Genomic DNA, 140,196 nt, shown 5'->3' with positions numbered 1-140,196 from the left:
AATTTGCCAGGAAAAGGATGCCTGAGCTTAATGCCACCACATGCAGTGACGAAAAGGCAAAGAGGAACTGAAAGAACACAGTTACCCAACTACATAGTTAAGTTGAATCTCAAGGTTTTTCTCTGAATCCTGTCAGAGGCCACTGATTGATTGATCGACTAGCCACTTCATTAGGTACACCTCCTTATTTCTACGCTCTATTTTATTAGCTCTATTTATGATATACATGCTTTTTGTAGTTCTACAATTACAGACTGCAGTCCACCTGTTTCTCTGCATACTTGGTTAACCCCCTTTTTCTCTGTTCTTCAATAGTCAGGACCCCCACCACAGAGCAGGCATTATTTGGGTGGTGGATAATTCTTAGCACTATAGTGACACTGACATGGTGATGGTGTGCTAGTGTATTGTGCTTTTACGAATGGATCAGACACAGTAATGCTGCCCTTCAGCACTTTGTCTTTTTGGGTGTGTCCTCACAGTAAGCATATCACAGTATACACAGTTCTTAAGATGTTTTCATAAATAAATATTATATATATATATATACTGTTCATATTTTCACATATGGGGCAGCACATTTGGTCATTTGAGACAATATAATTTAGGAAACCTTTCAGTCACAGACTTTACTACATTTCATTTATATTTGATAAAATAACACAGCCTAACATTGTTTTAGATGCAGTATTTCAGTAGTGACTGTGTTTATCTTAGATATAAGCCATAAATGAGATTAGGCTGAATTTTGGTAAACAAAATAAAAGTTTGCTGTCCCAGGCCTCTGATGATGCACTGCCTTCATTTCTTCTCTGTATTCCTCTATTGCTCCTGTCTTTCTTTCCTCGCTCTACTTGTTATACTCCTTGCATTTTTTCTTGCTGCTTCACACTATAATGCTTTCACTACATTTAGTTGTCCAAAAATAAAAAGTAAAAAAATAAAACAAAAACAAAAGTAAAGCAACTTTTCTCTTTTTATGAGTCTGAGCACCAGTCATTTGAGACCAGGTTTGTCTCTTACAGTAAATTACTGTCAACCATATCATCTATATCTGGATTATACATTAATCATTCTTAATGTGGTCATATTAGGTTGTTTTTCACTGTAAAAGCAGATATTTAACATGGTTCCATATTATCTCTCATGTAATAGAATTTGGGACAGCTTAAAAATTAGAAATACTGTATTTAAAAAACTATAAATAATAAAATATTTATTTTGTTATACACACACATACATGTATATATATATATATATATATATATATATATATATATATATATATATATATATATATATTGCATATTTTGCAATTGGAAAACCTCAGATGATTATCTACACAGGAAGCAAACTCACTACCTTTGAGTTACTACTTCCATAAATACACACAGAACAGCTTGTTATAACAACAATATAGTCTAACTGAGAGAATCCATAGAGAAGTTATTATTTTAAGAGCAAGACTGTGAATAAAAACACCTAAACTGCACTGCATGTTTGCCATGATTGATTCAAACCTGCAGAATCTATGATGTCTTTATCAGCAACTAACAGGAAACTAAGGTGCTAACTTCAGCCTTGTGGCTGTCATTTTGGGAAACACTTGCTCATCTAACGACGGTTCCTCTGATGGAATTACCGAAATAGTTATAGCTAGACAGACAGCTAAGCTTTTGGGAAATGTAGTACAGTTTAGATGAATCTTGAGGTTTTTAGAATTCACAATCAGGGCTGCGTCTTGCCTTTTGGGGGGCCCATCTTACTAGCTGATGCAGCTTACTGTAAAATTAGTGGCTAACTAATAACAGTGACTATCACAAGCTGTCTAAATTATGTAGATTTATAACTGACTTTTTATAACTGGCTTTTTATTGTTAGAAATGCTTTACTTTCTAGGTAGTATGATTTCTTTTTATTACTTTAGGCTTTTATGTGCATGGGTCCAAGGATTAATCGCAGCCTGAGTGTGTAAACCTGGATTAATCAATCACAGCCTGAGTATCTAAACCTGGATTAATCACAGCCTGAGTATCTAAACCAGGATTAGTCACAGCCTGAGAAACAGAGAAAGTTGTTAGGTTTTGTGAAACTAAGATGAAAGTCTGAAAAGATTAAATTTAGAAAGCCTGTCTAAGTTGAACCTGCTTTGTTAGACTGACCCCAAAAACACTACTTCTTGGTGTCCAGCCACAAGCAAAAACAAATGGCAAAAACCACCCAAAAACATACCTTTATCTTTACACAATGTAACGGTACACTCAGAAGTTGTTACAGGGCCCCCTAATGAGCAGTTGCTTATGTTACTTATTAGGTAGAGCCTAATATACATGTCCTCCTGCAGTGCATATTTCTAAGTAGCTCCCCACTTAAAACAGTAGGACATTTTGATAGCCTTAACCCTTTTATCAAAAAGTGCTATCAGCATTAAAAGAATAAATAGGATATTTTGATAGCCTAAATTACCTTATCAGGTGGATGTAATAATATTAAGCTTAGTTTGTACGATGGACTTGAGGTAAGGCTGAATTAACACTAACATAAGTCACTACACTACACTGATGATACGCGCGTGCATGGTAGGACCACTCAATGGGTAGGACAAAATGTTAGAACATACTGTTCACAATCCACTGTCTGATGCCACCACTATGACCGGAAACCTTTCGCAAGAGTTCCACGAAAGAAGCCATTCCTCAGAACAAACCACAAACTGCAGAACTCATATGCATAATGTTGTTGGTGCTACAAATGGAATTTTTTCTGTGGTCAGATGAGACAAAAATTGAAATCTCTAGTTGTACACATCACCTTGATGTTTGGTGAAAAAAGGACTACATACAATGTATGAAAAGCACATGATACATATTTTGATAGTGTCAAATACAGCAGGGCATCATTGATGCTGTTTTCCAGGTGAGAAAAAAATAAATGCATGTATGACCATGGCAGCTGCTGGGGCAGTAAATGTCTTGACCACACTAGGAGCAAGTAGGGGCACATTTCATTATATTGAAAAGTGTAAAAATATTTTCTGTTTGTAGTAAAGTGTGTTACCATGATCACTTTGTGGTGATATGTGTGTGTCTTTGCTAAGCTAAGACAGTAATGACAGAAATGAGCAGCAGAGTGCTTTCAGTCTGAAGTTTAAGTTTGAGACCGCCTCTATAAACTATATATTAAAAATGTACAAGAAAAATTATATTTATGATCAAGGGGTTTGGAGAGAGCAGTACATTTACTTTTGAAAAAGAAAAAATATTTTATATGTAACATTTAATGTGAAATGTGTGTGTTGTGCTTGATTAGTAGTACAAATAAAAATGTAAAAACTAGACATAATTTGGTGTATTAATTTTATATTCTAAAAACTGTGTGCAGGTTTATGCATCATATTCCAGAACATGTTAAACTCCTGCACAGATGTGGTTTAGCTTTGCAGTAAATGTACACTGTTCTGAAGTGAGGCGTTTATCCCTCATTTGTCTCTTTTTTTACTTTGTTAAGTAAGTACCTTACTATTCATTGAGATAACAATGCCTGTTTTTTTTCCTTCTTCTTTGTTCCAAGAATTTCCACCCTTTACAGGAGAAGGAAATTGTTCCATATTTCGGTGGCAGTTCAAATTACCTCCATCACTAATGTGCTGTTGTTGCGCAACCAGATTGCCACACTAAACCACCACATCTTACCGGGGGGCTATTTTTTGACTTCTCTTTGTATGCACGCCATGTTTCTTACCGTTACTCGCACAGTTTCCTTTCAAATTATCAGAAAAATATGTTGTTGGGGTTAAACATAAAATCATTTTTCCATAGCATAACATAACATAACATAACATAACATAACATAACATATAAAGGCCTAAAAGCACTTAAAAGATACAGATAGAGGTCAAAGCCTACAGATAACAGGATCAAAAACTGTGATGAAGGTGAGAAATACAGGGGTCCTGAGGGGTCTGGGACCATCTAATTAACCTGTTGGACCCTAAGAATGTCTCAAAAACCAAATTCTGGCAGGTCCCTGAAAATAAACATATCTTGAAGTTCTGCTTTCCTCTAGGGAAAAACAAATGCTCAAATACAAATTTAGAGAAAGGTCAAGTTGTTTAGCTGCTACACCCACCGACCGGTGAGCTTCTTTCTTTGGTATTCTTAACTAAATAAAGATGCAGCACTGGTCTGCCCCAGGATGGTGCTATGGCAGATTGGTTCATCCAGTCGGTCCTTCATAGCTTAGCAACTGTAACTATGCCCAAGATGCCTCTGAAAAACTTTACAATATTCTGTAGTATATTTGTAAATCTGAAAACTTGCCCAATTTCCTGAGAGTTTGGTGAAACGAGTGAATTGTTACTCATTTCTCAAACTGAAGACAAAAGAGGAGATGTGTAAGATCTCAATTAATGTGTGGAAGAGCGCATTACCAAACCAGAAATGAGCATTTTCAGAAGAAGACTTGCTGAACTGCTGCTTTGACAAGTAAGTTACCAGCCTGCCAACATGGGAGCCCCCAAATACCAGGGGATATTTCGCACACTGGGTGTAATACATGTAGGAATAAAAGAGCAGAGCTGTCTCTGTACTGCAAGAACATTCAGGAGGAAGCTGCACATTCACAATGCTATGATTCATTAACTATGTTTTTTTTTTTACTTGCTTTTTTTTTTTTCTTTAGCTTTACTTGTAAAGTAAAATAATTAAATATTTTTTTTTATATTAGATGTAAAATCTCGAATTGCTTTAAACAGAAATTCTAAAGTAAAAGTAAAACATTGCAAAGATAAAACACGCTTGTCAGAGGTGTCTGGGCATACTTACAATTGCTAAGCTACAACTGGGCAAATGGTACTTAGGAGAGGAGTTTAGTGAAATTTGAAGGCCATAATCAGTTTTCTCCCTCCTAAGAGTAATGAGTGATGACACATACTGCAGAAAACCACTGGATTTCACTGGATAAAAAAACACACAAATATATCCAAAACGGTACCTTTACAGGGTGGGAGTAAAAATGGTCTTTACTTTTCATGTAAATGACTACAAAATAGGTCTTATTCCAAGTGAGTTTGGATCATTTCTATTGATAAATTCATCATAATATTTTCCAGACAATGTGATAAAAGTAATGAATCAGTAATGACACAAAGTGCAGTAATGAATCTAACGTCACTGTCTCCCACTGACAGAACAACAAGCTCATCAGACACACAACACAACCTTATACAAGATGCAGCTCATCTCAGCATGTGTGTTTTAGACCTCATTTACAGGAAGTCCAGAAAAATATGTGGCTTGTTCGGAAAGGGGTGGAGAATAGCAGCAGCTTCCTTCCAGGGGTAATAAAAGCCCTTAGTGATGGTATAGCAGCTTATAACCAAGAAGAGCAAGAAAATCAGCATTGAAACTTCAAGTGAGTATTCTACCTTTTTCCATGTGCAGGAGTAGACCTATAGCGTGTGTTTAAGGTCCTAAGATTTATTTTAGCAAAATTCATAAGATTTTTTATTTATTTATTTATTTATTTATTTTTACTGTACAAATGAGCTGAAATACAGCAGAGAAGTGTGTGTTTTCTCTCCTCCTCAGAGTAAGCGCTGAATGAAGTCTGTCACTCTAATGGAGCTGCTGTGAGGGCACAGATGTTTTCCAGATGTTTATGTCTAGAGCTGAGCCGCTGAGTCTTTTAGTCTATAAAGTGCTGAAACTAAACTCTGCAGGGAAGATAATCTCCAGGAGCAGGATTAGCAGTCAGAATGTATTTAACAGATTCACACAGGCCAAAGGTTTACAATTTGAAGATGTCTGAGATTTTGAGAGATGGTATTTGAAGTGTTTTAATTTTAAATCAAGAAAAAGTACTGGCTCTTTCAAGACATTACCTTTGTGTAAAGTATTGCAGGCTTTTATCCTGTAGTTTCTTGAAAACACACAGACACATTTTCTAAGCCGCTTATCCTTCTGGGTCACGGGGGGAGCTGGAGCCTCTCAGATGGAAGGCAGGGAACATCCTGGACAGATCGCCAGTCCATCACAGGGCAGACAGACAGACATACACATTCACACACAAGGCCAGGGCCAATTTAGCATCTCCAGTTCGTCTCACTGCATGTCTTTGGACTCTGGGAGGTAACCGGATCACTCAGAGGAAACACAGGCAGACATGGGGAGAACATGCAAACTGCGCTCAGAAAGCAATCTGGTCACCCGGCCAGGGAACTGAACCCAGGCCCCTCTTGCTTTGAAGTGACAGTAGTACTACTACTACTACTACTACTACTACTACTACTACTACTACTACTAATAATAATAATAATAATAATAACAATAATAATATTTTAAATAATTAATTTCTGCAAATGATGACATATCTGAATTTAATTTAATCTTAACCATCCAACCATGCGGTGTTTACCACATTCGCACACAGTTTATTACTGAATTGACTAGACTACACTAAACCTAAAAGACTCTTAACTAACTCTAGACTAAGACTAACTCTACTCTCATTTTTTATTTATTTATTTTTGATAAATCTGTATTCATCAAAATACATAAATGAATAAATACGACCACTTCTACCTAACATCTATAAAATGTTCACTGGATACCACCTTGAATTTCTGTTTTGCACCCATAGGACAATGTGGGGCTTCTGGATCCTCCTCTGTGTTGCCTTTTTTACAGGTAATTTTATTTTCCCATTTATCAGGCCCACACATTCACAACAACCTTGAACCTGCATCTACACAGAATACACAAGACCAAAAACAGTCTTCCAGCTGCTGGTGAAGTCTTGCTGGCCACTTTCATTTTGTATAACACTGAAATGAACAGAAATAATGCTTATTTTGTTCAGTACATCATTTACAAATCTAAATTGAAAACTGCTAATAAAAGCCACATCTGCTTTATTTTGGACATCAGCTTCTAATGGAGTAAGATTCATGATGTCTGCCATAAACTTTCATATGCTGGGCTAGAATTCTTTACTTCTCCTCTCTCCTTTTAGAGTCCTGTTCTGGTGATGTTTTGCAGCATGGGGATCAGTTGAGTATCAAGTTGCCAGCTCAGGTGAAGATACTGGAGTTCACACCACTGGATCAATCCTTCAGTTACACCATCTGGTCAAGCAGCATCAAGCCCCATAGGGGAAAAGTGGTGGAAGAGAAGGGCAATAACAGGTGCTTCATAATCGACTTCGTCAGTTTTGATGATGAGGGAACCTACACTCTGTCGAACTCTTACAAAGTGTTTTCTGTCATCAAAGTAACGGTTATTTGTAAGTGACTTTATCCAGTGTGTTCCCCTTACACCTCTTATTCTTCGCATCCATGTTTTCTTTATAAGTCTTCCTCTATAATTGTCCAAATGATCTTTGATCCAGAGTCTAATACTACCCTTCAATTTCTTTCAAAGTCTCAATAAAGATACAGACACATATGGCTGGTGAGACTCTCAGCATTTCACTGGACGGTCTAATGAAGAATGATGCCAGTCTGAGTTTCTCCAACCTGCAAGATAAGAACATCATGCTGGTGAAGCAAGGCTCAGTGCAAAATCTCACTGACTACTATGAAAGAATCAGTTTCCAAAGCAGCAGTTTCCAGGTCCTCAATGTCAGTGAGTCAGATGAGGGCAAATACATTCTCTTTGACGGTAAAAGTCGTCAGGTCAAGGTCACCACTTTAACCCTCACTAGTGAGTTCCAGTCATCAAAGTCATTCTACTTTTTCACAGTTGAGTCATTGTAGTCAAAATGTGAACATTAACATATCAGTATTTTTTGTAATCTGATAGAGGTACAGTCAAGTAAATCGATTCCCTAAATCTGAATGTTTCCTTCTCTTTGTGTAGAGCCTCTCAGTGGGAGGGATATAGGCACTGGTGTGGCTGTTCTGCTGCTGCTGGGGATAGCAGCCAGTGTTTGCTATTATTATAAGGAGAAAAAGTGCAGCCAGTCCACTTCCACGACTACAGATGAGGAGAGCTTACTTCCCCAGACCAGACAGCTGTCCACTTCTGACTGCCCTGCGGCTCCAGGAGGCCCCAGCCTAGTAAGACTCCAGCACTGAAATGAGCAAAATCGTGCATGTACTGCCAACATGGCATTGCAAAATGTACAAATTAGAACGTAGTATGATTTTTTGTTGAAATGTGCTTAAAAATGCACTTTTTCTTTGTGCTATGGAAAAAATGGACCCACAGCAGACAATAATATACTAGAACATATGTGTGTGTGTGTGTGTGTTGCAAGGTGGGTATTCTATGCTCTGTCACAATGTGTGTATTGCTTGAGAAATTCTGTTTGTAGTTAAAAGCTGACATTCAAAATAATGAATCTTAAACTGATACTTTGGTGAAATTGCAATTATCCAAATTTGTCTTATCTGAAATGCGGTCAATCAGTCCAGACATGTTTGGTGTCTGAAGTTTGCTCTTTACTTTTAGCTCTGAAGCTACAAGGTCAACATACTGGCTAAATGACCAATTACTAAAATAAAGAAGCAAACCTTGGACACCAAACACATCTTAGCTGATTAAATACATTTGGTGTAAGAGAAAAATTATGTAAATTAGATTTTTCAGTGAATTACTGCTGTGTGTGTATGTGTGTGTGCGCATGTTTGTGTATATGGTCATATATATGAGAGAGGTCTTCATGTTGGCTCTGGTCTGAGAGTGTTTGTGCTGTTGTTTTGTAGGTGTACACTCCTGGTTATCCTGCTCCAGGTGTGGTTATTTGTCCTCCACCTGTTGCTGCAATTCCTGTCCAGTACGCTGGGCAACCTGTCATACCACTGCATAACCCTGTGAGTCTACACACACACACACACACATGCACATGCACACACATGCAAAGGAACCCAGGTTAGAACACTCTTTATAACTTCAGCGTAAATGGATGGAGCTAAATTGCCATAGGCTCCATAGGTAGATATGTAAATGTAATAGATTGCATGACATCACAAAAACAGATTAGTTTTTTATATATTGCTTGAGGAGTGAATGTTTTGTATCTGACCGGGGAGTCTATGTTTTATCAATGTTAATGTACATCAAACTCTCTTGCCTAAAAACAAAAGAACTAGAAAAACCCACTTTCCAATGACATTAGCCTTCAATCTGTCACAGCAGCATTTCTGCATTTGTTTATGGATCAGTATTTATTAGTAAGTCATGTTATATTTTTTTTAAATAATACAAAAATACTTTTAATCCTACCACTACTACAATGGCAAAAATATCATCTCATACACTGATACAATGGTTCATATTCAACATTTCACATCCTGCGCTGCATTAAATCCAATTGATTAGACATACTTGCAGTTCTAGAAGTACTGACGATATGCTCAAACGAGCATATTGTGACATAATTTATCAGAATGACAATAAATATTGTCATATTACTTAATAAAGAACAGCCATTCAGTAGCTACGAGGAAATATGTAACCTGATGTATGTAGCTGTTGGAGAGAGAAACTAAAGTGTGGGCCCTCATATGAGCCCTCAGGGTTTAGGAGGAATAATCATAGCACAGCGCTTCACTAATAAGTGCAACAAAGCAATGCAGTATCACAGTTCAGCAGAATATAGCATGTAAAAACAAAACAAGACGTCAAGCCCAAACCAATAAAGCAGCTGAAAAATGTCAGTCAAGATCAAAACAGCAAATCAATGTGTCCATTAGCAATAGATGAAACACTTAATCATATACGTAATGGAAGATCTATCAACAGGTACATGTGTTTGGTGTTTTTTAGATGTACACCCCTGGCTATCCTGCTCCTGTGGTTTGTCCTCATCCCTACCCCAGTGGATAACTTGCCCCCTAATCCTGTGAGTCACTGTCTCACTCACTCACTCACTCACTCACTCACACACACACACACACACACACACACACACACGCACACAATCATGAAGCCATTAAATCAGCTCTGTGTGGAGGCTGAAATTACTGAAAAGTGTCCTGAAAGGCTGATACTTCAGGAATTCTTTAGTGTTCAATCAGTGCAAGAGTGAACACTACACAGTGGCTGGTTACAAGAGAATACTTGAGCCTGTGTGTGTGATGTTAATATATAAAGACATATGAAGTGGCTGATTTTTAAATTATAATTTCACGCGTTACAGGGCAGCACATGCACACAATATTTTTTCCTCCTGACTCAGTAATGCTACTTCTTTCAATTTTACCAAAATAAATTGCACATAGTGCAGCTTCAAATAAAAAGAGAAAATTCACAAGAAAAATTTGGAAAAGAAAATTGTATAGACATATGTTTGAAAATGCAAATATTAAGAATTAAATCAAACTTAATTTTTCCAAAAATGTTCGTTGTCTCACTACTCATTTAACTAGCATTTGCCAATCTTTGCTTTCATTTTTTTATGTGCAGAGTTTGCAAAATACATTCTTTCTTTGCTTCTGAGTTTTAACACATGTTTGGGCAGAAGGGTCTTAGAGGAAAGCTCTGACCTTTAGGCAGTGTTTACAATATATTTTGATATCCACCAAAAACACTGGTCTGTTTGGGTGTGTTTGTAGGTAGAAATAGATTTGAGCAGGAAACTCATTCGAACATAAGCAAAAACTACTGGCTGGTTCATAAAAGCAAGCAAAATAAAAGACGTGTGAGTTTTAATTAAACCAGTTGCTGTCCTACTACACCAAACCTGAAGTATACTGACCTTCTACAAATACCTTCTGTAAAATAGAGAACGTGGAGAGACTCTTTCAGTTATTACACTTCTAAACTATGGAACTCAATTCCACCTTTTATTAGACAAGCTCTGTGCTCACTTTCAAGAAACACTGACAATAATAGTAACCTGTAGGTGGCCGCAATCTATAGCATTCCACTCGTTACTGATATGCCTTGTTAGCCATTTAGCAAACACTAAACGCTTAGTTAATGCTATTAGGTGCAAATCATATATAGTTTGAAAAATCCACAGGACTCAAAAAAAAAGTATTTACTTAAAAGGTGTTTCTATATTAATTAGATGTACACAACCAAGGCATTGAGCATAAAGACATGCATCTGCAAAATCATACAAATGACACACTTTAATATCAGTTTTGTTTTGTTTTTTTTGTTTTTTTTGTAAAGCAGATGCCAAGAATTGTTTCGGAACCAACCAAGTTCTTGTAAAATAAGACAACAGATGGGATTTCTGTTCTGATGCTGGTTTACTGCTGCTGCTTTCTTTGAATTCCGTGACTTATCTGTCTCATCTACTGTTTCTCTTTTTGTCCTTCATTGCATTCTTGCTAGTTGTGGAAGCAGCCAGTCACAGCTGACCTGTAGAAATGTGCAGATGTATCTCTCAATGGATCATCCACCCCTGTTCTGGCTGCACATCCAGTAGGATTTTAATTTGATAACAATCTGGCATTTGATACAGGTGCCTAAATAGAAGTTGTCTCATTTAAAAAATATATAATTAATTATATTATTAAATAAAAATAAATAAAAATAATTCATTCAAATTAAAAATGTGGAAAAACAGTCTGTTTTTAAAAACATGTAGTGAGTAGAAAGAACAGATTTTTCTTTAGAAATGTAGTGCATAAAAGTATTAAGTGACAGAAATACCCAAGTACAGATAAATACTTAAGTACAGTAACAAACTACTTATACTTTGTTACTGGGTCAATGCCAACTTTTAAGACCCTCCCATCTGTAAAAATATGTCAAAACTCAAAAGCAACAGAGATTCCAGGAGCAAAAGAGCATATTTGGGAAATCTGCAAATAGAAACAAACAAAAATAAAAAAAGAAAGCAAACACTGACAAATTGCTGGTTCAAATGAACAGTCTCCTCATCTTTTTAAAAATGAAGGTTGATTAAATCTCATTATATGTATTTGCAATATGTTTTTTTTTCCATTTTGGTTCTTAATATTTTGCTTGTGGATTTTATCATTTTAGTTACTTACTTTTCTTTTACACAGTACACAGATTTGTTCTTACTTATTTATTTACTATTCTTTAATAAGTCATAGTTTCAACACTGACATGTATATAAAGCAGGGAGAGGCAGTTATTACCTACTTTGATTGTAGCAGGTGGCTTTACAGCTTTTAACTTATTCCTTTATATCTTATGGTGTACAAAATGAAGTTTCTGGTGAACTGCAAACCCTTATATTGGAATATAAGAAACTAAAACAGGAATAAATTCAGTACTGTGTAAAAGTCAAAGATCATCCATCATTTATTTAATTTCCAGGCAAAAGGATAATTAATTATTCATTTATTCATTATTTATTTTTCAGTGTCAGGAAAAAGTAGACCACCTATATTCAACAGAAACCTGCACTTCTAAATATAATTTGACATTTCTCAGTATTTAGTTTGTCCCTGCTTTTATTACAGCTTCCATTCTTTTTCCGAGACTTGCTTTCAGTTTTTTAAAGAAATTTATAGGGATGTTTTTTCCCCCCTTACAGAGTTCAGTCTTAGAAACTGGATGCATTTTCTACTTCTCACAATCCAAACAATCCTAATTACAAATTTAAAATCATCAGTCCATAAAACCTTACTCCACATCTCAGGTGTCCAGTCATGGTGTTCTAGTGTTAGCTAAAGCAAAGGTGTAGCTTGATTCACTCCTATCATCCAAAAAAATGCTTACTGGGTGCATCATTGTAAAGAATGGACAGATTAAATACTGATAGATTTTATACACTTAGTGTGGGAGGCAATAAAAAAATGAATAACTTGTACTTAATGCTTATTTGCTGGTAATGCTTTACAGCAGATCAGGATTCTCCAGATACATTTTGTACTTCAAATAACACAAGTGGACAAGCTGAAGTATTACTATTTGAATTCTTGACAAGACCGTCTTTATACAGTGTTTTTATTGCTATTAAATCTGTGTACTGTGTTAAAGCTCTATAACTTTTTACAATGTACACTTTATACACTGTGGTTGTAAAGATATATTAGAATAAAAGAAAATCGGGTTGTAAATGATTGTCTCCCTCTGTTTTAACCCTCCTCTGCTCTTTTCTCATCTCTTTTTCTCTGTTTATCTGTCTGACGCTGTCACTTATTTTAATTCGTATCCCCTAGGTGTGACCACTTCCAGCCCCTATATCGGCACTGATGTCCTTAACCTCTCTACCTCCGCCATCCTGTTCCACACAGAACACAGGAAAACGCTCGGCCTACAGTTTCCTGTTGTTCAGCTTCTGTTTGTACCTCAGCCTCCTTTTATACCTCAAAGAGTCTTCAATAAACAGAGTGTATGTCCATCTTTTACATGGAGTGTATTGTCTTTAAAGTGTTTGATGTTCAGGTTCATCTTATAAAAGGAAAGACAGATTCTCACTCTTGTCTTGTAAAGGGATGGTGCTGTCTAGGAACATGTGGGTGATAATTTTGGCCTTTTATTAGTGGAAATAAACATATCAATAATGTATGCACACGGAATGGTGAGCTCATGATTAATAAGCTGCTTTCTATTATAACTCAAACTGTGTCAAACTCAGTGACTGAACCACTTACCTGACTCATGAACTGGCTCATCATGAAATACCACTTAAGATCCTGCAGGCCAAGTTAAAATATATTGTAGTGTCATAAAGAGGAAGAGTCAGGAGAGTTCATAATTTCTGCTAGGACTTAATGAAATTGAAGGCAGGTCACTCCTAGCCATGCGCTTTCTCCATGTGGTACCCACTAGCCCACGCTAACTAAATCCACACCCCGACACAATAAAGCATGTAAAACACATAAAACACATTATCTCAAACCCAACAAGCAACATCACTAACAACAAATGTCACCTAAAGAGGGAGCGCACGCCTCCCTTGAGCCTCTTCGCAAGGTCCTCTGCATTGCCTTGCCTACAGAGCCTCTAAAGCCCCCTCTGCATTGTCAAGCCACAATATTCACTTACAGGCAGTTAAAATCATAACATATGCTTACTTCTATGCCTCATGAATGCACATAATGTTTAAACATAGTAGTCATATATATATATATATTTTCACTAACCTGTAAAAATGGGCAATCGCTTTTTCATTTTTTATTTAACTTTAGGATTTACACATCGTGAGAGGTGCATCTGTCCAGCAATGTTGATTGGCATATCTTGTAAACAAAATCTGTGACACCTTATTTGGAGTGGTCCTTTGTCAATGATTACTCTTAACAGATTATCAGCAACACATCAACAACGTATCAGTGAATTAGCAGTAGTGAAACATCTGAATACATTGAAGTAGATATACCCTAACCCTAACCCTGGCCATATTCCTAATCTTAACCCTAACCTTAACCCAAAACCTAAACCTAACCCTCATGTTTTTGACATGTTACTGAGAGTCCGTTGAGTGTTTGTTTCACCTAAAAGGACCATTCAAAATAAAGTGTCACCAGAAAATAATCTAAAAACAAAGAAAAGAAGAGCAAAAACACTGTTTTTAACAGAAAATGAAAAAAAAATGCTGTTCTTAAAGTCCTCTGCACATTTCCTATCTCTGCACATCCACTATCTCTCCTGCTAACAGAGAAACATTTGATCTATAGTTTTTATTTATTGTAAAAGCTAAATAATCATTCAGTAAAACTGTTCTTTCTGAAAACCAAACAAGAAACAATATTTTAAACATAAAAGATCACACTAAAGGAGCATACCAGCTAGGTAATTTTGTGTCCTGATAAACATTGTTAGAGGTCTACAGTCCACCCTGACAAAACGTTAGAAAATTTAAGTCTAATCGTAACTTAAACAACTTGACTGCCTTAAAATTTCAATTTTATTGTTCTTGTGTAATGAGTAACACATAATAATTATACTGCTACTTGAGTTACTTTTAATGTTCAATTAACTTGAAATAAACAGAAAACAATAATTTTGCTTACTCTCATAAGTTAAAATAAGTATTGTAGTGCAGTAGATATGCCTTTTTTCCTACCATTGCATTCTCTCTCTCATGGGCATGCACTGCTACTCATTTAAAAAAAAAATCTAATAAGGGGGCTCATTAATTGTTCCATAAGATCCTAGTCATGCATTACATTTACAGCGTTTAGCAGATGCCATTGTCCAGAGCGTCTTTCAAGCTTTGTTGTAAGAGATAGAATCCAAACTACTCTTGAGCCAAGATGCTGCCAGATATACAAACGCAGTGCTAAAACCTAAAAAGAAAGATACAGAATTGAATATAGTTGTTATTACTAAATATAGTGCATTGCAATAAGTACTTAGATTAGAATTCATTTAAGTGCTTCACAAAAAGATGGATCTTCAGTTTGCAATTAAGGACCATAAAGGACTCTGCTGTTCAGACCGCCAGTGGAAGTTTATTCACCACCTAAATGCCAGGACAGAAAAAAGTCTTGATGCTCATCTTCAACGCGGCTTGAAGGATGGTCGGTCAAGCCAATCTGTACATGAAGCTCGAAGGGTTTTGACCATTTCCATCAGGTAGGGAGGGGCTGGTCCATTTTTAGCTTTGTAAGCGAGCATCAGGGTTTTAAATCTTATGTGGACAGCTACAGGAAGTCAGTGAAGGAAACAAAGCAGTGGAGTGACATGAGTGAACTGAAAATTGAGGACAAACCCTACTGTTGCATTCTGGATCAGTTGCAAGGGTATGATGGTTCGCATAGGACGCCAGGACTGAGGACACAGTGTCCATGATTTCCAAAAAGAAATTCAAATGTTGATTTGTCGGACCACAGGACACTTTTCCACTTCGCCTCTGTCCATTTCAAATGAGCTTGGGCCCAGTGAAGGTGGCAGCGTTCCTGGATCCTGTTTATATATATATAAAGATTTCTTCTTTGCGTTTTAGAGTTTTAATTAGCATTTGTGGATGCAGCGACAAACTGTGTTCACAGACAGTGGTTTTCAGAAATGTTTCTGAGCCCATGCAGTGATTTCCACTGCAGAATCATGTCTGTTTTTAATGCAGTGCCGCCTGAGGGCCCAAAGATCACAGCCAAAAAATACTTGTTTTTGGCCTTGTCCCTTGCATACAGAGAGTTCTTCAGATTTTCAGAATCTTTTAATGTTATATGTATGATGAAAAACAAAAGTTCTTTGCTATTTTACGTTGACAAACGTTATTTTTGAATTGTTGCACTATTTGATCATGCAGTCTTTCACAGAGTGGTGAACCCCTCCTCATCTTTACTTCTGAAAAACTCCTCTCTGGGATGTTTTATACCCAATCATGTTATTGACTTGTTGCCAATTAACCACCAGATGTTTTTTAAGCATTACACAACTTTACCAGCCTTTTGTTGGCCCCATCCCAACTTTTTTTAAGAATGTGTTGTTGGCATCAAATTCAAAATGGGCATATATTTTTCAAAAAACAATAAAATTTCTCAGTTTCAACATTTGATATGTTGTCTTTGAAACATTTTCAGTGAAAAATAGCGTTTGCAAATCATTGCATTTTGTTTTTATTTACATTTTGCACAGTGTCCCAACTTTTTTGGAAATGAAAATATTATAGACATTCAGGAATGTTTGGGAGGAAAGAAAAGAGTGATGCTGGTCCCCATGAAAAGATGTCACATTGGGCCCCACCGCCCCACCACCACAGGCCATGCCAACCCTGAAAATATATATGCAATATTCAGCATACAGAGGAATTCACTTTTTGATGGAGGGATGATACCCTATGAAATGTTCGAAAGGCCATCTTTTACGATTTAAATGTAATTTTAATTGTAAAATTCTAGAATGGGAAATGGTCTTAAAATTAACGAACAACATAAAATAGAACTTATATATACATTGACCAATGGGTTTGGGGAGACATGGCTGGTTCATTGGTAAGGGCATGGGAGGGGTATGGGGAATGGGAAACAGGGCTGATACATTGGTAGGGGTATGGGCATGAGGAGAAAGGACTGATTCATTGGTAGGGGTATAGGGAGACAAGGCTGGTTCATTGGTAGGTGTACGGGGATGGGGAGTAGGGCCAATTCATTGGTAGGAACATGGGGAGACAGAGCTGATTCATTGGTAGGGGTATGGGAAGATAGGGCTGATTCATTGGTAGGGGGTATGGGAAGACAGGGCTGATTCATTGGTAGGGGTATGGGGATGGGGAGTAGGACTGGTCCACTGGGAGGGGTATGGGGATGGGGGGTAGGACTGATTCATTGGTAGGGGTATGGGGATGGGAAAACAGGGCTGATATATTGGTAGGGGTATGGGTATGGGAAAACAGGGCTAATTCATTGGTAGGGGTAAGGGGAGACAAGGCTGGTTCATTGGTAGGTGTACGGGGATGGGGAGTAGGGCCAATTCATTGGTAGGAACATGGGGAGACAGAGCTGATTCATTGGTAGGGGGTATGGGAAGACAGGGCTGATTCATTGGTAGGGGTATGGGAAGACAGGGCTGATTCATTGGTAGGGGGTATGGGAAGACAGGGCTGATTCACTGGTAGGGGTATGGGAAGACAGGGCTGATTGATTGGTAGGGGTATGGGGATGGGGTCTTTAGGCTGAGCCTAAGGCTTGCATCTGTTGGGTCTGGCATCCTATGAGGCAAGAGAACAGGGTGGTGGGGAGAAAGAGGGTTGAGGAGAGAAAAGAAAATGTTGAAGAGCTTGTGTGGATCAGATGCTGATGCTTCCACTGTTTCCCTCTGCAGAAAGGTGATTTTACAGCAGTTACTTCAAGTGAGAAAAGAGAGATTGGTGGAGCAAAAACCAAAGTCAAGCTGGGATTTCCTCCACCTTCTCTCAGCCATTCTCTCCATCCCCATACCCCTCCTAATGAACTGGTCCTACAGGACCCCTGTCAGCAGGGGGCAGGTGGGGAAGATCTTGCTGGCCAGGAGAAGCGAGGACAGAGAAGGATAATTGCAGATGAGATGAAAGAAAATAAAGTATCTGTAGCTGTATCCAGGAAGAGAGAAGAAAATTAGTCAGAGAAGGGTAGTTAGGATAGTAGAAGCAAGGGACAAGGAAGAGATGGGGTGTAGGCAAGGTGCAAAATACAGGAGACCCAGAAGGTCTCAAAATCAAAATTCTGGGGATCCCTGAATGCCACAATCAGCATGCTTCTGTCTTTGCTTTTCTTAACTAACTAAAGCTGTAACACTGGTCTGCCTCAGGGTGGCGTTGTAGGTACCTGGTTCACCAAGTTTGTCCTTCATAGTCTAGCAACTGTGACTATACCAGGATGCCTCTGAAAAACTTTATAATATGCATATTTGTAATTTGTAATATACATATAATAATAATACATCTGACAATTTACCCATTTTCCCAAGAGATTGGTGGAAAGAGTGAATTCTTACTCATTTCTCAAACAGAAGACAATTGGATGGATGGGTGGATGGATGGATGACTTTATTAGTTAAGGTTGTGTATTACAGCAGCACAAAGTACAGTAAAGAGCAAAACAAGAGCAAAGTATAGCCATACATTATCTTACAGATGCATAAATAGAAATAAAATAGATAGAAAGTGATGATCTGAGCAGTGAAGGGGGGTTACTGTCATATCCAGCGCTGAGGTAGGTCTGCTGAAGATCAGGTCCAGAATGTTGCTTACTCTGTACGTTAATGGAGACCAGTTGAAAGTGAGGTCATAGGATTAAAGGTGGTAGCAAGCATGTAGGGTTCCATCGATGGGGAAGAGACTCATCTATAATGTTGCCTAGAGGATAAAGCGGGTGAAAAATGACAATGATATGAAGTTTAGTGGGGAAAAATACAGTAACAGTATGGTACTCAAGAGAGGAACTTGAATGATGAGAGACTGAGAGTGGAATGAAACGCCACTGTCTAGACTGAAGCAAAGTTGTGAGGTCTGTCTCAGAGAATGAGAGAAGTTAAAGGCAGAGGATGGTGATCCAGGTCACTTCACCGTACCTTTATTACTGACAGTGCAGTGGAAATGGAGAGGGCACATTTCTTCTGGGAAATAAACCCCAAACCGATTTGTTTAATTTGTTCCCAGCAAGCGGCTCTAGCCAAAGAGCTCACCGTTTAAAGACACTTTAAAACTAATCATGGTAAAAAGTCTGGCCAGTATACTTGGCAGCTATGGACAGACAAGGTAAACAGGCTTATTGCAACTCTAAAAAAGTATGTTTTAATGCATTGTCATGAGATGCATGATGCTGCTGCTGTGAAGCTAGTTTGATCATGGCTCAAGAAATTGCATCAGTTTTTCCTAATACATTACTAACAAATAGATATAAATGTATAATATTAACACTGTATGGCAATGACATTTTTATCAGCCTGACAGAAAAGGCGGGAAAGTAAAAGTCCACAGTGTTTTTCCTTCCAGCGTCATGATGTAATTATTTTCGTTCATGCATGCGCCCATGAGCAGAGAGAAGAGCACACCTCACTTTAACCCGGTCAGACTTACATCTGTTCTATGTAAATAATATATTTTAAACCACAACCTCTTATATTTAGTCAGTTGAGCACAATTCAAATAATTCAACTTAACAATGTCCCAATTTCTTTTTTTCCTTTTTTTTTTGTTTGTTTTGTTTTTTCCTTTGTTTTTTTTTGTTTTTTTTCTGAGTGATATTCCTTATAAGGAAAGTAGGTTATGTAGGCAATGGAAGCCTTCCTACTTTTGGGACTCATCAGTTCACATTCCTCATGGAGGGCTGGTCTAATGGGTAACATGTGTTCATACATTCCATCCTTGGAGGAAGGCGTGACGGTGTCAGCGGTCATTTTACACAATTTTACACACAATACAAAACCAAGAACGCAGCCACTACATAGACTTTCAGTCCCTTTCTCAAGCACACGATTTTCAGCTTGTCACTCTCTCTCTCTGCTCATTTTAAAAGTGCTGCCAAAACCACACCAATGTTCATTTTTTTGTTTTGCTCTGGAGCTGCGAGACTCACCTATTGGATACATGGCCAGATACTGAACTAAAAAAGCAAAGCTTGAACACCAAACAGGTCTCAGCTTAGAGAGAGAGAGAGAGAGAGAGAGAGAGAGAGAGAGATTGTAGTGGAAGTAGTAATAATTACAATAACAATAATAAGACAGATTTCTATCACCTAAACACACACTCTCCATTTAAGACTGGTATGTAACTGAGCTCTGTTCATTTAAAAAACCATCCAGATTAAAACACCCTTTATAACGTCAGCATGAATGGGCGGAGCTAAACTGTTGTGAGCTTAACAGACAAATGTAAACGGGTTGAAACAGCCTGTTTTTACAGTTTTCTATAAAGAGACTGTTTCTTTTACATCCTTCTGTGATTTGTGTCACACAGTCACTGAGATTTAACACTGTAATGCACACAGACAGATATAATGGTTGATTAAACATTATTTTTAAGCTCAAAAACTTATTAGGCTGCTTCGGGACTCAGAACTGGCCTAAAGCTCTGCACAGTTTTTTCACACTTTTTATCTCAACACGCCTGCAAAGCTGGCAGCTGTTGTCGGCTCACTGTAGTGAAAATATGGTTTTCATTTAAACAGTGCAGTGACTGCGGATTTTGGAAATACAAATACAAATACTAAAACAAGCTCACGTGGGTCTTTGTTCAAATTATTATAAAGATATTTATTATTAGCATCTGTGATCCTGAAATCAGGGATTTCCACACACTATTATTTCTGACACACAGAAACATTATTTCTGTCTTGACACTGCGCTAGTGAATAAAATAAATGTAAATGTATAGATAATTCTATTTACTGTTATATAGATTATGCATTCTTATTATTATGTATTCTTGTTTCATCAATGACCTTGATTGATTCCACCATCTTTTCTTTTTAGATACAGTGATGTAAATCAGTGTATATGTTTTGTGTTAAAATGCTTTTTGTTACGAAATGAAAATTGCTATTAAATTACTTATTAATAGGAGTTGTTTATGCAGATGTCCAGGTCGTTCCATGAGTTCAGAAATTTTTTAATGTAGCTGTGCATACGTAAACACAGAAAAAGTCCAGTGCATGCTTTGTGTCTTGTTATGTTCGTGATAATTATGTTCTTTTTTCTAAACTTTCACACTTCATATGCCTAAAGTGAAATGTCCAGTACACTGGACACAGAATATTATGTTTCCCAGTAAACAATAAAATCATTTTCATGTTATTTAGTGTGTAGCAGAGAACATCTTTCTTAATATGATATTATTTATGTTTCAAAGTGTTCAGCTTTGTGACAGAGGAGGTCCCAAAATCAAAATAAAAAATCTCCAAAGTGACATATATACAAAAGGATAAACGCACAGTCTAAACATGCCTTTCTGCAGCTAAACCACAAAGCTTTCCCGAAGTTACGTTGCAGTCTTTGTCTTTGAAGTAGTCAGTGTGCAAGAGTAGCCTGTGGCTCTTTTTTCAGGGTTGAATTATTCGCATGTGATGGTGTTGCACTGCACACAGAATTAAGATTAAATAATGCTAATAAATACTAAAGCCCTTCTTAGTTTCATGGTGTTTAAGAAGTTTAAAAAGAAGTATAAAATAAGAGGATTGTGGAAAACAGAGATTTACTTTATAATATTTAATTCTCAGCTTATTCAAGAAACTTGAGCCATAAACATCTACAAATGACCGATAATGAATAAATAAATAAATAAATACTTAATAATACTTTGAACATAATATATGTTTACATTGCACTTTACTGATCTACAAAGGTTTGTAGAACATGCAAAAAGATTATCAACATAGATGTCAAAAATACATGAGTAGCGATAAAATATCTGTCTTAGTTGTGTTTGCAAAGTATGTTGTTTCTCCATGTTAAAGACTTTGATAAGCATGACATAATGAGACCCAGTGCACTCATAAGGGGCCCTATTGACATAGAGGAGCTCAGTGAAAGTGGGTTAGAATTGGTCCAAAGGTCTCCACATGTTATGACAATTGATCAGGGACCTTCATCAAAGATGTTCACCAAGTTTTGTTCAGATTGACCTTTTGACCTTGGTATAATAAGCTATAGTATTTATGAATGAATAATGAATAATGAATAATTCAAAATACCAGAGAAGGAATCCAATTTATGACATAACATGTAATTACAAAGTTATTTAGATCGGTGAACTGAATTAAAGGACACCTGTTATTTATCTGTAGACTTTGTAGTATCATCGTAATAACACTTTTAAAGATTTTAGGTGTTTTTGAGTGCTAAAACACCCCCTATTGGCCAATCTGGATCAAATTTTGCAAGCCACATCAGAGTGTCAATTTATAGAAATTTTTAAATTTTGAGATGATCAGACCAAAGACTGATGAACTATAGCAATTTAAGCTAGCAATGCCATGGCCACAATGATGAAGTGATGGAGGGAGACCACAATGAGCAAAATATTGAAAATATGCTGGACAATGATTGACCTAGAGAGGCTACGGAGTATTTCTAGAACAGTTTTGAGAAGTTAGCTTCAAATTCCACTGACTAGTTCGAAAAGCTATTTTCAAACAATTAACGATCGAAAAAACTATGCAGCTTTTTAATATACTTATAATCACAAAAATGTTTGGAACACTGCACTGCATGAGGTCATCTAATCTGTACAAGATATACTTGATTTTCATTAATAGCGTCCCCCAGTGGCCATATATTTTGAGACTTCACAGGTTGTTAGAAGGTGGTGAGATAGAGACAGATGTCAAGTATCATGATGATTGGTTTCATGTCTCTAGGACTTACGGTTTGGTCTGAGCGATTCGTTTTATCAGAGAAAAGGAATAACAAGAAAAACTTTAACAAAAACAATAGGGTTTTAAGCACTATGCTTAGACCCTACTGCTTGGACCCTAATAAAGCCTTAAAGCACAGAGTCTCAATCCTGGACCAGGCCTGAAACTTGCATCATTAGAGTTTTGAGTCCGACCCTGCACTCAATATAACTCTGTCTGAAACTGACCGAGACCGCTCTTTTGTCACCAACGTGCCAAATAAAACCTGCCCGGATATAGACAGTTGCATCACCGCATAGAGACAAACAGAAGTTATTACATGATGGATAAATAAATAAATGATAAAAAACATAAAATAATAAAAATAATAAGCTGTCCAAATGAGATTCTATTCTGCTTTAACAAAGTAACATATGAACAGTGTTTCTGAACAACATTTCAAATGGTTTAAGGGGATAATTTTTCCACAAGGCGCTCATCTCAGACTGTGCTGCTGATAGTCTAAAGAGAGAGCACTGCCTTCACTGTTCTTCACTAAACCTAAAACTCTATTTCTTCACATAGAATGTGTCGGATGTAGCATCAAACCACTTTTGGCTGAACAAAGTTAATATAAATGTCCCTTTTGTTTTTTCCATCCCTTTTTATCTTGTGGTGCTAAATTCTGTCTGTGTGACTCCAGCGAGGCAGATTAAACACTGGTTTAAAGTGATGATGAGGAATACAGTAAGGAGAGAAAAGAAAGCTGGGAAATTCAGGGTCAAATCTGTGGAAGGCGAGCTGTGAGAGAAAAACATAAAATTTGCACCTCACCCAGCACATAATCTGCTGGGTCCAGGGCAAGAGATACACCAGAATTAGGACATCTAAAAACCTGAAAATAAACAAAAATAAAAATAAAGAAATAATCAGACTGTACAAAGCTGTGCTTTTTCCGAGATTCTTTCCCTTTCTTATTCTGTTTTTCTCCCAGTGTATTTGTTGCTAGTTCCTATAAAATGTATTCCTGCCATCATATATGTTGCAGCTGTAAATCTTTGTTTTTGTTATTTAATACCACCTCCTGTGAATAGATTTACTTGAAACTGATACACAAAATGCCTTGAACAAAATGAACATATTCATAAACTTAAACAATATTTGAAAATGAAAATAGCATAAAAAATACATTGTGAGAACTTTTGTCAAGGTCACGTGACGTTTATAGAACGTCCTACTGCTCCCTGGTAGCTGAGATATTCCCAAAATAATTCATGTGTAATGTGGATCTGAATCTGTGAATGGTACGTTTTTACATTAGATTTCGAATCTATTTGATGAAGAAACAAAACAATACTGAGTCTGAAGGAATTAAGCATAATAATTAACAGGGTAACTGATTTTGTTCTTTTTCATTTCTGGGCCAAATCTAATCTAAACATATTTACAGAATGGTTCTGGTCAAATTAACTCTGAAATCTCACCTGCATTCCTGGAGTTTATTCCCCCGAATCTGCCTGGGGTCAGCTGATCTAATTTTTTTGACAAAATAAAAGTTATGCAAGCCTTATTTTAGACAATTTTAAAAAATATGATTATGTCACTGTGGAGAGAGCAGTACATTTATTTTTGAAAAATCAAAAATATTTTATTTATAATCTTTAATATGTAATATGTGTGTTGTACTTTGATTGTTAGCACAATTAAAAATGTAAAAACTAGACAGGATTTGATGTATAAATTATACATTCTTTAAAACTTGACATTGATGATGACATTAATTTTGCAAGATGCTATAAAAATACTGTGGGTAGGTTTATGCATCATCTTCCAGGACATGTTAAACTCATGTACAGTAAGTGAGGCATTTATCCCTTATTTGTCTGCTTTTTTTGGTTTTATATTTTCCATCTGGTACCATACTATTCAGTGAGATAAGAATGTCTGAAATGGACCAGTTAGTGGGGCTTTAGGGGGACATGTCCAAATTACAAATCAGATCAAACCTCATAAGCTGTAGACCTCGTATGTTGTAAGCCAATCATATCAGACCTGGGGGAGGGTCTCTGGTTCTGTTCTGTCTGCGACGTGATGTCAGTCATCAACTGCTGAATTTGACACTCAAAAAAAATCACTGAAATAATGATCAAGCCAAATATATAATATGGAGTCTGAATCAGTAAGCAGTTACAGAGTGGAAGTGTCTACCTACATTATAGATTTGTGCAAAGTGTGCTCAACTGGCTATCTAGTGTTTAGCTGGTTGCTTGTTAACTAGCTACCTAAGTTTAAGGCTACGTTCACATTATCAGGTTGAAGTGGCACAAATCCGATTTTCTGCCCCTATGTGACTCAGATCTGATGTTTTCAGGGCTGTGTAGACATGCAAATCTGATTTTTTCAAATCCGACCTAAGTCACTTTCATATGTGGTCCTAGATCTAATACGTATTCGATTCGTGGCCATGCGACCTTAATTCATGTGCTTTTTTCCCCTCTGCGCGTGTGCCATCAATCAGCGTTACCATGGCAGCAGCGCCAAACAGAAGTTAAAGCCTGAGAACGAGAGCCAGCTCATCTCACCTTTTTCTCCTTCGTCTCGCTCTAATAACGAAGCTGAGAGCTGATCAGAGTTAATTATCTTCACAGGCTCGTTCTGCACATTAGTTTGTTTGCTGATGATGCACGTGACGCACGTGATTCATGAGGAGGTGCGCATGCGGGTCATTTCAGGACGCCGGTTCATTCACATTAATGACGGATTTGAGTCACTTACCTAAACGAGTGTGAACATTGTGAGAGAGATCGGATTTGAGCAAAAAATCGGATTTGAGCAACGAGGCTTGAAACGTGACCGTAGCCTAAGTTCACGTGAGGTAAAGAAAAGAGGACAGACCATAACGCACGAACGTTATCTTGAGCCAGCTGATCAATTTTAATATTGCATATTTTCATATCACCGAAGAAGAAGGGCCTGGGTTCGATTCCCGGCCGGGCGACCAGGATCCTTTCTGTGTGGAGTTTACATGTTTTCCCCGTGTCTGCGTGGATTTCCTCCCACAGTCTGCAGACATGCAGTCAGGCCAACTGGACATGGTAAATTGCCCCTAGGTGTGAGAGTGAATGTGTCTGTCAGCCCTGTGGTGGACTGGCGACCTGTCCAGGGTGTATCCTGCCTTCCACCCGATGACAGCTGGGATAGGCTCCCGCGACCCAGAAGGAGAAGCGGCTTAGAAGATGTGTGTGTGTGTGTGTGTGTTTGTATGAACACAGGCAAGCAGAGTGTGTGTAATTGGACGGATATAACATTTCAGTCAAAGTTGATTTGTGTTTAATACAAACTGCAGATGTGCTGTGCGCCAACCTGATCAGCCATTTTATCAGTGTTCCGCTTATTGCTATCCTAAAGGTTTTTATAGTGAACAGACATTTTGGGTCCATTAAAAATCCCCCAGACCCCCTTAGTAATACCCCTCCATAAACATCTAGTGAATCTCGTTTCTTATCCTTTGTTTCAAGATTTTCCATCTTCACAGGGAAAGGAAGTCTCTCAATATTTTGGTAGAAGCATTTTTGGACCTCAGATTACTTCACTCAATAGCCAGCCCTTCACCACTCCTCTTTGTATGCGCGCTGTTTTTTCCTCTTCCTAAGAAAAAGTCTACGTCAGCTCAGGACGTGTAGAACTGTACACACTGCAGAACTGTTCGCACCTTTGTGCTCTTGTGCGTGCGAATAGACTCTGTTCTTACCTAACAAACACCAAATAAGAAAACATTGGTGAATGTCAGAAACTTCGTGAAAACTGCGTGAGTTTTAAGAAATTCCTTCTTAAGATTGCTCAGTAAATGAGGTTCAGTGTGATCTGTCGGCTGCCTAAAAGCACTAAAACAATAAAGATAGAGGTTAAATCCTAAAACCAACAGGCCAAAAAGAGACGTGATACAGGTAGAAATAAAAGAGCAGTTCCTGTACTGCAGGACATTCTGGAGAATGCAGCTCGTCCCAGCATGGGCCGTTTTTCCCGTCTCTTTGGAGCTCATTTCTGGGAAGCCGTGCAAAATATGTGGCTTGTTGGAAAAGGGGTGGAGAACAGCGGCAGCTTCGTTCTGGGGGTAATGAAGACCTAGTGGCGGTGATAGCACCTCATATTCGAGCAGCGCAAGACACTCAGCTGTGAAACTCCAAGTGAGTATTCTTGTTTTTTTCCTGACTTGTTTGAGTAGACCAGCTTGTGTTTCTGTTACTAAGAGTTCTTTCATTCGATAACATTTTATATTTCTGTAAAATGTCACAGTGAGCTGAACTATGGCACAGTGCATGGGTTCTCTCCAGACAGAAAATATGCATTATTTCCAGATAAGGCTCGACTAGAGCTGCGGGGCTTTAGAATCACAAAACTAAAGCCTGCAGACACCAATAGATAAACCGCGGATTTGCCGTTCTTTATTGTTTGTAACCCTTTACGAGTCTGCAACAGTTGAAAATGTTGGAGCTCAGTTTTTCAGCTGTTCGTTTGATTAGGTATTTCTTTTTCTGAGTGCGTTTTTTAATAGAAACTGTAGCTGATATAGTTTCAACATGAACAGCTCCAAGATCAAATCGCATGTTTGTCTTAATCAAATCGAGATTTTGAAACGGGGTCCGAGTGGGACTTGAGAGGGGCTGAGAGTTACATGAGCAGCGACAGACTAGCCCACCCCAAACTCTTCTCACACACACACATACACACACACAATGAGGGTAGGCGAACTTCGTAGATACAATTTCAAAACGTGTTAATGTCCCGCAGTGTCGCTACATCAGGAGTGCTGTCAGAACTATAGCAGCCAAACAGAAAGCTGGATTCACATAAACACAACATGAACACAGCCAACACTGCAGCACCGTCACTGTAAAACATGCTGAGTACAGAACGTCGACACAAAGAAGATGATAAAGTTACATATCAGACAGCTGAGATGTACAAAGACGAGGGGAAACAGCTTTAAACCCTAACCTTACGTTGTGTCAACCTTGTTTTGGAGCTCACAACGTTGAAATGTAGTTCCTCAGAAAGTTGTGACGTTATCTGACAACGTTGTGACGACATAGTGGCAACATTGTCAGGACGTTGTCACAACCTTCTAGAATCCTGATAAGTTTAATTCTATTTTGAATAGAATGGATCCTCTTGTCACTGGGGTGGTACCCTCTTCAGTACCTTTAGTTATGGAACATAATTGCACCGTATTCTGTTGAAATTATTATTTTTTTAGTTGTATTGACTCCACATACCCTGTCCTGACTCCAGGCTTTTTAAGCTTTATCGTTCTGTTTGAAAACATTAGGGTATGAAAATGAACAAATACACATCTTTGCCCCTAGGAAAGCTTTTACTTAAGGTACACAGTTGGACCTCAAAACCATTGTTGTACCTTTGGGGGCACATTTACATTGTTGGTACCTTAATGAAAAAAAAATGTACCTCTCTAGTACATTTTTTCTAACAGTGAACTCCATGGAATATTGCTAAGCTGCTAACAGGTAGTCATAACACCATATGGCAATGTTACTAAAAAATAAGGTTGGGACGACGTTGTTGAGACAACGCAAACTGCACCACTATTTGACAACATTGTTGCAACATTGTAAGAAAGTAGACAACATTGTGACAGTGTTGCGACATTGTGTGTCTGCTGGGTGATGATTTGATGCACTTAAATAAACAAAGTCATTGGGAATGATTTGATGTGAAGTGGTGCATTGTAGAGAAACTTACTGATTCAGATTTCTTTACAGTGGTGATAGGAACCAGGGCTCACAATTTACTATCCAAAAGGACCAATGTACCAATACAAGTCATCTGAGTTGATATGTGTAATATTGATAATGGCAAACTAGTGATACATTTGACAAACAATTAGTTTTCTTTGAGGACTATCCTAGAACGTCCCGCATAAACCCATGAGCCCTGAACAAATAAAAAAAAAATAAATTTAATGTAAAAATGTTATCTCAAAACTACTGTAAGACAATGTGTCAGGCATCAAGCATCATATTTTTAACCTTTTCATGTGGCGAATTTTCATGAAGTAGCTGCTGGAGGCAAAAACTCTTTAGACGTCTGGTTCCTATCACCGACTAAAATAATACATCTGCTGCAAATGCACTGTGATTCTGTGATCCCACTACGCTGTCCCAATGTGATCCCATGCTGTAGTTAATTATTGTACAGATGTTTTATTGTGTTATTGTCAGAGCAAGCGAATCTAGACCACAAACTACCACCTCTGTCCATGATAATCTGTTGACATCAACTTCTCTGTTTGTCCACCTGTAGAACAATGTGGGGCCTTTGGATTCTGCTCTGTGCTGCTGTTTTGACAGGTAACTCACTCTTGAGTTCAGCACAATCTTGAACATTTCTCTACAAACAATTTTCGTTCCTGTGATGCATTTTTCGAAAGAAAAGTTATTCCACAAATTTCTGGTGAATTTATGTTTTGCTGATCACTTTTATTCAGACTTACTTGTAGTCCTTGGTTGTGAAATGAACAAAAATGACAGGTTAAATTAATACACCATTTACAGCATCATAACAAAGAAGCTTCTCATCAAGTAAGATTCAGAATTTCTCTCACAAGCTTTCATATGTTGACCTAGAATTCTTTACTTCTCCTATCTCCTCTTAGAGTCCTGTGCCGGAGAGACTTTGCAGCATGGCCGTCAGTTGAGTATTAGGCTGCAAGACTGGATAAAGAAATTGGAGTTCACATCACTGGATAAATCCCTCAATTACACCATCTGGTCCGACAGTGTCACACCCCATCGGGGAAAAGTGGTAGGAGGGAGGGGCAATAACAGACGCTTCGTAATTGACTCTGTCAATTTTGATGATCAGGGAACCTACACTCTGTGGAACTTCAGGAACCAAGTGTCTTCTGTCACCAGATTAATAGTTATCTGTAAGTGACTTTGGTCTAACATCATTGATCCTCATCATACCTCTTATATTGTTTCTAAACTACTTTCCCATTTTTTCTATATCACATCCATTTGTTATTTTATAATAGCTGCTCTACAATAATACAAACTTTACTTTGAGTCTAACACTAACTTACCTGTTTGTTTTAAAAGCCTCCACCAACATCAAGTACTGTGTGGCTGATGCAACTCTCAGCATTTCACTGGATGGTCTGAAGAAAGATGAAGCCAGTCTGAGTTTCTCCAACCAAAAAAAGATCCTCACATTGGTGAAGCAAGGCTCACCTGTGTGGAATCTTGGTTACTATAAACGGATCAAAGTGACCAACAGCAGTATCCAGATGGTCAGTGTCAGTGAGTCCGATGTGGGCCAATACACGGTCTTTGATCTTCGAGGTCGTCAGACAAAGGTCATCACTTTAAAAATCACTGGTGAGTAGAAAAATAATGAATAATTTGGTTCAATTTTAACATGTTTAAAAAAGAAATACATTTAGATACTGATGTTATTGCATTAGTCTAAGAGATGCATTCTGAGCTGTGCTTATGTTTTATAGGTCATTCTCATTTTACAGAGTTAGTCTTTGTTATTAAAATGAAGGCATCACTTAGCAAGAAATTTCATTGGGCTAGCTACATTTGCTTATTATAGGTACCATCCTGTAATAGAATGTTGTTCATTATACCTGCCATAAATTTCAAAGATTGTACATTGGCTTACAATTCTTTTCTTTTCCTCTCTCCCCTTAGATGCCCCTGTCAAGGTTGATGATGTGCAATTGCAGTATGGGCAGAAGTTGAGCATCAAGCTGCCAGTTCAGACAAAGATGTTGATGTTCACCTCTAAATCCCAGAATTACACTATTTGGTCCAGCAGTGTCACGCCCAATAGGGGAAATGTGGCAGGACGGGGTGATGATAGACACTTCATAATTAACTATGTTAATTTTGAGGATGAGGCAGCCTACACCCAGTGGAACTCCAGGAACAAAGTGACTGCTGTCACCAATGTAAAGATTGTTTGTAAGTGATTTTATCTAATGTCTTCCTCATTCCTCATTTTCTCCACTCATGTTCACTTCATTTTTCTATATCACATCCATGTGTTCTTTACAATGGTTGCTCTAAAATAGTACAAACCTTACTTTGAGTCTAACACTGCCTTTCCAATTTGCTTTTAAAGGCTCAACTGACACCCAGAATTGTGTGGCTGGTGCGACTCTCAGCATTTCACTGGATGGTCTTGAGAAAGATAAAGCCAGTCTGAGGTTCTCGAACATAGATAAGAACCTCACACTGGTGCAGCGAGGCACGCCTGTGTGGGACCTTCTTGAAAGAGAACGGATCAAAGTGACCAGCAGCAGCATCAGCGTGCTCAGAGTCAATGACTCAGATGTGGGCCAATACACGCTCTTTGATCTTCAAGGTCGTCAGACCAAGGTCATCACGTTAAAAATCAATGGTGAGTTCTTTTAGTTCAAATAATTATTAATTTAGCTAAAATTTAGATGGTTTTAAAAAAGGAATACTTATAGATAATGATATTACTGCATTAGTCCAATAGTCATTTTATTTAAGAGATGTACAATATTATCAACTGAAACATTATTCTACTGGTTTTCAGAGAATTAGCTTCTAGCCCAGTCTAGTCTAGTCTAGTCTAGTGTCTGCTATTAAAATGAAGACAAGTGTATTTTATTTGTTTTCCATCACTTAGAAAGAATTGCTTACACAAACTACATTAGCTTAATACGGGTACTATTCTGTAAAGGAATATGATTCATTATATTTGCATAAATGTCATATGTGGGCTTACAATTCTTTACTTTCTCTCTCTTTCTCCTTAGATACCAGTAACTTGACTGATCGTGTGGAACTACAGTATGGGGATACTTTGAGCATCAAGCTTCCAGTTGAGGCAGAGACGTTGACGTTCACATCTAAATCCCAGAATGGCATTATTTGGCCAAGCAGTGCCTGGCACAATAGGGGAACTGTGAAAGGACTGGATGATAAAAGGAGCTTTATAATTAACACTGTTAATTTTGATGATCAAGGAACCTACATCCAAAGGAACCACTGGAATGCAAGGACTTATGCCACTGAAGTAAAGGTTCTTTGTAAGTGACCTTGGTCTTTATCTAACATGCCTTTCCAATGCTTCTTATATTCTTTCTCTGCTCCTTTCCACTTTATTTTTCTATAACACATTACATGGTTTTTACAATGGTTCCTCTATAATACTATAAAACACTTTGATTTAGAGTCTAATAATACTCTTTCCAATTTATCTTACAGCCAGAAGATACACCCAGGACTGTGTGGCTGGTAAGACTCTCAGCATTTCATTGAATGGTCTTGAGAAGGATCAAGCCAGTCTGCGTTTCTCCAATAAAGAGGTGGACCACATGCTGGTGCAGAGAGGCTCACCAGTGGGGAATCTTCCTGGCTATTATGAACGGATCAGTGTGACCAACAGCAGTATCCAGGTGCTCAACTTCAATGTGTCAGATGTGGGTCAATACACTCTCCTTGATAGTCAAGGTCGTGAAGCGAAAGTCATTACTGCAAACCTCGCTGGTGAGTTTCTGTGGTTAAAGTCTTTGCATCTTTGTGTCATTTTATGGTTACCATCAAAATGTGATGGTTAACTTTCAACATGTCCATGCTGTGTTGTCATCCGACTGTACTACAATCAGACACCACTGATTTCCTACATCTTAATGTTTTTTTTTCTCTTTGTGTAGAGCCGCACAGTTGGAAGAATCTATTCATTATTGTGGGTGTTATACTGCTGGCTGGTATTTGCTGTTATGTAGGAAAAACAGCATGGAAAAGGCAGCAAGCACTCTCGCATGTCTACAGTCAACTCTGAGAACTTACTTCCCCAGCCTGGACCCTCACCCATTTACAACAAGCCTATTGCTGCTGCAGGCCCCAGCCCAGTAAGACCCCAGCACCCAATATATGCAGAACGATGCATGAACTGGCAACTTGGCCTTGTGAAATGTACAAATTATTGAGCAGTGTAATTTTTTGTTGCTTAGAACTGTCTGTTTGCAAAATACAGAGAAAGCCCTGCTTTCAGCTCAGGCTACCTGGTAGCTTCTGTATCACCTGTGCTAACAGCCTAAAATGCTCAGATGTACAAAGGGGAATTTAGAAGCACAGAGGAGACACCTGAAACACTTACCATTAAAATTAAACAGGCTTCAAAAGATGTTGAACACAGACATACATATTTGGGAACTGACAGAATATAGAACTTGATTTCAGTTTACAATTTTAGGCCAATTTAAAGGAAACAAAAAATTTGGTTGTAGGATCTTTGAACTAATTGAATAAAAAAAAGTCACATGTTAAAGCAGTAGCTTTTAATATCTAATAAGGAAGAGGTTTTAGTTTCATAAAGTTCAGCAAACTTTATTGGAACAATATGAAGACTCGCATCTGTAAGAATGTGTTAATATATTTATGCACAATGTTTTAACCACAAATATGAGCACTGAACAGTCCAGATTAATTGGACGGATTTATCAAGCTAACCGTGAGTAGCTTAGTTAAGAAAAGATCACTAGTTATATAACTGATCTTTTCTGATTGTTTATCTTTAGACATCATTGACCCTTTTTTTTGCAAATACAGGAACCCACATAAAGTTTAGCTTAACTTTGAGCCACTATAAATCTGCCATGAGTGGGTTCTTCCACATAGTTTAAACTTAAAAAACTTCTCTACAGCTTCATGAATGAAATAACAACACCACCCTCCAAATGATCAGGATAACATGTGTCAGGCATTATACGTTCCTCATTAACACCATTCCACCATTTCTTTGCCTAATAATTCAGGCTAATCTGTTGCCTCCTTCGTTCTCAGTGCAGGTTTATTTTAAGTAGTTCTGTCAAAGTGTTTTTTTCACTGGACAGAGGATCCAAATTTGGAGACAACTGTGGTTGGCTGACAGGCGTGTCAATCATAATTTTACCTTGTTCCTACTGTGTAAATGCTTTTCCTTGGTTAATTGACATAAGATATGAAGTGCTCAACAAAGTTTCTGTGTTGCCAGCATTACTTAAGGCAAAAAATGAAATTCACACATTTTTTTTTCATATGCTTATCAAGTGTAGTTGATAAGACATGTTTGAACAGTAGGTGATGTGTAACTGGGGGTTCCTGTTTTCTCAGATTTAATGGAAGTCTGGGATTTATTTCATTCCACAAACAAATGAAGAGTTTACATGAACTGAACCAGGATTACTTGCCTGAACATGAGCCCACTGTCATGATTAAGACAGTTGCAAACATTTAACCGTTTGTTGAGGATCCTGCGTATTAGCTCACAAATTATTTACAGAAAAGAAGGACAGAACCTGATTAGATATTCAGCATTTTTTTCAGTAGATTGTTTGGTGTTCTCCTTCCTGGGGATAGAGGGTATCCCTATCTGCTGCCTCTGCCTGACCCTGGACCAGAGTTACACTACATTTTGGGCACTGCAGGACAGGGGTCAAACTAGAGCTAGGGCCATAATGACCATGGGCATCCTGAAAGCCTTGTTCCAGTGCCAGCACTGGCTCATGCCAGGGTCACCACTGAGAAAGCATCATACAGTCTTTCCTGCTCTACCACCCTTGATTGAAGCAACATTGAGGCTTATTATTATTGCCAGTGTACATTCGTAATACAGTATTGTGATAGATTCAATAACCCATTGTTCTAGGAATAATCAGTCCATGTAATTGTTGTGAGCTCCCGAAAGTGTTTACAAGGTTTTTTAACATTGTTTTCATAATCAGAGAGCAGTGAGAAGAGTCTGTTCTTTAATGTTAGATTTGCTGGCAATTTTAAAGTAGTTTTGAACTAGTAAATATTCAACTCAGCATTACTTTATGCGGGGCCAAATGTAGCTCATTGGGCCAGTAATCTAACGTTACACATCACCCAACTATATATATGTAAATATGTAGATATGTGATACATGTTTGTGATATTATGTGCTCAGAGAATCTGTATGTTCAAGAGAAGCTGTTCCATTAATAGAATTTTCAGCTATCTCTGCATTATATCTTTGAAATACCACTATGTTTCTTTTTTTCTATTTTGTGTAGTATACTCTGTACGCAAAAAGTGCTCTGTAAGAAATGTTCCTGCAAGCCAATGAAATAAAAATGTGAGATGTCCATTTTGTTTTATAGTGCTAATTTTGAGTACATCAGTTCATCACAAGTAAATAGTTCTGTGTAAAAACAGCTTAACAGCCACATTTAACTGTGTCTACTCTATTTCATTACATTCCAAGAGCCATGTTCACACAGCGCCTCAGTAAATGGATGCTGTTTCTGTATCACTTTGGGGTTTAAAAACTGCAGTTTCCATTTGCGGTAATGCCTTTTTTAGAACTCCTGCTGAAGGCTCTTAGAATAGTCACATAAGACATAAATAAAACATGTCTATCAAAAGCATATCCACTTAAAACAACAGCTAAAAAACAGAAAACATACATGTTAAAACACAACACAACCTCCAAGTGACAAATGTGTAACTAATAAGTGTCTAAAATGTAGTCCTAACAGTTTCTTCCCATATGTCAACATTTCCCAGTCTCAGTGCTGGAGTAACCCTGCAGCTTTAACAATTCACACTTGAAAATCTTCAAGAGTAGTCTTTGCATTAAACTGGGTGTTTAGAGGCATAGCGTCCAGGTATGAAGGGTACACACTTAGCTCTTATCACCAGTGTGTTGTTGCCTCTGCTTTTAATGAATAATTGACCCATTCCAAGCCTCACATCACCTTCTTAGCCTTTCAATTACTGTTAGCAACCATTGCTATCTAATATTACCCTAGTCAAGCTTTCAGTTCGTTAGGAGTGCATCAGCATTTCCTGTAAATATATTTTGAATTTGAAACTCCAGATATGATCAAAGGAAACTTGTAGTAGCACTGTTGCTAGCAAAATCGAGCTTTCCAAATCTGAAAGCCAAAAACAAACAAAAAAGAATGTTAGCTTTCAATTCAACTGTAAAGTAAGCCTAACCATCTGCATCACACACTTTAACATATGTGTCGATACATAAGTTGTTTTCATTGTTTTTGTGAAAACTTAAAAAACATAAATCTATTTATGCCAGGCTAAAGTATACTGCAATGGTGGGCATGAAAAATGTTTACGATCTATTTATGTTTTACCTGTGATGACTCATGCATTTACCATCGGTCAATCGACTGTGATTTGATACATTAAAGTAAAGTTAGATTTTTTTGCTTTGACACTGTCACAAAGCTCATTTGTAAGAAGACAGCATTGTAAGTGCCAAACTTGCAGAAAGTTGATTACAACAACATTCTAAAAGGCATATTCTATGGGACGGAATCTCATTTTTAAACGCCTCTAGACTTCAGACCTTCAGACACTGGCGTGCTGATGATGAACTGAACTGGCTTGAGGCAATGGCGGACAGCAACGGTTGACATGCAGTGGTTGCAGTACTGAGGAGAAGAAAGCAGAGCTTGGCAGGGAAAAAGGGTTTGCCATAATACAATGACAGCACTCACAGAAAACAAATCAAATTTCATTATCTTACAACATTCAGCTGAATAAATATTCTTTCTCTATTTGATTGGGTGGGCCTGTCTAGGTAGGCCCAGACTGACCCAGGCCCATGCCATTGCAATTAACATTAGTTATTCTTTTGCATTCAGGTTTGTGTTTAATACACTTACAGGACTGAACAGTCTGATAACTGATCAGATTGTGTGGTGGGGTAGGAACGTAGTTGAACATACTCAATTATGTGAAATTCTTTTGTATATGGACAAAACAGATATCGCCTCACATGAGAAACAAGCCAAGACATCAGAGCATCACTCACCTGGCGATGTTCTGACAGTAGGTTTGCTCATCTAGCATTATGACATTACATCATTAGAGTTCTGTAAACTCATCCCAAAACTGGATAAACTGCTGTTGTTGCAATTATTTTAACATTACAATTAATTAAAAGTAGTTACTTTTCCAATAAGGTATGGAGCCAGTGATGTATGGACAGGTTATGAGGGGGGTAGCCAACGGTGGACGATGCCTTTTCTTTGCTGTAGTTAAGCCAGTCGGCCATATTTTCAGGGATCTTTCCATGATGGAGGATCTTGAGTCATCATTAAGCAAATGAAGGTTAGGGTCCATGGAGAAGTGTGTCTTAGTCAAAGAAGAGATTCAACTACCACCTCCAAAAAAGGTGTAAACTTTCAGGCAGTCCTGCATAATATGCCTAAGAGTCCCAGGAGTCCCATATAGACAGGAAGTATTGTAGAGGTGAAGGCGATTGGCTGTTTTATTAAAGGGTAAGAGTTTCTGTGATACTGCCACTATATTGAGTGTTGCTATCTCATTCCTAGCAAGGAAAATTCTCACTCAAGTATCTATTCTAGGTTGATCAGACATTAGAAGTTGCTTTTGAAAAAGTTTATAATTAATGGCCATCTATGGAGCTTTTGTGTAGCATTCAGATTTGTAAATAGCAATCCTTTTTTCCAGATTGGACTTTGTAACAGTGCCTTATGTACATTGATGGTGTCAGTGAGCTACCAATGAGCTGATCAGCTCCCCAACCTATTAGCAGTAACGCTAATATCTAATATCTAAGAAAAATGTAAAACCACTCTGAAGCTTTCATCGATTTGTCATACATCCTTTTATTTCCCCAAAATTGAAGGGTGTTCCTGCTTCAAAGACTAGACACGTTTGATTACTTTGATTACTCTCTTTGCTTCAGGTACTCCCATTGCTTACGCTAGCAAACTGAAGTTGACTATAACATGCCCAATTTTCTTTACATCATTTTGAGATCCTTAGCTGCAAAATTCAAAAGTCTGACTGCACAAAATTGCAGCTATTGAAGTACAAAGACGTCCCATTTGAAATTTCGAACAGTTATAATGCATCATCGAGGCATTAACAGTACATTACAACCTTCTTCATTTTCCAGTTTGAACATACTACTTGCACTAAAAATGGCTAATACGCTTCAGAAGTACTGGTTTCGAGACACAGAGACTGTCTTCTACTGTCAATTTATCATTTGGAACGTTGACAATTGTCAATGGAGATGACACGTTTTATAACCTGTAATGTTCATTATCTCCATTTAGTGATGACCTCTGTTTCAAATGCAAACAGAAAGAGGTGTTCTGATGTCTATCCTTCCTTACAGTGGGAGGACCAGAAAGGGACCAGGCTCTCCCTAAACTGAATCTGTCATTACTGTGTTGCACATTTGCAGAAGGACTTGTGGGAAAAGGGTCTGATAATGTCTGCCACTTTGCTTTTTCTCTCTGCTTTATCTCTCAGCACTAAAGCTCTCTTTTCCAGTTTGGCTTTGTCAGCTTTAACTTGTTCATACTGATTCTGCAGACTTTGGATCTTCTCCTCTTTTTCTCTCAGATCACAGTCTTTTTGTTTCAGTTCCACCATCATATCCCACAGCCGTGTCTCCATACCTTCTTTGTCCCGCAATTCTTTCTCAAACTTCTGCCGTAGTTCATCCTCTTTCCTTCGGATGGCGCTCTCTACCTGCTGATACATCTTGTTTGTGTAGAATGTGCCTCCATTCTCCTCAGTCATCTCCTTTATCTTAATAAGCAGTTCCACCACCTGCTGTCGGTCATGGCTCACATTGCTGAAGACGTGGTAGCGGTTCTTGCACACTTTGAGGAGCCCCTGGAGATCCTGGCCAGCCTTTCTGATGAACTCTTCAATGCGCTCATCCTTCAGCTTGTCTCCATGAGTGAAGAGGACCATTGTGTGTTTGGATGCTCGTTCTCCAAAGATGCTCTGGATCCGTTCTACGGCTTGCTTCTCCTCCATGGTGAAGCGGCCCAATGGAATAACGAGGAGGAAGGCGTGAGGGCCTGGAGAGGAGAAAGTGATGCACTCCACCAGCCTGTTCATCAGAGAAGACTCTGAGAGCACTGTGTCAAAAAGGCCAGGTGTGTCAATGACTGTGATCCTGGTTTTCATCTCACTGCTCTTTTGGCACTCTTTGGTCACTGACTGGGCAGCAAAGTCAACTTTGAACTCTGGCCTGCCAAGAATGGTATTTCCTGAGGCGCTCTTTCCTGCTCCAGTCTTGCCGACAAGCACAACCCTTAGGTCCTCCACTGCCACAGATAAAACAAAAACATCAGGATGCAGCAGCCCTTAAAATTTCTCATTTACAAATTCAAAAACATATTCAACATTTATACAGTGGGCCCCAAAAGGTATCTGGAGATTTGTGCTGTACTTAAAAATAGATTTAGTTCATTGTCTGAACAGAATGTTAAATCAAGGGGCAGTTATTTTTCGCAGACCATTCACAGACTATCATGAACGTTTTGGGAAAGTGTTTCAGATCATTGTCAATAGAGCCATTGTATACTAGAAAAACAGCCCCAGAGTTTGGCGTCTCCACCTCTGAGCTTTACAGTACCCTTAGTGCAGTCTGGTTGGAATACTTTCCCAGACTTTCTCTACACAAGTCTGGTGAGTCTACCTTCAGTTTGTGCTAAAAGTGTTTTTCTCTGAAACTAACATCATTTTATAAACCTAAAGAACCTAAAGGGGAATACCACATCAAAATTTCTGACTAGTTCAGTCCTTGAGATGTACACAGAATCATTCAGAGTGGTTTGATGTGAAACGGTTTATTGTAGAGAAATTTGCCAACTCAGATTTCTTTACAGCGGTGGTAATAAGAACCAGGGGTTGCCATGACTCAAATATAGCAATTTTATTAACAATCAAAAACCACCAGTGAACCTACACATGTCTTTTGAGTTTTTGTATGCAATGTCAATGATGGTAAAATAGTCATAAATCTGAAAAATTACGTTTTCTTTGGGGACTATCTTGCCTGTCTGTATCCCTCCACTGTGAATGGAATAAAATAAACAGATTAAAATACATTTTAAACCTAAAGTTTATCACAAAACAATTATAAAACAACGTGCCACACATCAGGCAGCATATATCTAACCATTTCACGTAATAACGTCATGTGAGGGAGCTTTCAGAGGCATTTAACTTTTCAGACATCTGGTTCTTATCACCATCACTGTGAACAATTCTGGCTTGGTAAGTTTATCTAGAACAGAGCATTTCACACCAACCGCTCTAAATGACTTTGTCTACATCTTATTTCATTATATAGAATGTTTGAAAAATTAGTGAAGTTCCCCTTTAATTAAACTTTACCAATGGTTAAATGGTAAAAGCCAATGTACCCATCTTAACTGAGACCTACATGTTGGCGGTCGATCTTTGCTCTGTCTTCTTGTAGATGCTCTGTCGTGATCACCCGATGTTCCTGCTGTCAATGAGCAACCACAGTCTTAACTGTTAGTCACAGAAATGGGTTCATTTTACTCAGCAAACAACTGGGCTGAGGGTAGATGACGCCCCCTGTTGCTCTCCTGAAGTTTACACTGTATAACAATGTTTAAAAAGAACAGCTTGTTTGTGTTGCTTTTAATAGAACCCTTTTCATAAAAGTTATCTATAGATTTAGCTTCTTCAAGTAAGTTCATGTCATCAAAATATAAAATAAGATTTTACAGTGCAATTAAATTGAATTACACACTGAAATACATACTCAAGCACATTGGATGAAATCTGAAAGCATTAATGTGAGGCAAAAATGCAGGATGAGACTTTTTAGCTGTTCTCAATATGCTTTTTCTATGGAGCTCCATTGGTGATATCCCTTCTTAATAAAAATTAATGCATGGCCACGGCTTTGTAAGGCACAAGAACGAGATAATAAGGCATGGTCACAACTTAACTATCTCATTCTCATGCCTTACTAAGTCATGGTCACACATTAGGATCCCATTCCCATGCCTTTATTACTCAGTTAAAAGCACCATAAAGCAATGTATTTATCACGCAAATGGAAGATCTGTCAAATAGTTCTCAAAGTGGTTTAAAAAGTAAATGGAAAAATAACAGTGATGTTTAGAAATCACATACTGAACTCTGGTGTCAAGCTTTGCACTAACGCATTCCATATTATTTTATGAAAGTACAACACAGAAATGTAGAATTAACCAACATACCTGCTTGATTATCGTCTCTTGAAGTTGCCATTACTGTTACAACATTTTTTCAGCTTGATTTCTGCAAAGCTGTTGTTGGTTCCCTCACCAGCGTTCTATGAAATTTTGTTGTGCCCTTGAATGAAATGGAATGCAGAAGGTAACACATTAACAACATACCTGATGTTAATACATTAACAGCATAACCAAGCGTTCCTCTTTCAAAGTCCCCACAACCTCTTAGAAACTGCTGGAGGACAAAGAGCAGTGAGAAATGTTTTATACAGACTCGGGTCTCAAATGTACTGCACTTCATTGTGAAAGATTTCACTTTCAAATTTCCATATGGTGAAGAACAATTTGAGAGGAAGAGCATGGTGTCCTTGGAGCATGTTTAGAGGATCAGTATCATTTCTGCACTGAAGGTAAGATCATTCAAAGATTCATTCATTCTTTTTGCAGTGCCACTTAAGAGCCACTTTTGGTTCCCTAAAGAACTATATGTGAAAATAAATTGTGTAAAAAACTTTTTAAAGCTTTAAATAACTATCACATAATGTAAAGGCTCTATACCAATTCAAAAGCTCTTCCTAGAACTTTTAAATTATGTGGAAGTTCTTTAAACATTAAAACTTTAAAAGCGTCCTTCACATTCACACATCTCATTTATAGAAATCGGTGAAGTAACTCTTTTGAGGGGTGTAAAGTGTCTATTATTGGGCCCCTTGTGTAGACCCTGACACAACTGTACACCCATGACTCATAGAAAGATCACAGAAATTTCTTAACAACATACTTCACTAGTTAACTTCCATCAACTCTGCACAGACTCACATAATAACTGCTTTCAAACAGTTTCTTCACATTGATTCATTGTTTATGCCTCTAAAATCTTAAATAGGTAATCTAATGTAAACATTTCCGTTAATGTTAGGGGCTAGTGGCATGCCTTGAGAGCATCAACGTTTTTGAGATGTAACAGCAAATTATTGTTAATGTTTTATTCATTAAAAGTAATTTTTGTATAGAGGGGATGTTATTTTAGTTTGCACTGTGACTCAGAAGATCCTACTTGTGCCACGGATAAAAATGTTTGTCTAAAGAACCAACCACTGATTGAATAGTTTATCTTGTGTAGTGATTTGGGAAATTAATTGCTTTTAATTCTCTCAAACAGAAGTGGGTAGTAACTATTAACATTTACACAGTTACACATGTGAAAGAACCGTTTTGATGGATTTGTGCTTTCCTCAGTATTTCCAAATGATAATACTTTTACTTCTACTCAAGTTTATTTGTGAGCAAAGGAACCTACCTTTTACTAGTTATTAATATTTACATACTAATAGATTTAGATAATACATCTTTTTGCCGGGGGGTTGTATTGTATTTTCACTATGTTACCTTGGTGGCATTTTATTTTAGACCAAAGAACCCAGAGAAGAACAGAACCTAACAAACTTTAGTTTCTGTGCTGCTGGATGCCAGGTGTTTACCCAGTGCTCTGTGAGCTCTCTCAGAGTATATCCTCAGGTTTTTGTCTGGATGTAAGTTCCATTTTTTCCTCTGCAAGCAGTCACTCAGCTGTGTTACTTTGTGTTCTCTCTGTAGGAGTGCTTACATTTGCTTTATAAAGATGAAAAGCATCAAGAATCAGCTGGATATGCTGACAGTAACCACCTTAAGCTGATGATGTGTGCTTGGGGGTCACTGAAAGAGAAGCCATGGCAGAGGGTGGTCCCAGTGCTGGTGAGGAACTTATCTGAACTTATCTGTCAGAGGTGTGAGTTGATTGTGTTGAATGGTTAAAGTGAATCAGAATCTTTAGCATAGTACTGTCATTATAATTATCCATTTGTTGTTATTTGTTATTATCCAACTCATTGTTAAGTGAATTGGATGTAAAATGATAACAAGTAAGCACACATTCCTTAACTTAGCTAAAGCAGTATTAATTTACTCTTACATTCCCCAACCAGATATTTTGGCCATAATCTCAAAATACAGCGGTCACATGAAAAGTAAGGTATACACAGAAACAGCAGACCTTTGCTTTTTGGACTGATTGCATGTACAATTTTTGTACAGTGTTCAAATATGTTTTTTCTCATAAGAAAATAAATGGCTGAATATTGCGAAAATTCAGATCTAACTACCACAAATAATGTCAAAAAAGGACAGCTCTCACACTGCCCCTCATATACCTTACATGCAGACTACAAACCAGCACACATATATATACACATATAAGCAACCACCTGGGATACCATAGCAGCAATCGAGCAACACCTTAGCAACAACCTGGATAGCAATGGCCAAGCAACACACTAGCTAACACCTGGGATACCATAGAAATGCCACAGCAAAGTCTTAGCAACCACCTGGGACACCATAGCAATGGGCTAGCGATACCTGAGCAACCACGTGGAATACCATAGCAACAGCTTAGCAACCACCTGAGTTAACATAGCAATGACTTAGTAACATCTTAGCAACCACCTGGGACACCATAACAATGGCCTAGTGACACCTTAGCAACCACGTGGAACACCATAGTAACAGCCTAGCAACACCTTAGCAACCAGCAGAAAAACCATAGCAACACCTTAGCAACCATTTGAGATAACATAGCAATGACCTCGTAACATCTTAGCAACCACCTTGGATAACAAAGCAATTGCCTTGCAACACCTTAAAACTACCTGGGATTCCTTAGCAATGGCCTAGCAACACCTTAACAACCACTTTGGAAAACATAGCAATAGAGCCAGCCCACTACATTCACTGCAATGTCTTGGCCGACAGGTTTTCAGCACCGGTTTGGGATAGTGCTGGTTGGCAAAGTGGGCTGTGGAAAAAGTGCTTCAGGAAACACCATCCTGGGACAAGGGCACTTCACATCATCCCCTGGCTTCTCTGCTGTAACTAAATACTGCACAGGGTGTTATGGTTATGTCTGCAGCAGGAAGATCTACGTGGTGGACACTCCAGGGCTGGACTTCCCCGAGCTCAACACAGACGACCTGCTCAGAGACATAGACTTTTGGGCTCCCGTGGTTCACATTTTCTTGTTGGTTGTCCAGTTGGGGAGGTTCACCAAAGAACAGCAGGAAGCCATAAAACAGATGGAGAAGATCTTTGGAGAAAGAGTGAGAGATATCACACTGGTTCTTTTCACCCATGGAGACAGCCTGACGAGCAGCATAGAGGAGTTCATCCAGAAAGCAGGGGCTCCCCTACAGCAGATTCTTAAGGCGTATGGAAACAGATACCACGTGTTCCACAATGAATCTGATGATCGCAGTCAAGTGGTTGAACTTGTCCTGAAACTTGACCAGATAAGAAACTTGAACAATGGGAGATTTTACACGATAGATGGTTAGTAGTGCCTTGGTTCCTCTCATATACCTACCTTGTATTTACATTCATTGGTTACTTATCAGATACACCTACCATAAATGTGCACTTTGTAGGTGTTAAACTAGGTGTTAATGCATTCGTTCTGGTGCGACATCCTCTACCATGCCACTTCCATTGGGTGTCGCTGCTGGGAGAAAATGGTCCACCACTCAAACAATACATGGTCAATGATGGTCCTGTGAAGGTCTCTTGGCAGCGATAGATGGGGTGAAGCAACAGACGAGCTACAGTCAGTAACTTACCAAGTGCACCTTTATGCTAGGTGTACCTGATAAAACAGCTAATAAGTGTAGAAACAAGGTGAGTGTACCTACTAAAATGGCAACTCAGTGTAAAATTAATTGAATAAAATAGTACATTCCACCAGGCTTGAACTTGGGGTTTGTTTCCCAGACTTGGATTAAGCCTAGACTTGAACCAAATTGCAGTACCAATGGTGAATCACCATTGAAAATCCTTTTTGGTCTAGGCTTAGGCTTAATTTGGGCCTAGGAAACCAGTCTTATGTGCCTAAACTTAATCCTCACAGCAGACCAGAATTCATCATGAAATATAAAACAAGCTTATAATAAATACAGTTCTACCCTTGACTGTTTTTTATGTGTACATTGACATACTTTTAGTAAATATAATTAGTTTCTTAATTAATTATCTGCTGGCACTTTGGATGTTGTACAGGTGTATGACATTCTTTTATCTTATAGATTGTTTGCGTCTGAAGATGATACTAGTGGGAAAAGCTGGCTGTGGGAAAAGCACCTCAGGCAACACCATCCTGGGTGAAGAGAAATTCACCTCACGTAGCTTCCGTGCCATGGCCAAGCGCTGTGACTGGTTTTATGGCCTGTCTTGTGACAGGAGGATCCATGTCATGGATACACCAGGGTTGGACTATCCAGAAATTGTCACAGAAGACCTACTTATGGACATAGACTGGTGTGCTCCTGTAGTCCATGTGTTTCTGCTGGTCGTGGAGCTGGGGACATCCTTGCAGGACCAGCAGAATGTGTTGGAAAAAATGGAAGACATTTTTGGGGAGAAATACAGAGACTTCACCATAATCCTCTTCACTCATGGAGACCAGTTAAAATGCTCTGTGGAAAAGTTCATAGAAGATGCTGATCCTCCACTGAAGCAGCTCCTCAAAAGGTATGGAGACAGATATCATGTGTTTAACAACAAAGTCAAAGATCCAAATCAGGTTAGGGAGCTCTTTCCCAAAATTGACAGAATGAGGGTTTCAAATGGTCACGAAGCATATATATTTGAGGTATTCCAGGGGATTTGGAACAAAGAGTAGAAGAAGACAGAGATGATCACTGTATACAGTACAATGCTTTAGCAGCATAACACTGTATGAGTCATATCAAGTCCCTGTTACTTATGAAGTGTTTTTCTTAAATTACATCAGTTTTCATCTTAAGATGTTTTGTTTTTACATTAGATGCAAAAATATTATCTTTCATAAGCTCTGAATCTTGTTATATATTGTAATTAATAAACAAAGGGTTGGACAGTGGTAATATGCTCTTTTTCAGTAAATGAGCATCTGAGTGTGTTCTCACACCTCAGCACAGGATGGCAACACAACACAAAATAATGATGGCCAATTATGCATCTTGCATATCCAATCACTGAGCACTTTATTAGGAACACTATACTAATACTGGGTAGGGCCTTCCTTTGCTCTCAAAACAGCCTCAGTTCATATCTATTTGTTGGAAACATTCCTGCTGCGAATCTCTTGTTCTGCCACACATTTTTGCTCACCACAACTGTAGAGTGGTTGTCTGAGTTACCGTAGCCTTTCTGTCAGCTCTAACCAGTCAGTCCATTCCCCATTGACCTCTCTCATCAACAAGGCATTCCATCCACAGAACTGCCTGCAGAATGTCACTGGAAGTTTTATTCTTTATCGCACCATTCAATGTAAACCCTAAAGACTGTTGTGTATGAAAATCCCATAGAAATACTCAAACCAGCCCATCTGGCACCAACAATCATGCCATAGTCCAAATCACTGAGATCAGATGTTTCCCCAGATGGTACTTCTATTATTCTTGTTTTAGGAATTTTTCACCCTCACTGCTTTACAGAACCATTCCTAGTTCTGTGTTTTAAAATCTACCAACAGATTTTCAATGATGTACAAGATGTAGACTGTAAGGGGCCATTCCAAATGCTTCAGCTTGTATTTCTAGAAGTAGCTCATTGAGGATTCTGAAGTATGTTTTGGATCATTGTAGAATGATCCAAAGAAAGTTGTATAAAACAGCCTTTTTCAGTTTCTTCACTAACTGTGTCACATTTGTTGTTTTTTAGCAGAGTCCATGTGCATTATATGTGCAATGTTTTCTGTGCCACCGGCCTACCATGCAATCCCAAAACATAGAACGTCCACCCTCAATGTGACCAATGAGTTCTTTTTTACTTCATCCTTAGATACCACATCTTCCCAAAATGCCTCTGGTTTGTCTAGATGTTTTCCATACTTAAGATGTTGACTTACATGATGAAGTTGTACGTAAGGTTTCCTTGAAATGGCCCAAAATTGCTTGGAAGAATCTCTTCATATGAAGTTTTGTCATCAGTGCAATACCGATATTATTATTTAAAGCAATTATGTGCTGATACAGATTGACTGAGATGATGTCACTGTGCATGTCTACTTGATATGAACACACTCACCTTTGTAAAAAATTCGCACGTTTCAGTCATATCGCAAAAAGAGGCAGTGTTACATTCAATATTTTAATGTTGAAGACAGTTTCATAAATAACATGAATCGTTAACATTTATTAAAGCTGATTCTCTCCTGTACTGATAATATTCATTGTGATAAGTGCTTTAAAGGGGGAAAAAAAAAATGTAAAAACAAACTAAACTTTACACAGTAAATTCACACTTAAGGATCAAACTGAACACCATCTTTACATCCATTGTGTCAATTACAAGCTTCCTCTACTAGCACTTGAGATGGAACGTATAACTAAACAGTACCAATTCAATATCCTTCGATTACCCATTCATCAAAATGATACCTATATAATATCAATGAGGCACTCAACAAAAGTTTATCTGAAAAGTGAATGGCTTTCAGAAAAAAAAACTGTTGAGTAGTCAAACTCGAGTGACCAGCACAAGCTATTATTTTCACTTTGAAATTAAATACATCTTGCACTTCAAAATGTCTGCTCTATTTCAAAAAGATAGCTTATTAGTTTACCAACAGTGTTTCAAGCGTTTCTTCCTACCACATCCATATCTAATTTCCAACAAAGCACTCTGTATGATACCACAACAGAACAGGAACCTCTGTAGATGTACTGCTGGCTAAACATGGCATTCTGCAGATAAAGTACCAAACCAAGGATATGGTGAGTATTGGCCAGTGTCGGTCATGCATTGGTATGTACAGATCGGCCTTTTGCACAGTTCTCTGCATGCAGAGGCTTTCAACACTCACATCGTGGGCAGGTGTTCTTGTACAGGCTTGAAAGAACTCTTTAGATGAACTTAAGGGGTATGATAAAAGTTCAGAAGTCATGCTGTTACATCAGAGAGGAAGTGGACCAGAGTACACAGGACACTGAACAAGTATCTCTTTTCTTGAAGACCTGAAATCTTCAGGAAACTTGAATAGAATTTCATTTGTCTTGAAAAGTGGTATAAATGCTACATAATTTGTGATGTGGGCATCTTCTTGAGTGCCAGTCTCAGCCCTTCAGCGTCATTTGCATCCTAACAGGAAAAGTCTATTATTGTCACAATAACTTTCAATCCAAAGATGTGTCCATCCTGTGTGATCTGGTTGTCTCACTTTTGCCATGAGTAAATACACATACAAAACAGTACTTGAACTTCATTAAGCAGCAATAACCTGGCCAGCAAGGATTCTCTCTACCACTAGAGGGAGACAGAAAAATGACGCTTTACAACACAGGCAAAACCATTTTTCCTATCATACTCAAAATGTATTACCCATTTAAAAAAGAGAAAAAGTCTGTACAACTTAGTTAAATCAACACTGACTTATTGCACACATTGTTTCTAGATGCAAAATATAATCAACACACTTTCAGACATCCGTAAGAAGTCGTTCTGATCCCTCTCTCACTCAAGCACACAGTCTCTCTCTCTCTCACTCACTCTGCCACACTAAGTGAACAACTTTCAGTTTTAGAGGAATGCTTACCAAAGTAAATAAAAGTTTACACTCATAACATGACATCCCAATCACTCACTCACACTCTCACGCTCACTCTCACACAGCGTTTTAGGGCATTTTTAGCACAGTGGATTTTGAAGTTGAAGGTTTGTGTAGCCAAAATAGCACCTTCTCAAAATTCAAAAGTAATTTGTATTTATGTAAACTAAAGCATCACAGTGCAGCCAAAACAAGATTTTCCATACTGCACATATAGCCCTCCATTCTTCTCTCTCTTTCACACACACACATACACAAAGGCAAGCTCCTCATCCACTGTCACTACAGTGCTTTCTCCTCATTTCACAGCACACAGTCACTAGTAATGTATCCATAGCACTGTTTAGCACAGCCTCGGTGCCGAGGCTAGGAGGCATGTGGAGGTTGCATCACCATTCCACCAGTGGGCGCTCTCACTAAGTCTGTGCCTCTGGGAGCGGAAGCCCCGGCTCGCATGGTGCTGTGGGCGGAGCCAGGCCGTTTGCTCTGCGACAAAGAAGTCCCTTGGTTGATGTGGCAGTGGCAGCTGCCGCTTCCCCACCGTTAAGGTTCCTGTATGGGCGCCGAGTGGGCGGCGCTCCGCGCAGGCACACGGAAGGAAAGCTAAAGCCGACCAGGCAGCAGCTCGGACAGGAAATTACGTCATCCTGATCAGCAGGGGGCGCTAGGGGCTCTTGAGCGCGGCGGCCACGGTAGCTGTTGAGCCGAGCCCATGTCGGCATCCTGCCAGCTCCCAGCAGGCAACTGTTGTTGTTGTCCAGGCGGGGCAGGGGAGGTAGAGACGGAGGGCCGTTTGAAACCGGCCTGGGCCAGCCGTTTGGCTGCCGACAGGAAGAAGAGGAGGACGAAGAAGAGCTGCTGATGAAGAGGGGCTTTCCCGTCATGGTGAGGGCACCCTCGGGGGAGCTACTGCAGTCCATGGGTTCTGAGCAAAAAAGTCCTTCCATCTCTGCCTGACCTTCGTCTTCCTCCTCCACCCGTTCCAGAGACACCATCTCTAGCTCCAGTGCTAAGCCAGAGTCCTGGCCAAGGTCGTCTGAAACCTCCAGCCCTTTTTCCCTCTTTTCTATCCCTCCATTCTTCAGCTCCTGCCCCTTTTCCTCCGGTTCCTCCTTCACACTTAGAGTCTCAGGCTCTCGAAACAAAGCCAGAGGACGTCCTAGTTCTGGCGTGCAGGGCAGGGACTGGCACCTGCGGGGTGGCGAGATTGCACCCAAGGGCGGAGAGGCACAGGGGTCGGGAGGTGGGGGCAGAGTGAAAGTGAGGGAGATGACCGATTTGCTGGGTGTGTCGAACAGCTTGATGCGGCCACAATTCAAGTCATGGCGGAGGGAGAAGGGGTTGACGCGCACCGGGGTGCCTAGGCATGGAGATGCGGCGGGTGGAAGCATGTCAGACTGACTCCGGGACAGACGCTGGTTACTCACGGGACATGGTGAATTCCTCCTCCTGTACGGGCTCTCATCAATGGCAACAGGTTCTGAGGACGTCAAAAGATAAAAGTAGGAATGAATGCTGCACAGTTAACATCAGGTCACAGTTAACTGGAAACACTGAGCATATTAGCTTTTAAAACAATTTTCCCTTCCCCCAGATTTAGTCAGGCAAAGCCAGGGGACAAAACATTTGCTTCTTTGGTTTTTGCAGAAGTAAAACAAAAACATGTCACATAACTAAAAAATAGCTGTAGAAGCCATCGTAAAGCCCTATATTCTGTCCACACTTTTTCCACTTTTTAGGATGACCGTGTCATACACGTCTATATGAAATTACTTAAAAGAATCCCAGGAAAACAAAGTCATTAACAGTATGAGTTTGAATCCATTTCCTGATGTCTGAGACACTGTTTTATAACAGTTTTAATTTTTACAACAGATTTATCATTTTAAAATATTTTTAAAGCCACTCATGGCAGAGATGTACATGCAGGGTGTGTGGCAAAACACTCCCCAAAGATTGCACTGTTTTCTGATTTCCCACTATTTTCCTTTATTAAAATTACTTAAAAACCACATTTTGAAACACATTTTATACATAGGTTTTAGATAGTAAATAAAACTTATATCTGTATTGAAAACACTATGACTCCTGGTTCTTATCACCATCACTGTAAAGAAATGAGTCAGTATGTTTCTCTACAATGAACCATGTCACATCAAACCACTCTGAATGACAGTTTATATTTCAAACACTGAATTATGCAGCAATTAGATTTTCTTCAACAACTAGTTATAGTTTGAAGCAAAAGATGTAATTTAGCCATGCAATCTGAACGCTGCTCACTGGTGGGGTAATAAACGTCCATTATTTGTTAGCTACACCCAAGCTATCTACACGGCTAGCTTTGTTAGCTAGCCGTGTAGATCCAGTGCAAAATTAAAGAAGCTAAACTTTGGACACTAAACACGCTCTGGCGTCAAATAGATTTGAGTTAAAGGGGATATTATGCAAACTTGTTTTTTTTCCAAAACAAAGAATCTTTACATCTCTGAACATTTTCTATTTAGTTTTTTCTTATTATGTATTCAGTGTTCATAGCAAAGTTTGCTGAACATTCATAACACAGTTTGCTAAATGTTGATCATCTTCTCAATCTCCAAGTCAGCGAAGAGTTTTATATACAGCTTCAACAGCTGCCAAATAAACATCCTTAAATCATGGTTTGAGCCAGGAAGTTTCTCGAAAGGATGTGGTTCGCAGAGTTTAAATACACTGTATTATTAGAGCGTTTGATGGCTCGGATCAATAAAGCCACTCCTAGAACAATTAGAGACTGAAGAGATATTTCTGATACGCTCTCAGCTTTAAACTCTTGATAAAATCTGATAATAGCATGTATTTTAAGTTATAGGGATGTGGCATATGTTTGGATGCTTGTGGGGATGCTTTAAATGATGTGCTCCAATGTCTGTAGGTTGTCTGCTATGTTAGGAATATATGGGTCATTTTATCCTGTACTTACTTTACTCATTTAAGGTAGACAGAAGTCCCCTGTTTAATTTTTTTTTGGAAGGCCCTGGCTATGTACATGGTTTGGTACTGAATTGTCTTGATGGAAAAAAAGCAAATAAAAACTTTTGATCACAAAAAAAAAAAACCTTTGTCCAAAATTTCATCTTTCATATATTTTTTGTTTACAGCCCCACTCACCAAGGATAACTGGTGCCTCAGTCTTCTCCCTCTCTCTCTCCATCCTCTCCAAGCTAACAACAATGTCTGAGAAAGACGGACGACTTTTTGCACACATCTACCAGGAAAAGCAGGGAAAAGAAAAAAAAAAAAAAGTTTTGTAAGGATAAAGGATAAAGCACAGGATAAAGCACAGTCTGCATTCAGAAGAAAATCAGTGCGGAAGGAGGTTTGTGAGTGGGTCTTACATTGCAGCAGTTAACAGCCAGGCTAAGGAAAGCTGGTGGACAGTCTCCAATCATATGCTCAAAAGCCTGCACATCCAGTCCAAAATCCTACACAGAGACAGTCACAGGCATCACAGCAAATATGAATTAAAAATGAAACTCCTCTGGTTTTCAAAAGCATATTTCAAAGAGACACAGAGAACAAACAAATTAGGTTGCACATTTTATAAAGGCTTTATAGTGTAAACCCTTGACCCCTCACAAAGAATATCCACGATTTTAAGTGCCTGCTATGTCAAATGGCACCAACAGAGGACTCTCTCTCCAAGCAGGAGATTAGAATTTCATTTGCATGCATGAATACACCGCAGAAAGTCATAAAAATTCACCACTCCTGCTGCAGTTACTTGGAGATCCTTTTACAATGATGACTGCAGCACAAACATTTGAAAAATGCATATGGGAGCGCATCACACAACACTGTATAACACTCAGTACCAGTAAGTTCTCCAAACACAGGGAGCAGTAGTTTAGAAATGTTAGTTTGTAGGTGGGATTGAGTGGTTTACACTAGTGCAGAGCAGTACCTCTGTTCGGGGGAGTACGTCTGGGTCGGCCTCAATACGCGCAATGATCTCACAAAGAATGATGCCGTATGCAAAAACATCCACCTGTTAGGAAAGAGAGCAAAGATGCAATATTACATTTAGTGCATAGACCAATCCAAAGTTTGAAAAAACAGACAAGTAGGGTTAAAGCAGGGGTGTCCAAAGGGCTGGTGTGACTGCAGGTTTTCACTCCAAACAAGCAAAGATTGCACTTGTTTATTTAGTTGTTCTCAGTCTTCAAACTGACCACAGCTGCATTCCAAAAGCTAGGCTGCAGCCAAGAAAGGTGGGTCCTCAGTAGGACTGTCCTATGAGGGTTCCTCATTTGTGTTACGCTTTGTCACGTTACCAGAAAGGGGTCAGCATAAGAAATTTCACTGGGAAAATTCTGTTGGTGTGAACGATTGTTAGCTGGCAAGCAGAACAAATATATAAATGATGTAATGTGACAAGCTAAAATGTAATGCTTGTAATTAAACACTATCCTACAAGCTAAAAACTGATCAACTCACTAAAAGCAGGTAAATTTAATTTCCTGTATTCACTGTACACCCTCTTAAACACACAGACAATAAATAAAGAACATCCTGTATATTTAACTGTACGTTTTCTTGGCATTTTTAAAAATCTGTAGTAGTTGGATTTATCTGGCGGTGTTTCTCTGGAACCTTCTTCGGATCAGATGGGAATGCAAAGGACAACGTGTGATGAACAGCCATGAAGAATACACTGATATCATCCTTGAAAGTTCCAGGAATATAGGCTGCATTTCTGTAATCCATGCATCCTTCTGATTGGAATAGCCTTCGATGACGTAGCACTCTAGAAATGCCGCTAAGCTTTTGGATCACAGCTCACGTGAGCTCCTGCTTTGCTGGAATAAAAACCTGAAGCCACATCAACCCTTTGAGGAGAAGTTTGGACACCACTGGGTTAAACTCTACTCACAGTTACCCAGTTTTCACCTTACTCATAGTTTTGCACTGAAGATATAAGGCTTATACCTTATTTATTAGTAACTGCATAAATGAGTGTATTTGAGATTGTTCACTAGCTTACTAGATCATTTAGCTTATTTTAGTTAGCAGTTTGCATAATGCTTACAGGTGGGGTGCATTTTCCATTGTCCATAACCTCTTCGGAAAAGTGTATGAAGACTTTCATTCCAAAATGCTTTATATCCATTTGTAAAAAAAATTTGATATCATGAATTTGTGATGTTTAATGTAAAACACATTTTTCTGTCTCTAATAAATGTTATATTAATCATAATGTAGCACTGGTATTTCTTGTATGTGAAAACTGCCTCCCAACAATATATATTACAAAAGAAATTCTCATAATGGGTCTATAATGTGGAATGAAACCCTTCATATTTTGACATTATGTGATGTAATTTAACATGATAAATATTGTTGCACAGCTCATCTCTAGGGTAAATATGAAAGAACTGCAACAGAGCATCACCAGAAAAAAACTTCTTGAGAAGCATCACTGACGTACCTTCTCATTGTAAAACTCCCCTCGCAGAACCTCTGGAGCCATCCAGTAGGGGGAGCCCACTACAGCCAGAGGCTGCTTCTCCACACCATCACTGTAAGACAGCAAGACAGTGCTAAGCTTGATGAACAAAAAGCGAAAGCCTGTCTGCTGAACACTGTGTGTGCAAAGGGCAGAACCCAAATAACACCAGCATTCTATGTACAATGTTCTAGGTCACCCACCCATGACTGTAGGTGTACTGATTGAGCTTGTGGAGTGTGATGCCAGTGACAATGCGCTTCTGCAGAACATGCAGTCCAGTCAGTTAATGAAATCAAAAAGAAAGCGGATAACACAGGCATTTGAAGAGCACTCATTTATTTTAAAAACCTCTGCGCCTGCCAATTTTCTGATTAAGTGCACTCAATTTATGTACTAAATGGTGCAGAAGCGTTTAGCCCACAGCCATCCTCATTTTTATGCATCCTTGGCCCAACAGCTAACTGGTCTTAAGTCAACCACTTTAGGCCACAGTAGTTTAGCTGGGAGATGGGAATGTACCATCATCCGATCACGCCCCCCAGCCATCACCAATGATGATACTATTGATATTAGCTGTCACAACTATTAGATAATCGGCTTCTCAATTATTTGAGATGTAGTAAGTATTTTACTTTTACACCACTGTTATAAATACAAATCACACTGTGAGCCCCCCTCATGAACACATACAATGGTTGACAAGCAAAAGGATGCAGAATACAATTCCCTTTCGCGTGCAGGCGCATCACGCAGGCATTGTGGATGCTACAGATTATGCTCGCGATTTCCACCTCTATGTGAAAACAACCGAAATTGCGAGTGTAACCTGCAGCGTGCTCGCAAAGGGGAGTCAGACTCTGCCATGTAGACGGAATTCAGCACAACAACTGCAAAGAACATCAGAAGAGAAAGAACCATGTTGACTTACAAGGCAGAATAATATTACAGGATTTTATTACGACGTTGCAAAGCTTCAAGACTTATTTGGCATAAGATTGACAAAGACTGACCAAACTTTCTGGCGGAAAGACGGGGATGAGACCGATAAGGTTACAGCTTACGTCGCAATCCTTCATAAACAACGTTGTCAGGGATGAACACTCTGCTGTCAGATTTCCGTTGGTTTCCTGTTAGTCCTGAGACTGTCTTGCATCCTTTTATCTCTTTTAGCTTTCACCAACAAGTAAAAGTCAGTCCGAGATTTACTCTTGTCTAATCTATTGCTCGGTCTCTCTTTTTCTCTTCATCGTTTCCTACGACATCATCTTTGGTCTCCTCGCAAACTCGCTTATTCTCAGTATGATTTTGTAGTTTTTGGTATAAAATCAATACAATTGATTCATGTTAATATTAATATAAGTTTTACTTTTTTTTTTAAGTTTTAATAACTGATGTAATCATAGCTTTAAAATCTTTTAAGCATTTGTTCATGATTTGTGACAGAAGCCATTCAGAGTGTGGAAGGCTGCTACACGGCTTTATCAGTTTAACAAACACGACAACAATAAAAGCTGCTACAGAACGATGTAAAGACAACATATCACTGCTGAATCAGGACATGGACAAATGTTACACATCAAAAGCAAACTAATAAGACAAATAGAATAGAGTTGTGCATCTCAAAGCCACTGACAGCATGTTTTTCGAACATTTAAATAATAGATGTTAGTTATCAGCGTATAATCATAGTGGGATTTTGCAGTAATTTGTAGAAATGTGAAAATGCACCAACCTGTAATCAGGGATTTTCTCTGCCAGCCCAAAGTCTCCAACCACAGCCGTGAAAAGGCCGTTCTCACAGCGCACTAGACAGTTCTACAAATACAACAATATGATGATCGGTCCATTGTACACACAATGGATATACCTGGGATATGCATGGATATTTAAATATATGTACTTATCTTAACTGGGAATTCAAATAAGACAAAATTAAATATAAATACACATCAAATGAACAATATGAAAATATTTAAATAAACTTTGTTTTAAAAAAAAGCAGTAAATGATCAAAACAGTAGAAAACTGTTAAAATAATAATTCTTAGTAAAGACAATACACCTGGCTTATATTTTGTGCGTGTACCTTGGAGGTGAGGTCTCGGTGGAAGATTCCCTTGCTATGGAGGTACTGTAGCCCCCGTGCGATGTCTAAGGACAGACCCATCCTCACTACCCATGACAGGTACATGTCACTGTCCAGCAGCTGCTCCAGATTGCCCCCATTGATGTACTGTAACCATGACAACCAGACAGCCTATTACATTTCGGAACAACTTTATATTCTCTCACCAGTCTGTGGAGACACTTCTGCTTTCTGTTACTATAGAGACCAGTGTCTCACCTCAGTCAGAGCATGGAGTTGGCCCTCATGGACGCACACCCCTAAAAACCTGTGAAAGAGAGAGAGAGGGAGAAATTTTGTACTGTCATCCACCTCTGAGATTTAGGATATCCATGGATGAATATCATGTCATTTTAAACAGGGAAGCCAGGATTCAAACCACTCAATGCCCATAACAGGGGTTATAAGGGGAAAACAGTGGTGCGAATTTGTTTCAGACCTTAGGATGTTGGGATGGCAGAGGCGGTTCATTAACTGCACCTCTCTCAACATGTTGGCTTTGTTGCTGGCCAGAGTGTTCATCTTCAGAGCCATCACCTGCCCTGTGATTCTGTGCTGTACCTGTAGGACAGACAGAGACAAACTGTTTGAAATGAGGCAATTAGGGCTGTCACAATACCAGAATTTAGACTTTTACACTGATGCCAAGTGTGGAATCACAATACACTTATTGTCCAAACACCAATGACGTGACTAGGGTGCCCAAACTTTTTTTTTGTTTTGGGCGAGCCAAAGTGCAATGCTTGTGGTGGGCTGAGAGCCAAAAAGACGCAGGCAGACAGGTTTCAAATCAAGTTTATTTTTTCTTTTAACCTTTTTTTTCTTCTAACCTTATCCTGCATTTTGCTATTAAAATACTTAAAAATACAACTTAAAGAAAGAAAAAAAAAAAAAAAAAAACAAAGAGAACAATTTATATACAGTAAAAAATATGTTTATTCATTTTATCAGGGTAAAGTGGGGGTAGGGTAACTTCTTGGGAGGAAATACAAATGTATTCATTACTATATCACATCCAGTAGTGTGTTTCTAATATTGTGCGTACACACACACACACACACAGACACACACACACACACACACACACACAAACAACATATTTCATCCCCAATTGTACGTTCCACGCTCAGAATAGGGTCATAATTTAGACATTTTAAACTTACAGATTTTTCCACAAGTTAAACTACATCACACTTTTACACAGCGGCAGAGATTAGGCTGCTATGGTTTATGATACCTTTGCTAGTTTCAACAAGCTCTCTGAAAAATTCTTGTTACCATGGTCCAGCTTATGTCATTATCTTGTGTGTGTGTGTGTGTTGTGTTGTGTTGTGTTGTGTGTGTACCTAATAGGCAGCAAGGGTTGGGTTGGGAGGCATTGTTAGGAGGGTTAGAGAAAAAAAAAACTGGATATGATTGCACTGGAATAATTTGTTTCTGTATCTGAAAATATATTTTAAAAAAATTCCACATAAACATTTGCTAATAGCTTCCATTATTAGAGTTTTCCAGCAATTCTTCCCAAATTCACAATATAATCCATGGCGTTCAATGAGCGCTGGAACTGGAACACTGAAAAAACCCTTTTCCAAAAAAGTTGGGATGCTGTGCAAAATGTAAATAAAAACAAAATGCAAATGATGTGCAAATAAATAAACCCTATTTTAACTGCCAATAGTACAAATAGTACAAAGACAAAATATGTTGAAAAATATGTCCATATGAATTTCAAAAAAGTTGGGACAGGGCAACAAAAGACTGGTAAATTTATCTAACACTTAAAAAACATCTGGTGGCTAAATGGCAACAAAGACTTTGCAGACAAATAGTGCAACAATTCAAGAATAACGTTTCTCAACATAAAATAGTCAAGTACTCTGGGAATCCATCATCTATGGTACATAATATCATTAAAAGATTCAGAGAATCCTGAGAAATCTCTGTATTTAACGGACAAGTCCAAAAACCAATATGGCTGGCCGCGATCGTCGGGCCCTCAGACGGCACTGCATTAAAAACAGACATGATTCCGTAGTGGAAAATCACTGCATGGGCTCAGGGACACTTTTGAAAACCACTGTCTGTGAACACAGTTCATTGCATCCACAAATGCAAGTTACAATTCTATCATGTAAAAAAAGAAACCAGATATAAACAGAATCCAGAAACACTGCCACCTTCACTGGGCCCAAGCTCATTTTAGATGGACAGGCGAAGTGTCCTGTGGTCTGTATATAAAAGTTCGAAATTCATTTTAGAAAATCATGGACACAGCATCCACAGCATCTACATTAATGCTGTATGATACGTACAGCTTTTGGCAACCTATACGGCCATTCAGACGACATCATCTTCAGGAAAGACCTTGTTTACTTCAGCAAGACAATGCCAAACCACATTCTGCTTGTATTACAACAGCATGGCTGTTGTAATACAAGCTGTCACCCACTGATAACATTTGGTGCTTTATTAAACTAAAAATACGACAAAGGAGACCCCAAACTGTTGAGCAGCTGGAATCTTGTATTAAACAAGAACGGGAAAAACCATTTCATTTTCAAAACTACAGCAATTGGTCTCTTTAGTTTCCAAACACTTAAGAGTGTTGTTAAAAGAAGAGGTGATACAACACACAGGTAAACATCCCCTATCCCAACTTTTTTTTACAAATGTGTTGCTGGCATCCAATTCAAAATGAGCATATATTTTACAAAATATTTGATATATTGTCTTTTCTATTTTCAATTAAATATTCACGATTTACAAACCACTGCATTGTATTTAAAATTTTGCAAAGTATCCCAATATATACACACATTTTTGCCACACGCAGGCCGCCAAACTCTGCATCCTCAGTGTTTGTTCAACCCACATGTGCACACTTGACGAAAAGTGAGCCTGATTACAGGTGTAGTATTGCTTTGCAGGGCCTCTATAATCTCCATGGCTGGTGCTGCAGCATGGTGAAAGCTGATGGGTCACGGCAATCTGTGTGCATGACCTCCACTCAGTTACATATTTATAATCAGATCTGTGTGCTGCACATCCTGCTGCCAAGTAATATGCTGGCCAGAGCAATGGTAAAAACATGCAGTAGCAGGAGGATTGAAGACAAATGAATGGAGGGAGAGTGACAGAAAGAGAACACAGGAGAGAAGAGAAAATAGAAACAAAGTGGAGCAGAAAGGGAAAATGAGGAGAGCATATAAAAAGAGGAATGATGAAGCAGCTTGCAGCTGAGAGAGTCCCAGCAGGTATTTGAAGAAGTAAAGCCCTGAAGAAAGAGAGCTCTGCAAGTTTCTAGGTTTGGATGTCAGTGGGGTAGTGTGAGAAAATGTGTAAATAAGAGAATAACAGAAAGAGAGAGAGAGAGAGAGAGAGAGAAACCAAGACAAACAGGACAGCAAGAGTAAAGGAGAGTGTGCACAGTCAGTACAGTGTAGGGGGTATTAGTGGCCGCTCAGCACTAATAGGCTTTCTGGATTTCCCATCATCCCACCTGACCTGCAGGAATCCGGGGCATCATCACAATAACATCACACAGACTAACCACACTCCCTCACAGGCCTGACGGACACTTGACACGTACCACTCAGCGCATATAGATAAAGCCTGACAAGCAGCAATACTGAAGCAGCCTGTCTATTAAAGCACTCGTCTTTCAAAGACGGCCAAGCTGCTGTTCATTGAGATTTTGCTATTCGCGCTGCAATTCTGCGATCTTTGCATATTCAAATTCGTACCAAGGTTCTGCAGTAGTTCTAAGAGAACGTTCAAAAGGGTTTTCATGCAAAATATAATCTAAACAAAGGAACCAGCCCTAACACAGGCTAGAGCTTTGTCTGGATGCAGCCCACTTCATGAAGACATATTGTGAAGCTGCCAAATTTGACATCACCAGAGTCATACTTTAAAATTCTTCTAAAATAGCAAACATAATTCTCCAGGGCTGACCCGAAGCATTTTAATGCTCAAATGTCTCTATTTGGTATTCAGCAGCTTTGTTGTTTTAAGGCTGTTAAAATTGTAGCCTAAATAACAACACATTGTCAGCGTATAATTTAAATAAATTAATGCTGGTTTAGTTAAACGCATGATACATTTTTGCCAGGCACTGACCTCACCTCCTCACAGAGGGGAAAAAAAAAAAATCCACCACCTTCCATGTAGCTATTAAAGCTAAAACAGCAGAGACAGCTAAGAAATCACTTCTGGGAGCACTTTAAATTGTCTGAGGGTAAGAAAAACGCTAGTTCAGAATGCTATAGAAAGTACAAGTGGATGTTTTACCTAAATCTCTGTGGAGTTCATGCTTCACTCACGGGAGCAAGTGAAAATTGCTGCCTGCTAAATGTATTCTGAAATGCAGTAATGAATAACTGCAATACATTTTTTGTACAATTCACATTTAATTTAAAATCATTTTTTAAGTGTGTTTTGGAAATGAGCATCCAGTTGCTCATTCTGAAATACCAACAAGTATTTAGAGCTGGTAAAATGCTCCTAAAACTAATCCTATAATTCTCAAAACAGGGTTGGAAATAAATAAAGGACCCAATTCATTTCTAGTGTGATTTGGTCCCACTCCTGCAAACGCAATCAATTCTCATTTTGCACTACTCATATTGACCCAATTCCCACAGACTACCATCTGTGTAGGCAAATGATATTCAGCTCTGTCAGTGCTCCTATTCAAATAGCATCAATATATGATAAGCAGAGAACAATTCCTCATGGTGAGAGAAGAAGTATCGCATGGTGTGAATGTCAAATAAAAAATGTCACATACAAAAACCCCAATTAGACTGCAACCTCAAGAGCTCTAAAGTGTGATTTAGTATTCCTGTTACATGCTTAGACATCAATGCAAAAAGGGAGAATTACACCCCTGATTATCATTCTGATCAATATTACTTTGAAAAAAGCATTTGAGAGTATAGACAAGAGGCAAAAATCAGACTAATCAATAGTCGTTCTGCAGCTTACATGGTTTTACTGATTCCACTGTGATCAATGAACTTGATTAGTCAGTGTTCAAATTCATTCCATTTGCTATGTCGCACCATTAAATGGAAACGGATCACTTTAATGGGAATGAAAACCTGCTGCCTTTTTTTTTTATAAAACAAGCTATGCATTACAGTTAACCACACAATTATTGCATTTACACTGCAGTGTTATCCAATTCTCTGCCTAACACAGGATTCAGTTCTCTACCCTAAAGCAGCTTGAGACTTGTTCTCCTTATCCCATGTCAAAACTGCTGGAGTGACTCAACAAGCCTCATATCACGAGCAAACAAGTAAAGCGTCATTCAGTGTTTGCCCGCCAATAAATTTGACAGTTTCAAACAAAGAAAATGGAAATGCACAATGGAAAGACTGTGTGTGTCCGTAGTGCCCTGTGCAGGAGCTTTATAAAGTCCACAAAGGAGCGCCTATAATGCATGTTAATTATTACTGATGTGAACTCATTTACAGTGAAAAGGTGTGTCCAAAGGGAGGAGTTCCACCAGATGATCAATACAACGAATGTCCATGTGTTAACTTCAATATTCAAATATTCTGCAGAATTCAAAGTCATTCTGAGAGTTTTGATTTGAAATACTCCGTTCTAGAGAAACTTCAGAGTCAGAATTGTTTACAGTGTTAGTAATAGGAACAAGATGTTCGAAGAACCTCTAAAACTCTCTCACAGAAGGTCATTACATGAAATGGCTGGATGAATGTGTGTTCTGATGCCTGAGATACTGTTTTAGAAAAGTTTTGCAACAAGGTTTCGGTCAGCAATGTATTTTTTAAAAATACACTGAAATGGCAAAGAGATTTAGCCTTATAGGCTAAATAGTTCCCAAAGAAAACGTATTTCATCAGATTTACAACTATTTTACCATCACCAACATTACATATAAAAACTCAGAAGACACACATATTTACTGGTTCTTTTAAAGAGTAAATAAAATGGCAATATGCTTTTTGTACACACTCCTATTTCCACCACTGTAAAGAAATCTCAGTCAGTAAGTTTCTCTACAACTAACCTTTTCACATCAAACCACTCTGAATGACTGTTCATCTCAATGATTTATTTATGCAGAAAATCTGAATAGTCGGGTTAAGCGAGTGAACCATTCTGGTTGTCTTATTTTTGTAGTAAATTGAGTGACAGAAAAATAAGTAAGTATGCATCATGTGCAAAATGCAGCAGTGGCACAACACTTCCATGTCCAATTATAATATTGAGACTTTGCGTATCAGCCAATACCAATACAGAGCCAGTCTTTCTTCTTAAAAAAAAGCAAGCTTTACAATGAGCTATTTTTAATTTGAAGCACTTCACTTAAGTTGAGCATCTAAAAGTGGGTTATCATGTTCACTCTACTACCCCACTGAAAGAAATACACAGCTAACATCACATCACACAGTGACACAGTGTGCTATTTCAGGACAGACTTGTTAAAGGACTGTATCAGATTCATTATAATTTTCTCTACCATATCTGGATCCAGCACTGTCTGCTGATGTCAGCCCGATACCAATACCTGGTGTCAGATTGGTGCCATCTCCAACATACCATATTTAACCTCACACTTCCTGAAGTTAGAGACTATTAAGAACTCTTGTGCTTTATTCATAATCAGAGAAAAAAAAAACTGCACAAAGCACCACAGCAATAAATTGGCAAGGAAGTGAGCAAAACACGTGTTTGATGCAAGCACACATAAACCCCCACACTAGTGCTGGTGACAGGTCTGTCTGCTTAGGCCTGGGCTGTAATCTTATTATGTTGATGAGTGGGACCGACCTGCCCTATCAGTAAGCACAAACCCTGATGTCTATGACTAAATACATGCAGTACACGCACACATGCATGCACAAATAAACATATCTGAAACAGCATGGCATGCTTGGCACACCCACAGTGAAGGTACAGTTACAGTCCTGATGAACGTTACAGGGTAGAACAATAAAGCATCTAAATAATAGCTCTACTCTGTAGATACATTGATTCAGATTTAGGTATGATTAACTGTTATGGATGTATCGTAGCCTTTTGGCTACGAACTAGCTGAACCAGATGAGTGTAACCAGGGAAATCATCACCCACTAGGACTGGAATTAAAGCATCCTGATTCACAGCATTCCTAATGGCACATATAATCAATTAGTCCATGCTAACTAACCACTTAAAGTGCATGGAAGATTTTTGCTCTTAGCTCTTTTAAGGAATATTCAACAAGCCTGAGCCATACTGAATTACCATGGTCCACAAGCTGACCCAAGACCATAAACACTGCACTGCTGTATAGGAACAGACTCCTTTTAAACCGTGAACTACCCAGCACGGCTGTATAATTAATCATATGTATAATGAAATTGCAATTTGAACGAGTAATTTTCAAATCATAAGAGTTATAGCTTTAATAATACTCCTCATTATTTAACAAGTTCCAAGTGGAGCCATTTAACCTAATGCAGATCTTGTGAACTGGTAATCTGGCACACCACTTTCTGCATTCAAGCCTCAGGTCTGAAAAAAAACGATATGCTGGTCTTCTTGGTAAAAAAAGATCTGGAGCTTCATTCATAGAAAATTATTGCACTTAAATCACAATTTCAATATTGATAAGAAAAATCGCAAACAGATATTTTCCCCAAATCATTCAGCCCTACTACCAAGAGTAAGCTGGAATTGCACAAGAGGAATAATTTATGGCCATAGAGTCATAAAATGACCCCAAATTCATTTTGGTTAAGGCATCATGAACTGTGAAATTATAAGTTATAGTCACAGCTGTACACTGGTTGCACTTCAACAAACCCACAGGTACTTTTGCAGTGGTTCTCTCATACTCTTGTCCTGGAGTTCTCCTGAGATTTTCCAGCTCCAACACAACTCAGGAAGAGCTTCTCAAGTAGCTGGTTAGCTGGACCAGGAGGGTCAGAGCAGGGGAATGCAGCACAGGTGGTGCTCCAGGACCAGAGTGAGGGACCGCTGTCTTAGGAGAAATATGGTGATACTTTACCTTGAAAACCTCCGAGAAGAACCCGGAGCCGATCTTCTCGCAGAAGAAGTCGTCGATGCGCGCCAGGCTGGACACGGCGCTCCGCAGGGCCCGGTACGATGAAGGCCTGACCCGGTTGGGTCCGTGGAGGCCGTGCGGGGGCGGCTCCCACACCTCCTGGCCGGGGTCCTCTGGGTCCATGGCGAAAAGGTGCGGAGCGTCAGTCAAAACGGAATCCCGCTGGACAGACGACCCATGGCGCCGGTGATGACCAACGACCTCGCGGCTCGAGAAAAGAGGCGACTCGAGCCCCTCTGCATCCCTCCGCTGCGAACAAACCCCGGATGGATGGATGGAGGGGCTTCAATGCCGCTTCGCCGCTGATCCAGACTACACCTTTAGAAAGCGGCCGCTGCCTCACACGCCGCTGGTTTCCCCTGAGCGCCCCGCCGCACGACCACCACCACGTCTCTGAAGCTGCTGCGGTAAACAGAGGCGACAAAAATGTGCAATTACCCTAATCGCTCTCATCACCATCAGCTGCAGCACGTTTCTACAGCCCTTCTGCTGCTGCAGACAAAAACGTGCAGCTGAATTTACTCTAAACGTGCTCACAACCGCCTACTGGTCTCAGCAGTGACCTACAGGGGGCTGCAGCCATCAGGCAGACGGAGCAGCAGCTTTAATCACATTTCAATTAACGAGGCATTTTATCAGCACATCATTTCTGCGGTTCACAGTAACACATCGAGTACAGCCGGGTTTGTTAGCAAGGTGAGCAGCATGCCGTCTCACCATCTGCTGTCTGTGATGCTCTGCAGAGACGAGCAGGATTACAGAGGCTCCTCTGCAGCTGCTTAGACTACAGACGCTGCTGAGCTAAACAGCCCCATGATTTCTCTCAGTCAAAGCCACTCCACTACTCCTACAGCTCCTACTCTGCTTTTATCCTCTCCACTCAGCCCTCGCTCTGCTCTCCTGCACCAGTATGTGACTGTAGATGAAACTGAAACAGCGTTCAGCCATTAGCGGAGCGCCGGTCTGGTCTTTAACGGTAAATCAGTCTAGTCTGAGCTCTGCCTGCTGAACGGCTCACTGCGCGCTCCGCTTACCGGCTCTTCAGCTCGGATGCACAGCGATGTTTCCACAGGCAGGAGAAGAAAAGCCGTTAATCACTCGGCCTTGGTCGTCTTCTCGGTCACGGCCGTCCTCTGTTTGGTCGTTTTGTCTCGGTCAAACGCTCCGACCGCTCGGAGGCTTTGCGCTCCCATTGGAGAGGAACAGGGGCAGGGCCTGAGAGACGAGCATGCGCAGTGGAGGCGGTGACACATTTCCACTTTTTACGTGGTTCGTGAGCGTGCGGCGCTACTGATAGGGGGGTGTGTCTCAAATCGACCAATTGCTCCCTACGTAGTAAACACACAGTCCAGAGTGCTCCTAAAGCCATTCTTACCTGTGAACATTATAGGCTTTGTAATGAGTCAGAATACAGCCGAGGAGGTGAAGGCCTGCACACTGCTGTTTATACAGGTTATATGCGTATATGTTTATGTGTGTATATATATATATATATATATATATATATACATATATGCGTATACATATGTACATATATTTATACATATACACACATGTACATGTATCAATACACACACACACACACACACACACACACATATATATATATATATATATATGTATATATATATATGTCTATACATACATATGTATATACAATGTACAGTATGTACTTTCCTTCAAGACTAATAGTATCTATCTATCTATCTATCTATCTATCTATCTATCTATCTATCTATCTATCTATCTATTTCAGCATAAGTCATAAGTTGGCAATACACCTGAAATTGTACTCATATGTACACACATTTCTTACATTTGTCATGTCTCTATCAGGTCAATGTGGATGCTCTGCAGCTGTTCTATAATACGAGCTGTAGGCTATATTTAGGTGTCCAAATTTATCACACTCCCTTTACAATATCTTAAAAGTATAAAACACAAGGGAAAGGCAGATTAATGTGATTTTCTGAGAGAGAGAAGGAGAGAGAGATCAGCTAAAGGGATTTTGCATGTCTTCAAATAGTAAATATTTTATGAATCTAAAGTTGTGTTGGGCACAAAATATTTGCTCCATCTGGTAGTAGGTCTATATCTATATCTTTGACATATGTGCAATGGATGTTAACAAGTTAATTTTACCATTTTCAGCTAATAATAGTATTTTTTCTTCTCTCCAAAGAACAGTGAAACACACACACACACACACACACACACACACACACACACACACACACACACATACAACATACACTCACAGACAACATTTTTCAGTCCACACTGGCCAAGTTCCCTGCCTGATGAGGTGACATCATCCCTATATTTCATTTTATGGTGCAACAAAGCACACACTCAAGCTTTGTAATCTGCAGTTTGTGCATAAATTCTGTCATCTATGTGCTTAATTTTGGAAATGCCATTCTGGCTGCTTGGGTGTGTGTGTGTGTGTGTGAGTGTGGCAGGGTTGGGTGGGGGGTGCAGGGTTTGACGGGGGAGGGGGTTGTAGTTTGGGCACAGCACAGAATTGCAATCCATACTTCTGGTTATTGATGTCCAGCAGCTTTGCCACTCACCATGGCTGACTACTGACACTGACAGGAAGGAGTGGTTTGACTTAAGTGCAAACTGACCAACCACAGACCGCTGTTTAAGTGCGAGCCAGTTTAGGCGAGGCATGGCCGCTTCTGTTCAACCCATTATGCAATATGAAAAAGTGGAATACCATGTACAGCCATATATTCTGTATTTGATAAGATCATTTATACAAAGGCCTAGATTCACAATACTCAAACTGTATGTGCATGAAGTAATTACAGAACTCTCAGCTGTCATGTTGTTCTTTTAGGACATTTTAATCGCTTGTACTGCAATGGTATTTCAGTATTTCAAGAAAACTTTAAATAAGACACATTTTATTGGGTATGAAAAAATCTAAATTGATCATGTATTATTATTATTTATATTATTCATACAGTTTCTTGTTATTGTTCTGTGGGACATGGGACTCTTTCTGTCCCAGGTTAAACCACCTTTAGCCCTGTTCTCATCTACTCTGCTCTCATTTTCACATTGTGACATTCTCTTATGGAAAAATAATAATCTCTATTATATTCAGTTATGAAGCATACAGCCAGTGTGGATTCAATGCATCAATTTTCTTGTTCTTTTCATGGCTCTTTAAAACCTCTTAGTTTATCCATCTAGACACATGCTCCACAGAAAAACCCAAACAATACATCTAAGAGCCATCTATCTATCTATCTATCTATCTATCTATCTATCTATCTATCTATCTATCTATCTATGTTTATTCATCTTTCTCTCCATCTATCTGTCTTATCTATCTGTCTATCCATTTATCCCTCTGTCTGTGAGCCTCTCTGTCCATTTTTCCTTCTGTAACCACTCACATCACAGCCTCTGAAAGAGACTGTGTTCATTAATTCAGTGAACTACTACAGGAAGCATGAAGACTTGCAGTGAAGCTCAATCCAATCCAGTTTTAGTATTCGATTCATAGATTCCTGTGTTGTATTTGTCCTGCATGAGGCTTATACTGGTATAGAAAGCAGTTGCTTGTTTTAACACAATGTCGTGTCTGTGCCTTGAATTTGCCCACCTTCACTTTCTAAATGAACTCTTCAGGGTATTTTTTCTTTTTTCCAGAGAGCAGTGACACACACACATATGACTTTTTCAGTCCACACTGGCCATTGACTTCACTGCCCACAAAATCAACTGATCTCACCAATGAGGTGACGTCATCCCCGCGTTTCATTTTATGACGCAACAAAGCAAGAACTTGAGCTTTGGATGACCTCCTTACGACTGAAATGAAAAGCAGTACATCACCAAGGGGAGGTGATGAGCTCACCATCTGTTCACTATATTGCGCACTATTTTGAAATAAAACCATTGGATGATGTAAGTATGTATGAAAGTTTCAAAACATGTCATTCACACTCCAGTGGGTATACAGAAACTAAGAAACCTAAGAAAACTAAGAACTCATTATCAAATATCAGGCTTAAAACAACAAAAACAGCCTGTTTATTTTAGGGGAAACAGAGATGTTGGAAAAGGGCCATATAAAATTTAAGATTCCTTTTGACACATAAACTTCAGGGGAAAAATACTCTAAATCTGCATACAAACACCTCACTATATATAAAGGCTATAATCTCTCACCTATAGCCTAAACACCACAGTGTGCTTTGCCCAGCTGTTGCAGCTCATCGTTCTTATGGAGGTTTGGTTACCTTTGGAGATTGGTGTAATCCTAAATTTGCACTCTCCATTAAATCATATGTAAAGTTCAAAGTCACTGTTTAATAAAATGTAATTACATTTCCAAAAGAAAAATGTTTAAAGACCAGCTGAAGAATATAAAAAAATGTTAAAAAACAAATGTAATAAATCACTTATAAAATAATAAATAGGGAGCAGTTTACAGAGGTTAATGGAACTGCATAAACTACACATCTCTTTCCGCATTTAACATGCGGTACTGCTCATAACCTTTAAGCCCATCCAGTGGCTTTCCCCTCAGTGCATCGCTGAACTTTGTCATTCCTACAGCCCAGCCTGTACACTTTGGTCCTCTGCAATGCCCACCAATTAATCATCATGTCCCATCAGGTTTGGACAATGGACAAATCTTTGGTGATTTCCGGTAAGTGTGGTTCTTTTGTTCATCCTCTCCTGAATGAGTGGCTCCTTTGGAAAAAACATTGAGGACCAGTACTGTAGATTTGTGGTTCACACATTTTTTCCCCAGCAATGTCAACACACCCACCTGTAAGTCCCACCCCACTCTTTTGGTGTCCCACTTATAACTTTTCTCATAGTTGTATTAAAACCAAAACGCTGAAGCTCGCTCCCTCAAAGTCTCTCTATCTCAAAACCCACCTCTTTCCTCAGTGCTACTCCTCCCTCTAAATTCTCACCCTGACGCAAATGCTGTTCGTTCTGTTGCTTCTGCTCTGTCATCTGTCCCGTAATTTGTAATTTTGTATCATATTTTATTACACTTTTATTATTTTTGTTTTCTGCTCTGATTTGTTTGGCTGGTATTGCTTTCATAGATTCTGTAAAGCAACCTTAACTTTAACAAAGGCTATATATAAATAAAATGCATTCTTAGTTTAAAAATTAAAAGTGAAAGTGCAAGCAACAGCAAAGCAGTGCAGGTTCTGTCATCAACAGAACAGAAAAGATTTATACCCCAAAAGATGAACTTAACTACATGCAAAAGTCTCAGGTTTGCTGCAGCACTTTAGGAGGCGGCACAGCTGATAGAGGAGGATACGATGAGAGGATGATATACTGGAAGACAGGCTCCCCCTACTGGCAGTGCCTGTCACTGTAAAAGAGGCCTTCCCTCTGCAGGGTAACATGGTTAACACGTATGTTGCCCTTTAGCCAAACTTCCTATGCTGATATGCATGTAACTGATATGTTGTTCACCAGTGGTGCTTATGACGGTTCAGTTCCTTGTGATATTGACAGTGCTGATGAAAAAGGCATGAAACAAGTTATAGGTGTAAAAATGATGATGCAGAAATATAACTCAACTGCATATCTTATGGAATGTTATAATTGATTTTAAAGGATTATAATGTTATATATATATATATATATATATATATATATATATATTATTTATAATAATATTGCTTTTTGGTCAAATAAAAATTCTTTGACTATTTTCAAACACGTGTTGTTTTACTAATTCACTTAAGTCTAATATCCAGTAGAAACAGTTACTACACAGAACTAAATGGAATTGAAAATCAACTTCTGGTTATTAAAGGACCTTTTTCTTGTTTTTTGTTTATTATTTTTTGCGTATGTTTGTTTATTTGTGTTAATTTATTCTTAAAGGACATTTTTGAACCTCTCTTGATCCTTTAGAATTAAATGAGCTGATTTCGGAGGAGCTAAAGTGCTGTAGGCTGAATGGGTGAAGAGATGTGATTTTTGTGACATCACAAAAACAATTAATTCAAAAGGGTCTGTTTTTGCTGCTTTCACAAATGGGCCGTACAGACTGAGGAGTGAATGGTTCGTTTTTAAACTTTAACAGTGCTTACACTCTACATCAAGTCTTCTTTTTCACAAAAAAACAAGAAAACACGGGTTTTCCACCAAACAGGCCCTTTAATGAAAATGTCACCGCTCTGTTAAAATCTCCAGACTCCTGCGCGTCACTATAAGGTGCGTTTCGCTGCATCACACAGTTACACTGAGCTGCACGATGGGGGCAGTGAAGGGTCAGGTTATGCTGTAGCCTGTGTCGATGCTGAACCGGCGCTGTGTCGTCGTCGTTATCCGCTCGCCATGGCCATGACGCGGTTCGAGAGACTCCTGGGTCTCTTGCTCAGAGCTGCTGTGAGAGTTTTTCTCGCCGTTTTTGAGTTGTTTACACCTCAGCGAGGAAGCGCCGAAGAGCCTCGACTCCCTCCCATCAGCAACCCGCTGCTCAGGGTCCCTGCAATACAACTCGCCCGGCAGATTCGTCGTAAAGAAGTAAGCTGTGGAAATACAATTAAACTGCTTCTTTTTTACTGAAGAAATTACGTGTACGTTTCACTTGGTAAACTTCGTTTTGGGCGTTGTCAAAAGCCCCATTTTGGCAATCACTACTCTGTTTGAGGAAGAGATGTAGGCTAGCAAGGTGAAATGCTGTGGGGAATTATGGGAGTTGTAGTCATTGCCTGGTCATAAGCTCTTAGCACTTTGACGTTTCAACACAAGGGTGAATTTGCAGCGGCTTGATCAACAAACAGTGGATTAGAGAGTCTGAAGTAAGAGTGTTTAGCACGGGGAGGGAGAACTTAATTCAATAGTATGTGTCCACGCGTTTGTGGTGAACTCACGCTGTTTGGGAGTAAAGGTCAAGACAGCTGAAGAAATGAACAGCTATTGTTAAAGGCTTATGTGGTAATTCTAAGCTCGTTTTCAATGTGGGAACAATTTTTAACCACTGTGGGCAGTTTTTCAGAAAAGTGCACGACGTTACAACCAAATGAATATGTGCAACATTGGCAATGCAGTCTAGCCCAAGAGAGAGAGGTTTGTTTATGCATGCAATCTTTTTAATTACACACAGCGACTCCTTGGATTCATCTGGGTACAGTGGAAATTGTTTGAATGAAGAAGAGGAAGAAAAGTTAAGATAAGAGTAGGTGTTGTAATTCAGGTTGAACAAGGCAAGGCAAGTTTATTTGTATAGCACATTTCATATACAGTGGCATTTCAATGTGCTTCACACAAACACAAAATAATAATAAAAAAAAGATAATATTAAACTATAATGCTTCTGATGTTCTGAGATGCAGCACCTCAAAGACAGTTACAAAAAATAGAATTAAAGTGCTGAAGATAAAAGACAATAAAAGAAAAGAAAAATAAAATAAAGGATTAAAATAGTGCTAAGGTAAAGCGCAGCACCTAACAACTTTAAACTGGACCTAAGTATGGCTAAATTTGGAGCATATCTGATCTTATCTGGGAGTTTGTCCCAGCAGTTGGCAGCATAATGACTGAATGCTGCTTCAAGCTGTTTGGTTCTGATTCTTGGCGTTTCTAACTGACAAGTCTTTAGTGATTGGAGAGGCCTATAGCATTTGTATTCTTAAAGCTTCAAGCAGGGGATAAATAGCTTATTCTTCTTGGGTCATGATGAACAATCCGAGGAAGTATTTACTGTTGAAATGCATCAGGAATGATTAAGTTTGCCATACAGATGCTGAGGTTTTCTGTATTTTAGGTAACCAGTGTTGAGGTGGTTCAGGCCTACATTGATCGTATCCAGGAGGTCAATCCACTGATCAATGCTTTGGTTAAGGACAGGTGAGTGAGGCATCGTTCTCCTCTTACATCTACAGTTGTCTAGGATTTTTGTAGTCTGTCCTTTTAATAAGCACTTTTCTCTCCCTGTTGCTCTCTTTATCTTAGGTTTGCTGCAGCACTTCAAGAGGCAGCACAGGTGGATAAACTGATAGAGGAGGAGACGGGAGGGGAGGATGTACTGGAGGACAGGCTCCCTCTTCTGGGAGTGCCTGTCACTGTGAAAGAGGCCTTCGCTCTGCAGGGTAACCACAGCTTCAAGTCTATCGTGTTTAAGATGTATTTTGCCCTTTAGCCAAACTAGCCAACATATACTGATATGCATGTAGCTATTATTGTGACCAGCACTGGTGCTTGTGTAAGTTCAGGTTCACTTTTCTTGTGATAGTTACTGAGTCCTTTTTATTCAGAAAAATGAATGCACCTCAAAAAATGTAAGTAAAAGATGTTTAATGGATTATAGTGTATTATAATGATACCCCTCTTTTTTGGTCAAAGTAGTATTTTTTGACTGTTCACAAACTTTTGGTGTGTTGTTGTTATTTACTGTGTAAATAGTTCCTCCGGTCATATGTTTTTAGGGTATTTTTAGACAGTATTCTTATCTGAAATAATTTAAACATATTGAGCTGAAATTTGAGATTTCATGATGTGTTGTATGTTTTCCCAAGAAGTCATAATCAAATCAAATTGTTGTTCAGAGATTTTCACTCATACAACAACTACAATTATTTCTTATATATTTCCTTTATTGTCATTCTTACAGTTATTTTCTCTCACCGTATATGGTGTAATAGTGCAATATGATGAAAACATTTTCTCTTTTTCTCACTCTGTCTCTCTGTCTTTCCCCATTTCTTCTTCCCTTTCTATCAGGCATGCCCAACTCAACAGGACTGCTCAGCAGGAAGGCAGTGATTTCGGGGGTGGACGCCCCGTCTGTGGCTCTGTTGAAGAGGGCGGGGGCGATTCCTCTGGGTGTGACCAACTGCAGTGAGCTGTGCATGTGGCTAGAGTCTCACAATCACCTGTACGGCATCACCAGGAACCCCTACAACCTCGGGAGGATAGCAGGGGGTAGCTCTGGTTAGGACACACACACACACACTGCCATATTGCCATATATATATCCAAAACTAAAAGTGCTTTCGATTATAGCTGAATATTATTAAGAAGTGTTTGGTATCTATACCATTACCGATGTTTTCATTTTGATACCAAGTTGTAAACAATACTTTTTTCATTACCCTAGTGGGCGTGTCATAAAGCAGAAAAGGGTGTGAGTTGCAGGAATAGGGTATATTGATTGTGATGGAAAAGACTAAAGAAGAAGCACTGGTGTTAATAACATGCTTACAGAATGTAATTTAGACATCCAATCAGAAGTCTAGATTTTGGAACATGCATGCCTTTAGGCTCACTGATGTTAAGACTGACTACTTAGGTATTGAAATTCAGTATTGAATGACACAGAATTATTTGATATACTGCAGTATTGATAAGATTCTGTCAGAACCATAAACATGCTTAATTTTCATAGCCGGCCCTACTTCTAATGCAAATTGAAGTGGTTTTGCTCAGCGTTACTGAGCTCTTTTGAGTAATGAACAGTCACTGCAACAGTGGTGCATTTATGAGTGATAAACAGCTTCAGTGTCGTTTTCATTACTGTTTCTGTGCTGCCTGCGGTCAGACAGGATTTGAAAGTGAAAGTGCATGTGTGCCATGGCTCACGGTGACAAAGCATATTACTTTTTGGTAACTTTTCCACATTTTGTTATGTTATATATTGACATATATTAAGTTGTTGGTAGAAAGTATTATGACAACTATTATGATGAATGTATTATGGTATTATTATGATTTTTTCCTGATACATCTTTACAGATTGTCGCATTAATGAATTTAATACATGAGGTACCAGAAAACTAACTAGCACTAAAATAGGCGCAGAATCTAATCCAGGAGGTGCCGGATCCAAATCAGATTTGTTCCAGCACAAATTAAGCTCTGTATATGGACAGTATGGCAAAAATTATAATATCATGATACATGAAGACATTTTTACAATTTGTTACAGTATTTTGTTTCTGTTTGATAAGTTGAAGTTTGAGAAGAAGTTTTGACCAAAACAATAAAAAGGTAAAACAGTCTACATTTCAAGTATTGCACATCACTACAATGAATCAAACAGCAAGTTATGCTCACATGGACTCTGGCATTATCAAGATTTAGACTCACTATCTCTTTGTTAAAAGGGCAAAACCTTAGGTAGGTTTCTAAATACACTATATGGACAAAGGTATTGGGACACCTACACATTATACCCACAGGAGCTTTTATGACATCCCATAGGCATTATTATGGAGTTGGCCCCCCCTTTGTAGCTATAACAGCTTCTGCTCTTTTGGAAAGCTTTCTACAAGATTTTGGAGTGTGTCTGTGGGAGTTTTTGCCCATTCATCCAGAAGAGCATTTGTGAGGTCAGACACTGATGTTAGACACTGGGCAGGGCTTGCAATCTCCGTTCATCCTAAAGGTGTTTGATGGGGTTGAGGTCAGGGCTCTATTCAGGCCAGTCAAGTTCTTCCACGCCATACCTTTATGGACATTGCTTTGTGCACTGAGGCACAGACATGCTGGAACAGAAAGGACCTTTCCCAAGCTGTTCCCACAAAGTTGGAAGCCTACAATTCTCCAAATGTCTTATGCTGCAGCATTAAGATTTCTCTTCACTGGAACTAAGGGTCCTAGGCCAACTCTTAAAAACAACACCATAGCATTATCCCTCCTCCACCAAACTTTACAGCTGGCACAGTGCAGTCAGGCAGGAAACGTTCTCCTGGCATTCGCCAAACCCAGACTGAGGAGGTTTGGACCTCTGCAATTATTGAGTCAGCAGAGCGTAGGTGACTTTTCTGCACTATGCTCTTCAGCACGCGGCGACCCCACTCTGTAATTTACGTGGTCTGCCGTGAGTTGCTGTGGTTCCTAAACGCTTCCACTTTTCAATACCACTCACAGCTGATTGTGGAATATCTAGGAAGGAAGAAATTTTGCAAACTGACTTGTTGCAACGGTGGATTACAGTACCACACTCGAAATCAGTGAGCTCTTTAGAACGACCCATTCTTTCACAAATGTTTGTAAAGGCAGACTGCATGAATGGTGATTGATTTTATGCACTTGTGGCAAAGGGACTGAATGAAATACCTGAATTCAGTGATTCAGGTGTGTCTTAATACTTTTGTCCAAATGTTGTATATTTTTACTGGAACATGCAGTTGATCATGTTGTGGAAGTGCTGAGATGACACCCTTAACAAAGATCAGTGATTAGATTCAGCCCTTTCTGTCAGTCCGAGTCATACCTTCTCTGTATTTCTCTCTTTTTTTCTCTAAAACCCCCCCCCCCTCTCTCAGGGGGAGAGGGAAGTATAATAGGTGGTGGTGCTTCGGTTATTGGAGTGGGATCAGACATTGGGGGAAGCATTCGTATTCCTAGCTTTTTTAATGGCATATTTGGACACAAGCCAACATCAGGTAATGTGTGATAAACTCTACATGCAAAACACATCTTTAATTTGTATAGCAACGTATAATATTACAGCATATCCTTAAAGTGTGGCCATTAATAAACAACGCTGTGGATTTGCCCGTGTGTGTCTTCAGGTATAGTCAATACTGCTGGACAGCATCCTCCACCATCCGGGCAGCAGCCGGGGTTTCTCTGTACTGGCCCTATGTGCCGCTATGCTGAGGATCTCCTGCCCATGCTGAGGATCATGGCAGGACCGGCTGCAGAAAAGTAACTTACAGTCACCACACTACTCTTAATGTTACATCTTACATTAAAATTTTTAATTGTTTCATTAAATTTGCAGTCTTATAGAACACTTTCAGAGTTGAGCTCTGATTCAATTCTAGATCTGACTCTGTGCAATGAATAATTGCAGATGTAAACATGCATCAGTGCATCAAAATTTGGAGGTGGTGATTCAGCTGCATCAGTTTAGTACTGATTAATAAGAGTACTAAAATAGACAAAATGGCAAATATATCACAGTAGTGCAGGACATTTTCATGGTAGAAAATATAAGTCACTGTCACTGTTGTCCTTTTTAATTATGTGTTGTAACATGTAATGCCTATCTGCCTATATATAATTGAGATTTCTTGATGCATCATATCATTTTGCAAATATTTAGAATTCATTTCCTTATGAAGTTGGAGATTTATATCTCTAGTGTAAATGAGTTTAGTAAACACATCCTCGGTTTGCCAGTGGGTGGTGATACAGCGGCATGGTCAGCTGTAATATGGACTGATGAAACAGCTCTCCTCAGTAGCTCTGTGTTCATTTCCCCTCCCTGCAGATTATCCCTCTCTGCTGAGGTTGACCTAAGGAAGCTCAGGTTCTTCTCTGTTCCTCATGATGGAGGATCACCGCTCCTCTCTCCAGTAGATCCACAACTGATTCAGGCTCAGAAAAAGGTATGCCTGTGTGATTGGTTCTTTCCTAAAGCTAACAGACTTCAAATAATAACCAGTTTCCTATAATGTGTTCCTGTATTCCAGGTGGTTGCTCGTCTGGAGGCTGACCTCGGGGTCAAAGTTAAAGAAGTGCGTATCCCTCAGCTGAAATACTCCTTTCAGATCTGGGGAGCCATGATGTCCTCACCTGGCAAGGATGGGAAGGTACTGCATATGTGTTTGTACACTTTCACAATGTTACTCTGCTGAGGAGACTCAGTAAAACAAGGTCAGATGGTCTTAAATTATCTGCTTTCTCAGTAGTTCAAAAATATAATAATGTAATAATTTTCCTGTACGTTACTATTTTTGTTCATTCACATTCCAAGAAGAAATGGGAAATTAGCTACACTTCTATGTTTTCATCCTAATGCTTCGTTCATGTTTTTGGTAGACAGATGACAGAAACTGGACGGTCTATTGTTTTCTTGTTATTGAATTTCAGATGAATTTTCAGATGAAAATAAGAGTACAGAGCGTCTTACTGCCTTTTCCACCTTAAATAACCACCATAACAACCATCTACACTGCTGAAGCTCTTCTCTGATAGTTCCATCCATTTTTGCTAGTAATGCTGTCACCATGCCAGCATTTCCAAGGTTTCCTGCTGCTGATGAGATGCAGAATGCCAGATTTTTTAGTACAAATGTGTGAGCGTAGCATAGGACACATTGTAATATACTATTTAATTCTAACATAAAATAATCCACAATTAAAAAATCTATGTCTGCACTTCCATGTCATGCTATAGAATGTACATAAATGCTAAAGTGTATCACTGAATTTTAATTTGTTTGAAACGGCAAACTATACAATTTGGTGTAGTCACATCATATCTCAAAGGACTGTGGGATAAGGGGTAAAAGTGGAATGTAACAAGTACTGACCTACTTATTTGGTGCGGTATGAGTTTTGATATGCTTCTACTCATTGGAGGAAGAGATGAGAATGAGAATTTTCAGGACCCAGCTGAGACTGCATGTCTCCAGTCGGTGGGAAGCAGTGGGAAACGTTCAAAAACCTTGGAATTAAGGTGGGGAAACAAAACTCGTGTGGCTACTTGAAAATTGATTTTGCCTCTTTCAGTCTCCTACCACATTTGCAGAGCTCATGGGTGGAGGAAAGAGGGTATGGCCTGTGTGGGAGCTGTTCAAATGCATGCTAGGACTGTCTTCTCACACTGTGGCTGCTATAGGTATGTATATATGTGTGTGTGTATGTATGTATGTGTTAGAGCTTAATTGGGTCTGACATTTTGAACCCAACCCCAGTACAGCCCAAAACATTTTGCCCAACCAAGTCTAGCACCACCTACATTTTAGGATCAGACCCGACTGTAGGGCCAACATAATTTTTTCCAAAACTGACCAGAACCTGCTGTTTTGTCCACAAACATGGCCTCGTGCCATCAAAATGAGTGATTTCAGAGTGCCAGATTACAAATTAAAGGGAATTTTTGCTAAATTTCTGCATAATTTAGTAATTGATATGTAAACAGTTATTTGAAGTAGTTTGGTGTGAAATGGTGCATTGTACAAAAGAAATTGCTCACTGACGTTTCTTTACAGTGGTGCTGATAAGGACCAGGGGTCTGCAACATAAATATGTCCATTTCATTTACTGTCCAAAAAGACCAGTAGACCTACACATGTCTTCTAAGTTTGTAAAAGTAATGTTGATTGCGGTAAAATAATGGTAAACCTGAAAAGTTTCTGATGAATATGTTGGGAACTGTTTTGCCTTAGAGCACCTTGCATGTACCTCTCTGCCATGAATCTTTTTAAAAAATAGATTTTAGTCGAAACCTTATCCTGAAACTATCATAAAACAATGTCTCAGATATCAGGCAGTGTATTTGTTAGTATTTTGTGCAGTACGACATAATAGTGATGATGATGATGATGATGGTGATTATTATTATTAGTTTTACTGAAAGAATAACATAATAATAGAATATCTGTAACATTTAATTTGCAAGTAAGTCATTCACTCACTCTCTCTCTCTCTCTCTCTCTCTCTCTCTCTCTTTCTCTCTCCCTCCCTCTCTCAGGTCTGGCACTGGTGGAGATGTTTCAGAGCTCACAGCCGTCTCAGTTTATCCTGCAGCAGAAGGAGAGCCTGCAGAGAGAGCTGGAGGAGCTGCTGGGCACAAATGGAGTGCTGCTGTACCCGTCTCACCCTCAACTTGCCCCAAAACACCACCAACCCATATTCACCCCCTTCAACTTCTCCTACACAGGTGAGCCCCTAGTTTTGTTTTGTTTTTTTTGTTCTCCCATTCTTTTGAGCTGGGGTGCTCAATTTGAGTTTTAGGAGCTGCTGTCCAGCACAATATCATGATTTCCCTGTTCAAACATTCAACTCAGCAGTTAGTTCCCTTCAAGACTAAAACTGAGCACCCCTTATTTAGAGACCATGGGCTGGTTTCTTTAACTGGAATTAAACATCTGGATTACATTTTCCTTTCAATGGTGATTCTCCTTTCAGAATGCTGTATAGTCCAGGGTTGGTCTTAATCCCTGACAAGGAAACTGATCCTATATGCATTGCCATAATTTAACCTCCTTTGCATTTGTTGAGATCATAAGTCTTTCTGTCTATCTCTCTCCTCATTCTTCTTCTCTGTCTTTCTGCAGGAATCTTTAACATCCTGGGCCTGCCAGTCACCCAATGTCCTTTGGGGCTCAGTGTGGAGGGCTTGCCACTGGGACTGCAGCTTGTGGCAGGAAAGCTGCAGGACCGGCTCCCTCTGGCCACCGCCCTGTACCTGGAGAAAGCCTTTGGTGGCTGGAGAGACCCAGGCGACAGAGCAAATACAGCAGAAAACACCTTGAATACCCCAAAATCCAGCAGTAATGCCACATAAACATCACACATAACCTAATATAACCACTCTAACTACCCAAAGCTTACAGTTAAAGGTGTCTTTTACACATTGATGAGTGTTATGTCCACATACGGCATTATTGGAAGCTTGTTCATCATCTTAAGACAGTTTTTTGTGCATTCGGTAGAGCACAAACTTTAGCTACTATGCTGTTGTAAGACAATTCAATATAGGCTTAAATTAGCACAATATCGAAATGGGGAGTATTTACCTAACAACTATACCCATTTCTTTGAACCTACTACTAAAAGTGCTGTTTAGCGAAGCAGAGTGGAGCCCTGCAGCTGGGGGTCAGGTTCAAATCAGAGATATGCCAGGTGCCATGGCTTCTCAATGCATTTGGCTACATGTTCTCTGAATGCAGGGTCCCCCTCTTCTCCATCATCATGGAATGTAGTCAGGAGAGTTTGTATGCAGTGTTGCCAGATTGAATAGTTTTCCATCCAATTGGGGAGTTTTTAGTTGGGGCAAAGTAGGATCAGGCCAGTAGTCAAAGTTTGGGCTACACATAATAAAATGCCATAACTTCTCTCCACGCCCATCAGAATATTGACCAACTACATTGTATCCACGCTTGTTGAGAGGAGGTTTGCATTGCCAATTCCCTAGTACGTGTTGCATGTGTGAATGCGTTTGAATGTTTTTTTTTAATTTTGCATTTGAAAATGCTATAATACCACTCTTTCTTCTCTAATGTCTATTCTAATGACTACTAAGCTTTAATATAAGCTGTTAGAGTACTTCAAGATGAGCATCTAAAAGCAGATTCTCATCTCAATCTACTGAAACACTTTAATACCCCATAAGAAGAAGTACACACCTAACACAGTGTGAGCGTGTGATATTTCAGGACAGATTTCTTAGAAGATTGAACTGGATTCAGTATTTTCTGCTGATAATAGCCCAATATTCACACCGGGCATTGAATGAATGCACTACTGATGCGTTAGAATGATTCATTCACTGTTGCATCATTTTGGCTGTAAATAATATTGTGAAAATGCTAAAGTGTTTAATATTTAAGGTGTTAAGCTGTTTAATTGTTTAGGCAGGTTTTATTGCCTTCAGGTGTTTTTTGAGCAGTTTGGAAAACATTCAACCAATCTGGCAACTCTGTACCCATGTAGATGTGTGGCATAATCAGACGTCACATTGTTTTCCTCAAGTGTGCTGGTGTGTTTGCCAGTGCTGCACATCCAGTTCTGCTAAAAGACATGCTACATTGTCCTGGAGGAGAGGTGCACTAACCTTCACACTTGACTCTGCTGATGAGGGCTATGAATAAAATGGTTAAAATGGTTTACCATGTTTACAGTTTTCTTGTATTATTTAGATAGGGAGACTATTTCCATTCATAAAAGAGTAATGTAGTAATGACTTCAATTCATAAAGCAACATGTTGGGCACATACACACAGCCCAGTGTGTACAGTGTATTGCCATCCTGCCTTTCTGAACCAGCTGTCTAGCACTGCTGTCTCTCTTAAAAATACCCATCAAAAGCATATGCTTTCCTGGCACTGATTTACATTTCATCCAACAGTCAGCTGGAAGAAGTGTGACCACTGAGTATTGTTCCTATAGTAACAAAAACATCTGTGACTACTTCTTGCAAATGTTAGTGCTTCTAATTAAAAGGCCACAGGGAATCTGCTTTATCTGGTGGAGTGACAAGATCTCAAATGACAGCCACAGTAGGTATTGGTCTTAAAGATTCAAATGGCTGCCTGTTGATAGATTTATGAACTTTCAATAAGTACAGTCTTTGATTTAGCAGAAAAAGTGGGTTAACAATCTAAACATTTTCTAATGCATAGATTCATGTAATAAGTACATGCATGTCTAGGTGAATAAACACTGCATATGTCTGTTTAAAAAAAGGTTATTACTTGATTGTTTACATTTATTTTCAGAATAACGATAACAAATTTGGAGAAAAATAACTAGATTACCTCAGTGATGTGCATGCGTGTGGTACATCCTACCTCCATTTTTGTAAGTTTACATTTTTTAAGGGAAATTTAAAACTCACATTTTGTAGCCTAAAGTTTAATTTAGAAAAGAGTGAAATAAATTATCCAAAATATTTAAAAAAGTAATAAAATATTCAGAATTTTGTGACTTTTTAACAGAAAAATCAGCATGGATTTTTCAGTCAATCCAAAGTTATAATAAATTTAGTGATGAGTGTGATGTAGCATTATTAAGCATTTTAGAATGTTAGTGTACTTCCTATTTCACATTACTTATGTGAATCAGAATGTCAGCCAGAACTCGTTGAGATGGATCCATTTGCAGGTTAACTAAGAGTAAGGCAATCTAGAACTCGTAGTCAAGAAAGAAAAGCAAAGGTCTCATAACAGAGAAACAGTTAAAAAAAGAACAAAGACAGAAGTCTAAAAAGTCAAAGGTTCAAAATACCATGCACCTGGCAATGCTCTGCACTGAAGTGCTGTGTTTGGGGAGTGTTTGAGGTGAGGCTGATTGGGGCACTAATAAGATGCAGGTGGCATGATCACATCAGGTGGTGACATATTGAAACGTCGCTAGTACTTGGGGAGAGAGACCTCTGGTGGCCAGGTAGGGGATTGCTGACAACTAATCTTCAACGTCCTAACAAGTTACAAACCTGTGAAAAGAGTTGCAGGACGACCTGAAAGCAGCAGAACCAACATTTACAGCTATAATAATAAGCAATGAACTGCACCACACTCATCTCTATTCCTACGCCCCACAGAAAACTCTGGTACAAAATTTGAAAAAGTGAACGTGCTTGCATGACATGGTCAATCCTTTGACTTGATTCCCATTGAGAATTTATGGAGGATCTCTCAGAAAGCCCCTTGTAATCTTGGAGAATTGAAGGTGGTTTGCCAGGTGGAATGGGCCACAGTGCTGCAAAAAGCGAATTACTTTTTACCGTAAAGCTATAATTACCATCAGCATGTTTGCAACAAAGCACTTTTGTTATTAATTTGTGGTGTCTAAATACCTTTTCCCTATCAATTTAGCCTTATTAATAAGTTATAAATAATTGCTGTTATTTTCTTTAAAATAAATGCTATTTCAAAATACAATTTTCTTTTTTGAACAGCAAGGACTTATTCAATTTTTCCTATTATTAAATTATGTATGGTTATGTCTCCTTGTGGTTCTCCTGGTGACCATATGGATAGTGTTTCTCCAGAATGTCTTGTGTTCTGTTTGGGTCTTTAGGCTTCTTCTTGAAAGTTGGTGTGTTCATGATTCCTCTGACTGTAGTCATCCATCATCTTCCTCTTTTACCTACAGTTGTTCTAAGCATACTTGTCTTTTCCAATCAACTGGTTGTTCTCAGAATATGTGCAGAATGGGAGAGCTTCAGTTTTGTTATCTGGGTGTTGAGTGAGATGTGAGGCGTGATTTGGTCAAGGATCCATTTGTTTTCTTTGCCATCCAAGATACTGCAAGTAATCAAGTCTTCGCCAACACCAAAGTTCAAAGGCATCAATATTTTTTTCTGCTCTGCTTTTTTTATCGTCCAGGTTTCATATCCATAAACAGACAACAGATAAGACCACAGCCTGAACAACTCTGATATTTGTATGTAGAGATAATTGTAGAGTAGTAGCATCGTAATAGAACTATTCCATACATGTATTTTGCACAATTTGGTTTTACATTTATTTTTTACCTTTTTTTTTTTTACATATATTTTACATATATATAAACACACTGAGATGCACAATAGTAGTCTGAACAAAGATAAACCAACATAAAGTGTCTCAGTAGATATTGAGCCACCATGAGCTGATATAGATTCTGCAGGTCTCTGGAACTGAACCGGAGGGATGGAAAACTGTTCTTCCAAAACCTATTCTCTCGGTTCGTGCCTTGATGATTTTGGTAGAGAGTGCTGTCTAAAAGGTGTTCAGCTGTGTGGAGATGAGGTGTTGTAATGAGGGTTTTATGTACTGTCACAATACTATAACCTCTCTCTCTGTGTATGGACTGTTCTTGCTGACACAGTCTGATCATGTTGGAGGGCACAAATATAGTGATGCTAGAAATGAAACAGTTCTTCTTATCTCATAGTTCTTATTCTTTTTCCACCATATCAAACACATTATCTGAATACCACTACATGCTCAAGCTTGTTCTTTAAATGCAGGCGTTCACACAGACTGTGGCAGCAGCTTCTCTCTTGAGAACTCAGCACAGAGGCACACAGGGATCAAGGATTTTATATGCAGGTAAGTGATATGACCTGGTGCTTTGATGATGTCACTTTTTTAAAAAATGACTTTTTCTGTATGAGTAGGCTGTGTGCTAATTCAGCACTGTGTTCTATATTAAAATGCAAATCATTTACATTTAGAAATAAGTAGGCTACTTGATAACGTGATGTGAAAAGGATGACCTTTTTTCTGTTTTTTTTGTGCTCTTGCAAGTTCATTGCTAATGACTATTGATGTCCATTTAGTAGGCAGTGTAGTGACTGCAATATAAGATGGTTCTGTGTTAATACTATTGGATTGTGAGTGACTAAATTATTATGTTGAATGTAATTCACCACTCAAAAAATGTTTTTTAGTCTAGATTTAGGCTTAATCCATTACATTTACAGCAATGCAAATTGGTTGAGTGGGAAGGATTGGAAGTCTGGACATTTATAGGGTTAATCTAGATCTGGAAAACTGGTCCTTAAAGTGTAAGAATAAAAGCAGTGGTCTAGTTCTAAGCTTCCATATGACTGACATACGGGTTCTCTTAGGGTCAGTTTCCTGGACAAGGATTAAGCCTAGCCCTAGACTACATTTTTCTTTCAGTAGAGAATCCTTGAGATTATTTTTGATTTGTCAGTTTCGTCAAGGTAGTACATTACACCTGGTTGTGTTCTCAGTGTTTTCCGAGCTACATCTGAGCAGGGGTGTACAATCTTATCCACAAAGGGCCCATGAGGTTGCAGGATTTCATTCCAACCAAGCAGGAGCACACCTGCTTCTACCCTTTAAATCAGTCATCAAACAGTTGATCAGGTGTGTGGCTGCTTTGGTGGAATGAAAACCGACAGCCGCACCGACCCTTCTCAAGCCCAAAGATACTACAATTTAAAAATGTCTTTGTGTTATAATGTAAATTGAATGGATCATAATAACCCTGCACATTCACTGCCACCTTGCAAATACATGTCTTTTATAGGCAGTTACACTTTTGAAAGCTCCTATACGACATGTAATGACTAACTGTGGACTCAGTACAGTCCTCTCTTCAGACATTTCCAAAAAAATCAATTAGATCTGATCTGATCTCTCTCTCTCTCTCTCTCTCTCCTTCCACCCATAGTCTAATAAGATGGTTCAAGGTAAGTTCTGGACACTCCGCCAGCACTTTGTGGGTTTTCCAAAGGAGACTGACTTTGAACTAAAGGAAGAGGAGCTTCCAGATCCTAAAGATGGAGGTCTGTGGCACTAAATAAATTCATTATAATGAAGCACTAAAAAGATCATAATAAAGTCATAAAAAAGATGCATTGTAAAATAGCTACATGTTTTAAAAGTGTTCTGATTATAATGAAAAATGACTGAAAAAAGTAATCTGTTAGATGTACACTTACACAGACGATCCCACACAAGTTCAAGGTTTTTGACTTGACCTTACGCAAAGTAGGCTTGCTTTTTATGTATGTATGATATTTAATGAGAATTTCCACCACACGGTGTCACCATTTTCACAATATTGCTTCAATACTGTAGACTCAGCTTTGAACTGCAGGTGAAGTAATGTTACCTAGATTTTTTTTAGAAAGCACTGCTGTGGATCCAGCTTTTAAAGGGACACAGTCATTACAGGTTCTCCATCTGGTCCTGCAGATCTCCAGGCCAATTTGCATTTCTGTTCATTTCAACCTCTATGTGAGTAATTAGCATTCTCTAATTCTTAATTATTCATCTCAGGTGGATAAGTGAATCTGCCACAGCCTTTTTTTAAACAAACAATGTGCAGTGCAGCAACTAATGTGCAGTACTAGTCATTGCACAAAGATGAAAAATAGCATAGTTGTGTCTAGTTTCATTTTACACTGATCTGGGTTGAAAAATAAAGAGCAAAAATGTGCAGAAACTCAACTGAGAACAAAATGATAGCTTGACATTGCAAGAAGTACTTTAAAGGGTAATTCCACTGATTCTTTAAAATGTTTGAATAATGTTATTGTTGAGTCATTTGGAGTGGTTTAATGTGAAATGGTTCATTAGTAGAGGAATATAGCAATTGTAGAGAGTATAGCTATTTTGTTTACTATCCAAAACTACCACTGAACCAACATGCATGTTCTAAGTTTTCATCTCATCAAGTTTTATAGATGTACTATTGTTTTTGGTACTATGTGCCCTCTGTGTTCCTCTCTGCCATGAATGGATCTAAAAAATACGTTTTAGACTACAGCCTTCCTGCAAAACTATTCTAAACAGTGTCTCAGTCATCAGGCAGTGTAATTGTAACAATTTCTTGCAATCTTTTCATGTGAGGGAGATTTTAAGAGCATTTAACTCTTCAGACATCCGGCTCCGGTCACCACTGTGAACAATTCTGACTCTGTATGTTTCTCTGGAAAGGAGTATTTCACATCAAAGCTCTCTGGATGACTTTCTTTACATCTTTACACATTAATTATTTCTGAAACATTGAAACGAACAAATTCCCCTTTAAAGCTTTACATGAAAATGTAAGGAGTAAAAAGTATATATATTTTTTTCTCCTGGAATGTAATAGAGCAAAATTACAAGTACCAAATTTCAGTAATACTCAAGTAAAGTAAATTGCTCGTCTTCTTGAGTGTACAGAATGACTAAAGGATAGTGTTTACATTAAAATTATTTGGCTCACTTAAAAAGCACTTAATAACCTCCTTCCCTATAAACCCACCCTCACCATCCACTCATCTTCCTTCCAACCTTTATAATTTTGGCGATCAAGCATTTCCTAGATTTGCTTTTCGACTCTGGAACTTTCTTTCTCCACTAGTCTGACGGTTTAATTGTCTCTCAATATTTAAACCAATATATTCTTTTGTGTGATTCACTTGAATAAAAAGACAGGCTTGTATTTTTTTTTTAACTTTCTTAAATTGGAGGCCTGATTCCATTAATCATATTGCTGCCTTAAAATAGTGACATCTCTGTAAGATTTAACCCTTGTGTGGTGTTGATGTTTTTGTTACTTAGTGGTCTGGTGGACCCACTGCATTCTTGTTTTTTAAATCAGTACAGCCATAAAAATTCATGTAAAAATCACAGATGTTTAAAATATCACAAGTGGCCAGTGTAGGGTTCTCCTTTTTTCTACACTCATTGTCCATTTTATCAGCTCCACTTACTATATAGGTACACTTTGTAGTTCTACAATTACAGACTGTAGTCCATCTGTTTCTCTGCATACTTTGTTACCCCCCTTTTACACTGTTCTTCAGTGGTCAGGACACCCCATGGACCCTCACAGAGCAGGTACTATTTGGGTGGTGGATCATTCTCAGCACTGCAGTAACACTGACATGGTGGTGGTGTGTTAGTGTGCGTTGTGCTGGTCTGAGTGGATCAGACACAGCAGTGCTGCTGGAGTTTTTAAACTCCTCAGTGTCACTGCTGGACTGAGAATAGTCCACCAACTAAAAATGTCCAGTCAGCAGCGTCTTGTGACCATGGATGAAGGACTAGAGGATGACCAACACAAACTGTGCGGCAGCAGACGAGCTATCGTCTCTGACTTTACATCTACAAGGTGGACTGACAAGGTGGGGGTGTCTAAAAGAGTGGACAGTGAGTGGACACAGTGTTTAAAAACTCCAGCAGCACTGCTGTGTCTGATCCACTTGTACCAGCACAACACACACTAACACACCACCATCACATCAGTGTTACTGCAGTGTTGAGAATGATCCACCATCCAAATAGTACCTGCTCTGTGAGGGTCCACGGGGGTCCTGACCACTGAAGAACAGGGTAAAAGGGGGCTAACAAAGTATGCAGAGAAACAGATGGACTACAGTCTGTAACTGTAGAACTACAAAGTACACCTATGTAGTAAGTGGAGCTGATAAAATGGACAATGAGCATAGAAACAAGGAGGTGGTCATAATGTCATGCCTGATCGGTGTATGTGCTTCACAGAAAATGAGCAAAAGCCAAGGAATCTGATGTTGAAATAATAACAAATTGTATAATTTCTTCTTTTGGTAAACATTGAAAATGAGTCCCACAGACCTGAACACCACACAAGTGTTAAGGAGCTCTCCTTGTACCATACAGCTTTAAAGACAACTAGGCTGATTCCTGTACAGGTGTTTGAATGTTATAATGCATTGTGTCTGCATAATATATAATAATAATAATAATAATAATAATAATAATATATAGTATTTTCATGTTCTTCGTATATTCTGTCTTGTGTTTGCATCATTTTAGAGGTCCTCCTGGAAGCTGTTTTCTTAAGTGTGGATCCTTACATGAGGTCAGTACAGATCTGTATTATAACTTTGTATTTTTAATAGCGTCACTCTTTAGACATGCTGTATTATCTGTACGCAGTAGTGCAGTAGTATTTGTTGGATACTAATTTGTCATTCGCTTACAGGCCTTACAGTCGAATACACATGAAGGAAGGAGACACGATGACAGGAGCCCAAGTTTCCAAGTAAGGTTTGTGCACTAGTACGTAGCGCACACATGCACAAGTGCATTCAAATACCTTGAATAGTCAAATACTTATTTCCTTCCTTGGGAGGTTTCTCGAACTCTACTGAAAATATCAGAGATCAAGGACAAGGTTTCCTCAGGAGTCACTTTGGTGTGAAAGAGGCCTTTGTCAGGAATTTGCAAACACTGAAGTGCTTCCAGAAGAACACAAAATGTCCTGCATAATAATAATATATATAAAGTCGTATGCAAAACTTTTGGTGTTTCCAGGTCAAATGACATGTTTTGTTTGTTTTAATAGAACTTATGAACTAAAACTGCAGAAAAAATGTCATATTTAAGTAGAAGATAGAGGATGTGTCAACTTCTTTTCACTCAGAAAGCCAACAAAACATGTCATTTGACCAGGGGTGTGCAACTTCCGCGTACGACTGTGAGTCAACAATGGCCGCGTGTAATACTTTCAAACTCAGCAGGTGGATGTACATGCAGAGCAGCTTTATTAGTGCTGTTCCAGGAATCATTACTAGAACAGCTGCAAACTCGGACAGAAGGCAGATAAAAGGCAGATACAAGCAAATCCAGAACCCTTAAGCAAGGTCAAACAGAGTTGCTTATGTGGTTTCTGACACTGTATAACAAACTGTTACCTATAAAACTGGACAAAAGTGCATCACATGGCTAAAAACAGAAGCTGCCATCTTGAAGCCGAGGTAGTAGGCTAAAGATGGAGCCGGGGTAAAAGCAGTCATAGAGACACATCACTTACACATACATATCCACACTGAATAAACAGAATTTACAAGTAAATGGAATGATCCCGCAAGTACATCTGTCCCGTCCTGCTCAGACCAGAAAGGTGAATATATGACTTCTTCAATTATAGTGTATAAAACAAGCTTTAGTAACATCACAATATTTTAACTTTCAGACTATGAAACCTATTGCTTTTAGGTTTATTAAAATAACCGCTGATATTACTGGCAAAATATATTTTAAAAAGGTGTTGCTATATGATAGGCTACTGTAACAGGTAACACAGCTCTAACATGTATCTGGTATTAGGTGAATACTGATATAGGCCAGTTTAATTTCAGAGAGAGTGGCAAAGCTGTAAAAACAGAGACCAGAGGCAAGTTATGCAAATTATACTGCAAAAAAAGTTTTGGTTTCGGCAGGCTTGGCAAGTATACTGAGGTAATTAAAGTAAAAAACAAACAAAAGACAGTCTTAATACTAAGTATCAACCGCAAGTGCCTATAGGTAAGTACTTTTTTTTGGTTCCAGTAGATCTTCAATTAATACAAGTAATTGTCTTTTGTTTCTCTTTTAAGAGGTTAATGAGTTTTATATATTTAAGGTTTTACGCTTTATTGAGAAGCGATTATTTATATTTAAGACTAATGCAGATCTTATGATTCACTTTTAGAGATCTACAGTACTGTGCAAAAGAAAGACCACCCTTTCATTTGTTTAATTTCCTATCAAATTGGCCATTAATAAGTTATGTATTATTCAGCATCAGAGAAAAAAAAAGCAGAAAACATATTTAACAGTAAAAGACACAGAAGCCTCAACAACTAAATCTGATGTCAAAATGTTCAGTATTTTGTGTGTCCACATTTTGCCTTTATTACAGGTTGCTGTTGTTGTTTTTTTTTTTGTAAACACTTGTAAAGTTCAGTCTTAGTTGTATTTACACTTCTCATGATCCAAGTAACTCGAAACAAATTGAGTGATGTCAGGGTCTGGGCTCTGTTCAGTCCATGTTCTACTGCGATTTTTCCTCTTCTTCCTCTTTAATTTTTTTAATTTTATGTTTCTTTTTCTTTTCTTTCTTCTTTGTTGTCTTTTCTTTTTTTGGTAACTGCTTCTTCACAGTTACAGTTCCTTTACTCATAGCGTTGAGCTGCCTTCTCACAGTGGAAGGATGGACAGAAACACCTGTGGATGCTTTCAGATCTAAAGCAAGAGAGGAGCTTGATTTTCTCATATCCATCAAAGATGAAACCTTTAAATACCACTTATCTGATGGGGACAGTTTTGGTGGTCTACCAGTTCTTGCACGGTCGTTAGGGGTCCCATTTTCTTTATACCTTTCAATAATTTTTTGAACTCCAGTTTTGGAAACTCCTGTTTTTCCACTTATTTTCCTTTGGCTTTCCCCTTTCTTATGTAAGTGGATTACCTTATATCTAAGCTCCTCAGGAATACCTCCTTTGGCCATTTTAGATGCACATGAAAAAGAAATTTGGAAGGCAGCTAAGGTGTGTTTGGGTAGTTGCTTGTGTGAATGTTAGTGTCTCTTTGAAGGGGAAACAATGCCAGTTTTGGGAACAGGTAACTCGCTAGTTTTAGGATTGGAAGGATGAAAGAGTTGTAGTGGACGGACAGTGCACAAAAGTAAAGAGCTGACAAATGAAATAGTGACAGATGATTGATATTATACCTTTTGTTAGAGGCTTGTGATGCTTCCTGGTTATTTTCTGACACTGATACTTTAATACTTATTGCTGGCTGTTTTTACTGGAAATTATAAACAAAAGGGTAGACACCAACATTTGCACAGTATTGTATTTATTAGGTTTCTTAGCTTTTAGTTTGTTTTTGTTATTTAGCTAATTTAGCAATAGTTTAAATGTAGAGTTATATGTTAAGAAAGGTGTTATACTTTATTGTAGTGTTCTAATTACAGTTTTAGAGCTTGAGTTATGTTATCGTGAAAAATTAGGGATGAATATTTTGCCTCTATATATCAAAGTGCTGGGTTTCTTATATTACCTTTAGGTATTCAACCTTAATAAAACAGTTCTCAGATATGAATGAACAAAAACAGCAAGAACCATCAAAGAAATGAAAAAGGGGAGCAGAATCAAAACCTTGACTCACACAATGTGCACAGTCAGAATGAATACTGAGTTCCAAACAGATCAAGTTTAGTTGTCCCTTTGAACCACGTACAAAACCAGATTCAGTTCTCAGTCCTGCACCGTCGAGTGCAGCTGTTACGGGGAAAGTCCGTCCGTGAAGCTGAGGGTTTTAAACTCTGTCCTGTAGCTCGGTGGGTTGGTTCGCCATCTTGTCTTCTGCAGCGTTATGTACAGCAGACTCGGCAGAATGAAGAACCGAATGAAGGAGGGAAACCTGGCCTGTTCACAAAAAACAGTGTCGTAATGTAGCTACAAATACTCACAGAAACGGTACAGTTACAGAATAAATACTCAATCTTTACAGTACAACGAAGCTATAGTTAGTTAGCTTCTTTCTTCTTTTTTCCGTTCCACCTTAAATGGTGCAGCAGCTCCATCTGCCAGAATGTGACTGCAGCACCATTTACTCCATTTAAGGTGGAACGGAAAATTCGAAGAAGCTGGGAAACAGAAAGCCAACCTCTGCTTCACACATACACACCCATCTTTGAGTCGCATGATACAGCTAGAGCAAACATGCGCCCACACTGAAGGGCTATTACTCACACTCACACATGACTGTACTAACATCAACAGCAGCAACAAACAAAAAGACGTTTCCCAGTCCCTGTTTTTCTCTCTGTATACCTCCATCTGCACAGTGAACAGCACCAGATCGCCTTTTTACAAAGTAGCTAACTCACCAAGTCCAATCCAGTAACGTTACTAAGTGAACTCGCCGTGTAGATCTAGATTTTAACCGCTCACTCGTGGTGATTTGAGGCTTCAAAAAGAGGGTAATATACTAACAAATGTTATAATATTGCGAGTAATTTTCCGTCAAAGCTCAGCACCTCTGTGTTTACCAGTTCTTTGTGGTGATGTTAGAAACGAGACAGACCATCTCGGTCGGTTCTATTGTTTTGGAGCTGTATGCGTGGCAGAGGTGGGGAGTCGATTAAAAAAAAAGAGAATCGACTCTCCGATTCCAAGTGTTTAGGAATCGAGAGTTGACTCCGAAGCTTTGAACTCGATTCCACATACTGTGTGCCTGCATCGTGTGATGTTCTGCTGTGACTGTCGAGACAGTCTGTGTTAAAGTGCGTCTATCCACTAAATATGCGAATTAGACTGACTGCATTTTACTTTGGAAAAAATGAAAAACGAAGTTAAGATTGCAGATTTGTGTGTTGTCTACGTTATGTTTTATATGTTTTTTCTGTATTTATTTTATTGGACTTAATTTTATGTGGATAACTTCACCAAGGGAAATTCCTTGTGTACCTGGAACTTCGCAAATAGAGATTTAGATTGTGATAGATAGATAGATAGATAAATAAATAAATAAATAAATAAAATGGCTTAATATCAAATAACATTGCCAGAGAGTTGACAGAGGAGAATCAGGTACAGTTTAGTACCTGCCCCCCCCCGGTTGATTTAGCTAGAGATAGCCCACCAAATTACATAATTAAACGGAGTCTCTGAGAAACAACTGAAGTGAAAGGACATAGGTTAATATGTCGAGATCATTTATACAATTAATTATAGCGTCTTATGAAATTAATTCATATTTTAGGTTTTATTCTAGATTTCCTTCTGAGAGATCAGGAACTGAGGACTCAAAAACAGTGTGTGGAATCGACTCTTGGAATGACTGAATCATTGATTCCCATCACTTGGAATCAGAGTCGGAGTCGACTCCAAAATTTTCCTCGGGGCCCAGGCAGAGGTTTCGAATCAGTTCAATCAGTTCGAAACGCACGTTTTCTGCGTCATCACGTATCGGATTCTTTTCGCTCCAATCAGAATTCCTTGCGCCTTCACTTACTCTGGATACAATAATACTAAAATTATAGCTTTACTGAGAATGGGATTTTTCTCGTATTTGTCAACACAATGAGGTAAAGCTTTTGTTAGTTACGGAGGAGAGTGGAGGCATTCACTGTTTGACTTTTTTGGCATTATTTTGGCCACAGTCCTCCTCAGGACTTCCCAGCAACAGTTCAACGAGATGAATAAACAGGCTCTGCAGAATAGACTGTTTTTGTAATTTTCAAACCTGTAAAAGTTCCAGGAGTGAATATCGTTTTGCGTTCAAACAAAATGACAGTTCTCACCAGATTTATTATCATTCCTGATAACAGGTGTGGACAAATTAATTTGTTTTACTCGGTCAAATGATTCCACATCTTCACTTCACTTCAGGGTTGTCCAGAGCAGAAATCCTAACTATCCAGTGGGCAGCCATGTGATTGTAAACTGTGGCTGGAGGACTCACTATCTGTCTGATGGCTCTGACCTCAAGCTTGTCCTGTCTGATTGGCCAGAGAAGCTGCCACTGTCTCTGGCTCTTGGGACCATTGGCATGCCAGGGTATGTCCAAACTGATGCCCATTATGATAACTACTAAATACTTGCATATAATACTAGCATAAATACTAGCATATTTTCAGAACCGCCAAACATTTCATCTGTATAAAGTTGTTTGATTCGGCTCTGTGTGACCGTATATTACAGAAGAATAATGATGAAGATGGTCTCTTTGCAGGCTGACAGCTCTCTATGGTCTGGAGGAGATCTGTGAGATAAAGGCTGGGGAGACCATTCTGGTGAACGCTGCAGCTGGAGCTGTGGGCACTGTGGTTGGCCAGATCGCCAAGATCAAGGTCCAGTCTCCTAGAATGTTTCAGAATAAAGGCCTTTTATTTCCTTTCCTGGGCCAAGTTCAGCCAAATACCATCGTTTCTATTGACAGCGTGATAAACAGTCCTGGGTTCAAGCCAATCAACTTGCCTCGGGTTATGACTATACTAGAATTTAACTTTGATACCAATACCAAGAGCAGCGTTAACTCAGTACTACACTTTCAAAACAGCTGTTGTTAAAACAACACATCATTTGGTAAACAGATATGTAATGCTTTTAATATGCGCTGGGTTAATACATTAGTGTGTCCAGTTAAGGACACCACATTTTGGATTACTTTTAACACAAAATGTGTTGGAATTTATAACAGTATGACACTAAATGCATTAGAACTGATAGCAATATGACACAAAATGTGTTAGAACAGAAACCAATATGACACTAAATATATTAGAACAGATAACATGACAAAATGTGTTAAAACATATCATAGAAAATTGTGTTGTTAATTTAGCATACATTTTTTGAGAGTGCAAAATAATGCTATGGCCAACACTTATCATCACCTGAACATCCAAATGTTTATTGCATTAAACACAATAAAACTCTTCACATTGTACATTAATTAACTGTTACAGCCTAATTAATGCCAGATTTTTAACATCTTTATCCATACAAAACCCATAAAATTAGTACATCAAATAAGTTTCTCAATTATTTAAATATAGCTTCATTCAAGCTGCTCTTAGGGGAAGAATAATAGTGAGATGAAAAAATACAGTATAATATAATGATGAGTATAAAATTCATCACTCTGTGTTAACAGCAAATCCAAAGAAGATCAACATATATATCAGCAAGTATTTAAAAATTAAAAGTACTGAAAGAAAATTGGATAATTTGCTACACGGTTGTTCTGGAAAATCTTTGAATTTATTGGGTACATTGCGCACAGAACAGCTTTTCTTCTCAAATGTGAGCTTTGTTTTAAAAGAGAAGTTGATATTTATCATTGCTGTCCTGTGCCATTCCAGGGCTGCAGAGTGGTGGGTTGTGCAGGAACTGATGAGAAGGTCTCTTATCTCAGAGAGCTGGGCTTTGACCAGGCCTTCAACTACAAGACCATCAGCTCGCTGGAGGACGCACTTAGGGAGGCGGCCCCGCAAGGATACGACTGCTTCTTTGAGAATGTGAGAGGAAGAAGTCACAATTTTTTATCCAAGATTCATCTAAACACTGAACTATAGGCTTTGTTTTGCAGCTTCATTTTAGTGATGCAGACATGCTAGTGGCATGTTAGTGAGTGTAAGTGGATCAGACACAGCAGTGTTACTGGAGTATTTGAACACCTCAGTGTCACTGCCGGACTGAGAATAGTCCACTAAACAAAAATGCCCAGTCAACATTATATAAAGAAACAGATGGGCTACAATACAAATGTAATTGTAGAATAACAAAATGTACCTTTATGGTACATGGACTAGATAAAATGGACAGGTCTACCTAATAAGGTAACCAGTAAAGGTATGTCAGGGAGATAATCCTCCAGATCAATTAATTATTGACAGGAAGAACTTTCTGTCAGACTGACTACTACTGTGTCAAATTGGTGAAGTGCAGATGTCAGTGTACACTCTAATTCCTTTCTTTGCAGGTAGGGGGAGACTTCACCAGTGTAGCGCTGGCACAGATGAGGCCGTTTGGTAGGATAGCTCTCTGTGGGAGCATCTCCATGTACAATGACGAAATCCCACAAACAGGTACACAAAACTGCTCAACAGTAAGAGTAAGAGTAAGAGTAGCATAACAGAAATGTGACAGTGCAAAACTGTCTGAAATCACAGTTCTTCTCATTAGATTAGATGGCCCATGAGGGTAAGGATGAATTGCTAAAGTGATTAAATCCCTGCGAAAAACATTAAAAAGGTAATTTTGTACAACTAAATAAGTTCTCACTTACAAAAATGCCACATTTAAAGTATAAAACAAGTGTTGAGTGCTAATCACATACAAGTAATACAAGATGAGAATCACCAATTTGGTCCTGCATTGCAACTTTTAAAGACTTTTAAAATACATAATTTTCCCCTTTTTGCCCAAGTGTAGTTGATTGGTCAAGACATGTTTGGTGTCCAAAGTTAAGCTGGTTAGTTTTGCAAGGTTAATGTAATGGTAGTCTATGTAACCCATAAAGAGTTTTGGTGACTTAGACTTCCCCTACTTTTCAGCTTCACTACTGTCGTAGCTCCAGCTTAAAACTGAAGGGGCCAGTTTTTCAGACACAAAACATGTCTTGGCTGATCAACTTTGAGTTTAAAAGTTGTAATTGTGTAAATTAGATTTTTCACAGAATCATTCTTTTAAGTTTGGATTGAATCATACCTTTAGTTTTCTTGCTCAAGGCTGTACAATCAGTGGCATGTTTTATGGTTTAAGTCAGTGTTCAGCAACCCTGCTTCTGGCTTTATCTTTCTGCAGACTTTAGCTCCAAGGCCAATCAACCCAACATGATATATCTAATTATTGCCTTGAGAGGTCCTTGATTATCTGCGTTAGCTGTGCTATAGCTTCAGGTTGGAAGTGAAACCAACAAGAACGCAGATCTCCAGGAGGAGGGTTGGTGACCACTGGTTTAGATGATAGTTTGTATATTTTTTAGAAATAGTTTTATGAGTTTATAGTAGGAAACCAACTACATTGGAGATGTCTTGCATGCAACAGTGTAGTGGAGAATCCTTGGATCCTCTGCTTTACAGTTAATCTTAAGCATTAAAGCACAGTCCATCTGTTTCATTTAGTTTTGGTCAAATTTGCAATCTTGCTTGTTTCAGGGCCATATATCAACTCTTATATGATCCTTAAGCAGTTACGTATGGAAGGATTTCAGGTCACACGGTGGGAATACAAGCACTATGACGGCCTCAAGAGACTGCTGGCCTGGGTGAAGGAGGTGAGAAAGAGTGAGAGAGCATCTGGCTGCCTCACAATACAGAGAGACTTCAAAGAGCACTGCCTAATTATAGTTATAGATCCCATTATAACCCATCTCATCACCATTCTCATGAATTTTGCATCAGTGTTCAAAGAAAGTGATTAACATGTTACTGAATAGGACCTAATGAAATGCCACTGAACAGGATAAATGTAACAGGAGAATCAAAGGGACATAGAGAAGGGGATAGTATACGGCTCTAAATATGGAAATTATTCTGTCATATGTGGGAAACCTGTCCCATTATAAAGATGATGTGCAAATATAAAGTGCAGCCCTTTTAATGGCGTATCTCGCTTTTAATCCGTTTTGGTCCACTGCGCAGTAAATAATATATTTATGACAGAAGTCTTTGTTAGTGTGTGAACATGTGTACATGTCACATGTCTAAACAGCCCTCTACATCACGCTGTCGTGTTCTATTTACAGGCGAGGTGAAAGTTCCTTTTTATCATGGAAAATTATTAACAGAATTGCACCTCTGATCATTTCTTTATTTGTTTTTGGTACATTTTAGTTGAGCACTCAAAAGAACCAGATGACTGGAAGCTAAAGAACTGGTTTTCACTGGTTTTACTTAACCTTGTGTTTTATATTCTCTGCCTTTTCTGTTTTTTTTTCCAGGGAAAGTTACAGTGCAGAGAGCACATTACCAAAGGCTTTAACAACATGCCTGCTGCTTTTATGGCTATGCTAAATGGAGCCAACATTGGCAAAGCTGTTATCAAGATTTGAGCAAGACTTTCACCTTTGTCAGATTCTTCCTGAGCTGCATTCTGTAGACTGGGGATGGGCATGTCCGTCAGTTTGATGTTCAAATTACCATGATCTGAAATATATTCAACCCCAAACTGCCCAACCCATCTGTTTCATTTCAAATGAGTATGTGTAGTTGCAGAGGTAGGTGGGTAATAACTAGTTATATTTACTCAAGTACATGTACACACTATGGATGGATTTGTACGTTGGACGTGTTTTTAAATAATAATACTTTTACTTCTACTCAAGTATTTTAGTGATTAAACTAATCTACTTTTTATATTTTTGCTATTCATATTTAGTTACTCATTCTTTTGTGTTTAATTGCATTATGTGTTATTGGTGACTACATCTGTACTTTGTGATTGCTCAGATCTCTGACTGGAGCTTTAGCATTTTATTTTAGACCAAAAGAATATGAAAACTAACAAACTTCAGACACTGTGCTTACTAAGAAATTCTACTGCAGTACTTAAATAGTTTTATTATTATTATTATTAAGTAATTTTGTATTTCAAGTTGTTTTGGGGAAGATACTTTTATTATTATTGCAGTCATTATTTTACCCAAGTATTAAGACTTTTACTTTAAGTTTTTTATAGGCTGTAGAATCAAAGTAGCATGTTTTATGGTATAGATCAGTGTTCAGTAACCCTGCTTCTGGATTTATCTTTCTGCAGACTTTAGCTCCAAGCCCAGTCAACCCAACCTGATGTATCTAATTACTGCCTTGAGAGGTCCTTGATTATCTAGGTGAGATGTGCTAGCCTTGGGTTTGGTGAAACCTGCAGGAACGCAGATCTCCAGAAAGAGGGATGGTGACCACTGGTTTAGATGATAGTTTGTATATTTTTTTTTCTATACAAACAAATACTTTTGTACTTCAAGTTGTTTTTGGGAAGATACCTTTACTATTACTGCAGTCATTATTTTACCCAAGTATTAAAACTTTACTTAAGTATATGTTTTGGCTGTTCTGCCCAGCTCTGCATAGTTGTAGCATTGCTAGCTGAACTCATTTGCAAAGTTTGCATTTCAGCTCATTTTTATTTATCTTTTCAAAAAAGCTCTCACAGCTGCAGTAGTCTTTGCATATTTCCTTAACTGGACTGAACAGATTAGACTTATCAAAAATGCTAATTTACTATTGGACTTTACCTTCATGACTATTCTGACTTATTCCTACTACAGCCAGTGGAGAATGGGGGTTGTTTGGCACAGTGTTAACTTCTGGGTCAGAAGGGGGAATACTGCTGGACCAGCATTCATCCAGTTTGCTGAAAACTCTGAACGTTACAGTCTGTTAAAGTGGGGAAAACATTTATTTAGTTAAATTAAAAATGTTTTTTTAACGAGAGATATTGAAAATATACTAATACTATGTTGAATAGCAATCAGCAATATTATGATGAAAAATTTGAAAGGCAACAATAAGTAATGTTAACTAGCTAACTAACTAACTAGCTGTACATAAGTAAATTATTGTTGGTTGGGTTTGAATGGCACACTGATGTTGAGTGACATGTGTCAACCTGTCCAGGTGTAGGGCAGCTAACTTGAAATCCTTAAAATTAAAAAAGATTGTGTATAATGAAATTGTGATGTTCTAACAGAGGCTAGTGGGAAAAAGGTTATACAAACAAAAGTGACCTGTTTTTTTTTCTTACTATTGTTTTTCTTATTGTTCTTCAATACAAGCCAATGATAAATGAACCTTTACTAATGTTTAATTATTTCAAAAACTGTATTTGGTTGTGATTACATGTTGGTATTTGTGGTTTGGTTTGAAGTGAAAGCTCTGATTGTTTTTTATATTTGCCTAATTTTTGAAACTATAGCCTTTTAACGTTGTGCCAACCCCATATTGGGGCTGGTTAGCACAAGTTCCCAACATGAATTTAATTTTAATCTAAGTTATATTTTCTGACATTGACAGTGTCTAAACTAAAGATTTTGCTTTCATTTGCTGCTAGTTAGGATTTCTTAATGTATGGTATGCCTAGGATATACTGCAGAGAGTGAAACTGTGTCAGTTAACCCCACTCTCCATCTGCAGCACCTGTACACAAATGAATCTCTGGTACATTATGTGCTATTATATAATGTAATCAGAAACTGTGCCTCAGCCCAAAGCCTTGCTTTAGGCTTAAGTCTTACGGTATCCTCTAATCTCAAATTTCTAAATGTTAAAGTAAATTGTCCTGGTTTTATTTTTCTTTTCTTACTTGCATATGAAATGAATCATTTGTGATTGATAACAAAAGCACTAAGAGGCCCTGCACCATCTTTTGTGCGTGTTTGCATGTGTGAGTGGGAAGATGTGCTCCATGGCCTCTTGCACACACAGTATTAATGGGATCCAAATGAGTGTAAGTGTACTACTCTTGATCATTCTACATGGTTTCTGCTTCACACCTCATGCTAGAATCTCATTTAGGTGTGGTGTCCTTGGCAACCTGGCTCATTCTATGCAAGCCGGTGGTGGTTCAAATGAGAGATGAAAAGCAGGAATTGAACCTCTCATCAGACAACAACCTGTTTCATCATCCTGGATTCATTTCAAAACAGTCCTTAGATCAGTGCATCTCAAACTGGAGACTGGGGGGTCCGAAGCGAGTGTGAGACCACAGCAAAATGCATCTTTCTGCTGTTCACATTTTTGATGATCACATTCAGTATTATAATTTTGTGAGTGTGTGTGTGCGTGTGTGTGGGAGGGGGGTCTTTTGCCAGGAAGGTAAAAGAATGGGGTCTTAAATGATTGAGAATCCCAGTTATAGCAAAATGTCCCAAATTTGTCTGTGTCTAATTCAGGAGTTCCCGAAGTCAGTCCTGGGGACCCCAGGGGTTCATATGTGATAAATCTGAAAAAAAAAAAAACTGTTTTCTTAAGGGACTATTTTGGCTCACAACACCCTACATGCACCTCTCTGCCATTAATGAAGTTTTAATAATATTTCTTAGGGCAAAACTACATCCCAAATCTATAAAAAGTATCAGACAATGCATTCATAACCATGTCAGCTGTCTGAGATGTAGCTTTTAGGGGTATTAAATGCCTCAGTCATCTGGTTCCCATCAGCACCATTGTGAACAATTCTGACTCTGTAAGTTGTGCTGAAACAGAGCATTTCACTTCAAACCACTTTGAATTATTATTTACATCTTAATGACTGAATTATGCATAAATTTCGAAATATCAGTGGAGTTCCCCTTTGAATGCCGCTCCTAAGTTCTTTCTTGACAAAAGGCCAAGCCAAGTGTAAAGTGTAAAAGTGTAAAGCAAATGTAAATTCCTCTGAGAACTGCATACAAATTTTGCAATTAATAATGCAAAAATGCAGATCCACCAGCTTGGCCATACATGACAACTGTTAAAGGACTAGTTCACCAAAAAGAAATTACACAGTCTTCCCCATTTCCCAGCTGTCTTATTGTAGTCAATCAGCTGAGACATGCTTGGTGTCCAAAGTTTACTTAGTTGCTTCAGCACTGGAGTCACGAGGCTAATGGAATAGAAATTTGTGTCACCCATAAAAGATGTTGAGTTACGCAGACTTCCATTACTACATTACTGACATGGTTTCAGTTTCAAACTAAAGAAGCTCATTTTAGTTACCAAACATATCTACATTTAGGTCAAAGGGAGACTTGTGCACATTTTGGTGAACCATTCCTTTAAGTTGCGACAGAATTTGCGACATCTATTTGCTATCATTTTATGAGTTTATAGTAGGAAAGTTCATATACTGTAGATGTCTTAACGTCTGGCAGCGGCAGAGTCAGGATACGTGGCTCCTCCCCGTTATGGTCAAGTTTACGCATTAAAGAAGTCCAGCTGTTTATTACAGTAGGTCTGATACAGCTGAGAAGTGCGCAGTGAGCTTTAGTAAATTAGGTTTCAGAACGGTCGCAGTTTCTGTCAGTAAGTTACTGCACGGGAAGCTGCAGGGCTGCAGTGGTGAAGCGGTTCAGTGACCGCTCCGCTCTCGGGGGCAGGGCTTCACAGCGTGATGTGAAAGTGTTGCAGACTGGAGTGGGACCACACCAGAGGAGAGCACGGAGAGAGAGAGCGAACAGCCACGGGAGGAGGGTTTCATTTGCCTTTTTAGTCTATAAAAAGTGACCATCATGATCATCGTGATTGAGGATCAGGTAAGGCACACAAATCTACAAGGCCGATGCTTTTACTGTTCAGACTGCGGTAATATGGACTTCAACTCTGAAGCGTTTCTCTCCAGTACTTAACGTTACAAGCCGTAACGGACTCGTTTTCACCGAGTTAATGTTATCGGAGGATCTCTCCTGTGGTTTCTGTCAGGCTGAGGTGTTTCTTACAGGGTTAAAACTCTGCTGGTTAGTAAGAAATCCGCTGAGTAGCTCCGCGAATGAGTGGATGTTAGTTTAGCCGGACGGCTAGCTAACAGCGCCAAGTTTCACCGCTATGTTCCCTTTATGAATCAGTGAATCCGCGATGAAATGATGTTTAACCGGAGACACAGACACAGAGTTCCCAAAACTGCATCATGAAAATCTTTTAGCTTTGTATTTATTCCGCCACTTGTTTCAGCTTCGCCGTCCGGCGTTGTGTGGTCGGTTGAATTAAATAACTGGGGCCGGGCGGAGCGGTGGGCCTTCAAAACCTCAACCCAGTAAAGCCGTTTTAGAAGAGCTGCTAAAGCTGCGCTTTCACAAAGTTTTGTGTGCAAAAACAGAGACTCCTTTAGGTCCGAAATCACACAAATGCCGTCAGTATGAAAGGCTTTTTAATATAGCGGTTTGTCCCATACCGGGTATAGTAATGTTAGCTAGCTCGCTAAAGCTAACGGACTAACAGAGGCTCACTGAGCGCGCCACCCGCCCGCCCCGACACACACGTGGGAATTTGCTTAAGAGTTTTTGGTTGTTTTGATAAATTAATCCGATTTTTTAACGCTCAATCGATAAAAGTCGACCGTTCGAAAGAGGAGTTATTGATGCTGATGCTTTTGAGGCTTCACGCAGACCACATTTGTGGTTATACGGTGTGGTCTTTGGATTACATCGAGAAGCGGTGTTTAACGTTGTGCGGTTAAAACATCCATTTACTTGTAGTGCAGTGAAGTGAAGTATGTAGCTCGTGTTCCGTTATTACAGAGTAAACGTGTGTCGTGTTGCCGTCTGTGGATGTAAAACCCCCCCCAGGCCCGTTAGTTTGGTGTCACAGAGCGGTTTGATGTTTGCTGGCTAAGTTTAGTGCAGCCAGCTAAGCTAAAATGGTTTCGCCTTTGAGTTTATTTTGTATGTCAGTGAGCTGCTGTTTGATGGTGAAACTGCCATTCTTTCACACCCAGTAAAAACAAGCAGAGTCAGCTTTACCTCCTTTTTCTCAAAACGTGATAATTAAAATAAGAGATTCTCAATTTTCAGAGATTTTATTCTGAACAATGCGAGTTCTTTCAGCTGCTGTTTGGCTGTATTTGCAGATGTACCTTCTCTGGTCGGTTTGTATGTTACTAAAGCTTAATTTAACTTGAGCTGCCTGATGTCCAGTCTCAGGTGATTGCAGTGGGTCAGATGGCTCATGAGAGCACTTGTTGCCCTCTTCTTTACAAGTACTTTTAACTGCTAATCCAAATGAAGGTTATTCTTTGTGGAACATTCACTGTACATATTTGAATTTGTACATGTTGAGTGAGAACATTTATGTTCAGCTGTACATGCAGATGTTTCCTTTAGACCAAGTGACTGATTTTATTTTTTAAATTACCTTTTAAATGCCTCACCATCACTTTCACACAGGAAGCCTTTGACAAAGCTCTGGTTGAAGCTGGAGACAAGCTGGTCGTGGTTGACTTCACAGCCACGTGGTGTGGGCCCTGTCAGAGCATCGCTCCCTTCTACAAAGTGAGTGGATTCTGCTTTTAGTTTATTTACTGCAATTTCAGTGTTGCCTTATAGGTTCAGTATATACCTGGGTGTGGTAGGAGTTCCTGCGATTGCTAAATTGAAACAAGAATTAAAGAATTAAAGAATTTAATTGGCGACATGAATCCTGGGTTTAGTTGAACTTGAATAGGATGCGAAAAGTAAAGATGCATCAGTTGCTATATTTTTTGTTTGGCCAGATACTGGCACTTAAGTGCTCAGCTTGTCTCAAAATATGAGTGTATTTAAAATAATTAAAATAATTCTATTATTTTTCTCTGCTGAAATGAATTGGCAGACTAAATAGTAAGTCCTACAGACGTGAAACCTGGTCAGTAGGTTGTGCTCCCTCCTGCTATGACGTGAGAAGTGACCAGTTGGCCTAAAGGGGGTGCTACAGCATAGTGTTTTACACTTTGGGCCATACCTCTTACACTGTGAGGCTTACAGATGTAATTTTGGCTGCTGCTGATTTATTGGCTCATACTAAACCACAATTCATCAAAAAAACTCAAAATGCATGCTTGTTTATAAGGATCCTAAGAATGACCTAATAAATGGAAAACTCAGCTTTCAGCAGGCATTTGACAGGCTTAACCTTGGCCACTCATCGTTAAATTTGGTATGTCTATGTATCGGACAAGTAATTACCATATGAAGTTTCCACAGAATTGGTCACTGAGGGCGTTACTCAATATTCTGACATTAAAATCAAGTGTATCATGTTTCACTTGGGAACATGAAACTGGATTTAAATGATGCAAGTTAGTGAGCTGAATAACCTTGCAAGTGTTTTCATAAAACGTTTTTTTTATTCCTTCTGACGTCGGTTGTTTAAAAACAGCACTTTTTAACTAGCTTTAGGATTTTAATCTGATTATTTCAAAATTTGTCTTGAAATAACCTGTGGAAAATTGTATTGCTTTTCCAGCGTTTTGACTTATTTGTTCAAAGTCTGCAGCTTAGCATGCCAATGTCAAGAGGTCAGTCTGTACAAAACTTGAAAATTATCTTCACTTAAGGTCTTTGATCAATAATCATTACATATGAAGGAGTTTTGATAAACTCTGACTCACTATCATGTATCTTCTGTCTGTGAAAAGACCCCAGTCTGGCCCGTTAGACCTAATTGGTCTGGTTTATGAACACATCAGTGATTAACAACAATGTTGTAAAAGGATACCAAGCACATCAGTGATTACAAGACAGGATGCCAGCAGACAAGTTGGCATCTTCTTGGTATCACAGATACTTGAGATTCAGTACTTGGAATAAGTGTCGATGTGTGTATTTTATTGAACATTATTTACTTGTTTGGGGTATTATATATTGATGTTATAAATCTACATATCTGCAAATCTACATCTATAACTCAAGTCTTGATTTGAGTTTTTTTTTCTTCTTTTACAGTTTGCGTCAGTTTTGCAATAGACTGCAGTTTGCATCAGTCTTCCCCTTTGTACGCATGACTTGCAAGATTGTGATGTTTTGGATCGTGTTTGAGATGCAGTGTTTGTCTCATTGCCTTTTACTTCCTTTTAGGGTCTGTCTGAAAAAGACGGCAATGCCAACGTGGTCTTCCTCAAGGTAGATGTGGATGATGCACAGGTGAGTGTTGGTCATTTAGTTTTACTGTTTGGTTAAGAGGTTGTTGGGTAAGCCATGAAGACCCTGAAAGGTCCCTTTTGGTAGATGAATTCATGGGGTAACTGTTTCATCAGGAAGCTCCATTATATGTTATGTTTTTACTGTCCTGGGGTGCTTTCACACCTACATTGTTTGGTGTGGACCAGTCAAACTTTTGCTTAGTTCATTCCGTTTTGACAGGTGTGAACACTCCACCCATACTCGGATGCACAGTAAACAAATGAATCCCGGTCCACCAAAAATCGCGTGTTGGTCTGCTTCCAAGTGAACTCTGGTTCTGTTTTCCCACCAGCAGCAAGCCTTTTTACGATGTCCACACCAAATGAAGGAATTCATCAGAGCGTTTTTCCTCTTCTAGCATCATGTCAATGTTTTACTGTCCACGCATATATTTTTTTATATCTGTATCTTAAGACACTCATTGTTCTTTCCACATGCTAATAATGGCAGAAGAGCAATAAAATAATAGCAAAGCAATGCGGTTTTATTTTGGCACATGGATCACAAAACATTTTTGCCCACATCAGCAACCTCACTGGTAAAACTCAATTCAATTGCACAGACACAGAGGTCAAGTAAAGTTTAATTTGTATTACTTTGATTTTGATTGTATTAAGAATAAATGTGAGGGATCGATCTGGATTTTATACACTGATTGGCGAAAATGTTAAAATTTAAAGTCTTGCTGTAATGTGAAATTAAGTGTTTGTATCGTCACCAAATTTTTGACCATTTAGTGTACTTTATTTTTTTTTTACCACATGTGTAATTTAATTCACTTTAGCCATTGCAATGTGTAACCAACTAAAACAAATGAAAAAGACATGGTGTCACAAAAACCCAGACTCTGGTTTGGACTATGGAAACTAGATGAGAGAAAGGTTTGAGGTAGATGTGAAAAAAAGCCTAAATCTCACCTCACATTTATATCAGCCATATGCGTGTGTTGAGAAATCAGATATACTGGTTCCCTGCACATTCCTTTTAAAGAGTTTATATATATATATGTGTGTGTGTGTGTGTGTGTGTGTGTGTGTGTGTGTGTGTATATATATATATATATATATATATATATATATATATATATATATATATATATATATATATATATATATATAATATATATAACGTGTGTGTATGTGTCCTTTTTCGTTTGTTTTGAGCTACCTCCGTTTGCTGAAGTAATCGGTGTATGAATGCCTAAAGTCAGTCAGTAACGAATCAAATCTAAAATCTTATTTCAGCATTTCTCCCACTTTTACTTTACTTTTCTGTGCTTCAGCAGTTGCTTTAATTATGTCAGCCTCTAGAGGGCAGTAAAATAACTGTTGTCTCTCTCAATGGTTGATTTGTGACTTCATGGTTACATCGACCTGTACAGTCTTTTTCCCAGGCTAATGGTGTTCTCCATGCTTTGTATAAGCCTAGAGCCTTTCAGTTTAACTATACTGCTGAGCATAACTTGACTGGGGGCTCTGAAAGAAAGAAATGTGTGAAATATTGGGTGCTGGGTTTGCTACTGCTGAGGCAACTAATGCATTGACTTTTTCTTTCTTTCTTTTTGTTTTGCAGGATGTGGCTCAGTCTTGTGAGATCAAATGTATGCCAACATTCCACTTCTACAAAAATGGGAAGAAGGTAGGCAGATTGAAGTGGTGGAAGTGTTTGAAATTATCAAGAAATTTAAGCAAGGCTATAAAATATAAACTCTAATTTGTTTTATTTTGCTTTGTCTTTTAGATGACATTTAGGCCCTTCTCATGTTCTTAGCTCATTCAGGTCAATAATTTGTGTAATTTGCTGCTTTATTATATTAATATTAATTTCTTATTTTTTTCTTTTTTTTATTGCTATAGGTCGATGAGTTTTCTGGGTCCAACCAGGCTAAACTGGAAGAGTTGGTGAACACTCACAAATGAAGAGACGAGCAGACACAAAGCATGAATATAACATTGGCCCAAATATACCAGCTCTCTACGTCCCTCAAATTTACTACTAACAAGTGCAGATTTTGTTACTTAGTGAACTTTGATACACTTGACAGTAAGGTAGTAATAGTCTGTTAAAACATGCTTGCCTTCCCAGAGTTCCTGAATTGTCATAAATAATTATCCATAATTATTAATTATCCATTTTCCTTCCTCTTTAAACCATGTAGCTCCACTTTTTATTCCCAGTAAACTAACCTGTGTCACTGGAATCAGGTTTAATAAACAGACAGTTCTATAGAGTACAAACACCCTCTACCTCATGTGATTTTTTTAAAGAAAAAAATGGATTAAAAGTGTTTTAATCTCTCAGACATGGCTGTCGATTTAGTGAGACTACTTGTACACAGATATAATACTGTATATAATAAGCACTACAGTTTGGTGGAGGCAGTAGAGAAATGCAGGACTGGGGTTGTGAAAAGCGTGTGAGGGTTTATTCCCAAAGTGAATTCACTAACTACAGAAATAATAGTGCTGACAGCAGGGGGATCTCAAGGAATCTCTGTAACAAACCCTGTATAAGGTTGATCTACGGTAATCTGTAGATCAGTGATGTACAGTATTTATTAAAACACAGCTCCTTTTAAAGACAAACAAGTACAGATAATCAGAACTGATAATTGAACAGGAGTGAACTCCTTTCACTGAGAGCTACACTACATGCCCAGACGTTTGCAGACACCAGCGTTTCTTGTGAACTCAAGGTTATTAGTAGGGAGCTTGTTTCCTTTGCTACAGTAACGCTCTTTCTATTTTGGGATGAATTTGCCTTGCGTTGCTCCCAAGTGTCCTATTCTATTGACAGTGCTTTTCTGTGGAGATCATGTCAGCAGTGGGTGCTTCTTAAGTAGCTGAATTTACTAATTAGAAGTGCTGTGTAGACACTCTTAGACATATAGTGAAAGTACTGTATCTGCATGACCTGTTCACTGGTGTTTCTTCAGTTAAATTCTTGAGAAAAGAACTAGAAGTGAATGACCCAAATTGAATGGTTTGACTGCAAATGTGTTTGTTTTTTTTTTGAGTTGTTGAATGGCAGAAATGCCATGTGTAAAACTGAAAGCCATCTGACTCTAGTAGGTTGCTGATCCCTTACAAGTAGTACTGTTGTGTTCCGAAAACATGACCTCTTTTTTCAGATGAACATGGCCATGTATACGTATGTATATAGCAGTAGATTGATTTTCCCCAAATTCAGCTTTGGTGACTTTGTGCAGTTTCCCAGGCAGCTGCAGAACCAGGAGTGTTCTTTTTTTCATTTTCAGTGTACTTTGACATCAGTAAATCATACATGGCATCCCTACAGCCTTCACAGGTCATCTATGGAGTTGATGTCCAGGGACCAAACCTGACCACTGCTCTGTAGCAGTGATGACAAAGCAGGACATAATCAGACACACATTGTAGCAATTAAGATATACTAATGTAATAACTACTCAAATAATAATTGCTCAAGATGTGATCAGTTATGCACTTAAACTGGTTGGTAACATATTGAAATTTTATCCAATAATGAAATAAAATATATAGTTTGACTGTTAATCTTTTAAAATCTTTTAACAGTAACCAGTAATGCTCCAGAGGCTCTGTGTCCTTTTTTATAAAACTGATAGTTCTGGTCCTACAATCTGATTGGCTGAGCTGCGTTCAAAGCTGTTGAAAAATACTCGATATGCATCTGCCTACGACCACCTCACAACAATCATATTCTGTACTACTGTGCCAGTCACGCCCTTGTGCTGCTAATGGAATAATCTTTGTCTGTAACGCTGCTCGTAATTGAATCTTTGAGGTGCTGGACAACTATGAAGTAAGAACCTGGTTTTATTTAAACTGCCTGACAACTTATTTTCATAAATAGAACTAGACTGATCAGCTACCATTCGCTAACAGGCTATTCCTATTAATATCACAGTTTGGAATTAAAGTATTTACTGTAAATCACTGTAAAACTGCAGTATAAAAGACTGAAGAATATGTCATTTGAATGTCTTTACACTCTTCAGATATCTTGTATTTTAGTCGATTTGCCTTAAGAAGCATCAAACCAAGGCTAAATCTCAAACGACTCCCTCTTTCCTGTTTATGAAATTCTGCCTTCTACACCCAAACAGTGCACTATTTTTATAGTATGGGAAAAAAAAATTGTTGAATCCCAAATGGATATTTTTTCATATATATATACAATGTTTGGGTACGGGAGCCAATATTTTATATATTATATAGTGCACTACATAGAGAGCAGAGTGCCATTTGAGATTGAGCCCATTATGGGACATCGCCAGCTTAATGCTAAATAAGATTGGACAACGCATAGATGCTAATGGAAATTGTTGTCACGGTAGTGATTTGGTCAGCAGAAACTATTAAATCGTGCTGTATTATGATATATTGTAATTATGATATGTTCATCGTTATATATGTTTAAAAAGGTGATGATTCAACCAAAATATACAGTGATTACATTAATTAGTTGTTCATCATTAGTTGTTATTACATATTCAGGAGAAAGAGCACTGTTTTTTTTTTTTATTAACTCACTAATAGTACTTCAAAACAAGTACTTGGACAGCAAAAGAAATATTTGCAAAACAGATACGAGACAAAAGTATAGAATGTCAGATGATGAAAGCGTCTATTACATAATTACAATACTGCCCGATAACACGAGTTCAAAGACACTTTATTGACCTGCTCTTGGTAGTTTAGTGGCCTCCAGAGAGCTCAAACCTGCAGATAATTTTGACTTGGATGTAGGAGTTCACTGTCCAGAATTACTCCAGAGTGGAACAGATGAGTTCAATCAGGGAGGCCAGTCTTTGCAGTTTAATGATATTCAGGCAAAGAGAACTGGACAGAAGGGGTTGTTTTAATGGGTAGCTGACTGACAGCTTATGTGCAATAAGCACATAAGTCCCACTCTAATGAATGTCAGGGCTTTTATAGACTTCTATTAATTGTCCAAGGGTTTAGTACTTCTGCTCTTCCTTCACCAGGGATTTGGTGTGACAAGACTATTTGCATTTATCATCTGGCGGGTAAACTAATAAAAACCAAACATCACAGGTGCAGTACACTGTAAACAAAAAAAAGGAAAAATATAGCATGCCTCAGATCATATTGAGATGAACAGATAAAATTCTCTGCAAAGGTTTACTAGAATCATTTTATTTACATTGTACAATTAGGACAAGCAATAGCACTAGCATTTCCCTGCAGTCCATGTTTAGCTCAGCAAATGCAGAATAAGTGGTAGATCATTGATCACGATTAGAAATCCTCAACTACTCCATAGTGGTTTACATTGGTACAAAAAGTGGTTAAGTGGTTACATTTAACCTTTCAATTTGGACTAATACAAGTAGTATTTAGGTTAATACCAAATAAGAAGTAGAGAAAAATGTTTCGATTAACTTTTCTATAACTATTCTAACACAATTTCACAGGATGTTTCACATGAACTTTCAAAAGACAGTTTTAAAAATGCACCATTATTCTTAAGACTTTTGCAGCACCCTAAGTGATGAAGTTCACTGAAGACCACCTTTCACTGCTTCAACAGCAGCTGTAACTAAATTATACTTTAGTGTGGTCAAAGCATCTAGGTATTAATCAGTACTTGAGATAACAGTACTAGCACTTACCTTGCAAGTGAGTTTCTAAAACCTCATATAATTTATGAATTGGATTATCCTTCTGAGACAAATACTTACAAGAGAATCTAAAAGGCTGTATCTGAATATCATATTAAAGAAGTGTGTTTTTTAAGATGCTTTTTAAAACTTGTAGGAGTATCATTTGCTCTGAGGTTTTTAGGTAGAGAATGTCAGAGACAGGGCCGTAGTAAGTAACAGCTGTTCCCCCCCTGTTCAACCATGTTTCTAGGATGATAAACAGGTTGCTGTCTGATGAACTGAGTGATCTTGCAAAGGTATATACAGCATGTCTGAACGATTGTAAACACCTGATCATGTAATGTTTCTTCTGAAATCAAGGCAATTCCAGTTCTCTGCTAAAACACGTTTACTGGTCACTTTTTGGTCACTTTGCTGATGGTTCAGTACAGGCCAGAGAACTTCAAGCCTCTACATCATTTGCTGATGGCAGTGATTTTTGAGCACTGTACTAAAACTGTACTTAGAGAACTGTTTTCTCACGGAAGACTCTGTTCCTGGAGTCATGGTTGCCCAGCAGCCCTCACATCCTGTACCCAGAACACAGGACATGCAGACTTTTTTAAAGGTATTTATATTCAAACTGCGCCATCTACAACAACCATGCTAATCACCTGGAAAACTGTTTCTGTTTCTCTGATGTTCTGACGTTTCTGAACAGTATGGAGGCCTGATCCTCAGTTAGTTTTGCTTTTTAGTTGAGAGACCAACATCAGTGTGGACAAGTCTTCTACATACACTTACCTACATAATTTCTTATTATAGAAATATCCTCAGAAACTCAAATTACCAATTTTGCTTAATCTTGGTATTGTGTAAACTCCCTAAGCTCAATTTTAAATTCAGCTGACCCATAAGAAATATTGTAAATAACAAATAGTAAATAAACCCTCAATGCTTCTATAATGGTGATAACTGAACTGAGTAATGGAACACCAGTTCAGTTAATGAGTATAAAATTCAGTCCCCTTTCAGTCCCATTTGGATTAACATTGTTAGGTGTTATCACTTAAGATAATAATAACATACTATAATTTCATCTATGTTTGTGAAAACTCTAATATCAAACCAACAAGCTACAATCAGGGAGGTGCAGTTGTAGTTGTGCATTTTTACGATGTAGCAGGATCTATGATCTTTGTTTAAAAGAGAAAACAAAACTGAGCTTAATAGTAAGCTCTTAAATAGAGTTGCAAAGCACATGCTTGAAGTAGTTAGATAGCATTGTGGGAAATGTTGTGGGAAATGTTACCTCCAAACCTTGTATTCTGGAGGTTGGAGTTCAAATCCATGTTTGGGCAGTAAAGGTAGAACATTTGGCTGCCTAGGTTTGGTTTCCTCTGAAAGTATTTGCAATATGCTGTAAATTTAATTCATGTTCATATTGCCCTTTAATTTTACCTTGAGCTTCTGCCCCTCAAAAACGTCTGTGCACAGGCCTTAGCGCAATATTTGTGTGAATCTACTTTCATTCACTTCCAAGGGTCTCGGACCACACAGTTAGATCTTCTGGAATGGTCCGAACGTGGACACCACTGGATCTTATCTCAATCACAGCAACCATCTCTGGGAACAATTGCCTAAAATGAAACATACCATCAGTAACACATACAGCAGCATGTAATTAATCCTTAAACACTCAACAGCAGAAATCTAGGTTTTAGCCCCTGATAAGCAAAGCCAAAGGAAACAGTGGCAAGAAAATGGTGGCAATCATAGAGAAACTTTGTGAGGAACCCATTAAAAGGGCACCTCATGCTCCCTAGAATGTCACCAGTTTAAAAAGTAAATTATAAGGCAGAATTGGCGTGTACTAAATAATGGTGCCCATTTCAGTGACTAGTTTGAATGATTAGGATGATTTCATATTATTAATATGAATTTACATAAAAGTCAAGAAAACAGAGTCTCACTCCTTCATTGGCTAATTCACAGAGTGTTGATGGTTGAATCACCTGGTAATTATACATGCAGCTCACTCTGTTTTGGAGAAAGGTACATTTTTTAAATTGACAAACTGGTTTATAGTTGGTAGTGGAGTCACTCTGGAATCTTAAAAAAAGTAAAATAAATAAATAAATAAATAAAGTAAAGTACATGTCCTCTACAGAGAACACACTTCTTTCACAATTTCTTGCACCTAACTTACTGTGCATAACATAAAACAGAGTCATTTCAATCAAGGGGTCAGAGACAAAGCATGGCATTACAATTACCCAGACAGTACGTTGACAAAACACCTCAAGAGAGATTCTGTTGTGCACAAATCTGACAATCAAGATGTCATAATTTCTTAAGTATTAGACTCTCTTATGTGCTGTATAGTGGTACTGCATGTTTGGAAGCCATTGTGTCCAAAAAGTTTAAAGTTGTAAATTGACTTGTTAGGCCTTAAAGATGATCTCCAGTGTCAAATTTAATCTAATAAGTGTAATGATGTTCTGTTAGATTGAATATGCAGTACCACCATACCTGTCATTATCGCTAAACTCCTTGTCTACAAAATGCAAAGAAATTAAGAACTGCCAGTTTAACATGGTTACTGTACAACAGGTTACTGTTGCAGGCTCTATTCAACTGGTTTACATAAGAACATGTTGTAAGCCCGTTACAAGCTTCATATGCCCATGTTTACGGTAGAATTAGCATCAAATGTGATTACACAATTCAACACTGAAAACACTACAAATTCCCATAGATGCTAGCAGAAATTAGCATTAGGCTATCAGGTCATTGGACAATGAAAGGCTACTTATAAAAGTGAATTACAAGGTATCTGCATTAAACATTGCAATGTAATAGCATACAACTGAAAGTTTTCTTATGAAGAATCTTCAGCCCGCTGGTTGATGTTGATCATGTCATTGTCTGTGTTGGCTATGACCATTTGGTATAATACAGAAGGATAAATAACATGTTCATTACTCTGATTCTGATTGTTCTGGATTTAGATAGACCGGATGTTGATCATGACTAACCAGCCTTGCTCCTTGTGAACTACCACCCTGCAGAGTTTAGTTCTAGCCCTAATATAACACATCTGAATACTAGAATAATAAAGCCAGGTGTGTTGCAACGGAACCCTGCAGAGTGGTTGATATAAGAGTGGGGCTAAGCACACCTAATGTGAATGATCAGCCTTCATAGTTTGAGTAGATCTCAGGAAGTTTTTTTGTCGTTACTTCAGCATGGGATCATGACCAGCATCTATGAAGATGATTTGGAGACTCTCTTCTATCACATATGCCATGTTTTGTCTCTATGCCTTACTATACCAACTGCTTGCTTGCTATTAACAGTTGCTGTATAATGCTTACATGTGTTGGTTTATGAATACTTGTATACCCTCTGTGCATTTTACTAAACTTGATTATAGTGGCTCTACATCATCACAACTTATCATCATCATCATCATCATCGTTAACCGCTTAGTCCAGATAGGGTCGCGGTAGCAATTGGGAGAGCAGAGAATCCCAGGTGACCCTGTCCCCCGCAAGTTAGCCGCTCCCAGGCCAACTTGGAGATATAATCCTTCCAGCGGGTCCTAGGACGACCCCGGGGTCTTATTCCGGTAGGCCGTGCCTGGTACATCCCCACCGGGAGGTGTCCAGGGGGCATCCGGATCAGATGCCCGAACCACCTCAGCTGGCTCCTCTCAATGCGGAGGAGTAGCGGCTCTACTCCGAGCTCCTCCCAGATGGCCGAGCTCCTCACCCTATCAAATAGAGTGTAGCCTCACCCTGCAAAGAAAGCTCATTTCTGCCGCTTGTATTCGCGTTCTCATTCTTTCGGTCATTACCCACAGCTCATGACCATAGGTGAGGGTCGGGATGTAGACCGATCGGTAAACAGAGAGCTTCGCCTTACGGCTCAGCTCCCTCTTCACCACTACAGTCCAGTACAGCGACCGCATTACTGCTGCCGCTTGTCCCAGCCTGCGGTCGATCTCACGATCCTTCTTCCCATCACTCGTGAACAAGACCCCGAAATACTTAAACTCCTTGGGGCAAGTCCTTTCCCCTTACCTGGAGTGGGCATACCATCCTTTTCCGGGCTAAGACCATGGACTCAGACTTGGAGCTGCTGATCCGCATACCAACCGCTTCACACTCAGCTGCAAACCGCTCCAGTGTGTGCTGGAGGCATCCATGTGATCCAGCCAAAAGAACAACATCATCTGCAAATAGCAGAGACGCCACCCTCCGGCCTCCACGCATAATGCCCTCCTGACCCCGGCTACGCCTTTACACCCTGTCCATGAATATCACAAACAGGAGTGGAGACAGGGCACAACCCTGGTGGAGTCCAACGCTAACACTGAAAGAGTCCGACTTAATGCCGAGTATACGAACACAGCTCTCACTCCGGGCGTACAGAGATTGAATGGCCCGGAGTAGTAACCCCGGCACCCCATACTCCCGGAGGACCTCCCACAAGATATCTCGGGAAACACGGTCGTAAGCCTTCTCCAAATCCACAAAACACATGTAGACTGGGTTGGCAAACTCCCATGCCCCCTCAACAATCCGTGAGAGGGTGAAAAGCTGGTCCATTGTTCCACGGCCAGGACGGAATCCGCATTGTTCCTCCTCAATCAGGTTCAACTATCGGTCGAAGTCTCCTTTCCAGCACCTTGGCGTAGACTTTCCCAGGGAGGCTGAGCAGTGTGATACCCCGATAGTTGGCACACACCCTCCGGTCCCCTTTCTTGAAAATAGGGACAACCACCCCGGTCTGCCAGTCCAAGGGTACTGTTCCCGAGGTCCATGCACTATTGCAGAGGCGTGTCAGCCACGACAGCCCCACAATATCCAGAGCCTTAAGCATCTCTGGACGAATCTCATCCACCCCCGGTGCCTTGCCACTGAAGAGCTTGCCAACTACCTCAGTGACCTCCACCAGGGAAATGGAGCTTGACACGCCAGAGGCCTCTGGCCCTGACTCCCGTGAGGGAGGCATGTCACCCGGATTAAGGAGTTCCTCAAAGTGCTCTTTCCACCGACTGACAATATCCTCATTTGAAGTCAGAGTTTCTCCACCCCTGCTGAATACAGCCTGGGTGCAGCCACCCCAACCACTCCTGAGTCGCCGGACAGTTGTCCAGAACCTCCTCGAGGCCGACCGAAAGTCTTTTTCCATGGCCTCACCAAACTCCTCCCACGCCCTGGATTTTGCTTCTGCCACCGTTGCAGCTGCCACCTTTTTTGCCTGTCGGTACCTATCTGCTGAATCGGGAGTCCTTCGGGCCATCCAGTCCCTAAAGGCCTCTTTCTTCAGCTTGACGGCCTCCCTCACCACCGGTGTCCACCAGGGGGTTCTTGGGTTATCGCCATGACAGGCACCAACAAGCTTTTGGCCACAGCTACGCCTGGCAGCTTCCACAATGGAGGTTTTGAACAGGGTCCATTCAGACTCTATGTCCCCTACCTCCTCCGGGACATGAGAAAAGCTCTCCCGGAGGTGGGAGTTAAAATCATTCCGAACAGGGGCCTCCGACAGTCGTTCCCAGCACACCCTCACTATTCGCTTGGGCCTACCGGGTCTAACCCTCAGTCTTCCCTGCCATCTGATCCAACTCACCACCAGATGGTGATCAGTTGACAGCTCAGCACCTCTCTTCACCCGAGTGTCCAGAACATATGGTCCCAAGTCAGATGAAACGACAACAAAGTCAATCATTGACCTTTGACCCAAGGAGCTCTGGTACCATGTACACTTATGAACATCCTTGTGTTCGAACTTGGTGTTCGTTATGGACAACCATGCCTGGCACAGAAGTCCAATAACAATTCACCATTCGGGTTTAGATCGGGCAGGCCGTTCTTCCCAATCACGCCTCTCCAGGTCTCCCAGTCATTGCCAACATGAGCATTGAAGTCTCCCAGTAAGACTATGGAGTCTGTAGTCGGGACCCTTTCCAGAACCCTGCCCACTTGCTCCGAGAAGGCCGAATACTCCGACCTGTTGTTTGGTGCATAAGCACACACAACAGTCAGAGTTTTCCTCTCTGCAATTTTAATACGCATTGAGGCGACCCTCTTGTCCACCGGGACAAACTCCAACTGCACTGCCGCCAGGCGGGTGTGGGGATACTCACGAGTCCCCGGCTGGCGGCAGTGCAGTTGGAGTTTGCCTCTCACCTTGTGCAACCCCGGAGTAGGAGAGGGACCAACCCCTATCCAGGAGTTTGGTTCCAGAGCCAATACTGTGGGTGGAGGTGAGCCCAACTATATCTAGTTGGTACCTCTCAACCTCCCGCACAAGCTCCGGCTCCTTCCCCCCCAGTGAGGTTACATTCCACGTACCAAGAGCCAGTTTCTGCCGCAGGGGCCTAGGCCACCAAGGGCCCCCCTGCAATCTCCCACTGCCTGTATGGCACTGCACCACTCCCCCATGCTGGACCTTGCGGGTGGTGGGCCCACATGGTCCCCCCACGTTGCCTCTTCGGGCTGAGCCCGGCCGGGTTACGTGGGCTGTCCGGCCACCAGGCGCTCGCTGAGGGACGCTACCCCCAGGCCTGGCTCCAGGGGTAGGTCCCGGTGACCCTCTCCCGGGCAGGGTACACGATGTTCTGTGTCCGTTTATCATGGAGGTTTTTGGGTCGAGTTAGTCTGGGTCTTCACTCCAGACCTGTTCGCCCTGGGAGACCCTACCAGGAGCATGTTGCTCCCGACGACTTAGCTCTGAAGATCCCTAGACCACACAAGCCCTTCCGCCATGACAAGGCCCCGATCCAGGAAGGGATCACAACTTATATTTTCCAAAAAAGTAACTTTACTGGAGACTTAAGTCATTTTGGACCATTTCTCTTGGTCTGTTTGCCATGAATTTCTGACACAATGTAAATTTGCAATTTCAAACTTTGTAAAAAAAAAGATGTGCTATTTTATTTTATGTACAATATGTTAAATGTGCATTTTTGCTATTGTGTGCATTTCCTTGCTGTTGTGTATGCTGTTACAGTCATATGCAGTTTAAACATGCTTAATATGAACTTTTTAGTGCAATCTTTGGTGCAGTTCTATTTATTTGCTTAGTTCAACATATTGGGAAAAATAAAACACAAAATAAAATTTGCCAAAGCTTTTACACAGGTCATGTTTATTTATTATTTTTTTTAATTTTCCAATGTGTTAAATTCAGCAAATAAACAGTAACTGTGCATTAAAATGTATAGAAGTTTGTTCTCTGTAGTGGATGTGTTAACTTCCACTCAGTTCTTCACTTCAGTAATACAACTGCAACGATATATATGTGGTCCATGTGAATGTTTCAGTAAGATTTTTTTGCAGTGTGTCTATCATGGAAATTTATTTCATAATGACAAAAGTACAACACATCATGCAGCTGTACTATAGCTAGATATGAAGTAAAGGCAGTATATTATAGAAAATTGGTTACCAGCTGAAATAGATTAATATAGCTTTTAGGTTAATTTAAACAAAGCTGTTTTTGGTTTAATAATTTTTGGTTACTACATAATTCTGTAATTATTTTACACATAATTCTAAGTATTTTACACTTTCATACTAAAACGTGCCAAAAGGTCTTGCACAGGTCATATTTTAAGTTTTATTTTATTCTCAATATGTTAAGTTTAGTAAATAAACAGTAACTGCGCCTTAGAATGTGCAGAAGTGTGTTCTCTGTAGAGGACCTACTTATTTTCAGTTAGAAAATCAAAAAACTAATTGTCTAGGGATGCCAAAACTTTTGCATACAACGAGACAAAAATGTGTCTACACCAGCAGTGTTTCACTCTGTATATTATAGACAAGCTGTTTATCTCTCTCATTATACTTTTTCACCATATTTTGCTGCACATTCAGTGTTACTTCACTGTTTGTTTATGCAGCTGAGAACTGTCAGTTTGTATTGCTTAAATCATTCGAATGCTAGTGCAAGGTGTTTTAGTAAAGGGGGACATTTTGTATTTGTCGTTTCAGTTTTTACAAGATAAAAGAGAAAACAGAGACTGTGTGCCAGGCCCTCTCGTCCAGCATTAGTGTCTGACCTCTCAAATGCTGTTCTGCGTGAATGGGCAAAAACTCCCACAGACACTCTCCAGAATTTGTAGAAAGCTTCCCAGATGAGTGGAAGCTGTTATAGCTGCAAAAGGGGGACCAACTCCATATTAATGCCTATTGATTTAGAATGGGATGTCATAAAAGCTCCTGTAGGTATAATGCGTTGGCATCCCAATACTTTTGTCCATATGGTGTATGTCCACACAGTTGTTTCCATTACTTAAGCCTCTAGAGGGCAGTAAATGATTGTGTTGATTCTATTTGGGGACAGCACTACTTGTGACTTTATGGTCATATGATCATGCGCAACCTTAACCCTCCAGTCTAATGTGTCCTCCGTGCTTTGGAGATGTCCAGCTACTGTATTTCTAACATCTGTAGTGTTATCAACTCCAGTCTAATAAGCCCAGAATTTCTCCTGTGGTGCTGAACTCAACCTCACTGAGAGCTCTGAAAAAGCTAAATGTGTGAAATGTTGAATGTGGTAACACCACTAAGCAGATTCTCTCTTTCTGTCTGTAGGATGTGGTTCAGTCTTGTGAGAGTAAATGTATGCCAACATTCCTCTTCTACAATGGAAAGAAGGTCAGATGACTGAAAAAATGAACACCTCTGGTCAAACTGAACATTTTGCATTTTTTTTTTTGCAATGCAAAATGTTAACACACCCTCTATAGAGAAAACACTTAAATATGACACTGTTTCTAGAGATTGTACTGCAACATTTCTATTTATTTGTGGAGTTTAAGATAATGTAAAATAATGAATTATAAAATATAAAATATGGCATAACTTCTGCCCAGGCCACATTTCATGTTGTTTTTTTCACCCAGTATGTTAAATTCAGCAAATACACAGTAATTATTTATTAAAACGAGAATAAATGTGTTCTCTGTAGAGGATATGTAAACTTATATTCACTTGAAAAATAGACAAAACGTCATTTGACCAGGGGCGCCGCAACGTCAGCATACGACTGTGGGTTTAGAGCAAGATTTCAGAGAATCTCTTACATTCAAACTGAGGCTATAGTTCCATATTTTTAGTTGAATTAGTTTAAGCATCTACAACAGACTCTCAAAATACAGTATTACTCTTAAATTAACTAATAACCAGCACAGGTTTTGTTAGTCTGTGAAGTTTGACACTTCTGAATGACCAGAATGAATCTGTATCTGTATCTACCGTTTTTCTTTTCCTCTTTAAACTCTGTAGCTTCGCTGTCTATGCCCTGCAAACTAACATTCGTTTTAGGTTTAACAAACAAACAGTTCTATTCAGTACAAACAGCCTCTACTTGTTAATCTGTAAAAGTATTTTGGTCTCTCAGACATGACTGTTGATTTAGTAAACATAGGAGAGCACTTACACCCACGACCTAATAGTAGCCAGAGCTTGATGCAATAGAAAAATGCGAGTTTATTCCAAATGTTGCTCAAGTAATCACAGAAATAATAAGAAATTTGTGAAAGAAAAGAAAAATACACAAATGAGAAAAACAAAGAAAATGAAATTCACAATATCTCTTAACATTCATTTAAATCAAAAGTAAAACATAATATTAAAAAACAAGATTTTAATGTCTGAACAGTCATCTGGGATATGTGTGTTTTAGGAAACGTTATTTTTGAATTCCTCCCTCCAGACACTTAAGCAGGCCCTGGTGTGCTGGCAACTCCCAAGCAAAAGGAATCAATTCACTAACAATACATTAGTAAGCTATAATAATGATAATAAACAATGTAAGAACAGAAATGACAGGCACCCTGCAAACTCATTAATTAACAGAACCATTTCATGACATATGGTGAACGTCCCTTTAAAGATACAAACAGAAATCTTTGACTAAGAAAAGAGCAACTAATAATAAGTGAATTTAAAAAATAAACAGAAAACCAGATCAGACTGGGTTCCAGACTGCTTCTCTTTTTTAACAGTAGGCTTGAAGAGAGGATGAAGTGTAACAATATTAAACATGTTCTAAATGGACAGACGGTGCTCAGTAACAGCTCTGTGAGGAGCACTAACATCAACTCAGCACAATAACTTTACCTGATACTCAGTTACATGCAAAACAACTTTTGCACAGGCCATATTTTATATTTTTACCCCCAATGTGTTAAATTGAGCAATTCAATTCAGTAATCTGACTAAAGTTTAGCACACAACTTTAAGCACAGTAATTTTTAGCTCAAAAATATACAGCATCTATTAAAACAGAGCAGACTCTCTTAAAGACAAATAGGTTAGGATGAATAAACAAACCTGATCACTGAACTGGCAGAACAGATATAATATAGGGTGACACTAATGGTGAAGACCCCACACTGGAGGTTTTTTTTTGGTTTTTATACACTGAAGATCGCTCCTCTTACCGGCACTTTTGAGTTCATAAACCACCTTACACCACAGTTTGTTCTTCTGATCTCTCTTTTTAATGGCTGTGATGTGAAAGACCTCATATGGAGGAATTAGCACCTCCTGCTCATGTGGCACAGCTGAGTATTTTTTCAGTTTAGCTCCGTAACGAGTTTTAATTTTGAAACAGGACTCTTCACCAAAATGTGTCAAATTGTTTAGCAAAGAGCTGGAAGTGAAAGTACCAAATCGAATTTTTTGATTTACAGCAACTTTTCCAAATGTAACATTGGTTCTGCGATATGAGGTCACACGCCAAAACCTTTGACTTAGTTGTTTTTTGAGTTGCTGAATTGCATCAGTCAGAAAGAAATACAGTGTGTAAAATTTAAAGGTATCTGACTTGTACGATTCTTTTCCGTTACGACAAGCATCGTTTAACACCACATAGGAGCAATTTTGGTTCTGTGATTTGACCTGTGTATACATGTATATGGCAGCAGACTGGTTTTTCCCAAGACTACCTTTTGTACTCTTATTAAGTGCCTTTTCCCAGGCATCTGCAAAGCCAAAAGTTTTCTGTTTTTCATGTCCAATGTACTTTTTCATTACTAAGTCATACATGCTTTTCCTGCAGCCTTCAAAGGAGTCATCCACTGAGTTGTCAGCCATGTCCAGGGGCCAAACTTCACCATTGCTCTGCAGAAATAATAGCAAAGGTACATCAAAAAAAATCACACACAATAGCTGAAAATTGGATTATTATTTAATAGCAGCAATTATAAAATGTCAGCAAGGTTTGTGTACCTAAATTAGTTTTTGTGTTATTTTGCTGTTATTTCTTCTGAATCAACAATCTGATAATGTACCAGCTGGCAGTGGCCTCGTGAATACATAAATAAAAATCTCATTTAAACAATTCCAGTGTTCCTAGTGATGAAGGTATGTTTAAGTCTCAGGGTAAATATATGTCTCCTACCTTCCTTACCGACACAGAAACCATCATCAGGAACAGCACAGTGACCACAGACACGGTCATCTTCATACAGCTTAAGTGTTTTCTAAAGGACAAACCACTTAACAATGAACAAAGATACCATCACATTATATTCTACTAACATTAGGAATTTAAATGTCCTAATCTGATGACAGACAATAAATAATAAAACAGAGACCCTGAAAACGTAAAATGTAAATTCTATTCATGATGGTTATCAAACAAAATACTAATTAAAAAACATTCCATACTGAAAACAGATTTCCCGGTTGGTCCCGGGCTTGAAACTGTCATCCAATCAGAAGTCAGAATGATGTTGAGGGTAAACAGATGTACCTGCTCTTTAATGATTTATATATTTACGCGGTTGTGAGTGAAACAGAATGGACAGCAAAAAGTATGTTTCAAACCCACCCGAAGCTAAAATGGACTCCAAATGTGTCCAAATGTAAATGTTTGAAACATGGTTTAAAAAAACCCCAACATATTGATATGAATAATCTCTACATTAACAACGTCTTTCAAACTTGGATCACTTGTGAATGCTCTCATTATTCTTGTAAAAACAGTCTTTTAATTAATAATTGTCAGTGTCTCCTTATAGAGATCTGTTTCTGTGATATTACATGGGACGCCACTGATGCCACTTCTCTTACTTTACATGCCTTTGTGTTCTCGGGTTGCCAGCTATTTATCACTAGGATCAATTTGCATTCACGTGATTATTTGTTTTCGTTTTCATTTGTTTCTGCGGCCGCAGTACAGCTAGAAAAAACAGCAGCAGCTTTTTTCTGGTTGCCATAGCAACTTTGCATGCTTAAAATCCCTGCTTTGAATGCAGTTTCACTATAGCAGGTATTTTCAGACTATTATGTGCAGTTGTACTACCATGGCTTTTCTCAAACAAACGCCCCCCCATAAGCTCAGGAAATAAATAGAAATTATGAACTAAAAATTGAAGAAAAATGTCATATTTCCATGTATAGGATGTGTTAACTTATTTTCACAAAACATGTAAGTTGACCATTTATGTATATTTAACTATGTATACACAAACAAAATGGTAAAATGGTATTTTTCCAAGAGAAGATGAGATCACATTACAGTCACGATTACCATTCAGACACAATTACACCACACGCTGCAAAAAAACATGGCTTGTCGGTTCAACTGTCAATTCAACTTTTTCGCCTTAAAAAAATGCTTTTTATTTTAGTAAAATATTAGTTTAGATCAACAAAAGTAATACTATAAACCTCAAAACACACTTCAAATCAAGTTCTGCCTACTTTTTACCGTGCAATAACACTCAACGACACTTTACAGACCTGCTTTTGGTGGGATGGTGACCAAAAGTGAGCTCGAACTCACAGATGTTTGCTTGAATCTGGGACTTCACTGTCCAGAGTTAATCCAAAGTTGTAGAGATGAATTCAATCAGTGGAGCCAAATAAAGTTCAGTAAAAGAAACGAACAGAGAAGTTGTTTCCTTTCATAGCTGATCAGCAGCATATATACATCCTCAAGCTCCACTACTGAATAACTGAGCCCTTATAAAGCCATGCTAATTTTAGCGATGGGTTTAACAGTTCTGTGTTTTTTTTACTTGGTACTCAAGGGTGACCAACATATTTGCATCCTTTGCACTTACCATCTATGGTGTAAACCACATGTCAGGCTCCAGTCCTCACAGGCCAACACACTGCACACTTCAAGACACATTGCCTCATTAAACACACTTGATTCAGCTAAACAGCTAATTTGCAAGGCCTTCATGAACTGAATTTAGAGCATTAGATGAGGGTTAGATGGGGGTAAACGCTAACCCCCGCAGCACTTTGGCCTGGAAGATCCCCAGTTTGACATGCCTGGTGTAAACTAATAATAACATTATACAAAGCCTCATAGTTTTAGCACATCGTCGCTGTCCAAAGAAAAACATGTGTCTCCATTTTTGTTGATTTTTATTTTTCTGAACCTGACAGCTGCTGTTTACATTGTGTAAAATTTTATGATGAATAGGGCAATAGAAGTTATATGACAGAATGACCTCAATTTTAATGAGGCCAGAAAGAGAAAAAAAAACTGACTGATGAAAAAAATGAAAACGAGGCAAAATTAAGCAATAGATGGTATGGTACCATGGCCTTACACTCAGCACCATCATTATTGGCATAAAAAAAAATGGGTTGAAAAGTTCATAAAAATGTATTTGGTTTTAATTAGCTCAAGCTCACAGTGAAAATATGAGAAAAAGAAACCTTTAGCAGAAGAAAATTTTCTAAGTAAACAAAAAAAATTCAAAAATATTTTTATTAACAAAATCATGTCTCAATTATTAGCACCTCTACATACAGTACATTGTGCAGCCTCCCTTTGGCAACATAACAGCTGCGAGGACACTGGTACTTCAGTGTCCATGACATTATATATACTGTCACATCAGAGCACAGCTGTGTTCTATTTAGTTTAACCCCTTAAAATACTTTATTACCTACTAAGACTTGTTATTCTGCAACTACAGAGACTTTAATGCAAACTTGTTGACCTATTCGTGGGACATAGAATTGTATAATAAAACTTTGGGCCAGCTGGCAGGCCCTGGGCATTTAAGGGGTTAAAAATGATGGGGTAGCTGTTGCTAAAATGTTTGCGATGCTAGGTTTAGGCAATTCGGCTTGTGAGAAACTGTTATGCTTGGTTTTGTTGCATGGACTTTTAATCTGAGGGCTGGGACTAGTTCCAGCAAGTGTTGGGTGTTATTGTAGCAAGCTTCAGAGAGATAACAGCCAGAGCTAGGCTGAGGGCCACTTTCCCTCCTGTATTCTGTTTGCTGTCCTGACTTCTAAGTAAAGCTGCATTATAGACAAGAGCTTGAAGTTGTCTGAGTTTCTTCTGAGATCCCCATGCTACAATACTAACAAGGTTTTCAGGGTGTTTAAGGGGAAAGACGCTCCAAAACATCACTGATCCTCCACCATACCTAACAGATGCAATGAGCTTCTTTTATGTAAAGCAATCTTTTTTATGCCAAACCCAACTTGAGTGTGTTCTACCATTAAACCTTGCTTTGTCTCAACTGACCATAAAACCCTCTTCCAGTTTAAGGTTCAGTAGCATCTGGTGAACTTCAGGCAGTTACGTTTTTAGTTAGATGAAAGAAAATAATTCCTTCCGGACGCCTTTTAAATAAATTGTTGACACGGAGATGGGGTCTAATTGTAGTTCTGCAGCCAGTTGCACCAGCTAAACCTAAGTTCTATCATAAGTTGGGGTGTAAAGTCCATCATAAACCTTACGTTGAGAGTAGTTAGTTTAAAACTAGTGACACAGAATTTCGGTTGCACCACATACATTTGTGGTACATCATAACTAGTGGTGCGTAAAGTGACCTTAGATCAAAATACTGTTGCACACAATGACGTTTTCACTCTTTGAAGCCAAAAATGACCAGAAAATATTACACGCATTGAAATGGCTCGCATGTGTTAGTCATATTAGTTATAATCCAAATAGAGACTGTGTTTTACAATAAAGCTGTGTTTTCAAAGTGGTGACCATCTCTTGTATGTGAGTTTATTCTGTTCTGCTGCTGGAATTTTTCCAATGTTCAAACTGGAGTAGAACTCAGGGCTCCATTCCTGTCCGTGTTGTGTTGCAAATCTGTGGCTAGGAGGTCTGCGATCTTTTCTATCTCCAATTGACAAAAACAGGTGTAATCTATCCTGCAGAAGTAGTTGCTAACGCGAACTAAGATGTGTTTTGTTTTGTGGCATGTTTTCCCATCCATCAAATCGACCAGCCATTTTAACTGATTTTTTACGGCAGAACTTACACCTACTATAGGGTACTTGTAAATTTTAAAGTATAACTTAAAGCTACATTGAAACTGTGTTACTTGGTGCAATTGGTTAAATTCTAGTAGCTCATAAACTTGAACATAGTGGCAGTTTACGTTCAAATTAGGCTATGATCGAACTAACGTTCAGCTGTTGCAGCTGGATGCTGGAGACTTGGTAACCCACAATGCTGTCTTCTGCCAATCTCCAACCATGATCCACAGCCACTGGGGGCCCCCTAACATCTATTGGGTTAAAAATGGGGGTGTTCCAGTAATTATGGAACTGACTCTATGTTTCACAGTTCTATCTCAAAATCAATGAAACATCTGTGGACAGTAAAAAAGTCCAATTTCAAAATTTGGTGGCATGTTTTGTGTCTATAGATCAAACAACTACAAAACTATTAACTATGCTGTAGAGTTGAGAATGATGCAGTGATGTTTTTGTTCCCAGGGCACAAACAACATTAGTTGTGGTGGAAGATGGTGTGAGAGATAAAAAGACACCACTACATCACTCTCAACACTATAGCATAGTTATCAGTTTTGCAGTTTTTGATCTGTAGACACATGGCAGAAATAGCACTAGTTGTGGTGTGAGATTGTGTGTGAGATAAAACACATACAACTGAAGAAAAATGTGGCATGGAACTGAGCCAATTTAGATATCAGTCTTTTGCTAATTAGCTGCTAATAAACCTATTAGCTGATTACTCACTGCTGATAAAACATAGTCAGCCTACATCTGACATTACAGCTAAATAGATTTTGATGGCCTGTTTTATTCAAGTTTTATAATTTACTGTGTCACCAACATACATCACATTATATGCTAGAAGATTACATTTAGCCTATATTAGATAACATTTAGCCAATATGCCCTTTTTTATCTTCAGTCTCGTTTGACAAACGGCGTGGCACAGCCGGTAAAGCAGCTTTTGTTTGTTGTACCATATGAGACAAAGATGTTACAAGGGTATATTTTGTACATGTTTCTAGTGCCATGCTGCTTAAAAAAACAATTAAAAATAAAGTAAACCAATACAGGCTCCTTTTATCTTTCAATTTCCTTGGTCAATATTCAACATAGTGCTTAGGGTTATTTATAGGCTGTATATAAGTTTGTGCATGCCTTGTATATACTGCATACGACCTACTTACACTCTTGATCTCCACACTGATTCACAGAAGAACAGTGTGGCTTTAGTCACAGGTTTGCTTTTGTTGATACCCAAAGTGGAGATTCACTTGCACTCATTCAAATGGTTTTACTTGATATGATGATAAACGTCCAAGACATCAGCCTATTGAACACAAGGGAAAAACTCTTGACAGGTCCATGCTACAGAGAGAATCTGAACAAATTAATGGCACCACTGGTAACGATGAGTAAAAAAGGGTTACAAGAGTTTCACCTTTTGGTGAATTAGTTTAATCTCACACTGAAAATTGAGAAAAATCCAACTTTTAATTGAAGTAAATTTATTCTGAGAAAAAAATCCCTCATCAAGAAATAATTATTTTTAACAAAACCACATGCGCCACAATTATTGCATTTAATACTTCGTACAACCTCTCTTTGCCAATAAAACAGCAGGTTGAAGAATACAGAGCTGGGAATTTGAGACCATTTCTCTTTACAGAATCTCTCCAGATTGTCCAGTGTCCTAGGTCCTCTCTTGTGCAGTCTCCTCTTTAGTTCACTCCAAAGGTGTTCTATGCAGTTTATATCAGGGGAGTAAGATGACCACGGCAGAAGCTTGATTTTGTGTTCAGTGAACGTTTTTTGCCTTGATCTGGACATATGTTTTAGATCATTGTCTTCCTGGAAGATCCAGTGATGACCCATGTTTTAGTTTCTTGGCAGAGGCAGACAGATTTGGTTTAAAATATCCTGGTATTTCATGATGCCATGTACCCAAATGAGGTCCCCAGGGCCTTCAGAGGAAAAACAGCATTGCAAAACTCCAGGCACTTATGTTTGTGGTTAGATGACAGGATGTGCAAGATACATCTTCTAGATGCGCTGGGATGCATCATCAGTGATGTATCCTGGCGTCCTCGGGTGTTTTGGGTCTCTCAACATCAGACACCCTCACCCAGATGACGCAGCCGGGGATGATCAGGCCCCGACTTGTGCCCCAGCAGCAACTGCCTACGGATCAGCCCTCTTAATCCAAAGCCACCTGGTGGCTTGCTCTGTGGCTTCGCTCGCAGATTGAATGGCTCTCTTCTTTGACACGCCCAGTTGGTTGAGGACTTTGCAGCCTCTGCAGCCCACCTCTATAGGCTTGTAGTATGTCCTCCAGCCTCTGACCTTGCACTTTTCCACCAGCTGCTGGTACTTGGTGCGTTTCCTCTCGTTTGCTTCCTCAATACGCTCTTCCCAGGGCACTGTGAGTTCCAGCATGATCAGTTGTTTTGTCACTTCAGAGGTGATCACATCTGGCCAGAATGATGAGGAGATGTTCTAGGGTTCCTCTACCAGAGCACAGGGGGAGGTGTCTCACTCTTGCCCCAGATGTGAAGGTTTGCTGGGCTTGGTAGGGCATCGTAGACAGCTTGCACAAGGAACCAGATGAGATGGCAGTCCCTCTGCATGATGTTTGACCAGGTAACCCCACACTGCGGTATAAAAGGTTTTTGTGTTACCTCATACATGTACATATATATATATATATATATATATATATATATATATATATATATATATATATATATATATATATATATACACACCCCAATAAAACAGGAAGTCAGACACCTTGATCAGTGAAAGTAAAGTAAAATATAAATGGAAAAATGTTTCTTGATGAGGGTTTTTTTTTATCCCAGAATATATTTAATTCAATTAAAAAATAAAAAATTTTTTTCTGTCAGTGTGAGATTAAGCTAATTCACCAAAAGTTCTTATTACCCTTTTCACTCATTTTTATCAGGGATGCCAATAATTGTGGAGGGGACTGTATCTCATATGTGCGCCCTGTATAGTGACACTTGCATCTTGCACATCTTTACATATTAATGTTGCACACACAGACTCAGAAGGTCTGGCACATCCTTCAGCAAGTTTTGACAGAGTTCTCTTGGAATATTCTTTCAATCGGCTTACAATCATCAGGTTCATCCACGCAGGGAAGGGGTCTGAAGCAGAACTGACATTATACAAAATGTTTCTCTGCATGTTGCGTTTACACATTTCCACCCAAGATGTCTCCAAATCTCTAATATTAACATGGTGCAGCTTTAAAGTAGTTAAATCCACTTATGGCACAATTAGAGACAGCTCTATGATCTTGTGGACTTTCTCAGTAACACTCACATTAAGTCAGTGAGTCAACTGATTTATTGTTGATTTATTATTTTATTGCTGATCCTACGAATCCAATTCCAAAAAAGTTGGGACAGTTCGTGAAATGCGAATAAAAACAGGAAGCAGTGATTTGCAAATCCGCTTTGACATGTATTTAAACAAAAACAGTATAAAGACAAGATAATTAATGTTTTATCTTATCTTCATATAAAATAATTGTTTTTGCTAAACGTACAATTATTCTGAAATTGCTGCCTGAAACACATTCCGAAAAAGTTGGTACAGGAGCAATGTAAGGCTAAAAACATTGTTAAATGTTCAGAACAAAAAAAGGAATATTATCACGCATGAATGTAGAAGGAGCATCCAGGAAAGGCCAGTCCTTGATAAGCAAGGATGAGTCAAGGCTCGCCACTTTGACAAAAAATGTATCAGCAAGTAGTCGTTCCGTTTAAGAAAACATTCTTCAATGAGTGGTTGAGGATGTGAGATATCTAACCCTCTGCAATGCATAATATTATCAAAAGATTCAGGTAATCTGGAAAAATCTCTGTGCAAGGCCAAAGATCACACCTGAAAGCCTGCGACCTTCAACCCTGCAGACAGCATGCATTAAAAGCTGGCATGCTTCTGTGAAAGACATCACCACATGGGTTCAGGGATGCTTTGACAAACTGTTGTCAGTAAACACTGTTTGCCGCTGCATCCACAAATGCCAGTTAATTATATACATGTTCATGAAAATAATAAAAGAAGAAAAGGACCATCCAGATTGTAAAGTTGCAAAGCCAGGGTCTGTAGTGGTATGGGTGGTGAAATTAGGTAACCTGTACATCTATGAAAGCACCATTAACACAAAACTTTTTTAGAGCAGCATATGCTGATTTTTAGACACACTCTTTTCAGGAACACCCATCCTTATTTCCACATGATAACACCTGGGAAAGTTTACTAGTTTTCCAAGTTTTCTCCATTTGTGGATGATGGCTCTCACTGTGGTTTGCTGGAGTCCCAGATCCTTAACAATGGCTTTGTAACCCTTTCCATACTGGTAGACTTCAATGACTTTGTTTTGCATCTGTATTTGAATCTGTTTAGAATGTGGCTTTTTGAGCCCTTCTGGCCTGCTTCACATTGCCAGACAGGTTCTATTTAAGTGATGTTTTGATTCAACAGGTCTGGCAGTAATCAAAAATGAAACATATTATTACAAGTCAACTATAAAAAATATGTTTTAAGCTATTATTGTTTGGAAAAACAATATATAAAAAAGACATAAATATGACATATCTCCAATAGGACACATGCAGGACCTACACGTAGGCAGGAATGGGCAGCTTAACTGGGGCCCTTGACATGCAACAGGCCATCGTATTTCAGAATATAACAAACATGACTTACTTACTTGCAAATACAACCAAAATGTTTATTTTTACAGTTCTGTACAAACATAACTGTTTCTCTGAATTGTTGACTGTATGTTTTTCTCAAGCTTCTTCACATGATGAAACCAAATAATAAATAAATACCCAAATTTCAGTGATTTCAGTTTTCAAATACAGGCACCTTGAACAGTTAACTGAGTGCTCAAGTGCCGGTGCACACCACTAATATTGGACCAGAAAAAGATTACAAGAGCTACAAATAAAATTTTTGGTCCATATTGTTACTTACAGTGTCCAGTCAGTGTTTTGCACTATGATTCTCAGCAGGCAGTGTTAGGATCTTTGTTTTTACCTGTACAGTATGACATCTGCTGTTATAAAATAGAAATTACAGAGGAAAGTGAAACTGAGTAACAGAACAAGGAACAACATTATTCACACAGACGTGCACAGTTTTTCTCATTATTTAAAAACAAGATAAGAGTTAAAGATGGTTGTGCCTTCATCATTAAATTGAGTTTTTTCTCTTCAGATCTTTTCTTTCGGAAAAAACGTTTAAATACAGTATGAACAGCCATAGTCTAGAGCTGCATTTCATTCCACAAGGTCCCTAAGTAATACCATTATATTCCTACACACTTGAGCGCTGGATATCAGTTAGAGGAACTGATCTTCAAGAAACATGCAGTGACTGATGGGTAAACCTTCCTGCAACTTCCTTCAAAGTGATAAGCCATTGTTCTCTATTCCGTACGCAGTTTGACATTCCCTTCCAACGAAACACTTACACATAGTGTGCTTTGGAATCACCTTAAAATGTCGGAATACAGTACAGTACACTTTACAGGGAACTACTAGGAATGCATCTTAGATTTCAAGCTGCAATTTTAAACAGTGCCATGGCAACGGGTGTCCCTAATGAAGTCCCTAAATGTGATGCCATGAGAGAAGAGTATGATCTCACAGCCTTCTCACCTCAGAATGTTGCCTTTTCTGATCAATGAGGAGAACACAACAAATTTGCATGTGACTTTACTTCCTTAATTCACAAACTTGGAGGAGGAAAGTGAAACTGCAGATCCTGTTTAGTTCACACAGAAGAAGGTGATGGAGAAGTGCTTTGCACAAACAGGTCATTCCACACATTCCTGTGCAACTATATTTTTTTGTCAGAAACTTTGTCAGTTTCCTGTGTTTGCTTATGATTGAGGTCACTCTTTCATCAGATTTTAGATTTTGGCTTGGTGCGAAATAAAAAATGGTCCCTGGTCAGCACCTTTTATGGACATGAGCACATTAAACTGAAATATCATAGCATCTTGTTTGTTTCTCACAAAAACGGCAGTCAATGGTAGTATCACTGGTCAACTGGTTCTATGTAGCTTTTCAAATAATACACGTTTTCAGATGCTCCAAAAACAAAGAGAAAAAGGGCAGAGGAGTTGCAGCCAGAATGTTGCACAGGGAACAAACAAGGTTCCTAAAACTGAAGCCCCGGGAGGGAAGAAGAAAAAGGGAGCAGTGAAGCAAAGACCTGGAGACAGAGAAAACCCACCAAGCCAGTCCCGTTTCCTAGAACGTGACCATCACCTACACTTAATTTCACTTTAAAATTGATACAGAGTAGCCAGTAATATCAGAAAACAAATGCCACACTTGTCTAAATTAAATAATTAATTGTCAATAAGGGCCCAGTGTGGTATGACCCATAGTGGGCCTCTTCAGGCTATCTGTGGGCTAGCCCAGTGGTGTAGTGCCCAAATAGAAACCCTTTACAGCCCACTGTGGGCTGGCTCACAGGGGGTCAGTACAGGGTTATCTGTTGGCTAGCCCTAGCCCACACAGCCCATAGACAGCCCGCAGTGGGCCCACACAGGCACATTTGCAGGGTAATTATTAATAGTTAAGCATTAAGTGAATTCCTTGAAACAATCTGTGTTTGTTTTGAGGGGCTAAAATGAAAAATAAATAAATAAATAAATAAATAAATAAATAAACAGTGCTTTGTCAAATTTTCCGTTCACCTTAAATTGGTCCTGTATAGTGCAGGCGCCTAAATGAAACTACTGCACCACTGAAGGTGGGATGGAAAATATGAATAATAAGCTGGAAAACAAAAGCCAACTTCAGCTTCATCTTATTTTGGCATTAGTAAGTCAGGCTAGTGAATTATCAGTTTACTACTGTGTGTTCCTTCCAGTCTCAATTCTGTTCTATACATTTTAAGAACGGAAAAAAACAAAACAATACATGGTCATTTGAGTTCTGATCAGGCAGGGCCCAGATTCACACAGATACATTTATTTGTGGCCCGATTGTAATCATACATTTCTTTGTTTCTTTTTCAGCTAAAGGTATTTCCATGTTGAAATATTTAATAAAATGTTGCTGCAAAAGACAGTAGAAGAGGTTGGAGTGGAGCTCAACACAAAAGCATCTGAGAGAGTATAGAAACTGAGCATATAATCAACAGAAACAGCAGAGGAACAGAGCAAGACAGGACAAAGTAATGTAACATGCATATTAGTGTTCTGATTATGAGGTACCAGCAGATACAGATATATTTATTTGAATCACCTGGTAATTATACATGCAGCTCACTCTGTTTTGGATAAAGGTAATTTTTTTTAATTGAAAAAGTGTTTTACAGTCTGTAGTGGAGTCACTCTGGAATCTTAAAAAAAGTAAAGTACATTTCCTCTACAGAGAACACACTTCTTCCACAATTATTGCATCTAACTTACTATGCATAACATAAAACTCATTTCAAGGGGCGGAGACAAAGCATGGCATTACAATTACCCAGACAGTAAGTTGACAAAACACCTCAAGAGAGATTCTGTTGTGCACAAATCTGACAATCAAGATGTCATAATTTCTTAAGTATTAGACTCTCTTATGTGCTGTATAGTGGTACTGCATGTTTGGATGCCCTTGCAGTAAAGTTGTAAATTGACTTGTTAGGCCTTAAAGATGATCTCCAGTGTCAAATTTAATCTAATAAGTGTAATGATGTTCTGTTAGATTAAGTATCCAGTACCACCATATCTCACTGTGTGAGAAAGCCTGTCATTATCACTAAATTCCTTGTCTATAAAATGCAAGAAATTAAGAACTGCCAGTTGAACACCACAGGTTACATTTCCTTAAGTTCTGAAACGTGAAGTATAATAGACAAATTCAATTTAAGGGCTTTAGGACTGAATGTTTTCTGCTGAAGAATCTTTGGCCCTCTGGTTGATGTCGATCAGGTCGTCATCTATGTTGGTTATGACCATTTGGTATAATACAGAAGAATGAATAAAATGTTCATTACTTGCATTATGATTGTTGTGGATTTAGATAGACAGGATGTTAATCATGACTAACCAGCCTTGCTCCTTGTGAACTACCACCCTGCAGAGTTTAGTTCTAGCCCTAATATAACACATCTGAATACTAGAATAACAGAGTTGGAACCAAACCCTGCAGTTTGTGCAATTTTTATTTGCTTAGTTTAACATATTGGAAAAAATAAAACATACAAAATAAAATTCACCAAAGCTCTTACACAGGTCGCATTTATTTTTTCTATTTTCCAGTGCGTTAAATTCAGCAAATATATACAGTAATTGTGCATTAAAATGCATAGAGGTTTGTTCTCTGTAGAGGATGTGTTAACTTCCACTCAGTTCTTCACTTTAGTAATACAATTGCAACGATATATGTGGTCAATGTGCATATTGCAGTTTGATTTTTTGCAATGTGTCTATCGTGGAAATTCATATCATAATGACAAAAGTACAACACATCATGCAGCTGTACTATAGCTAGATTTGAACTATAATTCAGTATATTATAGAAAATTGGTTACCAGCTGAAACCGATTAATATAGCTTTTAGGTTCATTTAAACAAAGCTGTTTTTGGTTTAATAATTTTTGGCTACAACTATATGGCTATAATTCTATAATTATTTTACACTTTCATGCTAAAACATGCCAAAAGGTCTTGCACAGGTCATATTTTAAGTTTTATTTTATTCTCAATATGTTAAGTTTAGTAAAGAAACAGTAATTGCGCATGAAAATGTGTAGAAGTTTGTTCTCTGAAGAGGACATACTTATTTTCAGTTAGAAAATCAAAAAACATTTAATTTGTCCAGGAGTGCCAAAACCTTTGCATACAACAATGCAAACAATGTGTCTACACCAGCAGTGCACAAATCCAACATTATGCAAGTAAATTAAGTCATTAAATAAACAAAATCATGAGAATTTTATTAGTAGTATACTACCACTATTTTCTAACTTCTTAATCTCTTCGAATTCTGCTGCTTTGCTTTTAACTGATGTACAGTAAGGGGAAACAAGTATTCACTTTTTTTGTATACACTTTTGTTTTTGTTATTTTATGTACTTAAGATACTAAGTAGAATAGAATTCAGAACCATTAGCCAACTGTGTTTTGCACACAGAGGAATTAGACCTCTGCATTTAACCCATTTGTGCAGCGAAACACCCACATACATGCACACTAGTGAACACTCACAGTAGGGGGCAGTGAGAACACTTTCCCAGAGCAGTGGGCAGCCCTATCCACAGCACCCGGAGAGCAGCTGGGGGATAGGTACCTTGCTCAAGGGCACTTCAGTCATGTACTGTTGGTAGAGGGGATCGAACCAGCGACCTTCTAGTCACATGGCTGGTTCCCTAACCTCCAGCCCACGACAGTCTTTTTTTCTTAGCCAGGGGTATCACTAGCAACCCATTCCCAAAGAAATGTACTAGTTCAAATCATCTATACTTTATCGTCATGTTATTCTCATTCGCATCTTAAAACTCACATTATACTGTTACAGCAGATCTGCCTACCAGATTTACTAGTGTAATGTGACAAATGGAACCCCTGGCTTGGCCAATCATATAAGACCTCATAAATTGTAAACCAAACATATCAGACCTCGTAAGTTGTAAAACAAACATATCAGACCTTATAAGTTGTAAGCCAATGATATCAAACCTTGGGGGTGGGGGTCTCTGGTTACTTGCTCAGCAAAGTCAGCAACTGCTGAAGCTGAAGATGGAATTTTGGCTAAAATCTTACTCAAATAAACAGCAGACCTTATTTAAAACCTATAATATACAGAGTGAAACACTAAGTATTTACAAAGTGAAGATACCCACCTTGATTATGGATTTGTGGCAAATTATGGTTATCGTATATATTTGGTTATCGTGTTTTTTAGCTAGCTAACTTTGGGTTTACGTTAGGTAAAGAAAAGGGCTTAGGCTAACACTAACATTAGCTAGCTGTGGGGTGGCTGAAACAATCTGTTCTTGTATTTTTGGACAATTCCAGTTATATGACTAGATGTCATGATTCAACTCAGCCATATTGCAGCCAGTATACAGAGAGCAACTCATGTACAACAGAGCAGTTCACAATCCTTTTCAATCCTTTCATGTTGATCCTTAGAGAAGCTTTGCTGGGAGTTTATGTTGTCTGTTATCTACTAGCATTTATATAATTTTTTGTATGATTTCATAGTAGTATGACATTGTATTTTGCAAGCTGTTTACCTCTCATTATACTGTTTCACCATCTTTTGCTACACATTCAATGTTAGTTCACTGTTTGTTTATGCAGCTGAGAACTGTCAGTTTGTATTGCTTAAATCATTCGAATGCTAGTGCAAGGTATATTAGTGAAGGGGAACATTTTGTATTTATCATTTCAGTTTTCACAAGATAAAAGAGAAAACGGTGATTGCGAGCCAGGCCCTCTCAACATCAGTGTCTGACCTCACAAATGCTCTTCTGGTTGAATGAGCGAAAATTCCCACAGACACTCTCCAAAATCTTGTAGAAAGCTTCCCAAAAGAGTGGAAGCTGTTACAGCTGCATAGTGGAGACCAACCTCCTATTAATGCCTATGGATTTAGAATGGGGTGTCATAAAAGTTGTTTCCATTACTGAAGCCTCTAGAGGGCAGTAAATGATTGTGTTGATTCTATGTGGGGACAGCACTATCTGTGACTTTATGGTCATATGATCCTGTACACCCTTAACCCACCAATCTAATGTGTCCTTCGTGCTTTGGAGATGTCCAGCTACTGTATTTCTAACATCTGTAGTGTTACCAACTCCAGTCAAATAAGTCCAGAGTTTCTCCTGTGGTGCTGAACTCAACCTGACTGAGAGCTCTGAAAAAGCTACGTGTGAAATGTTCAATATGGTAGCACTACTAAGCAGACTCTCTCTTTCTTTCCTTTTGTTTTGTAAGATGTGGTTCAGTCTTGTGAGATAAAATGTATGCCAACATTCCTCTTCTTCAATGGAAAGAAGGTCGGATGACTGAGAAAATGAACACCCCTAGTCAAACGGAACATTTTGCATTGTTTTTTTTTTAATTGAAGAGAAAATACATTAACACACCCTCTATAGAGAACACACTTAAATGTGAGATTGTTTCTGCATATTGTACTGCAACATTTCTATTTGTTTGTGGAGTTTAATGTAATGTAAAATAATGAATTATAAAATATAAAATATGGCATAACTTCTGCCCAGGCCACATTTCATGTTGTTTTTTTTCCCCAAATATGCCAAATTCAGCAAATACTCAGTAATTATTTATTAAAACGAGAATAAATGTGTTCTCTGTAGAGGATATGTAAACTTATATTCACTTGAAAAATAGACAAAACGTCATTTGACCAGGGGCACCGCAACGTCAGCATACGACTGTGGGTTTAGAGCAAGATTTCAGAGAATCTCTTACATTCAAACTGAGGCTATAGTTCCATATTTTTAGTTGAATTTTAGTTAAAGACAAGATGAGAATCTACAACAGACTCTCAAAATAAGGTATTACTCTTAAATTAACTAATAACCAGCACAAGTTTTTTTAGTCTGTGAAATTTGACACTTCTGAATGACCAGAATGAATCTGTAAAACCGTGTAGCTTCAGTGTCTATACCCTGCAAACTAACGCTGGAATCAGGTTTGATAAACAGTTCTCTAGAGTACAAACAGCCTCTACTTGTTAACCTGTAGAAGTATTTTGGTCTCTCAGACATGTTGATTTAGTAAACATAGGAGAACACTTACACCCACAATCTAATAATAACCAGAGCTTGATGCAATAGAAAAATGCGAGTTTATTCCAAATGTTGCTCAAGTAATCACAGAAATAATAAGAAATTTGTGGAAGAAAAGAAAAATACACAAATGAGAAAAACAAAGAAAATGAAATTCACAATATCTCTTAACATTCATTTAAATCAAAAGTATAACCTAAAAAAACAAGATTTCAAATGCCTAACAGTCATCTGGGATATGTGTGTTTTAGAAGATGTTATTTTTAAATTCCTCTCTCCAGACACTTAAGCAGGCACTGGTGTGCTGGCAACTCCCAAGCAAAAGGAATCAATTCACTAACAAAAACATTAGTAAGCTATAATAATAATAAACAATGTAAGAACAGAAATGACAGGCACCCTGCAATCTCATTAATTAACAGAACCATTTCATGACATATAGTGAACGTCCCTTTTAAGATACAAACAGAAATCTTTAATGAAGAAAAGAGCAACTAATAATAATTGAATTTAAAAAATAAACAGAAAACCAGATCAGACTGGGTTCCAGATTGCTTCTCTTTTTTAACAGTAGGCTTGAAGAGAGGATGAAGTGTAACAGTATTAAACATGTTCTAAATGGACAGACGGTGCTCAGTAACAGCTCTGTGAGGAGCACTAACATCAACTTAGCACAATAACTTTACCTGATACTCAGTTACATGCAAAACAACTTTTGCACAGGCCATATTTTATATTTTTTCCCCCAACGTGTTAAATTGATCAATTCAATTCAGTAATCTGACCAGGGGTGCCTAAAGTTTAGCACACAACTTTAAGCCCAGTAATTTTTAGCTCAAAAATATACAGCATCTATTAAAACAGAGCAGACTCTCTTAAAGACAAATAGGTTAGGATGGATAAACAGACCTGATCACTGAACTGACAGAACAGATATAATATAGGGTGACACTAGTGGTGAAGACCCCACACTGGAGGTTTTTTTTTTGGTTTTTATACACTGAAGATCGCTCCTCTTACCAGCACTTTTGAGTTCATAAACCACCTTACACCACAGTTTGTTCTTCTGATCTCTCTTTTTAATGGCTGTGATGTGAAAGACCTCGTATGGAGGAATCAGCACCTCTTGCTCATGTGGCACAGCTGAGTATTTTTTCAGTTTAGCTCCGTAACGAGTTTTAATTTCGAAACAGGACTCTTCACCAAAATGTGTCAAATTGTTTAGCAAAGAGCTGGAAGTGAAAGTACCAAATCGAATTTTTTGATTTACAGCAACTTTTCCAAATGTAACACTGGTTCTGCGATATGAGGTCACACGCCGAAATCTTTGACTTAGTTGTTTTTTGAGTTGCTGAACTGCATCAGTCAGAAAGAAATACAGTGTGTAAAATTTAAAGGTATCTGACTTGTATGATTCTTTTCCGTTACGACAAGCATCGTTTAACACCACATAGGAGCAATTTTGGTTCTGTGATTTGACCTGTGTATACATGTATATGGCAGCAGACTGGTATTTCCCAAGACTACCTTTTGTACTCTTATTAAGTGCCTTTTCCCAGGCATCTGCAAAGCCAAAAGTTTTCTGTTTTTCATGTTCAATGTACTTTTTCATTACTAAGTCATACATGCTTTTCCTGCAGCCTTCAAAGGAGTCATCCACTGAGTTGTCAGCCATGTCCAGGGGCCAAACTTCACCATTGCTCTGCAGAAATAATAGCAAAGGTACATCAAAAAAAATCACACACAATAGCTGAAAATTGGATTATTATTTAATAGCAGCAATTATAAAATGTCAGGAAGGTTTGTGTACCTAAATTAGTTTTTGTGTTATTTTGCTGTTATTTCTTCTGAATCAACAATCTGATAATGTACCAGCTGGCAGTGGCCTCGTGAATACATAAATAAAATATATATGATTTAGTCTCGGGGTAAATACATGGTTCCTACCTTCCTTGCCGATACAGAAACCGTCATCAAGAACAGCACAGTGACCACAGACACGGTCATCTTCATACAGCTTAAGTCTTTTCTAAAGGACAAACCACTTAACAATGAACAAAGATACTTGACCATCACATAATATTCTAGACATACATAACTATTCTTCAGTAGGTGTATCTATGTATATATATATATATATATATATATATATATATATATATATGTGTGTGTGTATATATATATATATATATATATATATATATATATATATATATATATTAAGAATTTTGAATTTGAATGTCCTAATCTGATGACAGACATTTAATTTGGGTGAATGATGTAGAAGTAAGAGCAAGAACAATAGTTTATTTCATTGTCGTTACACTTTTGTGATAAAGTAGATAATGTCAACTCGCACTGCTGTCAACTGCTAACACTATGAGCAGATCATTTACCTGGAAAAATGTTGTGTGATCGGCTCATAAAGTTAATAAAAGTATCATTATTAAGTGAAAATATTTTTAATTTAAACACTGCCTTTGTGTGGCGAGAACCATGCAGAACATCTTGCTTTTCATTTCAGAGAGCTGATATTAACAAGTCAGAGATTTCACACAGGCTGTGCGTGCAGAGCAGCAGAGCATCCCAGCTACTGGTACTTAGAAAGCAGAGGAGCCGCGTGCATCACGCAACAAAAAATATATTACAATAAACCATCAAAATAAATAAAAAGAAAACAGAAACCCTGCAAAACTCTTAAAAATGTAATGTAAATTCTATTCTATATTTTATAAT

At 38.7% G+C, this 140,196-nt stretch overlaps 10 protein-coding genes and 1 long non-coding RNA gene across 18 annotated transcripts in view; 6 read left to right on the top strand and 5 right to left on the bottom strand.

Moving 5' to 3' along the window:
* The first annotated feature begins 3,877 nt into the window (after positions 1 to 3,877).
* Positions 3,878 to 13,248, top strand: LOC118809950. 2 transcript variants are annotated; one of them, XM_036573467.1, is made up of 8 exons: positions 3,878 to 5,412; positions 6,640 to 6,686; positions 7,012 to 7,281; positions 7,419 to 7,700; positions 7,857 to 8,056; positions 8,705 to 8,812; positions 9,768 to 9,843; positions 13,091 to 13,248. In XM_036573467.1, the coding sequence occupies exons 2-7, from the start codon at positions 6,644 to 6,646 to the stop codon at positions 9,825 to 9,827; spliced, it is 963 nt and encodes a 320-aa protein (XP_036429360.1). In that variant the 5' UTR covers positions 3,878 to 5,412; positions 6,640 to 6,643; the 3' UTR covers positions 9,828 to 9,843; positions 13,091 to 13,248. The 2 variants fall into 2 exon arrangements, with proteins under 2 accessions (XP_036429360.1, XP_036429359.1); XM_036573466.1 differs by lacking the exon at positions 3,878 to 5,412 and having other exon boundaries at positions 5,769 to 6,686.
* A 13,074-nt stretch (positions 13,249 to 26,322) lies between these two features.
* LOC118810525 lies at positions 26,323 to 34,778 on the top strand. Its single transcript, XM_036574347.1, has 9 exons — positions 26,323 to 26,817; positions 28,952 to 28,998; positions 29,304 to 29,576; positions 29,749 to 30,027; positions 30,346 to 30,618; positions 30,779 to 31,057; positions 31,443 to 31,715; positions 31,894 to 32,175; positions 32,343 to 34,778. The coding sequence occupies exons 2-9, from the start codon at positions 28,956 to 28,958 to the stop codon at positions 32,468 to 32,470; spliced, it is 1,830 nt and encodes a 609-aa protein (XP_036430240.1). The 5' UTR covers positions 26,323 to 26,817; positions 28,952 to 28,955; the 3' UTR covers positions 32,471 to 34,778.
* Positions 34,779 to 36,667: 1,889 nt separating this feature from the next.
* On the bottom strand, positions 36,668 to 40,901 carry LOC118810524 (GTPase IMAP family member 4-like). Of its 3 annotated transcripts, none has more exons than XM_036574343.1 (3): positions 40,689 to 40,901; positions 39,878 to 39,943; positions 36,668 to 38,753 (listed from the first exon to the last, which is right to left on the bottom strand). In XM_036574343.1, exons 1-3 carry the CDS (start codon positions 40,717 to 40,719, stop codon positions 37,855 to 37,857), a joined length of 996 nt encoding a protein of 331 aa, XP_036430236.1. In that variant the 5' UTR covers positions 40,720 to 40,901; the 3' UTR covers positions 36,668 to 37,854. The 3 variants fall into 3 exon arrangements, with proteins under 3 accessions (XP_036430236.1, XP_036430237.1, XP_036430239.1); XM_036574344.1 differs by having other exon boundaries at positions 39,878 to 39,940; XM_036574346.1 differs by lacking the exon at positions 39,878 to 39,943.
* Positions 40,902 to 40,987: 86 nt separating this feature from the next.
* On the top strand, positions 40,988 to 51,546 carry LOC118810523 (GTPase IMAP family member 8-like). Of its 2 annotated transcripts, XM_036574342.1 has the most exons (5): positions 40,988 to 41,092; positions 42,279 to 42,416; positions 43,473 to 44,045; positions 44,792 to 45,236; positions 51,435 to 51,546. In XM_036574342.1, exons 2-5 carry the CDS (start codon positions 42,392 to 42,394, stop codon positions 51,451 to 51,453), a joined length of 1,062 nt encoding a protein of 353 aa, XP_036430235.1. In that variant the 5' UTR covers positions 40,988 to 41,092; positions 42,279 to 42,391; the 3' UTR covers positions 51,454 to 51,546. The 2 variants fall into 2 exon arrangements, with proteins under 2 accessions (XP_036430235.1, XP_036430234.1); XM_036574341.1 differs by lacking the exon at positions 51,435 to 51,546 and having other exon boundaries at positions 44,792 to 46,160.
* si:ch211-113e8.3 (dual specificity testis-specific protein kinase 2) lies at positions 46,825 to 65,186 on the bottom strand. 2 transcript variants are annotated; one of them, XM_036574339.1, is made up of 11 exons: positions 65,024 to 65,186; positions 63,933 to 64,391; positions 56,346 to 56,467; positions 56,126 to 56,174; positions 55,868 to 56,014; positions 55,515 to 55,597; positions 53,762 to 53,852; positions 52,238 to 52,321; positions 51,672 to 51,758; positions 51,445 to 51,541; positions 46,825 to 49,774 (listed from the first exon to the last, which is right to left on the bottom strand). In XM_036574339.1, exons 2-11 carry the CDS (start codon positions 64,110 to 64,112, stop codon positions 48,711 to 48,713), a joined length of 2,004 nt encoding a protein of 667 aa, XP_036430232.1. In that variant the 5' UTR covers positions 64,113 to 64,391; positions 65,024 to 65,186; the 3' UTR covers positions 46,825 to 48,710. The 2 variants fall into 2 exon arrangements, with proteins under 2 accessions (XP_036430232.1, XP_036430233.1); XM_036574340.1 differs by having other exon boundaries at positions 63,933 to 64,388.
* A 5,043-nt stretch (positions 65,187 to 70,229) lies between these two features.
* On the top strand, positions 70,230 to 80,558 carry LOC118810520 (fatty-acid amide hydrolase 2-A-like). 3 transcript variants are annotated; one of them, XM_036574337.1, is made up of 11 exons: positions 70,230 to 70,517; positions 71,761 to 71,843; positions 71,949 to 72,085; positions 72,717 to 72,917; positions 75,263 to 75,382; positions 75,512 to 75,647; positions 76,216 to 76,333; positions 76,418 to 76,537; positions 77,459 to 77,567; positions 78,423 to 78,611; positions 79,009 to 80,558. In XM_036574337.1, the coding sequence occupies exons 1-11, from the start codon at positions 70,329 to 70,331 to the stop codon at positions 79,236 to 79,238; spliced, it is 1,632 nt and encodes a 543-aa protein (XP_036430230.1). In that variant the 5' UTR covers positions 70,230 to 70,328; the 3' UTR covers positions 79,239 to 80,558. The 3 variants fall into 3 exon arrangements, with proteins under 3 accessions (XP_036430230.1, XP_036430229.1, XP_036430231.1); XM_036574336.1 differs by having other exon boundaries at positions 72,717 to 72,926; XM_036574338.1 differs by lacking the exon at positions 70,230 to 70,517 and adding an exon at positions 70,803 to 71,063 and having other exon boundaries at positions 72,717 to 72,926.
* Positions 80,559 to 83,379: 2,821 nt separating this feature from the next.
* On the top strand, positions 83,380 to 97,713 carry LOC118810517 (prostaglandin reductase 1-like). Its single transcript, XM_036574334.1, has 10 exons — positions 83,380 to 83,490; positions 84,584 to 84,698; positions 87,700 to 87,745; positions 87,869 to 87,928; positions 93,048 to 93,215; positions 93,391 to 93,508; positions 94,523 to 94,678; positions 95,143 to 95,248; positions 96,320 to 96,438; positions 97,105 to 97,713. The coding sequence occupies exons 1-10, from the start codon at positions 83,485 to 83,487 to the stop codon at positions 97,213 to 97,215; spliced, it is 1,005 nt and encodes a 334-aa protein (XP_036430227.1). The 5' UTR covers positions 83,380 to 83,484; the 3' UTR covers positions 97,216 to 97,713.
* LOC118810519 lies at positions 88,408 to 91,802 on the bottom strand. Its single transcript, XR_005007427.1, has 2 exons — positions 91,544 to 91,802; positions 88,408 to 91,079 (listed from the first exon to the last, which is right to left on the bottom strand). It is a non-coding gene; the product is annotated as an uncharacterized LOC118810519 (long non-coding RNA).
* Positions 97,714 to 101,045: 3,332 nt separating the features above from the next.
* On the top strand, positions 101,046 to 107,032 carry LOC118810518 (thioredoxin-like). Its single transcript, XM_036574335.1, has 5 exons — positions 101,046 to 101,394; positions 103,021 to 103,125; positions 104,689 to 104,754; positions 106,366 to 106,431; positions 106,650 to 107,032. The coding sequence occupies exons 1-5, from the start codon at positions 101,371 to 101,373 to the stop codon at positions 106,710 to 106,712; spliced, it is 324 nt and encodes a 107-aa protein (XP_036430228.1). The 5' UTR covers positions 101,046 to 101,370; the 3' UTR covers positions 106,713 to 107,032.
* A 13,634-nt stretch (positions 107,033 to 120,666) lies between these two features.
* On the bottom strand, positions 120,667 to 123,229 carry LOC118809949 (NAD(P)(+)--arginine ADP-ribosyltransferase 2-like). The gene is made up of 3 exons (XM_036573465.1): positions 123,169 to 123,229; positions 121,823 to 121,904; positions 120,667 to 121,542 (listed from the first exon to the last, which is right to left on the bottom strand). The coding sequence occupies exons 2-3, from the start codon at positions 121,886 to 121,888 to the stop codon at positions 120,793 to 120,795; spliced, it is 816 nt and encodes a 271-aa protein (XP_036429358.1). The 5' UTR covers positions 121,889 to 121,904; positions 123,169 to 123,229; the 3' UTR covers positions 120,667 to 120,792.
* Positions 123,230 to 138,271: 15,042 nt separating this feature from the next.
* Positions 138,272 to 140,196, bottom strand: part of LOC118809947 (NAD(P)(+)--arginine ADP-ribosyltransferase 2-like) — a 3,239-nt gene continuing 1,314 nt past the window's right edge. The window contains exons 2-3 of the mRNA XM_036573464.1: positions 139,408 to 139,489; positions 138,272 to 139,162 (exon numbers count right to left, since the gene is read on the bottom strand). Coding sequence (XP_036429357.1) covers positions 138,374 to 139,162; positions 139,408 to 139,473 — 855 coding nt within the window. The 5' untranslated portion in view covers positions 139,474 to 139,489 and the 3' untranslated portion in view covers positions 138,272 to 138,373. The remainder of the gene's footprint in view (positions 139,163 to 139,407; positions 139,490 to 140,196) is intronic.

Source organism: Colossoma macropomum, unplaced genomic scaffold, assembly GCF_904425465.1.
Source record: "Colossoma macropomum unplaced genomic scaffold, Colossoma_macropomum, whole genome shotgun sequence".
Taxonomy (NCBI): domain Eukaryota; kingdom Metazoa; phylum Chordata; class Actinopteri; order Characiformes; family Serrasalmidae; genus Colossoma; species Colossoma macropomum.
The sequence above is the reverse complement of the archived record's forward strand: the minus strand, read 5'-3'. Positions and strand labels throughout refer to the sequence as shown.

Coding starts and splice junctions, on each gene's coding strand:
- LOC118810517 (XM_036574334.1), top strand. Junction 93,216..93,390: donor GGGACCATTGGCATGCCAGG/GTATGTCCAAAC, acceptor GTCTCTTTGCAG/GCTGACAGCTCTCTATGGTC. Junction 93,509..94,522: donor GCCAGATCGCCAAGATCAAG/GTCCAGTCTCCT, acceptor GTGCCATTCCAG/GGCTGCAGAGTGGTGGGTTG.
- LOC118809950 (XM_036573466.1), top strand. CDS start 6,596: ATGTTCACTGGATACCACCTTGAATTTCTGTTTTGCACCCATAGGACA. Junction 7,282..7,418: donor CATCAAAGTAACGGTTATTT/GTAAGTGACTTT, acceptor TTTCTTTCAAAG/TCTCAATAAAGATACAGACA. Junction 8,813..9,767: donor TCATACCACTGCATAACCCT/GTGAGTCTACAC, acceptor GGTGTTTTTTAG/ATGTACACCCCTGGCTATCC.
- si:ch211-113e8.3 (XM_036574339.1), bottom strand. CDS start 64,112: ATGGACCCAGAGGACCCCGGCCAGGAGGTGTGGGAGCCGCCCCCGCAC. Junction 52,322..53,761: donor GGGAGTTTTACAATGAGAAG/GTACGTCAGTGA, acceptor CTTTCCTAACAG/GTGGATGTTTTTGCATACGG. Junction 49,775..51,444: donor TGAGGCACCAGTTATCCTTG/GTGAGTGGGGCT, acceptor TGACGTCCTCAG/AACCTGTTGCCATTGATGAG.
- LOC118809949 (XM_036573465.1), bottom strand. CDS start 121,888: ATGAAGATGACCGTGTCTGTGGTCACTGTGCTGTTCCTGATGATGGTT. Junction 121,543..121,822: donor TTTCTGTGTCGGTAAGGAAG/GTAGGAGACATA, acceptor TTATTTCTGCAG/AGCAATGGTGAAGTTTGGCC.
- LOC118810518 (XM_036574335.1), top strand. CDS start 101,371: ATGATCATCGTGATTGAGGATCAG. Junction 101,395..103,020: donor TCATCGTGATTGAGGATCAG/GTAAGGCACACA, acceptor ACTTTCACACAG/GAAGCCTTTGACAAAGCTCT. Junction 104,755..106,365: donor TAGATGTGGATGATGCACAG/GTGAGTGTTGGT, acceptor TTTGTTTTGCAG/GATGTGGCTCAGTCTTGTGA.
- LOC118810520 (XM_036574336.1), top strand. CDS start 70,329: ATGGCCATGACGCGGTTCGAGAGACTCCTGGGTCTCTTGCTCAGAGCT. Junction 71,844..71,948: donor AATGCTTTGGTTAAGGACAG/GTGAGTGAGGCA, acceptor TCTTTATCTTAG/GTTTGCTGCAGCACTTCAAG. Junction 75,648..76,215: donor GCAGGACCGGCTGCAGAAAA/GTAACTTACAGT, acceptor CCCTCCCTGCAG/ATTATCCCTCTCTGCTGAGG.
- LOC118810525 (XM_036574347.1), top strand. CDS start 28,956: ATGTGGGGCCTTTGGATTCTGCTCTGTGCTGCTGTTTTGACAG. Junction 30,028..30,345: donor CATCACTTTAAAAATCACTG/GTGAGTAGAAAA, acceptor CTCTCCCCTTAG/ATGCCCCTGTCAAGGTTGAT. Junction 31,716..31,893: donor CACTGAAGTAAAGGTTCTTT/GTAAGTGACCTT, acceptor TTTATCTTACAG/CCAGAAGATACACCCAGGAC.
- LOC118810523 (XM_036574341.1), top strand. CDS start 42,392: ATGGCAGAGGGTGGTCCCAGTGCTG. Junction 42,417..43,472: donor AGAGGGTGGTCCCAGTGCTG/GTGAGGAACTTA, acceptor CTTGGCCGACAG/GTTTTCAGCACCGGTTTGGG. Junction 44,046..44,791: donor GAGATTTTACACGATAGATG/GTTAGTAGTGCC, acceptor TTTATCTTATAG/ATTGTTTGCGTCTGAAGATG.
- LOC118810524 (XM_036574343.1), bottom strand. CDS start 40,719: ATGGCAACTTCAAGAGACGATAATCAAGCAG. Junction 39,944..40,688: donor AAGAGACGATAATCAAGCAG/GTATGTTGGTTA, acceptor GCTCATTGACAG/CAGGAACATCGGGTGATCAC. Junction 38,754..39,877: donor CAAAGATCGACCGCCAACAT/GTAGGTCTCAGT, acceptor TATCTGTGGCAG/TGGAGGACCTAAGGGTTGTG.